Genomic DNA, 122,500 nt, shown 5'->3' with positions numbered 1-122,500 from the left:
TGCTGAGGAAAGAACATGCACTCCCTGACCAGATAAGGGCGACGTTATCGACTCTGACCAGATAACAACTGACGACATCAACTCTGTATTATGATTTTATAAATAAGCCGATGTAGAGGGCTTCCCGTTAGACATTTTCTATGAGTAGTGCTGTAAATGACTCCTTGTTGTGTTCGCAAGTAAAAATGAACTTTGAGAGATCTTCAGTGGTTTCTGTCTATTCTTGATAATGTAATTATCCTAACAATCTTCTAGCCCACTGGTACTGGGGTCCCCCCCCCATCTCCTTCTGAATTGTATGACTATGTTGTTTTTCATGTATTGTACCTTGCTGCAAAACCAATTGTCCTCCGGGGAGAAAATAAAGTTGAACGTTGAAGTTGAAAGTTGAACCATTAGCTCTTCTGGGTCAGTGTGGCGGCTGCTGATCAGATATTTGCACTCCCCCGTGTTAAGATGGTGGAGACTTTTGGGGCCCGAAAGCAGAACTGTATTTGTCCCCCACAACTTCACCCTTCCCCCCCATTTTCCCAGGCAACATATTGTTAGTGGCTTACATAATTATAGAGGTTTGCATTCAAAGCTGAGAACCAGAGGTGGGTTGACATTTCAGACCTCAAAGCATTCTTGTGTTTCAGCTCAGGAAAAACACAAGAATCTCACAAATCTGTTGCTCCAACATGGTTATAAATCGATCTCTGCATGTGCACATTTCATTATCATTTGCTATCTTGTAGTAAATTTCAATCCACAATGCGCGCCATATCTGCATAGTTTGGGAATGGCTACAGTCTTATTTAAAATCAGAAACATAGATGAATGGTTCCACACTTAACCGCACAAACTATAAACTACATACTCACTATGAAAAAAGACAACCCCTGAAAATAAAGATAATCCTGTCATTCCAAGTACTATCAAAATCTGGCGAGATATGACAAAATATTTAGGGAAAAACATTCCATCATATGCACTAATACCGCTGACTTATTATGAAGAGTTCGCCCCAGGAGATAGAAATAGTGTTTTTGATAAAATATGGCATACAAAGGAGATCAGGCTTATCAGGGATTTATACCAAGACACTACATTAATGTCCTTCCAGCAACCTCATTTATTATTTTTATTGAAGGGAAGAGATACAAAACATTTCCTTTCACATCCCTACTCGCTGATCATCATACTTAATACAATGAATAACCTCTCATCTTTGTATTTAATGTAAGAGAAACATTGGGGCAGAGATTTATAATTTCTGGGATCTAAAACCTTTGGAGCAGCATAGCACAAAGTTTGGTTAAGATGTTCTCACTGGGTAGCTCACCTGGTAGAGCAGGCGCCCATATATAGAGGTTTATTCCTTGACGCAGCGGCTGCAGGTTCAACTCCGCCCTGCGGCCCCTTGCTGCATATCATTCCCCCTCTCTCTCCCCTTTCACGTCTTCAGCTGTCCTATGAAAATAAAGGCCTCAAATGCCCAAAAAATAATCTAGAAAGAAAGAAATGAGGCCTCTTACTACTGAGCTCGCCTTCCAAAGACATTTTCCCCTGAGTAGATCTGACTTCAAACTATGTGACAAACTCCTACTCCTGGCTCTGAGGTGTATTTCAAAGCAGTGGATAAGTGGCAACCCTCCCTCAGTCACACAGTGGTACCACGGAATATATAAAGTTTTACCTTTTAGAAAGACTAACTGCATGAGTGAAGGGGGTTGATGGTTTGTGTCTCCTCCTGACAGCAGTGGTTCTGGCTTTCTGTTTCTACTCGACATAAAGAAAGGAAATCACACGGTCAGCCTGGCCCCACATCCTCCTATTTCACTGTGGATTAGATCCAAAACAAGCCCTGCGGTTTTCCAACATAATTTACGAAGCATGTTTTTCATTCTCTCCGTCTCTGTCTGGCCAGCTGGGTCAACGCTTCCTCTGTGTGATTGACGGAGCAAGCAGAGCAAATTTAAACAAGCTGAGACTTTACAAAGCCATCCAGCTGGACACTGTCAGCATACTCAGCAGAAGAAGATACTATCCATTAAATCAAGGCGTAGGGAATTAATGTTGTAAGGATTGGGGTGCTAATTTAGTTGTACAGACAAGACAACAGTGACACTAAACAGATCCCAGAGAGAGAGAGAGAGAGAGGAGGAGGAAGACGAAGAAGAGGACGGCTCCCTGATTCATGTTTGTTCAGTTTTTTAATGTCACCTAGTGGCAGAATAAATATAGTGCATCAAAGATACTTCAGTCTATTCTGGGACATAAATGAAAACAGACATTTACGCTAAAAACCACTGGGTTACATTTGACAGCGCAATGCTGGGTTACTTAACCATTGGGTCACCAAGAAGACAATGGGGTATTTTGACCCAGAGTTAGTGATAGTTTTTATACTACTGCTGTGGTACTTGTTTTTGACTGATTTTTAATAACATGTGTATCTTTCACTGTTTTTTTTCATTGTCACATACACGTCGTTTTGTGCAACTCACAATGCATTTGTGAAAAGTGTAAAACTTGAACTTGTGTCTAATACTATAGTTTGGGGAAATAACAAAACAGTAATATAATATTAAAGTAAAGTAAAATAACCCGTTGTCTTGGTTTTGATTGACAAACCAATAGTTTTCTGGGTAACAGTTACAGTACATTAACAGCTCTGCACATGAATAACTTGCATTTGTGTGGAGCGTGTCTTCTGTTAGCTGGAAAGATGCCAATTCTACCTATACCTAATTTATCCCATTTGGGTCAGCACATGGGCCACCAAATAGGTTATGAGTAACAAGGTACAGCAGGTACGTAAAAGTGCTTTCTTTATTGCAAATGTATCTACGTTTGTGTGTAATTTAAAGAAACGGCTGGACATAATTTGGGTACGAAGTACAACAGGTTGGGCTTTCGTGACATGGGAAAAAAGGTGTAGAAACACAGATGAAAAGCAACATCTTGTGCTGTTTCTTACTAACATGGCTAAATAGTGTAAATTCTCGGATGAAAAAACGGATGTCGCAGGTTGTGTCAGAGTTAAATGTCAAACCACACTCTAATACACACGCTCACAGCTCACACACACACACCACCAGGACCACCTGACAGGACATGTAAACACTCAAAACTACACACACACACACACACACACACACACACACACATACACACACTTCTCACCTCAGCGCACATGCCCACCCCTCAGCCCTCATTTCACAACAACACAGGAAGTCAAAGGGTGACCCATTTCTACCAGAAGTTTTATTTTGTTTGGTCTCTGCACAGACGTCACTGAGTGCAATGGAAATAAACTGCATGTGTGGAGACAAGAGCAGAAGCATTTACAACTGACCTCAATGCTTTACATGAATCTAGAAATAGCAATCTAATAAATATTATACCAATTTTTTTTATTGTAGATAGTAAACTTTACCAGGTTGAAACATGATTAATGATGATTAATTAGGTGTTGATTTGATCTCTTAAACAGCATGAAATAATTTATAAAGATGTACAAACAAATGACAAACCAGCTGCCTTTCATTTTGACAGTAGATCAGTACAGACTAAAATCTATTCATTTAATGCTTGAGTCATGCAAGCCATTACAGATGTCATATTCTACAATGTCTTTTTGCATGATGCATGACTCTAAAGTGATGCTCATATGTTCTTTATTAAAAGTAATTTATCACTATTTACATAATCAAAACACATTTAAATCACGTTTCACTGCTTTAAAAAATCCCACATCTGCCTGCAGGAATGAAGAATTCTTTTATTTTGCGATGATATTAGTAGATTTAAAGAGCTCTTACAACATAATGTCTTTGTAAGATTTAAGTTAAAGTAAAAAGCAAACTACAAAACTGTGTCAGTCATTAATAAATGAGTAGCATTTAGTTTAAAGTAATGTCTACTTTCACGCTCTGCTTTGTGCAAGAGTTTAAAGTGTTTAAACACTTATGCAAATAAAGCCAATTGAAAAAAAAGTTCAAAGTGCAGTATTGTACACATTCAACAATTTTTTAAAGATTATTTCTTTTGGACATTTTAGGCCTTTAATTGTGACAAGACAGCTTAGACATGAAAATGTAGAGAGAGGGCAAATGGTTCGATATCGACCTGCGGCCGCTGAGCCTCTGTACTGTATATGGGCGCGCGCTCTACCAGGTGAGCTACCCAGGCGCCCAACTGGTTGATTTTTACTCGCCCTCATATATCTGGCTCTATCCCTTCACATTGGATTCAAAGTCAGGTAGTTCTTTTAAAGGCAGGTTGTTCTTGAACCTGCTGTGGCAGACTGTCCCTTGGAACTCTGTCTTCATTTACACCAATCTCACGTAGACACATTCCTGTACAACTATTGTTCTTAGTAAGCAAAGTCAATCAAATGTTGATTTGGAGTGAATATAGCAACAATGACAGAATGATGTCAATTTGTATAAGTTCATTTAAAAGCTGCTCCAATATTTTTTTCTAAATTAACAATTGATCAAAAGACTATGTGTAATGTGAAAGGGGTCGTTTATTGAGATGTACCAGCACAGAATTATCAGCCGACCTTGCAGTTCCCCTAAGCTATGTTTTGGATTTCCAGCTCCACAACTTTTTGAAATTTTTTTCAAAGGTTGTTATGCGTGTGGAAGCACCAGAGACACAAAAGAACACCCCAAATCCCAGAAAAAGTGTTTTTTTCATAATATGGGCACTTTAACTTGCAACAAAAAAGAGAATTAATATTGGATTTACATTAATCAAGTGGCCAGAAACATGACTCAAAAGGAATGCTAATATAGCTCAGTCTTGTTGTGCTGCACCCATGTGACCAACTGACGAATCACTGCAGGTTTGAAGCTTGAATGCATTTCTTTTTCTTTGTCAAAACTGCACAACACTCTTCTGTCAAGAGATACCCACTTTCGCAATCAGATTAGAATAAACAATCAGGTCGCTAGCGATGCAAACACATTCAATTTTAAAATGATCGCACAGGGATTCTTCCAGGTACGTTACACGTTTTCAGATGGATTTATTGCTGAATGTTGTCTGGAGCTCTTTGAGGGTCAGATACCCTGTTTTACAGGGCTCCACAGGCATGGAGGAAGACCTGCACATGGCATCAGCCATAGGCCAGGCCGCATAGCTTCCACTACTAGCCACCACAGGTACATCTTCCTGTTGGCTATCAGAAGGTATCAGAGTTAAACTGGGAGTGTTAGGAGGGGGTGGAGCAGAGGGGGGGGGGCACATCCGGGAAGGAAGATGGAGAGGGAGAATGATCAGAGGAGGGCTATGGTGATCATTTGAAACCTCTTCCCCTTCCACAACCATTTTATCTTCCTTGGCTTCTTCATCTTCCTTTCCGATGCCAAAGCCAGAGTCTGGGCTCTGCAGCTCCCTCTTCAAGCTCTCATAGGTCGGAGAGGTGTCGAACGAAGGGCAGTGGGAGACGTGAAGGTTGTGGCTTTTGGGCAGATTGCAGAAAACTTCATGATAGGTGAAGTAGGCAGGATTGGGGTCAGTTCGAGCTGAGGTGCCGGAGGAGGCGGACATGAAGTAGCCCATGTTAGAAAAGCAGGATGATGAAGAGGAGGAGGAGGAATGGTCAAGAACCCCGCTGGTGGCTGAGCTAGCCGAGGGGTAGCTCCTGAAGTGAAGCAGGGCGCTGGTGGAGCTGGAGGAGGGAGAGGTGGAGGGGACCACATCCCAGCTTTCGCACAACTCAACCGGGGAGATGCGGTCGCATGGCTGGGCCACGAAGAACGACTCAGAAGGATTCAGCCATTTCTAGGAAAAAAGAAAGAGAAATTTAGAGTAGAAAATACACCTGAAGAAAGACACAATTTGTTTGTTTTTAAATATTTGGAGTCATGGATGTCGTGAGTGTTTTTTATGTATGTGAGAGCCAGTGTTTATCTCTGATTTTCCGAAAGTGCTCTGTATGTAAGTGTGAGTTTGTTCTCGGTGTTCATTTGAATACAAGCAAGAGACAAACCACACCAAGAGGACACTTGTTTGCAGTTTAAAGAAGATAGATTTTTGTAAACTGGGACAGACTGTTGCCGTAACCCTGTCCTTTTTCCTGGTAGTCAGTGGTGAGTGGCGAGTGACACGCCTTTACTTCTTATTAACCTGAAACCAAACAAGCAAGAAGCAAGAAATTCATTTAATAGCGGAGGGGTCCCTAACAGCAAAGTTTCTACTTCCTTGGCCCGATCGGCTTGTTGGTAAATGGTCTGCATTTATATAGCGCCTTTCTACCGGACAAAACGCTTTACAATTTGCCTCTCATTCACCCATTCACACACATTCATACACGGATGGTGACAGTTTCGGTGGTAGGCTTGCAGGGGGATTATGCTCATTAGGGGACAAAAGCAGTTGTATTGAATTCATTTTTATGATGTTGTGGGACTCACACAAGACAGATTTAAAAACATTGTCAAAATTGAATCAGCAGAGATATTCTAACTTCCCTGTATGGGTCAAGATCCTACAATTCCCATAATGCAACCATATTTGTCTCATCCCCTACCTTCCTGGTAAACACCCATATCTTACATCCTACACACCTGCTCTGTGTAACACAGGATTTGGGTTATAAATTAGTAGTCTACAAGCCCAAATTCAGATAACCCTGATGACATCACTATGACATCATAAGGGTTATTTTCTCAGACTTGACAAAGCTCCTCCAGAGTCCCAAAAGATATTATACTGTTTTCACAGGGCAAGTAGTACTCTTCGAGGCTAGTAAATTGACTGGTACTTAAGAGTTTACATTTGATGACTCTTTTACTTCAATACATTTCAGAAGGAAATATTATTCTTCGACAGCTATAGTTATTTGTAGAATACAACTAATTTAGACTTTAAATGCAGGACTTTTAATAGAAGTTTTGTCAATAGTTTGGTATTGCTGCTTTCACATAACCTAATAATCTCAATACTTGTTTCACCACTGGAGCGTTAGCAGTATGTACTGTAGGATGTAGCCATGAGTAAGCATACTGTGTACAGTGAGAATCAGGTAGGTGCGAATTGGTCCCAGCATTGAACCCTGGGGTACTCCAATTAGGAGAGGGGAGACATTAGACACAAAAACTCTTTCTGGCATCCCAGGTGTCCAACCCAATGCCACAGCCTATTGATTGGTTTGTGATGAATACCTAAATATCTCTGTTGTGGCTGTGAATCGCAGTCTTGAGCTGCAACGCATTATAATTTTAGTCTAATATTGTCCTTGTGAGCAGACTAAAAAGCCAACAATGAATCAATTGAATCATTATCTACAGACGACTGTTGAAGGATAAATTACAGATAAAAAATAGAAAGCCTAACAAGTTTCTTTATCATATCTCAGAGCTGGAAAGAAAATAAAAACAATGTAAATAAGAAATTGGAGTGAAAAGTTAATCATGTTGTAAACAAAATGAGTATCACAGAGTTATGTTACCTGGGTGTAAAAATAGTTCATGAGATTCTGTGGTGAAGCTTGCAGTCTGTGAAGCACATTTGTCAAAATGTGGTAGGATATAGTGGTTACAATGCTTTTGTTTTGTGAGAACATTTAATTTTACCTTTAGATTTCCTCCGTGGACAGAGTGGAGAGTGTGGAAGTATTTTGAAGGGTTTGGTACTGGCTTCCATTTGAGGAGCCTGAAACGGCAACAGGAATTAAGTTAGACATCCTGCATGCAAACATGTACGTGTGTACATGTTTGCATGCAGGATGTCTAATTTACTTCACACACACACACACACACACACACACACACACACACACACACACACACACACACACACACACACACACAGAGACAGACACATACAAGCCAACACTATACTCACCCCCTGCACGCGCAAACGACCAGCATTACAATGATGAGACCCAAGCTCAACATCACTCCCCATATTACCAATGATGTCCAACACAGAAGCCACTCTGAAACAGAAAGCTGCCGTTACAATGTGTAAAATGCATGTACAAGTAAATCAGAAAATCCATTTTGTTCTCCCTCAGGTCTTACCATTATAACTTGTTCTAATTGAAGCTTTTTTGCCCCTTGAGCATCTTAAGGGAAAGATGCTGTGTATAAATGGCTCTTCACATTATTTCATGATGGTGAAATATGAATGGTTTCAAATGTAAAAACCTCATAAAACATGTGTGTGTGATTTACTTTCAATTGATCCAATATTTCACCAGAGCCCTACTAGAGCCTACGAGGAAGCAAACCCAGATGTAGCTTTTTTTTGTCTGTGCATGGTGAATGACTACATTTCCCCAACAGGTCTGGGATCATCTGTTTCCTCGTTACAATGAGAACTGTAAGCTTGTGTCCCTCAAACAACCTGGAAATGCAAAGTGATGTTACCATGTTCCTGTGATGTTGTCACCCAGGATGTTGTTGGACTCCAGTTGCTCCAGTGGGAATTGGCTGGTTCAGTGGGTTTGACTCTCACCCTGACCTTGTGGTGCCCCTGTAGTTTCCAAGCAGCTATCCTAAGCTCTTGTTCTTGTGTTGACAAAGTCCTGGCTTCCTGATAATGGAATCCAATATCAAAATTAGGGTGTATCTTAACAACCAGAAAGGATCTGTCAAAATGCTTCAGATAATCACGAGGTAAATTTATTGTCACAATAAAATATAATGTGAGGAATCTACAAAGTGAAAATCAAAGAATAAACTCTCACACCTTTTAGCCACGCTTCTAGCATGGATGGCAATGTTGTTATTGCAGGTTTAACTTCAACTTTGAGGGCGCCTGGGTAGCTCACCTGGTGGAGCACGCGCCCATGTATAGAGGTTTACTCCTCGAAGCCTAGAAATCTAGACGCACCCTAGCGGCAGCAAATGTAATTTGCAGCCAGGGTCGTCTAGCAACTCTCCGTTGGCTTGCGAGCTGGAAAAACCAAACTCTAGTCAGGCCAATCACATCGTGTATAGAGTCGGTGGGCGGGGATAACATAATGACGGCAGAGTTGCGGCGGTTCCGCGTGAATTCCCTGCTACTTGAAAACAAAGACGATGGCTGCTGCTGCTGCTGGCGAACAACGGTCTTTCGAATCGGCTTTCGCCACGACTCTGGAAGACTTGGAGTTAAGCTTTTCTTTGAGAAAAGAACAAAGAACGGCACCGAAGTCATTCTTACAAAAGGAAGATGTGTTCGGAGTTTTGCTGACCGGATACGGCAAAAGTTTAATCTATCAACTAGTGTTGCTCTGCCTGGTTGTAGCGCTATCCTATTGCGTGCAGAGGGAATTTGAAAGACAACTGTTTATCCCGCCCCTCGGATTGAGCCCTGCCAATGGTGAGTTCCCAGACCCAACATCTTGATGTGGGTCTGGCTTGGGTCCTTTGCTGCATGTCATTCCCCCGCTCTCTCCCCTTTCATGTCTTCATCTGTCCCAATGCCCAAAAAGAAATCTTAAAAAAAAAAAAAATATATATATATATATAGGTCAGTAAGCCTATCATTACAGTTTTTGCAGATTGCTTACACACTGAAATCAAAGGTATTACACAATTATCAAAACCTTACACTCAAGGAGAAAAAACGTTGGCCCAGATGTGCACCACTATACGCACAATGCCGGCCTCACACTTGTTGCAGAACAATACACACAGTGATTTGCAAAACACTAAACACACTTGTATACATTAGACACAGAAGTATGTCATGATGTCACTTCCTTGCAATTCCAAAGCACCCAAATTACCTCTGCATAGCTGAGCTGCATATGCGCATCAGCTGGTCAATCCCCTCGCTGCTAAATGGCTACACATTTAAACAGGGCGCCCTACTTAAAGCTGCTTTAGTTTGCTCCTAACTGCTTGCTGCTCCCATCTGTGCTACCCACCTCCTCCCCTGCTCCACCTTGTCGTGTATAACGTGGCATTTGCTTCTATGTCATCGTTGCCGCTCTGTTCATATGGGGAATAGTTAGCTCTCCCAGTCTTAAACTGTGTAAGCGTCCCCTAATGCTGCTGCTGTCCCGATTCACTGCTCTTTCATGGTGCTCATGAAAGGTCAGGGGACTCCTTTGAACAGAGCCATACCGCCAAATTTAATTCGTAATTAGTGGGAATGCTGATTCAGCAGCATTCCAACTATTGTTATTCTGTTCTTTATTTTTCTGCTTCTTCTTATTATTCCGTACGTGTTTTGGCTCTCCGTAACTTCTGCATACGTTCAGCTATTAAAACCATTCAACTTTTAAAATGTTCAGCTCTTTCCACTAATGATGGGACTTCTTCAACTTTTTTTCTACTATTTATACTTTTTTAAATATTAAGCTTTTAAACATTTTATTTTAACATTGAAGTCAATGAGAGCAAGCTTCAAATCCTTCAAATCCTCTTCTGCTTCAAAATGTATCTCCTCCTACATTCTTTCACCTACAGAAGTGATTCAAACTTTAAACCATTCACAAAATATTCAGGTATTCGGGGTGTGCTCAGTGTTTTGATATCTTTTACAGTTTTTGTAAAAAAGCTATTTAAGTTTAGTGTACATTTCAGGGAATTTGATCGATTAAACAGAGTGTGTATGTAGCTTCTTAGAGTGAGTGATGTCACAGATTAGAGTGTGGAGCTTCGAAAAAATTATCTTTGTCCTTGCTCTATGAACTGCTCTCACACCCACAATATTTACTTGTCATGCACAATTTATACATCAAAACGTAGGTATTTGTCTAGTTATCTAGTTTCCAGGAATGTGCTCAGTTATGCGATATGACTTATACTTTTGGTTCGGTGAGCTGAACAGTTCCAAATCTTCTTCCATTCGCTCCCCTGTTAAAGATCTTTCACATTTCAGAGCGAAATGCAGAGCGAACCTCTTTTTTAAATCACTGATATGCCCACATTTTTAAGTTTATCCATATGAATTTTATATGATTACGTTCAGAAAGGCCTTGTGGTGCTCAAGATGAGGTCATCTGACCGATAGCACTTATCGTTTTAGCAGACTGAGCCTTTATTTGAGAGCTTGATCGCCGTGTATCTGAATAGCTGCAGTGTGCCATATTAACAGCAGGTGCTGCGGTCGTTAGCTGATCAAAGAGATCTCATCACAGAGATCAAAGGGCGTTTAGTCACGGGTCATTAGTAGCCATGACAACACTTTCACAGACAGTCAACTTGAATACTACAGATTTCTGGACCCGGGATCGAATCTCACTGTGATACAACAACCAATATGTCCCTGAACAAGACACTTAGCCACTAGTAGCAATTGGAAGTCGCTGTCTTTCTCTTCCTCTCTCTTTCTTTCTCTCTCTCTCTCTCTCTCTCTCCCTCTCCCTCTCCCTCTCCCTCTCCCTCTCCCTCTCTCTTTCCCTCTCTCTTTCCCTCCCCTCCTCTCTCTCACTCTCTCTCTCTCCCTCCCTCTCTCTCTCTCTCTCTCTCTCTCTCTCTCTCTCTCTCTCTCTCTCTCTCTCTCTCTCTCTCTCTCTCTCTCTCTCTCTCTCTCTCTCCTCTATCTCTCCCTGTCTCTTTTCACTTTTTCTCTCTCTCTCTTTCGCTCTCTCTCTTTTTCTCTCCCTCTTTCTCCCTCTCTTTCCCTCTCTCTCCCTCTTTCTCTCCCGGTCTCTTTTCTCTTTCTTTTCCTCTCTTTCGCTTTCTCTCTTTTTCTCTCTCCTTCTCTCCCTCTGTTTCCCTCTCCCTCTCTCTCTCTCTCTCTCTCTCTCTCTCTCTCTCTCTCTCTCTCTCTCTCTCTCCCTCTCTCTCTCTCTCTCTCTCTCTCTCTCTCTCTCTCTCTCTCTCTCTCTCCTCTCTCTCTCTCTCTCTCTCTCTCTCTCTCTCTCTCTCTCGCTCTCACTCTCTCTCTCTCCCTCTCTCTTCTCACACTCATGTTTCTCACAACATTTGTAAGTCTTCCATACTGATTCATGTGTTTTTGACAAATATGTTGATTTATATTTGGATTCATGTTAAGACTTTTTAGTTAATAAAAAAAAAAAAAACAATTTGGTGGCCTCCATGCAGTAACTCTGAGGACCCCCTAGGTATCCCGGACCCCCTGTTGAAGATCTCTGCTGTTTATCTTATTATTTTGTGCCTATGATATACCATTATGCTCATATAGCATGTTTTGAAAAAAGACTATAGTAAATATGAGCTGTATTTTTTATAAAATGGCCATTCATGCATGCAAGTGAATGATGAATGAGCACTCACGTTCCATGTCTGTTTGCTGTCTTTGATCTGAACTGCGAAGTCAAAGGATGTGAAGAAGTCAGAGGGACGACTGCCTTGACTCCATGATATCCTGATCTCATTGGCAGTGCAGCTGACATTGGGAACTCCTGGAGGATGCATTTTGACTGTATGCATGCGCACACACACACGCACGCACGCACGCACGCACGCACGCGCACACACACACACACACACACACACACACACACACACACACACACACACACACGGAAAGAAAAGCCCGCAATTAATTAATTCCTTTCCTTTTCCTTTACCACTTTTTTGAAAACCACCAATATAAACCTATATACAAATCCTAAACATGTTACCCTGGTAAAAACTTTAAAAGATTTCCTTGGAATGAATTATGTCAAATTTCTTTTATAACCAGATTTATGAATAACTTTTCAGGAGCAACTAAAAAAGGGAAACTCACTGTGATTGTATGGTGAATAGTTTGTGATGTTCTCCACCAACGCCCCGTTACACTCCACTCTGATGTAGGGCATTTCTGCAAAAATGTTGAATTCCTGGAGAGACCCATAATATATATTCAATTAAACAGTGAAGACAGACTGTTGTTGATTATTGTCATGGATTTATTCTTTATTCCAGTGCAACATTTGCACAAACAGCGATTCAACAGGGTAACATCGTGGGGGGGTAAGATAGATAGAGATGTTGAAATGTTTTTATGAATGATGTGTTAGTGACTTACTTCATTTTCAAAGACAAAACTGCAGCCTGGAGGAGAGTTAATGTGTTGTTTTAGCTTGCAGCTTCGACTAAGTAAAACAGTCTCCCGTAGTCTCCCGTAGATCTTAGAGATCCAGGTGGTCTTCACACCAAAGATCCAACAGTCCACACCAGAAGCCACTGGAGCGCTGTCCCATGTACAGCTGACATTGTTGACAAAGTCATTTACGCAGGAGAGTCCTTGAGTGACAGAGACATAACAAAAGTTTTTGTTATAAAATTTAGTTTTCAACTTTCAAGACTTCACTTCGCTTCACAACAACTTCACTCGGAAGACAAAATGAACAAGCTCAATGAAAGAAAATAATCTTTGGAACCTTGTGATGGCAATTCTTGTTGAAATAAACACTTTCACTTTTCTTTCCGTAGGTTTATTCAATTATCTGCAGATGGACTCACGTCAAGTGCATGTTTGCTCGAATGAGTGAGGGTAGCTGTGAGAGAAAGGACAGTAATATAGAGACTGTTTCAGTTGCAACCGCACTCAGTTTACAGTACCTTGCGAGCCTTTGTGAGATTGGGCTGTGTGCACTGAAACCAAAACCAGCAAGACGTATGAGGACACCAGGATCTCCATAGCCTTGACCACAATATGACTGTGAACAGAAAGGATCAATACATGCTGTACTTTAGAATGAGAATCGGAATCAACAGTGTTAAATACTCGGGGTGGGAATCACCAGAGGCCTCACAATACGATACCATCACGATACGATATTATTGCTATTGCAATATTCTGCGATATATTGCAATTTATTAACTTTTTTTCAACTTCAAATTTTTCCCCAAAAGGAAACTTTGTCAACATCGGTTTTATCTAAAAAGATAGATTTCTCTGTTTGTTCATCTCTGTTAGAAAAAGTATCCTGTTTTTGCTTCAGTTTCTTACCATTTGCATCCAAACTGCTGTTTTAGTATTTCTGTCTTTCATGTGTTAATCATGAAAGCTGAGTGACCTTGCAAAGAGCACAGGATCTATCCCTGAGGGCAGAACGCATAATGTGGAGGAGATGCCGAGCCTGACCAGAGATAAGAAGTAAAGCTACTGATCCAATAACTACCTTGACTCCCAACTCCTTTAAAAAGACACTGTTGTGAACAATCTTCAGTCACTTTTCTGTGCTGTAAAACGGACTCTACTTGCAAGTAAAAACGAACTTTGAGAGAACTACAGTGATTTTGTCCATTCTTTGATAAATAATTATCCTAACAATATTGCAATTTATTACCTTTTTTTTTCAACTTCCAATTTTTCCCCTAAAGGAAACTTTGTCAACATCGGTTTTATCTAAAAAGATACATTTCTTTGTTCATCTCACTTCAATGTTATTGTTGCAAAATGGGATTGTCAAGCAGACAAACTGACCAACACATATATAATAATAGATCGATACTTGGCGTCTGTGTATCGATAATATAGCGATACTATGCTGTATTGATCCCTCCCCCCCCCACACCCCTATTAAATACATGAACGTATTTGGCAGAAAAATGTTCACGAGACTTAAACAAAAAGGGTTGTATGTAGCGCTTACAGCATATCTAAGTAAAACATGGAAATTTGTGTTTAAAGTGGACACATTTTGGTGTGGGCGGATTAAAAACAGTAACCAAGTAACCAAACAAGTTTCTACCACTCTATGAAAATGTTTTTTTTTTAATGGAGAGAAACTCAGTTCTGAAACCGCATCAGTTAATCATCATCAGCGGAGTGCTGTATAGTTTTGAGAGTGAAAAAAAAGCAATAATAGATCCACACTCATGATGAGCAACACACTCATCATGAGAAGGCGGCAACTAGCAGTTATAAGTGAAACTCGCCTGAGACTAAAGGCACCTGTGCTGCTGCACAACAGAGAATATATTAACTGTGTGTTACAGTAAGAACTTTATACCGGCCATATTGATAAATATTAATAATAAGTTTATTTGATATAGCACCTTTCACAGACAAAGTCACAAAGTGCTTCACATGATAAACATTTGTACAAAACATAGTAAGTTGTAAAACTAAAAAGATTAAAAGACTAAAAACAATCATTAAAAAAAAGTGTCATGCTTAGTTTAGTTCATTGTGGCTGACTTCATGTTATACACTAAGGCATTTCTGCTAATAAAACAGTGAAGAATATAACATAATAATGTGATTATATATACAAATTATGAATAAATGACCCAAAGAGAAGCATTTTTTCCTCAACGTCGCACAGTTGTGTCAGCAGTCTGACTCATCGGTCGTTGCTGTTCCGTCAAAGCCTGAACTAAGCAGGACTGTAAACTTTATGGAAAGTGCAGATGAGTCACCGTGATTGATATTATAACATAATGTAGAGGAGAAACAAAACCACTTGTTCTTAATAATGCAATGCAATACTGTACAAAATTGAAAGTAGTACAGTACATAGACTCAAGCTGTTACAACATTATTCTTGTATTATTTTTGAATAGCATCAGTGTATAGTACCAGTACCTCATGAGCCTCAGGTCAGTTAGGGTAGCAGGGGGTCTCTGAGAGGAAACACATTGTCCTCTCCTCTGCTGGACGGACGAGTTTAAAAGATGTCCTTTTTCTTCTGTCTCTTTCTGTCCCTCTGTTTTTTCTACTCGCACATCACTATCTCACTCACTTGTGCAACTCTCTCTTTTTCTCTCCCTCTCTCTCTCTCTCTCTCTCTCTCTCTCTCTCTCTCTCTCTCGCTCTCTGTCGCTCATCCTTCTGTCTCCTCACTCTCGCCCCTCTCTCTTCTTTGAGTGCCCAGTGACATTTTCCACTTGTAAACCACAGCCTGTGTCTGGGGCTTACAGGAAGCCTCGTGTGAGGCTGTGTGTGATGGTGTGAGGGGAAGGGTGGGGGTGGAGGGGGTGTCGAAGGGGACCGTAGAGCAGATCACTTCCTCCTGCTCACCAGCAACAGCAGCAGCTATACCTGGACGCCGCTAGGATACTAATTGAACTAAAACAAGAAATACAAAGCACACCACATCCTGTTTCAATCACAATGTAAAGTGAGTTGTACAAAGGGAAACTAGTACATTGTCCTATGAAGTGGTTTATGTCAATGAAACTCATCTTAAAACTGAAGATTCAGAGGATTACAGTGGCTAAAGCTACCAGATTTGGAACGATGGGGGTTATTTAAAATACAAACAGCGCGCACACACACAAAAAGTTGCACAGCGTCAAAACCGCTGCTGTTACAGCCACAACCGCTGCAGACACACATATACACATATAGTACTCATGTGCTTCTGTAGAGGGAAAAAAGACACAATGAGGTTAAAAGTTAAAGCAGCAGCCTGCTCTTCACTCAAAGGTCACAAACCATTTCACATCCCCCCCCATTGTCTCAAATGTAAGATACCTGGCCACGGAAGGGGAATAATATATAAGGAGTTATATAAATAATGATTAGGGGGAGGTGGTGTTATGTATATTTCACTTTTTGCTAAACGTAGGGTGGTCAGATTTTTGAGGGCACGAAATGGTCTTGAATTGTTTTTTATATTTTATTTACCCTTTTTCTTGCTAGAGTTGCTGTAAAAGAAAAGATCACGCATGCCTTGTGTGTACATTCATAGTGGTAATAAATAGCTCAGTAGACATAATGCACCATTTATGTTTCCCATAATTTCTGCAAATGCTAATTCCACGAAAAGTGTGACATTTGGGATATGTAAGAATTATTGTTCCATAGCTTCAAATCACGGTTGAGTTGAGAAATAACGGGCTGTTGTCGCTCTTAGTGTCTAATACATTAGGATACAAAAAGAATATTACTGCTTTAGTGGAACATGTGATTGATTATCTACTTTGTTTGAATAGACAACCAATCAAATGCATTTTTTTTCCAAGTCAAGGGGAGGGTCCAAACCAAATACTAATATCCCTGAGGATCTTGATTTTTCAAGTCAAACATAAAGTTCAGCCCGCATCCCACCCCAATAATTTTCGCACAGTCCCTAATGATCAACAATGTGCTTTGGTTATGCTGTCAGGGCCTCGATGATGCAATACAAATATGATGTAAGACTCAGGCGTGCTGCTTGGAGAATTTGATCAACAAAAAATATCCGTGCAAATGAATGTTAATTAAACTAAATATGGAAAATAAAGTCATGTTGCAGATGGAGAGGGGAGGGAAAGTAATGGCGAAACAGAGAAACATTCACCCTTACTCAAATGCCAAAATGTGAATTCAGTAAGTATGGTACAGCAAACAGAATAGGTGTGATCAATCTTCTAGTAAGTGTTCATCTCATACTTAAAGTTCAATGAAGGGATATTGTGCAACACTCATACACGCTACATAGGCCTTCAACCACAAAGCATATACACACACAACAACTGTTGCAAAACAATATGACTTAGGTGTGCATCAGCTAGCAGCGGTAACAGGGGAGACAAGGGCAGGGGAGGGCTGAAGCGTGCAGAGAAGGAAGAGCGTATGTATCTCTCACCGAAAGGTCAAAGTCCGCTGTGCCTGAGGCACCACAGAGATGCGGGAGGGCACACTCATATTGAAAAAAACCCCCTTAAGTCCATAAAAAAACAACATGATGCAACTGCTACATTTGACACCAAAGTCTGCACGATTCCTATAGAAGTAGAGGCCAGAGTTGACTAAACCCATGAGAGGCTGTTGTTGTGGTTAGCTTTGAGCTAAATGCTAACAGGCTCACAATGACAACGCTAGCATGCCCATGTTCATCGGGTTTAATGTTTACCGCGTTCACCATTTGAGTTTAGCATGTTTGCGTGCTAACCTTTGGTAATTAGCACAAATCACAAGTATAGATGAGGCTGACGGGAATGTTGGAATTCTAGTTTTGCAACTGTTTGACCATATAATGGCTAAATGCTAAATATTCAGAATAATCCTACGTACATTATATGTGTTTAATGTCACATGCACGCACACACACACACACACACACACACACACACACACACACACATTATTTGCTAAACTGAGGCTAGCAAAGGCATATAGAACTCATACCATGTACCTAAAATAAGATAACCTATCAAACTAAAACATACTAAGCTAACAATATAATTGGATTCTGTGCAAGAGTGAAAATAGTTCACATTTTGGTTTCCTAATATCAAGCATTGCAGGAATAACACAGTGTAACAGGCACATTACGAATATGACGTGTAATTCTGAGTAGTGAAGTGTTTGGCTTTTCCAGCAGCGGCAGCTGGCAGCCCACCAAGAGCCTGGTTCTGTCCAAGGTTTCTGCCTAAAGGAAGTTTTTCCTCGCCACTGTTGCACTAAATGCTTGCTCTCGGGGGAATTGTTGGGTCTTTGTAAATTATAGAGTGTGGTCTAGACCTACTCTATCTGTAAAGTGTCTTGTGATAACTCTTGTTGTGATTTGATACTATAAACGAAATTGAATTGAATGTGAGAGCTGCTTTAAACTGACTCCACCTAACATTAGCGTCATGTGAAGTCTGTCAATGCTATCGGTGCTGACTGATTTTGTCAGTTTATTGAGCGTTGTTGAATCATGTGCAACTTCAAACAGTCCCCTCAACCTCCCGTCTCTGTGTAGTAAAGGACAGATCAGATTACTTCTACAGATACTTATATAGTTCTGGCTTTGTGGAAGAGCCAGCAGTTTGTGACAAAACGCAAGTTTCAGTGGTTTTTGTTGAAACCACCTCCATTCTGTTGCCTTTACACATCACAGAGAGAGTAACCCTTTCAGCTGCTGTTGCTAGAATTCAGCAGTTTAGGTCCTTAAGTTTTAGTTTGAGTAGGTGTGTCTGTGTTTTTTATACGTTTTATACAGTCATCCCTGTATCTGTAAGTGTATTTATTTTATTTTATTTTATTATTATGTGGCTAATGCGCAATATGTACAGCACTTTGGTCAGTGCAAGCTGTGTTTAAAATATAAAAAATAAACTTTACTTACTTACATACTCATCACTCTTATCTCATCTTGAGGTAGGAGAAGAAATCCTTCACAGATTTTAAAGTGCATAAATAAATGCACCCACACGATATTGTTGCGGCCACGCGATAGCACCAATGATTACAGTTTGGTATAGCCTAAACAAAAGGGATATGTTTAGTCTAACCAATAATCTTTTTAGTGGTATTTTATCTCTAACATAATCCTCCTCTTGTTTGTTTATTGTTAAGCAACAGGCAAACAACATGTAAGGTGGCAAATCACACTTTATTTCAGCATTTCCAAAGAAATCCAAAGTGTGAACCACAAGGGCGCAGTGTGTGTTGTGGTCTCATGGTTGGTAAGCAGGGCCTTTTTCCTTTTTCATTTCCGTCAGTGTCTTGTCCAGCTTCTGGTTCACGATGTTTCTCTCTGTCCACTGGACTGCAGACACGCCACAGAAACGCAAGTCACAAACAAAAAAAGATATACAAAAAGCACATCGGAAACAGATGGACCAGAACAATAATTAGAGAGAGATGGAGGAATAGGAGTAAAGAGAGAGTACATACCCATTTCATCTGTCTTGTGGCCGTACCAGAGATGGGGGTCGGGAGGCCAGGCAGTCGGAGGGTGGCTGATGTAAGAGTCCCTGGAGAGGGATTTCCATGTTAAAGGAGCACATAGAGACAGAGAGTTCAGTGGGTTCAATTAAAGATGGGAAAGTGAAGAAAAAGTGGGAAAAATTAAACAGAACTTACTAAGAATGTACTGCCATCATGACAACTATGAGTCTGCACTTAGGCACATATACCTTGAGCTAAATGCTATCGTCAGCATGCTAACATGCTCAATATGCCAAAGCTAACATGCTCATGTTCAGCAGGTATAACATTTACCATGTCTGTGCCATCTTAGTTTGACATGTTAACATTTGCTCATTCAAATTGAACACAACGTTTGCTGAGGCTGACGGGGAGGTCAGTGTTTTGCAGGTCATAAACGAAAGTATTGAGAAGACTATTATTTTTGAATTGATGATAGTGTTAGATGAAACGTTAAAGTTGTTAAAAGTCAAAAAGTTTGTTCTGATCTCAAATGGTGGAAGAAGAGTGAGTACGCCAGTTAATTCAGGATTTTGGGGCCAAACATTAAAGGATGGCTTAATGGTTTAGATATAGCCTGTTTATACTGTATACATATATATATTGTATTTTTCAATGTTGTCAAGTATTGTTGAATGTAACTGAGGTCATGATTATGAGCTATTTTGAATTCATGAGCCAAGTCAAAATATAGCAGAAGACATCAGCCACTTAACGCAGAGATGAGGACTCGAGTCTGAGACTCGGACTCGAGTCGCACAAACAGCTGACTTCAGACTCGACCCAAAAGACTTCAGACTCGAGCTTCGAGACTCGTCAACGACCTGTTTTCATGAAATTATTGCTTTTTAAATCAAAATGTATTCATGTATTTCTATTTTCTTTTATTGGCGCATATACGTTGGGGAAACGTATGACGAGCTGCATGTCCCCTGCCCTTTGCCATAATGTGCAATGTAACGCATGCGTCATGCCTTATGTGCGCGCACTCACATAAAAAAAAATACATGGACATGGCGACACCAAGTCCTCCCAGAGTTGTGCCTTTTGTCATTAGTTTTGCTTTCAATAACTTGGTAAACAGTGGCAGTAAGCTAACAGCTACATGCAAGGTGTGTGGCACCAAGATAAATGATGCCGGATCAACAACGTCGAACTTCATCAGGCATCTCAAAACGCACCTAAATAGGTCAGTCACTCACACACTAATGTGAAAAGAGACGTTACATTTAGCATATATCGTCACAGGTAACAAGCTAACCATCGCAAAGTGTTGTGCTAATGCTGGGAACAGGCAGATTGTATCTTTATCGTTGTATCCATATGATGTGACAGACTTAGGTTAATATTTCACCAGGTCAGAGGTCTAGAGGGATGTGTTAAGTTAACATAAAGTTATCCTACAACTGATTTTAATACTGTGCTGTCTGGATGGTAGCTACAGGACATGCTTTGAATTCATAAGATTTAACAAGGGACAGATCAGATGGCCAGAGACTTGAGACTTGACTTGAACTTCCAAAAAATGACTTTTGAACATCTCTGACTTCACGTGCACCTTGCTGTAATAACTGCATTGTTGAAACCTGAGGATGTCTTGTGTTTTATTAAACACAAAAACAATTCTAAAAGAGAGGAGTACATCATCTTTTTTTTCCCTACACTGTTTAGTTGTGGCAATACAGATTTTAAAGACTATGTAGCTTAACTTTTGCTGAACTGATATGGGCTAAATCGTAGCGTAACAGCAGCACAAGTAGAGAATCATTAGGCTAACTGGCTCGTCAGTTATATAGCAGCATCTAGCTAAAGCTTGCTAACATTAGCCACCATAAGCTACTGCACTGGTCATACCAAGTAAGTCTAAAGCAACAAAACCTCTGAGGGCATTGAATTGAGAATGGGTGTTTTTGTTGTTGTTAATTTAACTTTTTATGAGGAGGAAAAAATTGTTATTTCTTCTTTTAAAAGTTACATTTTATTGATTTCTTTTTTTTTTTTGTAAGATTATTTTCTGGGCACTTCTAGGCCTTTATTTGACAGGACAGCTGAAGACATGAAAGAGGAGAGAGAGGGGGGAATGACATGCAGCAAAGGGCTGCAGGTCGGGGCCGAACCCGGGGCCGCTGCATCGAGGAGTAAACTTCTACACGTGGGTGCCCGCTCTACCAACTGAGCTATCCGAGCACCCACATATCAAACGCTTCATTTCCTGCATTCTGGTGATTTTGTTTTTTGCAAGAATGCTTGCCTTTTCTGCATCCAGTTATGGTGCAAATGTAGTTATTTATTTATGTAAAGGAAATTATTGTTAGATATTTGGGGTTGCACTGGCCAGTTTAGATTTAGATTATGTTTGAACATAACAAACATGGCATACAACAGCACGAGTAATTTAGTGTGTCCCAAACAGTGCACATGGCAACATTCACAGCTGAATAATTCAGCAGGATAAGACAGATCATGTTTGGGCTACTCAGAATTCCCTTGATTTGCTATCAATGTTGTCCATGTGGCCTTTGCCTTTAAAATAATGTTAATGTCATGTTAACCTAACAACATATTGACAGCATGAGTACTGAATAACTGGTTAATATCACAGAAGCTGTACTTTGGACAGCTGAAGACGTACTGTGCACCACTCACACCCATGGTAGTTTGCATATAGAAGGAGGCTTTTTATAGAACTAAACGTACTAAAAAGAGACTGGACATTGATTTACAGACCTGGAAATATGTTGGTACGAAGACAGCAGCCCAGGCTGTGATAGCTGCACAGAAAGGCTGGTCCAGGATCAACATGCTGAGGCAGTGACAGGGACGGCATCTGAGGGCTTTCTACTGCCCTCACCTACAGCACAGCATGTTCCGAGAAAATCATAAGTAACAACAACAACGACACATGGTTAACACGCAGCAGCAAAAAAAGAGAAAACAAACCCCAATGTTCTCACCTCTGTCTTTGCTGGTTTTGTGCCTTTTTGGCCAATTGAGATCATACCGAGATAATACACCGCGGGAGAGGAGAGTCGCACAAAAAGGTGTTAAATTTCTCAAGAATGTCATGCAAGACACCCAAGATCAGGTTTCATCTCTGGACATGAAAACAAAACACACAAAAAGTGACATTTTAAGAGAAATGTTTAGCTAACATCCTCGTTGTACCTTAAAAAATAAAGATAGTACGCACATTTATTATGCACAATCATGTTATCTTCTATTCAGAGCGTTTTGTTTTGATGAAGAGCACAAAAACCAAGAACAATTGGAAGGAGAATGGTTTGTTAAATAATGTGCAGGATGAAAAAACTCTTAAAATCTCTTTAAATGCAGACTTATAAGTCACCAAGGTTAAAAAAAAAATAAATAAATAAAAAAAAAAAGCTTCCTTTGATACCCTACCAGTGAAAACTGTAATGCCAAGGGTTTGCAAATGCACACATTCTTGGCCACTGCATGCAGATCTATTTCTTATATCATAAATTGCATTTCATTTAATTCATTTTATCAGTTTTCCAGACCACTCCCAAACTCAAAAACAAACTTTTGTCTCTTTTGGGAAAGCAAAGCCCCAGACTCCCCTGTAATTCAGATCCTGGACATAGAAACTCCAGTTATGTTAGAAATTCACAGGAAAAGAAAACCCCAAAACATTTCTTTTATTCAACTTTATTTCACAATTTTATGCCATTTATTGTGTTCTTTGTTATAATACCACACACAAATGTCAACTGGCTAAAACAATATAAAACATAACTTCCACAATTTGTCATTATTTATATTATGTACATGCACTCATATATTTAGAGGCAAAAAAATCTCAGGCCTGCGCTTACTCTCAAGTGCACTTCCACATGTATTCCTTGCTGGTTGAGAGGCCATTCCAATGAGGATCCTTCAGCTTCTGTTTGCCAGATCGACTTGAACATTTAATAGCTTCATGATTTATACAGGTTTGTATTCATTTTGTGAGCACTGTGGGAGAAAAAAAAAACCCAAAAGTGATGGTATGCTATGTCTAACTGATTGAGTGCCAAAAACAAACACACACAGCAAAAGTTTTTGTCACAATGCAACTTCTCTATCTTACAACACAACTTTCTCCTCTATCTCATATTGTAGCGCTTTTGGAAGCAAATGACAAACTGTGCATGAAGTTCAACACTGAAACTGTAACTGACAAATAGTTTTACTCCCAGTTGGATTCACAAGAAGAATCTGAACACTCATGGCGTGTTCCCACCCAGGCATTTTCGCCCGAATTCGGCGACATGATTCCATACAGAGTCAACGCAAAGACGCAAACCTACGGCCTTTAAAGGAACAAACTGGAACTGTCTGTTGGCACCCAGAGCTCTATAGTACCTCATTATTTGTATAGAGAACGGACAAGAAAGAAGCGTTCTTGGGGAAAAGTAAGCAAGGAAAGTTGGACTACCTGGTAAGCTCTACACCGGCACGAGTAAAGCGAGTAAACACTAACGATCCCAATATGATTCTGCGATTAAAGTAATGTGAAACATCGCTTCGCCTGGGTGTGAACACACTGTAAGCTTATCTTAGCTCCGCTGTAATAAAAGATTATTTTAAAGCAAAGCCCTGGCTCATGTGCCCCATTTATCCATTGTAACTCTTCCCTTCTCTGAGGTGGTTTCGCTAACAACCAATATAAAAAGTGCCAGGATTGTCTTTTACCTGAAGTAAAGCGACTTGACAGTGTTCTTTTGATGCCTTTCTGGGAACTCAAATGTGAGGGATATGTGATGGGAACAAAAACAAGGGATCCGGAGAACAACGAGCAAGGTTGGGTCTATTCTGATGCCGATTCTGCTTATCGATTCATGATTCCGATTATTTGAGGGGCGGGGTGTATTTTTTATTTTTTTTAAACTTTTACCCAATTTCATATTCATTCATATTCATAGCATTACTACACCTGCTTTTCTCTCCGAGACTTTGCTCCCCTCTGCCCGTGTCTGTCAGAACGCTGCACAGAAACAGACACAGGCAGGCTTGCTTACTTCATACATGAGGTGGTGGTCAATAAAAACAACACACGAGTCGAAATGCAAAAGAACATTCACTGCGTCTTGGAGGAAGAAAAAAAACAACATATAACTGGGTTGAGAATGATGATGATGATGATGTGTGTTGTGTGTGTGAGAGAGAGAGAGAGAGAGAGGGGGGCTGTGCCGAGCACGATCACCTCGGAGTGGAGTAGAAATGCTTGCAACTCTTCCCAATACTGTCTAAACAACACAAAATGTATCGCTTTGCACAGCGTCGTCTAGTCCGGGAAGAGAGCCAATGTGTAGTTGTTTAGGAACGGATAAGCAGAACCTGACTTTTTATAAACACAAATGACAACGGAAGAACTGACTTCCCTTGTGTGTCTGACTGCTTTGTCCCAGTTCATGGAGTCATGAAACACTATCTACAATACTTCTGGGGTTTGATAAAAACAAAAAACTGGAAGTGTAAGAATAAACTAAACCTCCTCCTCTGCCACAACCGACTGAACTACACACAGAGTGGTTTGGACTTCTTATCTCTACAGCTCTGTTGATAAATTATAATGACTTACAAAATTAATGGGAGGCATGAGTGAGCTTAGCAGCCCTTATGACAAAACTGGAGATATGAATTATACAAGAGTTACAAAAAGCAAAGGTTGTGTTGACAGCAGAGTTCTAGGATCACCAGCTATGCATTAAAAATGCATGAATATTTCTTATTGAACGTTTAAAAACTCTCTCTTTTCACCTGTGTAATAGGATAATACTCAAAACTGGATTCTTATTGGAGTGGTCCATCAGGTGCTGCCTGCCTCCTGTTTGTAACCTCCAGCAGTCCGTCCAGGCTGCTCAGGCGGGAAAGAGGCCAGCTCTCCTCTCTATGTGGGGGCAAACTTCTTGGCCTGTGCCCTTACCCGCTTCTCATAGTCCATCCTGTTCTGACTGAAACACAAAAGAGAGAAAAGACATTTTAAATCATGCTAATATACAATGCAAATTTATTTACATTGTAGTAGAGTTTCCATTTCCAAGATAACGTATCAGTGCTAAAAAACAAGAAACATTTCGCTCATCTTTTGTGTTATGACTTGCCTTCAGTCTCAAAAGGTCTGGGACTTGACTTAAGGCTGGACAATACATCGATAGTATAACGATATCGTAATATGAGACTAGATATCGTAATATGGCATAAGTGTTGTCTTTTCCTGGTTTTAAAGGCTGCATTACAGTAAAGTGATGTCATTTTCTGGACTGACCAGACTGTTCTAGCTGTTCTATTATTTGCCCTTTCCCCACTTAGACATTATGTCAAACGTCTAAGTGTGAAGATATTCTGTTGAAGCACCAATTGTCAACCCTAGAATATCGCCGCAATATCGATAGAGGTATTTGGTCAAGAATATCGTGATATCTGATTTTCTCCCTATCGCCCAGCCCTAACATGACTTATCTTAGGGGACGAGTACTGCCCTGAAAAGTCATGACCTTTGTAGGGCAGTACCGAATGTCATTTATTTATTTATTTTTTTCACATTTAAAAGCTTTTACTGAGGTTTTTGACTGAAGCTTCGAACGTCTGTCGTCATATTTTGGCGACAATGGGGTTTTTTTCCTCATCAAAGCAGCCACACTTACCAGTAAATTGTGTACGCCTCTGCTTGTGCTGGGTCTTGAATGTTGGGCTCATTCAGCAGCTCCTGGATACCCAACAGGATCTGAAAACACAGTCAACAATCCTCCAGTCAGAGTGCAGATAGTCTGTGTGATAGTCTGTTTATTTGAAACCTCACTAGCCGTGCATTCATTTCTTCACAGCACTTCCCCTCCTGGATCCACACAGTACCACAGTTGCATATAGCCTGATGGTAAACAGGTTAAAAAGTATATTATGTTGATACGTTAAGCTCACGAGACGAGGAGAGACACGAGATTGGGTTCACGAGAACGAGACAAGATTTTAACACTATTTATATATAATAATAAAAAAAACTTCAATTAAGAAATGTGACTGAAATAATAGTCTTCACTAACGTAACCAAGCGTTTCATTGCAGCAGTAAACAAGGAAGTAGGCTGCTCTTGTATTGATTCATGACCATTTTAAGACGAGGGGAGAACATTTCTCTTTGTTTAATATCATTAAAAGTAAAGTTTGCGTGAGTCAGCGCCACACTAAACTGCACGCTGCAGAGAGAGAGAGAGAGAGAGAGCGAGAGAGAGCGAGAGAGAGCGAGAGAGAGCGAGAGAGAGCGAGAGAGCGAGCGAGAGAGAGCGAGAGAGCGAGCGAGCGAGAGAGAGAGAGAGAGAGAGAGAGAGAGAGAGAGAGCGAGAGAGCGAGCGAGCGAGCGAGAGCGCGAGAGAGAGAGAGAGCGAGCGAGCGAGAGCGCGAGAGAGAGAGAGAGCGAGCGCGAGAGAGAGAGAGCGCGAGAGAGAGAGCGAGAGAGAGCGAGACCTCTAATGCTGGGTTCTACCGGCAGATTTTTACAATTGCAACTCCGCTACCGCTCTGCAATAGTGAACTCAGAGTCAACTTTGGCGAACGGGCTCTTGGATCTAGAGGTCCAAGCCAGACTCATCTTCAAGCCAGATGTATTATAAGACCAACCAGGCCAGACTCCGTCTTCTAGCTGCTGCTCTGCAGTCTGGTCACGTTTTAATCTCGAGAGATCTCGTCACACCTCTAATGTTTAGTCGAAGAGAGACTGTGCAGTGTTCCGACCTGTTTGATGGTGATGGCAGGCCTCCAGTCTTTGTCCTCCTCCAGGATGGACAGACACACTGTGCCAGATGGGTAGACATTTGGGTGGAATATTGGTGGCTCAAACTTGCCTGAGTGAAAAGAAAGTGAGAATTGTGAAGCTTGAAGAGAGACTAACATGGGACAACTGAAGATTTTAATGACATAGTACAATAGTCATTGTAGAAAAAAAGCCTGTCATTATCCGAAGTCAATGTCTCTAAAACACAAAAAGGATCTGTGAAAGTGCTGTCGGTTTGGATCCCCCCCGTGACAAAACGGTGCAATCTTCCTCACATCTATCTGCCAACTCAACACTGATCAAATAATGTCTTTGTTCAACAACTGATCTGAATATCCAACACTTTAGTAATGGGAACGTTGATATTTTACTAGAGACGTAGCACAGTAAAGCTGTCATTAAAGAATGGATAAGTAGCACTGCACCATCACACTCTGATGTAATCAGCAGCATTTAACTCTACCATACAGGGTATTATACACGTTCTATGCGATTTGAGCATGCAAAATACTATGTTTTTAAAATTCAAAGCACCAACAACCCAGGAAATTGTGGGATAGACTCCTTGACACCAAACATGTCCAGCTCAACGTGTACAATTTCAGCTGGCCTAGAAAACCGTTTATAGAATATTTGAACTTTAAAAAATAGCTTTGAAAGACATTCATATAAATGAATTTCCTTTTTGCATGCGTCACAAAAATATATACTGTATATTTACAGTTTTCTTCCCCCCCCCCGATTGCTAAACGACAGTGGTCACGACTGAAGCCACGCGCAAAACAGTCACCTGAGCTAAACAGTTCACAAAACTCATTCCGAACAACTTTTCACGCGTCTCAAAACAGGCTCAGCGCTGTCACTCAGAGTAAAAACACTAGCATCAAACACCAATACAGAAATTCCAAATGTTTAATCTTTACAGTTTGAATAATTTGAGGGACTTCACAAAAATCATTTTCTAAACTTACATTGTGTAATGTTTTGAGTTGATTCTTAGAAAAAAAGCCCTTTTGTTCTTTCACAAATATGTGCTCATTCATGTGTTATATAATTACTTCCACCAACTAACCAAAGGATTCTCGTAAGCGTAGAATCTGACATTCAGAATCATTCAGAATACAGATGAGCGAGTCGCTCGAATGACGGCCGCCATGTAGCGCCTCCATCTTTAAAATACATTAGCCAAAGAGGGACATACTACAAGCCTTTCGCGCTTTTAAACTCAGTGGCACCGTGACGAATGGCAGGGGGACGATTACTCGCCAGGGAAGTGAAAAAGAGAATTAAAACGAGAACACGACAGGCAAAGCAACAAGACCAATCGGAGTGGCTAGAACAGCTGCGTGTAAAACGATGGAGAGACTAAGAGCTAATTTCAGGTTTGTCCACCGTAGGAGTTGAAACGCGCTCGTACACACACACACACACACACACACACACACACTATGTGTTCACTAACTAGTCTAAAACAAGACACCTGCTTAGGCTTTCGGCTGAAATTGCAATCAGCAGTGTTTGATAGGCACCAGACTGAAATCTCTTCTGTTCTGAATGTGTGGTTAACAGTTTTGACAGCAGTGTGTTAGCATTTGAAGAAAGTGCTGTAAGTCCAGTGTCCAGTCTGTGCAGGTTGTGGTTAAAGCCATGGTATAAGTGTGTAGAGTTTTGAAAACTGTTGTGAACAAACTAGAGTTTGGTCCACATGAACTGCTGCTGTGCAGACTGTAAGAGTTTTGCACGTGTGGCTCCAGTTGTGCCCACTGCCGTTTAGCAATCGAAAAAAAAAAAAAAAAGAGGTCTTCTTTTGCTCAGGGTTCATCATTTACACAAGGGACTTTGTTGCCAAAACTTCTATTTCCTGACCTTTTCTCTTTTATTTTGAATATACAGCTTCATGTCAGTGTCTCCCCTTTAACATAGAATCAGACTATGTACCAGGTGTGAAGTGGTACTTACATTTGGGTGGTGAGGAAGGGTAGTCATCTTTGAACAGCATTCTGAGTTTGTAGAGTCCTCCCTCCCACAAGGTCTAATGAAAGAATATGGAAATAATAACTGCTTAAGTAAATACAAAACGATATGAAACAACTGCAAACGACCTACCAAAAGACAAGATACAAGAATAACCTTAGAGACGTTGGCATATTTCCATGAAATTTGCCTTTCTCTGTAGGATGACCCAAGCTATTTTGGTTTTGGAGGAAGGACTTGGAAGTGTCTTTTAAACTATTTCCAAAACTTTTTTCTAGTGCAAGGTTTAAAAGATAAAATGAGCTTCATGTATTACAATTTCTTGCTCATAGAATAGATCGTTATTGTTTTTTGCCTAAAACAATGGAAATAGTTCAGTAGCTCTTTAGCATTGTGCAACACAAAAGTACAAGTAAATAAGTAAGTAGTAATGAAAGTTCAATAAGAAAATCTAATTCAAGTAAATAAGTAAATAGAGAATAAAGGCAAATAAAAAGGAAAGCAAAATATAGACAAACTATAAAAACAAGCTAAAGTGACAAATGGTGGTATACCCAATACTGCAATATGTGTTCAATATGATAGTAAAGTGCATAATCAGTGTGTGTATGTGTGTGTAAAGGTACATCATCTTTGTCACAGAGTTCCTCAGTAACACTGTGGAAAGGTGAGTAGGCCTGGCTATTGGCCAAAATAATATATAAAATATAATATAATATAGTATAGAAACTTCTCCAGTCAAACAATACCTGCATTCAATCCTTTTTGTACCCAGATAGTAAAGTGCATAATGAGTGAGTGAGTGAGTGAGTGAGTGAGTGAGTATGTGTTAGTCAGTCACAGTCTTTGTCTTTGTCTTGTCTTTTGCAGTGGGGGGTGAACAGAGGTTACAGCTCTTGGATAGCTAGCTTTCTTTTGTAGTCGCTAATTGTAATCACTTACAATAATTCTTCATGCCATATGATGTGGTTATTATTACAAATGCATGAGACAGATATTAAAGCATGAGCTGTAATGTGTGTTGTTTAACATGCAGAAAGACCAATACCATAATAAAAGAACAATCCTGTAACAATCTGCCATTAATACAGTGATTCTGAATGCAAGTGTGAAAGCTGCTGGTCATTCTGGAGTCCACTTTGATTTGCAACTGTAGCTAACTTACTCCTTTCTTCCCAGGAATGGCACACTCCCAGTTCATCAGATTCATGGTCCCATCAGGATTCTTCGTGGGCACAGCAACAAAACCCTGTGTGGTTAACAACAAACACAGAACATCACTGAGCGCTTGTTAACTAAACTGTAACCTGCTTTGTGTCAGTAGCTGTAATGCACGTTTGGAAATAAACCTATGAAATGTCAGAAACGGGGCAAAGAGTCGATATTGAATGGGGATCAAGGGGCTGCTGCTTACAAACGGATGGTCTTTCCTCCAGGCTTTGCGTTCCTGGGACAGTCTGCTAAGAGCGATGCCAGACATTACTGCTCATCAACGCCTCCCTGTGGAAAAACAACCCCATAACAGATTAATTATTCAATTAATACTATCCACAGACTAGTAACGTAGTCCATATGGTTTCTTCTGAACATCGCAGAAGACGTTAACGTTAGCTACATGTTGGCCATTTACGAGATATCATCGACACAGATTTTTTGGTTTATAAGACAAGATAAAGTACAAGGTAACGTTACATTTAGTCACTGTAATTCCCTAAACAGGAGGAAAAAAATATACATCTACATCACTAACAATTGATACACGGCATCATTTTAATTGAACTTACCTCTTATTTTGTTTGGCTAGCTAAATATCAGAATTTACGTTACGTGGGTTTGAAAACGTTAGCTAGCTTGGTTGCTTTGCTAACGCTACTGGTGTTGACGGCGACCGAAAAAAACACACCCTTCGACGTTATAAAACAAAACTACTGGGATAGTTAGGGCGTAAATGACCAAACCAAAGGAAGCTTCGATTTTATCAACATCCCAAAAACAATCTAATCGACATATATTGGTGTTATTTTTGTTATTTGACCACAGTTGTGTAAAACAATGTGACTCGTAACACCGTTTCGACAGCTAGCCTATCGCAAGAAAGGACCCCAATTTGTTTATTTCGTAAGGACCTTCAGGCAGTTTTCGGGACATTCGAGTGACACACGTCAGAGACGGTCGGCCATCTTTGTTGTGGCATTTGTTTTGGGTAGTTCAGGACTTTGGATGATTCAATCATTTTGAATCAAGCCCCCTTAATGAATCTCCTTTCACTCCCTGTTTCTTATTAGTTTAGAAACGAAAGGGGCTGTACTCAATATTGAGAATATATATAGCCTACAAAACAAATATTTGCTATGTAAAAATATAGTGGAGTAATGACATGCTGAGCAGAGAAAAAGCAGGCCCCCAGGAAGTGCGCCGGACGTTGAGGCTAATTTGACATAATGGCCAAACGGTGGAATTACAACTTCTGTGTCCATCACGTGATGCCATGGGTCCCAAAAAGTGTCTGTAACTCAATGGATCATTTTTTTCAAGCGTCACAACCCCCATGAAATGATTTGTTTCACTATCAGAATTTTAGCCATTTCGTCTAAAGCGGTGCAAGATTAAATCGTTTGATCCCCTTTCTAGTTAGCCAAAGCGCTAAACCAGACGTAGCCGGCTCGGCTTCACAAATGTTTGATCTTAAAGGCATACTACGTAACTTGTCCCTCTTCAGTCCCCCTACAGGTTGTCTCATTAGAACTACAGCCACACGAGCTGTAATTCCAATAAGACAACCTGTAGGGGGACCGACGAGGGAAAAGTTACATAGTATGCCTTTAAGTTATGTCTAATATAGAATGCAAAAATTATCAGTCAAAATAATACTGCAGCAGTATGTTTGCCAATCACCTTGCCATGTATCTGCAGGCCTTATGCACTTCCACCATTCAATAGTTTTATTTTGCTAAGTTTCTGTTTGTGAGTGTATATAATGGGTTGATGTAAACTTCACAAATTTGGGTTCAGTGCTTATATTATTTTAATGTTAACATATGATTACTGAAAGTTTATACTATCAAGCTATTCATATGTTAAGTGACCAATGCATCAGTGGATGAAGGTCAGAAGTTAAATAGACACTGATGAAGCTGCTGTCCATTACAGAGAGTGAGGTTTGATTTACTTAAAGGAATACATACCTCTGCAGATACAGTAGGCAAAGTCCACAGCTCCAGAAGAATTGTTCAAAAAGAGTTGTTCGTTTCTGTTTTGCCCAGTGGTAACGCTCTTTTGTTCTCTTTTTTCTTTTCACCCCAATGGAACATTGCAACAGCTGACATCATAAACCATGATTATGATAACTCATTATTTGCAATGTTTAACAGTTTAAAGATTACAATGCCAAACTGTCCGTTACAAAAGACGATAATGCAGGTTGGAATAAGTCCACACCTTTCACAGCAATCTTAAGCCACTCTCAAAATGGGACCTCTTTAAAATGTTGTTTCCACATTAGTACACATTTCTGGTTGCATAGGAGTTAAACTGTTTCTGTTCATTGTACAGTTGCACATAGTACCACGATGGTATAACAAAAACTAAAATACATAAACTTTGTTAAAAAAATAAAAAAAATCGGGCATATTGCCAGACACCTCAAATCAAGCAGGAACCAGACTGAACTGGTTTTGATTTTCTTTGCGTCAGCATCCCAATTTTTTTTTTAAACCTGTTGTATGAAAGCTGCAGTCTTTTTGTGGGCCTATTATCATGCTTCATTTTTTAAATTTATTTTTTGGATTCACACCAAGTTACATTTTAGTAACTTTGCAACAATTAAAATGTTTTAATGTGGAAAAACAATAGCAAAATATTTGGACTTACATTAAAATAAGCATAAGACTGGAAGAAAAAGAAAATGGTTTCCTATAATCCCATGGATTGTGAAGGATCAAGACTTCAATCCATATTTGTCCTTCTGTCTTCCATGGCCCTCTAACAACGCTAAATATTTACTTAGCTGGTTAATGAATAAAGGAGTTTTTCCGACCATGTCATGAGCTAGACATATTTTAAAGGGATACAAAGATATGACACTGAACCCATATGTAGCATAACAAAACAAGGACCACGCCATTTATTTTAACAAAATAATTCATCTATATCCACATGACCTCCTCCTACGAAGAAGTGCACTTCTTCCAAGAATCAAACGTCCCCTATCTTAATGCCTTCTTGGAAAAGAGTCCCAAAACTGGACCATTTTAAACATGTTGAGACATAAAAGTGACAAACAAAACCCTCATGTAATTTCAGAATATTGTAAAGCTTTCTAAAATATGCAACATTTCTTATTAAAGTCAGATAATCTGCATAAGTAAAAGAGATTTTCATTACAATTTTCTGACAGCTGCTAAAACTTGCAACTGTTAGTGATTACATTTCATAATAAGTTCACTGTGTGCAGCCTTATGCAGCATGTACTATCTCCTCAGTATAAGTAGAGAGTACACTATGATATTAGTTCTATAGTGTTGATCTATCACTGTTGTTGGCAGCAAACACACTGCTTTTTTCTTGTAAAAGCAGCATCACATCCTTGCTTGTAGTAGTAGTCCACTGCCTTTCGTCTTTCATTTACACCTTCTTTTCCTCTCCCTCTGAGATGATAAGCTCTGCAGATGCCCTTTTAAACCATTCAGACCAGGAGCCGTCATAAACACAGACCCCAGGGTGTCCGAGCAGGTGAGCGGCCAGAACAACGTGACACGCTGTGACACCGGACCCACAGGAAGCCCAGAGTGGTTGCTTCAGGTCTACCCCGGCCTCTCTGAACAGTTTGGACAGGCCCTCAGTTCCCAGCTCCTTTCCAGAAGCATCCAAGAACGAACTGAACGGCATGTTGATTGAACCGGGGAAATGGCCTGGCAGCGTGTCTGCGGCGATGAGACAGAGGAGAAACAATGTGAAATTTTAGGGCAATTATGACAATTAAAAAAATATATATATAAAATAAAATAAAAAAACACCCCTTAAGGTTCACTTACTAGTTTTATTCTTCTTCTGGAGCTTTCAGCCACATTTAATGGCCTTCAGATGGAGTTTGCTTTGTTGTCATGGATATGGTTCAGTTGTATCTATGTCAATTAAACCATCTACAACTGAGCAAACTCCATCTGCTGATGAAGACCATGATATGTGGCAGAAAGCCCTGGAAGAAATATAATAAGTGGACCTTATTTGTTTATTTTATTTTAGTCAAACTACTAGTACTTCCAGCTTAACATTGTGCTTGATGGAACGGTTACTGCATTAATAACTTTTTGATTAATCACAAGACCATAACATGTCAACAATAATGACAAATTATATTCATAACATATAAGAATCATCATGTATGGGCTACTAAACTAAATTTGTAACCAGAAATAGCTTAATTCATTGCTAAAACCTGCAGAATAGAAATGTATTATTGTCATGCAACTTTCTAAGCTGTGCACTTTTTTTTTTAAAATCCTGCCCACTGAAAACTTTTTGGTTTAGAATATCCTTCTCACCGTCTCTGGGCTCTGGCTCAGTTCCCCTGAACCTTCCTGCTGACCTGGCATCCACAACCTGGACATGCTTGGTCCCGATGTTCTCCAGCACGTCTTCATAGCTCTTCACCCACGACTGATTTAAAGTCGCCTTGAACCCTGTACACTCGGGCTTGGAGTAGTCAGCTGTCACCGGATAGCCGTCAGCCAGCCAGTTCCTCATGCCCCCGTCCAGCACCGACACCAAACTGTGTCCGAACAGCCGGAACATCCACCACACCCGGGGAGCGCAGAACGACCCAAAGTCGCTAGTGTCATACACAACTACGTGCGTGTTGTTCCCGATGCCCAGATCTCCTACATACTGTGAGAAGTGGCTGGAAGTTGGCAGCATGTGATCAAACGCAGAGTTCTTGTCACAGCAGTCGTCTAGGTCAAAGAACGAGGAGCCCGGTATGTGCTTTTGCAAAAATTCAGCTCTCGGGTCCCGCTTCGTTTTCGGGAGGTACCATGAAGCATCGAGAATGCGAAGCTTGGGCCCGACGAGGTTATTTCTGACAGCATCTGCCAGCCACTTACAGGACACCAGAGCACGGGTCTGTGCCGCCATGACGAGGCGCGTAGATAGGCTAATGCAAGCTCCGAACGCTAGAGGGAAATGTGACTGTGCTCTTAAAGGACAACATGGAAATGAAACAGTGGCAAATAAAACGTAGATATTCAGAAATGTAGGCCTACAACAATAAAAGCAGCTTTTTGTATGTAGACTGCAACCATAAGTTAGGCTAAATAAAAAAGAGCCACACATTATGTGTTTTAATAAGCAGAAGACATTGTGAACACAAAAAAATGGATTGTAAATCACATATCAAAACTCATTTGAGCAAATATATTTACCTGATTTAAGGTGCTTTTTTAAAGGTAGTTTAACGACAAACTGGACTTACTGTACCAAGTCTTCCAAGAACCATCTTTTTAAAGCGCACTTCCTCTGAAGCACCAGCAGGGTGTACCGTGTGGATTCTTCAAAAGCCCAAAGAGGCCAGGGGCAAGAGGAGAAGAAAGCTTTTCAGATACAAAATTGGAATTATTTCAACCCAAAATGGAGGAAGTGGACTCGCGTTAAAACTGCATAAAGGGGGGCTACAAGTCCGTGTTTTATCAAGACACTAGAGTTTGTTTTATATTGTTAATATTACTGTTCATTTTCAAGAGACTAAAACAACATTTAATATGTGCAGAAGCTCTTCCCACAAGAGAAGAGAAATGGAAATGGAGGAGTCAAAAGAGAGGGAAGGCCGAGTGTGGTGTAGACAGACACAAATGAGTTGAACTGGAGATTTATATTTTCACATTATAACCCATTTCAGTTTTATATGGTCACCTTGGGAAGGAATTGCTGTTTTTTATGAAGTTACATACTAGTAGCATATGTATGACAAGCATGTCACATTTTCTCTCTCTCAGCATGTAAATCAGTATTATCACAGAGACTAATCTGTGTCGATTCAGTTACAAAATATCCTTTTTACATTGTAGGCTCTCATTCTGAGGGACTGAAGAGGAGAGTTACTGTAGGTTAGGCTGTAATTACCAAAATTAGAAGTAGGCCTACATAAAGACTGCAGACATCAGAGCCTTAATAGGAGCCCTAACAATATACCTGTGACCTTTAAACAACTAAAGAGTTAGAGAGAGTTCAGTTTTACGAGTGTAGTGTCTACTACTCTGAATATTATTGTCAAAGCTTATGAGAAAATTTTTGAAACTTTAGTCACATTTTATTTTGTATACTGTTGTATTCTAAAATCCAAAGTTACCTATTCTAGAAACATTTAGTTAAAATTGGCTCCAGATAGCAATGACAGAACTTAATTAAATTGATTGATTTTTATTGATGATTTCATTACAGTACTACCAACACAACACACAAATACAATATACATCATTTGACAGTTCACACACTAGTCATGCATCTGATCTCAAAGCATACAAAACATGTTCCTCTGTTGTAAAGCTATAGACAATTTGCATTTGTATTTCATTTGATCTGTAGTATTTGACAAAAACAGCAACAATCACCCAAATAGGCATTTGAACAAAGATAAGAAAACTAAAAGAAATAAGAGAAACAAAAATCCACATTCACCTTTAATCTTTTCTTGTAAAATTATTTTAGTCATTTCTGCTTAGTAGCAATTGTGATTTGTGATTAAATCTTTAGTTTGTTCTACCCTGAACTTCCCAAAACCTAACGTGTATCATTTCACATATATCACATCCAAGGACTCAAAGATCTGGTGTGCTTTTGATCAGGGCATGTACTTCATTCCTTTCATCCTAGGAATGATATGTATGTCTCTGATGTCATCATGGTGAAGCAGCCAACACAAGTAGCGCTCCGTCCCCATGGAGGTGGGCAGAGGGTCATCACAAGACAGAAGAGCTCTCTTAAACTGCTCCGTCACCCAGTTTTCTTGGCCTGAAGCAATGGCTGCCAATTTTTGCTGGGCCTCTTGAAGGATCTCCCTCTGCTGTTCCAATGTACTTTTGAACTCTGGGTAAAGGTCTGGACCTAAAGTGAGCTGCAAGACACGGCTCACCTCTTGCAAGGTAGCATCCAACTCTGGAACAGGGTAGTCGAGAAGGGTCATCCTGTTGATATTGGAGATGCTTTGGTGAAATAAAACGTGAGTAAGAAATCATTGAAGGTACTCCTTTTTAATGTCTTGTTATGCCTTTTTTTACTGTAAAGAAAGTACTTAGCAATAGATTTTACAAAATCATTTTGTCTGATGGCACTTCAGTGCAAGCAGTATTAAAACATTCTGACACCAGCCCAGTAACAATGGAGGCGTCAGTCACACAGGCCCTGCCTGGTTGCCGTATGCTGAGCACTCGTCTGGTTTGGATAAGCAAAGCAGCAAAGATTGACACTAGGACTGGCAGTCTAGTGTGACCATACATCATTATCATTCACTTAATTACTTACTTTGTGTTAAGCTGTGCAGTAGCAATATTGGTATTCAGTCAGGGTATCAGTCAAATAGACCAATCTCCAAAAGCTGTGACACCACCTGGGAAGATGTAATTTGATAAATAAAAATAAAAATAGATACCAATATATATATTGATACATCAACAAAATAATACAGACATAATTTCCCCAAATAGTGTGCTATGTCACACTTATTTACAATTATTAATGACAACGTGTCTTGTTTGTTCTATCAGCCAATGGATCGGACCTTGGACACAGTTTATTACACAACTCTGTATATATTTATTTGGGATTTTTTATTCCATTTTCATGATATACATTTCTTAGAGCTGTTACACACCAACCAGACGGCCAACCATCGGCAGAAAAGGCCGATCAGTCGGGTCCCCGAGGTCCAAAAAAATGCCTCAAAACACACTGAGGTGACGCTGACTTGAGCGTACGCTCTGCGCGTGCGCGAAACGTAATATGTCTCCATAGCAGCAGGCGGCACTTCTCTCTATTGTTTCCCAGAAAATTAAAACCGGCAGCTGATAGGACGAACGTGGGTCTTTTTTCTCCGGAAATTCACAGCCAGACTGTCATGGCGGCTTGTTCAGAATACGATCTCATATTGTACTAAAATAGTTCACCGAAACGTGTTTCTGAAAACATTTTAAGCGAGAAATAGGCCATAGAGTTGCTGTCAGATCGACAAAAGTCAGTTTAAAAGATTTTCGTCCCGACTGCCCTGTCTCCGACTGAGCATGTCGGGTCGGCCAAAATGAAGGCCGACAGCTCCTCCGACGGACGACGGCACGGAACACACCGAACAGACTCGAGTCACCGACCTCGCCAGACTGTCCGACGGCCGATAATCGGGTTGGTGTGTCAGGGCCCTCACAGTAAAACATCATGAGAAAAGAAAGCATTTAGCAAACTGTTCCACATGGAGCTGTAACAACAGGCACATTCTTCCAAAATTCTTAGAAATGACCAGAGCTTGCAATAAAATTAAACTTTCCTCCTTTCAGTCTCTGATTGGCTCTGCAAAGTAAATAATCTTTATAATTTTTGGTCTTTCTTATCAGCCAACAGGTTCTATCCATTGCATTTGACGATCCTCACATGTGCATATATGTGTGTGTGTTTTTTGTATAGTATTATTCGTTATTTTGTTTATATATGTAGCAACTTTTTATTTCCATATGTTATAACCAGAACATTTTAATATCCAATTTTGAAAAGCATCCCAAAAGGTCTTAGTTAATCTATGAGAAAAAAAAAGAAGATGTTTCAATGTCTGAGTTACAGAAAGTACAATATATACATAGTACAGTTTGAATAGTCAAATCCAAGTTAAACCTTTGATGCAAAAAGTCATTACACAAGTAAATCTTGTTCATCCTTTTTACGTGAACTTTAGATTTAGGTAGAACTGCAAAAGAAAAGTAACTAGTTCCTATCTTAACTATATAATTACTGGTTTATTCTTGGAACGTGTTTCCTCTTTAACACACACACACACACACACACACACACACACACACACACACACACACACACACACACACACACACACACAGTACACACGAGTTTAAAAGCACATCATCTTTGTTATAGAGTTGCTCAGTTACACCGTGGAAAGGTGAGACTACACTGTGATGAAGAAGAGCCTGAATTACAAGTGAGAAAAGAAATAGGGAAATTGCTTGAGGGGTGGTGGTTGCTAACTGGCAATGCGAGACTAAGGGCGTTTTCACACCTGAAAGTCCGAACCAAGGTTCATGTTTTTGTTACATTTTATACATTTGATCTGGTAAGTTTTGGCTTCACGCTGCAGTTATGAAAGCGCACTAAAGATCTATACGTGACAAAACTACGTCCTGCCGTCATCACATACGTGCGCTGCGTCTCCAGATACTTAGAATTGATTAGTTTGTAGACGCGCTTCCCCGTCCTCTCGTATCCTCTCTCTGTGTCGGAGTTTTTTTCAACTGACTGCTGCTCTCCCCTCTACTGCCGCGGCTCTTTTTGTTTTGTTGTGATGTTGAGAAGCAAGGCACGGGAACTTTCTTTCCGGAGCATTTATTCAGAGACAAACGGAAACCTACACTACATGTACTACCACTTAACAAATAAACTGCTGATGTATTCTCTGCTCTGATAGCCGACAGCCGTCTGCTCTGAGCGCTGACACCGTCACTCTCTCATGTAGCCTACACACTAAGCACCGAGCTATTCCTTAAAGGAGCTTCCCCGGTCTGGTAACACAAGGAGAGCCTGCCAGAGCTATTTGGTCCGAAAGTCCGAACCATCCAAAAAAAAATGCTTTGACTCTATAAACGAACCGGACCGAGACCACCTCTTTTTATCGGACCAAAATTTGGTCTTTTGATCCGGACCGTCCGGGGGAGGTCACCTGTAATTTTGGTTCGGATCAAACTGAAATGAGGTATGTGTGAAATGAGGTATGTGTGAAAACGCCCTAAATAAAACATAGTCTTTTTTATTTCTTTTTATATTTCTTACTGTTCTTTCTGTTTTTATTCTTTATATGTTTAGTGAGTGTTGTACTTTGAGAGCAAAGATTAACCAGAGTTAAATTCCTTGTTTGTTTACGCAAACCTGACCAATAAAGCTGATTCTGAGTCTGATCGGAGAAGTAATGACAGTTTACAGGGTTCCCCCCCCCCCGATTGCTTACATTAGTCATAACTGAAGTCATATTGTCAAAACAGAAGTCTATGTGAGTCATTTTGCTCTTCACACAAAATGCATTCAATGACCACATTCACCAAAATCCATGAACTTTTTTTCTGATTATACTCAACCACCTGCAAAACATTCTATATTGTTCAAATGCTAACATACTGTTTTCAAAACTGTTGAGAACGCAAAACAGAATGAAGGCAATTCATTTAAACTTCAAAGATAAAAGGTAATCATTATTGTAATGCTACTTGTTCTTAGTGTTTTTTAGGTCAGTGTGTTATGAGTAACGATGTATCCTTTCTGAATGACCGCTGTTGACCGTGTTTTGGTTGAACCATAAAAATTATTAGGTTGATAATAAAAATTATAAAAAATAAAATACATAAAATAAATATATACATATACATGTTATTTTTCACAAGAAAGAAGAGTGAAGTTTGAATAACAAAAACATACAATAACATAGAAAAAACCCCAATAAATCCAAGCAATAGAAATAAACTTACTTTTTTCTTTCGTGTCTCTGTCGGTGTAGCTTTGCCTGATGCCTGGTACTGCTGTCTTGTGTACATTCTATGAAGCTATATATACACACACACACACACACACACACACACACACACACACACACACACACACACACACACACATCATCTTTGTTATGGAGTTGCTCAGTTTCACCCCAATCTTATGTTTCTTTTTGCTTCCTTGTAAATCAGGTTCTTCCTCATTGCAGAACAGTCTCATCTTTAGGGCTTTGTAATAATAATAATAATAATAATAATAATGTATACTTTATTAATCCCACGAGGGGCGATTACAATGTTTTCACTCTGTTGTTATTACACACATTACACACAGGCCTGGATTACACACACATGCTCAGTACCTATACATGCACTAATGGAGAGATGTCAGAGTGAGGGAGCTGCCCATGGAAAGGCGCCCTGAGCAGTTGGGGGTTCGGTGCCTTGCTCAAGAGCACCTTGGCAGTGCCCAGGAGGTGAACTGGCACCTCTCCAGCTACCAGTCCACCAACATACCCTGGTATTCATTATAGATGATACACCATACGAATGCCTTTAAGGTGATACCGATGCCTCGGGAGTACTTCATTTGATACCCATCATGTGAATGGAAAAATGCAGTTGTGTAAAAAGCCACCACCACTCCTCCCCATCCAAATGATTTTAAAATAATGCATTTTAAAAAAGTGAAATTATTTAAACATTGTTACTAAATAACTGTCCCAAACTGTACAACTCCAACTTCACCGCACCACAGACTGCATGGGTTGCTGCTGCTGTTAGTGGCCAATCATACACACACACACACACACACACACACACACGTACGCACGCACGCACGCACGCACGCACGCACGCACACACACACCTCGAAGAGGAAACACAAGTTCCAAGAATTTACCAGTAGTTTTATATATAGTATATAATAATAATTTCATTATTTTGGCAAAATATTTTATAAACAAAGAACTGTTGTTACGTAATTTTGAAAAGTCCAACATCTGTATGAACATCTATGTACCTTTAGTCCTAAATGAGCACTTATTTTCTGTTGATGTAATCTGTGTTCTCTTGACTTTGACATGTGCGTTTCTGATTATTATAATTTTATTATATTATAAGTATCAGTATACCTAAGTTTTCCATTTGTCTTACTTCCAATTTAGGACAGCCATATATAAAGGTTTACTGCTTGACACAGTGGGCTCGGGTTCAACTCCGACCTGCGGCCCTTTACTGCATGTCATTCCCCCTCTCTCCCCTTTCATGTCTTCAGCTGTCCTGTCAAAAAAAAATAACCTTAAAAAAAATAAACAGCTGCAGTAAGTAAATTAATATCATTATGCACACTACTTTACTCTCCTGTAGTTTTTAGCTCCATGTTCAGATATGGTTGTGTTCACTGAGAGAGATGCACAAAGGCCAAAACATAAAAGAAAACAGATAATTGAGATGCTTTTACCACGACAGTACTCCCTGTTATGTATAGTATGTCTAAAAGTTGCCTTAAACATGATGATGGTGAGGGTGCTTTGGTGAAGTTGGACTGTGCAACAGACATGCAACTGTATGTGAAACCCACGAACAAACAGGGAAGAGACAGGCTGAGACAGGCTTAGAGAGAGAGAGAGAGACAGAGAGAGAGAGAGAGAGAGAGAGAGAGAGAGAGAGAGAGAGAGAGAGAGAGAGAGAGAGAGAGAGAGAGAGAGAGAGAGAGAGAGAGAGACAGAGAGAGAGAGAGAGAGAGAGACAGAGAGAGAGAGAGAGAGAGAGAGAGAGAGAGAGAGAGAGAGAGAGAGAGAGAGAGAGAGAGAGAGAGAGAGAGAGAGAGAGAGAGGCAAGACACTTAATTGCTTAATTGGAGTCACTGCCTCTATATTATAGGCAAACCCTTGTGGTTGTAGTCCAACCAAGTTTTCCTTCCACGGACTGTTGTTCCATCCTACCAACTCGCCAGATCTTCCAGAAATTTCCATTTTGAGGTAAGTTGATTTTCTCTCTCAAATAAAGGAATAGATGATGTATTTATAATGATGTACTCAGATGTGAAGTATGTGTTTCTGAATGAATAGTTTGAAACTTGAAATATTGTTGTTTTTGTACTTTAGGTGTAAAAAGTTAATAAAATACTTGAGGAATATCTTTTGGGATATATCACTAATGACCAAAATGAAAAACACAAATAGTTCTTCTGTCACTTTGATTGCTTTTTGGCAGTTTTGGGGTTGGGGATTTTGGGATTTTTTTTTATTTAAGAAAAGTTTTTAAATGGAAAACAAATCATGATTACAAATATTACAGTAATATCACTGTCCCTATAATTGTCAACAGTTCTTTCATTGGCGATGGAGTAATTTTCTTTTATACAAGAAATTGCATTTTGTTTCTTTAAGTTTGAAATGAAAAAGAAGACCAGGATGAAACCTGAAATCTATGAATATTGCAAATTAAGAATTTGAAGAGCACAGTGTCTTCTCACAAACATGAGTGTCATGAATCCACAGCCTTCACTGTACTATTTCATTGGTGAAACGTTTTTTCTCATTTTTACTCAAAAGTAAACTGTTTACAGCCATTTCTGTGGCTTATCCCGAGAAATTGGGATATTGGTTTTGGAAAGAAATGTTGCTGTAAAAAGAAAAAATTCCCAATTCCCTAATAAACCCCCAGCCAATCCTGTCGATATGTTTCTTTCTGTTAACCCCACATTAAAAGGCACAATTTCGGTCTTTTATAACCTTATTTCGAAGTTGCATAGTCCCTCTTTAACAGCTATAAGAACCATGTGGGAACAGGATCTAGGTTCTGCCTTCACAGATCGCATGTGGGATTCAGTCCTGGATCGGATACACTCTACCTCCATGTGCGCCCGTCATGCTCTTGTGCAATTTAAAGTAGTACATCGTCTCCACATATCTAAAACCAAACTAGGTCATATGTTCCCTGTCGTCGACCCGACCTGTGATAGTTGCAAGAGCGCACCTGCGTCACTCTTTCACATGTTCTGGTTGTGTCCCACCCTAACTGATTTCTGGACATCAGTTTTTCAAACAATTTCTGAAGTACTTCACCATCAGATTGAGCCGAACCCTTTTACTGCCATTTTTGTCATTGCTCCCAATTTGGACTTGCCTAAGGCGAAGCTGAAGGTATTGGCCTTCTCCTCTTTACTGGCTCGTAGGATTATCTTACTCAAGTGGAAAGACCCTGCTCTTCCTTCCCACTCACATTGGATTAGAGACATTATGTCCTGTATGAATTTAGAGAAAATACGTTACACTACCCAGGGATCTGAGGATGAATTTTACAAAATATGGCGCCCCTTCTTGACATTTTTTGAGAAACCAACTACAACAATTTCAGAGTAGCTATTATTTTTTTTTAAGGTGTGTGTTTAATTTTCTTTTGTCATTCTGTACCTTCTCAACCTTTATGTTTTATGTATTATAATTTATAATGTATTATTATATTATTATTATTATGTGTTTTAAATTATCTCTTGTAGTAATCCTTAATACAGGTTTGTTTGTAATTGGTTGGGAGGGTGGGGGGGGGGTATGTTCTGGTTAAAAAAAAGGGAAAATATGTATATCCCATCGTACAGTAATTGTTTTTTTGCAATTCTGTCATTCATTAAAAAAAAACCTTGAAGAAAATGCTTTGAGCAGCACAAACTAGATCCCATTGACTGTACCTTGATTGTACTGGAGCATTGGCAACAAAAAGTCAGAGATGGAAATCTCAAAACCTCAGCAGATGAAATAAAAATCCGCATGATTTGCGTGACACCACTGGGGCTAAATGAGAAAAAAATCTCTTCAAGCAATTTGCGTGAGCTTTAAAATAAGACCGCTAAAGAGAAACTGATTAAATGTTTTGAATAATTTCAAATAAAAAAGAATGATAAAACAAATCAACTTTAATGTCCATACAATCTGATAATCCAAATCTTACGGAATCTAAACCAAATGTAGTGTTACATTAAAGAAAAAACCTATGAAAGTAGTAGTACTGGTAGTACTGCTTGTATTGAGTAAATGAGCTATTGGAATCACAAGACCAGTATCAGTGCAAAACCTGAATCCATCATTAGATAGAACACAGACAGCCAGCATTGTGTGGAGGACTCGAACTGATGAGACAAATCAGGAGAAATCTAATTTTCATACAGCGTGGGATGCATTTCCTTGACAACCAACAACAAAAATTGCCCAGCTTTAGTTTCGTACAGAGGAGTGGTTAAAGGGAATAACTGCTTTCACGTGAGAGCAGATGGGTCAACATGGGTCCGTATAGATACTGATTCCAGGGGGTATCGTCTCACAAATAAATAAAATCTGGATGCATTCCATCCGTTTACTACATTAATACACAAAGAGACCATTGTTAGACATTAGCTGTCCCATACCAAAAATCAGATAATTGAATTACTGGTTACACTAATGTGAGAAAGGTTGGACATCATGTGAAGGAAATGTAATGGGCAATGAGATGGACGCATGCCAGTTGGTTGGTGTGTGTGTGTGTGTGTGTGTGTGTGTGTGTGTGTGTGTGTGTGTGTGTGTGTGTGTGTGTGTGTGTGTGTGTGTGTGTGTGTGTGTCTATACTGTATGTCAGTAAACCTGACACTTCAGGCTTTACTACAGCTACGCTAGTTGCTTTGTGAGGCTGAATGTAGGAATAGTGATGTTTTAAGCTAAATGCTAAAGTCAACATGCCTACATGCTCACAATGACAATGCTCAGTGGCACCGCAAAGGGGGGGGACAAGGGGGGACAGCCACCCTGATACAATCGCTGTCACCCTACTAGTCCCCCCCCCCTCCCCACAACTACATGTAGTATGTTAATTAGCATGCTAACATTTGCTAATTAGCATTAAACACAAAGCACAGTTGAGGCTGATGGGAATGTCAATGGTTTTGCAGGTATTTGATCATAGTCCAAAGTTTTCGGAGAAGTAAAATGTTTGACTTGACGCTAGGTGAAAAGTTAACAGCTCACCAAACTGTTGTCAAAACTCATCCTGAGGGGAGCAGGGATGTTTGTATCAAATTTTATGATTAGCATGTACCTGCAAAAGAGGAAGCTGCCGTTTCAGGACGTTCCTAGGACCCTAGTTTTTCAGGTAGATGCTAAGATGTAGTTACCAAACATAACTTGCATGACACAGACAGTTATTTGAACCTTGCTACAACCCAACGTTGTAGTGAATAAATATGAGGCCAAACGCAGCAATAATCTACTTTATAATTCATTATAAGTTGAAATGTCAGGGAGTCACCAAAGTCATTAGGACCCATATTCCAGTCCCACTATAGTACTTCAACTTCAACTTCAACTTTATTTATTTGCGTCCCCGAAGGACTATTAGGTGTGCAGCAAGTATAAAACACATACAAGACACATAAATACATACAAGTTCTACACACAGTCCAACTAAATACCAGTACAAGGTGCATGGATAGCAGCGTCAAAGTAACCTACATAGGGTAGGAAAAAGTGCATATCAGCCTACAAAGTTGACACAATATAATCAACAATGACCAGCGTCAACAACAACATCAGCATCCCTTACATTACATCACTAACCCCTTTTATCAACATTTCTGACATCCTCAACACATAATCAACAGACTAGAATAGTGGACAGATCAACCAACTGGCATAGATAGACTGGCATTGACTTTCCTAGTGCTACGCAAGCAGCATGGATTTAGAGCTCTTGGCTCTAAAAACAAAGGTTACATAATCACATCTATCTACTATATTCTGTATCTATTCCTTGCTACCTAAATATATTTAGGAGAACACACCTACTTAGCAGCTTCTGACAATTTTGAGTTTGTCGTGCTGACTTTGGCTGATTATAGTGACTATATTAAACTCCTGACTGTGGTTTACTGTGCTTATGTGAAAATATTTAGTTTCTGCTTGTGTTTAAGTGGCATTTGTTTGTCAAGGTGAAATGCATGTTGTTTGCTAACATTATGTACATGTAAAACAGCTTTCAGTATAATTTTTATCAGTATCATTAGCTGCAGTACAGTCATATACACTTTATGTGTACGTTATGTGCATGTTTTTTTTTCTGTGCTCTTCATATGCTTCTAATTCTGTTTCACAGTATAACCCATCAAATAACCAGTACCTGGCATCACCATTCATGCTTTCTCTCTGTTCCTTCTCTATCAAGCCTCCTCCATATCAACAGGATGACCCTTCTTGACTACCCTGTTCCAGAGTTGGATGCTACCTTGCAAGAGGTGAGCCGTGTCCTGCAGCTCACTTTAGGTCCAGACCTTTACCCAGAGTTCAAAAGTACATTGGAACAGCAGAGGGAGATCCTTCAAGAGGCCCAGCAAAAATTGGCAGCCATTGCTTCAGGCCAAGAAAACTGGGTGACGAAGCAGTTCAAAAGAGCTCTTCTGTCTTGTGATGACCCTCTGCCCACCTCCACTGCCCTTCCTGTTGTTCTTCTTCCTTCCAAAGCAAAGAGAAGTACCCAACTGGGGAGGGCAGCCGCTCTGCTCTGGGCAGCAGCAAAGCTGTACAGTGAGCCCACGTTACTGGAAGGCAATGCACCAATGGAGCGCACACAGCAGTCTGAGGTATTCGCTGCCAGTCGGATTCCTGGCACGAGTCAAGATGAGATTAAGGTGAGATTACTGGCAGGGCACAACTGGTAAGATTTAGCAAAGCAAAATAAAAGAGGGAGAGAAGTTAGAGGTTTTCAATTTGTCAGATCTGCTCTATTTCTAATCTGTAGCTTTGTTATCTCCAGGTATACCCAGATAGCCTACATGCCATCATCACCTGTGTTGGAGGAGTGTTCCCTGTTGACATACTGTGGCGTCCCAGCACTGGTGGGCCAGTTTCTGCTCGACCGTTCATTGACATCTACAACCAGCTGGCTCAGGTGATGGATCAACCCAGTGCAGGAAAACAGAATGATCCCTCTGCAATTTGCAGCCTCTCAGCTCTGGGGCGCAAAGTCTGGGCTGCCACCAGGGAAGAGATCCTGGGGCAAGGAGGGGATGCAGCAGCATCACTGGGGCTGATGGAGAGTGCCGTGCTGACACTCTGTTTGGAAGACTGCAATGCACCCTCTGAACTGGCTGATATCCTCAACGCAGTGAGGCTGGGAGGAGGAAGAGACAGTACATATCTGAGATACTATGACAAGGTATTGGATATAATCTGGATCATATTCTATCACACACAACACACACAAACACACACACACACACACACACACACACACACACACACGCACACACACACACACACACACACACACACACACACACACACACACACACACACATTTGTGTATTTTAATATTCATACCAGGCTAAATTCAACTATTGAACACATTAGTATGTTATCAGTGCTATTAGAGGTGGTCAGCAAATCACACATTTTAAATAGACTAATAAAATAAAACAATCTTTTGTTTTTCTATTTTTTGACAGGTGGTGAACCTGGTGGTGTTTAAGGACAGCACAGCTGGGATGGTGTTTGAGCACAGCGCTGTGGATGGGATGGTGGCTGGACTTATGACTGCGCATGTGTACAATCTGTCTGAGACTGCTGATTTAGACCTAATCCATACTGACACAGTAAATGTGAATGGGTCTGTCACAGTAAATAATGTTAATTGTGTTTGTCCAACTTCCCTAACATTCCCCTTGCAAGGAGTAATTACCCCCAAACTAAGCCGTGACTTGAAAGCAACACACCCAGTTCTCACTTTTGATGTGCCTTCCTATCCTGATGTTTTTTCTGCTCTCAGAGGGCAGAGAGGCCTGTACGATGCTTGGATCAACTTCTCTTTGCAGCTTTCCCTGAGGCAGACTCTTGGGGAATCTGCTTCCAATCACATGCTTGTTACACCTACCCATATGCGCCACTACAAACATGGCCGTTGTGATCCTACTTACTCACTCACTATGCATTCTCAAAAGTTAGTAGGTGCCTTGACATCTTGCATTGGCCCAGATAACACAATGCGATACACTACTGACCTCCTACGCTTGTTCCATGTGGCATTTTTGGAGCATAAGAGCCTCATCAGAAACACCAAAAGTGGTCAAGGAGTTGGTCCCCACCTAGCTGCCCTGCGCCGATTATTGCCATTTGACAACCCATTGAAGAAGTACCTGGACCCCTTTGGATGTCCATCTGTGTACATCACAGGTACAGATCTGATGGAGGGCGTGGAGTGTGGAGTAGGGAATGTTTATGCACAAGATCAGCTGGCTGTAACCTACCTTGGAAAAAGAGACACGGTCCGCATTGTGCTTAATGGAAAGGGGAGCTTTGCTCTGGCACTGGAAAAGCTTCAAGAACGTCTGAAGATAAATCTGAAGTTAGTGATGCTTCTAGCTGTAAGGTATGCTATTGCACACCAAATGGGAGCCCTGGAGCATCTACTGAATCAGGGTCAAACAGAGAAAATCAATGGAGAGACAAACCACTGTTCAGCAATCCCAAACAATGGCAAAACTACTGTTGACTCCACCTCTGGCACGAGCACAGACTACACTGTGATGATCCATGGTGGCGCTGGAGAGGAGATAATGCTGAACACCGAAGTGATTGGGGTTATTGAGTTTGCTCTACAGACAGCCTTAACCCTTGGATCCCAAGTGCTTCAACAAGGTGGAAGGAGTCTGGACGCAGTTCAGAAGTCAGTAGAAGCTCTGGAGGACTGCTTCCTGTTCAATGCAGGTAAAGGCTCAGTATTCAACAAAGATGGCAAAAATGAAATGGAAGCAACCATTGTGGATGGCAATACAATGAGGTCAGGATCTGTTGCTTGTGTGCAAAGTGTGAAGAACCCAATAAAAGCAGCCAGATGTGTCATGGAGAAGAGCTCACATTCACTCATAGTGGGAGATGGAGCTGAGGAGTTTCTGCAAGGGTTTGAGGAGAAGGAGAAACCTGTTGGGCCTGAGTATTTCTACACTGATATACGTCACAGACAGTTAACTGCAAAGCTCACTGTTGGAAACACCTCAAAAAACAATCACCCTCAGACAGTTGGAGCTGTCGCCTTGGATCGTTGGCAAGGGTTGGCTGCTGCGTCGTCCACAGGGGGGTTAGTCGGAAAGCTGAAAGGGCGAGTTGGGGATACAGCAGTAGTAGGGGCAGGAATATATGCTGATGACAAGTTAGCTATTACCTGCTCTGGAGATGGAGATGTATTTCTGAGGCAGACAGTTGCACAGAAAATAGCCAGTCTTTACCACCACAAAGGCTATAGCCTTAGGCAGGCATGTAGAGAAGTGATGGCTGACAATCTAGATGGGGTCTGTGCAGGAATCATTGCTGTGGACAGGAAAGGTGATGCTATCATTGAAACAAATGCTGGAGTGATGTTTGTGGCCTCAATGATAGGTGGCATTTCACGAGTAGAGGTCCTCCGGCCCCTGAAGAGCTTCTCTGATGTGATCTGGGAAACAGATGAGCTAGTTGCCTACCTAAATCCCAACCCCTGGATCCCTGGGTCAACCATTCTGACTAGAAAAACTCTTAGTGGGGCAAGCAGCATCTTCCAGTTGGCTCCACCTGATTTTGTGGCAATGCTACAAGGAGCAAGAGCTGTGTCAAGCTTAGTATGTGAGAGATTGGGAGTGCAGCGCTGTGCTTTGGTTTTCCATCCAACCCCTGATCAGCCAGCACAAATCAGACTGCTCCCGCTTCATGGCGTAGAGCCAAAGTGGCAGCCCCATCTTGCCAATGAAGAGGAATTCCACACTCACGATCCTGGCTACTGCACCTCAAAAAGTGGTCCCCGCTGTGATGATGAGGCACTGGCCCAGGTTCAAGCTCAGATTAGAAACGGACTGCCAACACCAAATGCACCTTCATGCTTTGACTTTTTTGGAGACGCTTCCAATGATAACCTGTTCAGTCGTATTGTACGTGGAGAGCAGCAACAGTGGAGAGTGTGGGAAGACAATGAGTATGTTGCCTTCCTGACACCATACCCAAACAGTCCTGGACTAACAGTTGTAGTGCCACGCAAACATCTGTCCAGTGACATCTTTAAACTGGAGGAAGCTGACTACAACACACTGATCTTAGCCACTTATAAAGTTGCCCAACTTCTAAAAGAGGGAATGAGAGCTCGAGGTGTTGCACTGATCTTTGAGGGCTTTGAGATTGACTATGCTCATGCCAAGCTAATCCCTCTGTTACCTTCACCAGATGGCACTAAGCTTTCTGAGCTGCAAACAGAATGCTACCAAAGCTACCCTGGATATGTGTCATCATTGGATGGCCCAGCTGCTGACCCTGAGGCCCTTAAAAAGATCCACACAAAAATCACCCAGTGCAGGCCTCCTCATTCATGGCAAGACCCTCAGTCTCACTCCACACTGGCCATCAAGAGCCAGTGGTATCGCAACCTGTTCCAGATTCAAAACACTCTCTTCCACAGCACAGTGGAATATTTCCACAGTTCCTGCCAGTACTCCTACGCTTTAACCCCTCTCACCACAGACACCATCTCTTCACCAATGGGCTTGGGATCTGACTCAGAACCAGTGTCTGTTAACTTGCTGGGCCAGAGCATCTACCTGGCTGACTCAATGCAATTTGTACTTGAATACTTCCTTCGCTTCCAAGACAACCTGCCGGGGACGTATTACATATCCCCCAGCTTTAGAGGGGAAGATCCTGATGCCACACACTTGAACCAGTTCTACCACGTGGAGTGTGAACTGTTGGGTGACATGGACAATGCCATTTCCATAGCAGAGGGATACTTGGCTCATCTCACCAAGTCCATGTTGAAGAAACACTCTGATATGATTCTCAACACTGCCGGGACCCTTACACATGTCAAAGCCATGCTGAGTAAGCTGGATGGAAAAACCCCACTCCCAAGAGTCCCTCTAGACCAGGCCATTCCCATGATGCCATCTGCTGACTGCTTAGAGTGGGTACAAGATGGCCAGCCACATTTTGGTAGAAAGCTTACACGCAAAGGAGAGCGTGTCTTGATAGAGAAATATGGTGGCGCTGTTTGGCTGACTGAGATGGACCATCTAGGAGTTCCCTTCTACCAGGCCTATGTGGAGGGCACTGGGCGGTGCAAAGCCAAGGCTGCTGACCTTCTCCTGGGGCTGGGTGAGACTGTGGGTCTAGGTGAACGTCATTCCACCCCTGAGATGGTACTGGAGGCCCTCAGACACCATGCGGTGCCAGAGCAGTCCTACAAATGGTACACTAACATGCGTCAAGTGAAACCACTCCTCTCCAGTGGATGGGGCATGGGGACGGAGCGCTACTTGTGTTGGCTGCTTCACCATGATGACATCAGAGACATACATATCATTCCTAGGATGAAAGGAATGAAGTACATGCCCTGATGTACTCCACAGGTCTACAAGCCATTAGATGTGATATAATTGTAATAATGGGGCCAAATATTATACAATATGGATTTTATACATAAAAATGCCTCAAAAGTCCAGACTTTGGACTTTCATCCAGCTTTAAGTGTCCTATAATCCTTCATTGTCCATGGCTAGAGAAAACTTACAACAACCCTTTAATCTACCCGTCCCTTGTACCCTTCAAAGTATAATGTTTCTGAAAATGTGTGCTTTGGCACTGCAACACAAACTGCAGGTGTCATTGCAGTAAATTAAATTGATGTAAAGTAAGACGTTGAATTTGAAGTTACAGGAAGTAAATCAGCAGTTGTTGGTTAAATGTTAACATTTAGAGTTGGTTTCTTTTCTTGTTGGTAAAGCTATAGTGCCAATGCAAATGCAAAGTGAGAATACATAAATTGTGTAAGTACAACTTGAATTGTTTCAGCATATTCATTTCTTGGTGTAAGACTTAATAACTATTTAATAATTCAAGTTAATGTATACTTTTTTTTCCAGACTATGTAAGACAACATGAAGATGTGTTTAAGTCCTTGGCCATAGATGTTTTATCATTATTTATGCAAGCAAATTATTCATATTGTTCCTCAATATGTTATTGTTTTATATCTAGCATAGCCTTTGTATTACAGGATTTTTGTTAAAGTCATATGGATCGTTAAGCTCTTTTTAATAAACCAATAATTTGAAACAGCTATCGGCACCATCTGGATGGGATAATGACAAGGTCAATGGGACCTGTTCCCAGAAGCCTCTGATCAGACATTCATAGGCCCCTGTGCATAGAGACAAATATCACAAAGTTAAGATGTGTATGCATAAATGTAGCATTTTCAATTTTAGATAATGAATGATAGGATAGAGTGTGATTGGTAAAGATATTTATCATGGTCTCTGGCCAACAGATTTCAAGGACAACAAGGTCATTACACAGTGTATACCAACTATTTAAAGAGTAACTTAACACCTCCTGAAAATATGTTTTTGCTGACTTCCAGTGGTTTAATTTCTAACCTTGCTGTAGTGATGTACAAGTGTACTCCAGGGCCCTATGACATCACAGCTGGATGCAGTAACAGGTACACCAAAGCACACTTATTCTTTCTTTTTTTAGTTTGTTTCACCAAGGAAAACACACTTGTGACCACACCTGGTGACACAACTACACCCATCAGTGTTGCTGATGTGGTCAGAGGTGAAACAGGTTTGAAATACTCAATCAGAGAGGGCAGTGAAAAACATCTTTTCAGTTTGATGTTAAGTTAGTCTTTAATATGACAACAGACCTGATTGATCAATGTCAGTGTACAACAACTTATCAATTTACCATGCATACCTGAGCAATGTGATGAAAGTGGCTGAACTCTGCATTGATCTGCAAAGTTGGGTCACCAGTTCTATCAACACTCTGACATTACAGGGAGTCAGTTTTCAATGTTTGAATTATAAATATATTTTGGACGTTTTTATTAATGCTGTACAATCTCAGTGAAAATGGCTCAGTTCACCTTTAACCTTATAAAGAATGCTTTGAAGATGTCGGCCTCCCCAAACTCATCACCCTTTCCCAAGGTAACGTTGCAAAGGCTTCCACTGTACCTGAAACTCAACTTTTTCAAGGTTTGTCCCATTTATTCTATCTAAGTATCAAGACAATGTTTATGAATAAAATCCATAAAAAATAAATGAAAATTAAATAAACACCATAAGGGCCAACACTGCAAATATGTTGATGAATGTTTGATTGACGAATATTTGATTGAGCGACTATTTAGAAACACAATTGTGGTGTGCACAATTATACCACACACATTTTGTCCTGTAAACCATTTACATCATTGGCATAGTGGAGTTATAACTTCAAGGAGAAACCACCTAATATGACATCTGAACAGAAATACCATCTGGCAACATCTGTGTGGTTAAAATAGAAAAAAAAACAGTGCAGGATGCTCAGTTGTGTAGCACTTTATCTCTTATAGATTCTAATTTGTTGTAATTATCTTGCTTTCCAGTGGGATATATAGATATTTCATGTGAACCATAAATAACACTTAGAGAGAATTATTAATTTTTTTTTTATCCTGGGCTGACTATCTGTTTTCAGAAAAAAATGACATTACCCCTCTCAGTCTAGATCATTTTTTTCCATCACTTTATCTTTTATCTTTTCTATTGATACATAGCAAAAAACAGAAATAACCATAACATCATTAAAAAATAGAGATGAGTGATGTGATAGAGACACACAAACTTCCAAAATTCTTGAATGCATCATGTAAGATCTATCACATGCGGCAACTAAATCATGAAAAAAAATAAGGTAATACTAATAAATACAGTAAAAAAATATATATATAATAACCCGGATGTAGTATGTGAATAGTAGTATTTGTTTCCGTTTGTCACTGTCGAATCTGACTCCCGGCTTGAGCAGAGCGCTGCCTCTGTCTGAAGACATATCTTTGCTCTAATTTCTGAAACGTAGGTTTGCGCGTGCTTTTTTGCTGTCTGTACTTGTGTTTTTGCTTCCACTTTATCCTCCGCACATTTTTACGATTGTTTGTCTTATCAATAAGGCTGGCTCAAGGTAAGGTCAGCGCTGTTGTAGCCTAACGGCTAGTTAGCGTGTTAAGCTAAAATGCTAGTCAAGAGTGAGCGAATGTGTGACTTTCCGTTGAGCCAGCCATTTTCTGAAGACAAATGAACCTCTGTAGATTTAGATGCCATTATTGTACAGTCGGTAGAGGAAATGGTCACATAACAGTCATTGGAAATTTAGGGAGACAGTGAGCCACGGTGTTACATTTGGTCACATTTGGACGGTTGCTAATGCTAACCGTAGCGAACCCTTATCACTGCACCTGAGAGGCAGTAACGTTAGCTAATGTTGAGCGTGACTGTATGTGTGCCACAGACGGAATATAAGCTGGCAAAGGAGCAGGTTGTTTTGACATAACATTAGCATAAAGGTGGCGTGCTCTTAATGTGAATCTTATTTATGACCATACTCTTTGCAAGGCAGAGACAGACTGAACAAAAATATGTGCTGCATTGGTCATGGATGCGCTGTGGGATGATGTTCGCTTTTTGCATCTGAAATACTACTATAATAACTCAGAACAGAGTGGTAACCAACCAAGAGTGAAAGGCAGGTAGCTTTCCCTGGGAGCCTTTTGCATAATTTCTAAGTGTAATGCATAAACTTCAAACTACAGCAGCAAACTCTTGTTCTCTCTTTTTCCACCCATACTATCTGTGACTCTTTCTACCAGTCGCATCCTTCCATGAACATTGATCCAGCATGATGACCAGAATGTGTCGCTCACATGAGCTTTCTATTATTTATTATATAAACTCATTTCAGTAAAAAAAAAAAAAATTAAAAAAAATGATGCAACGTTGTTATCTGTTAATGTCTCTCCCTTCATCACACAACTTCTGCTCTCTCCTTGTCCCAGGTGCCAGGGTGTCCCCCCTCTCCATGTGTGTTCCCTAATGGGCGGCTGGTCTCGCAGTGCCGTGCTGGAGCTGTACCGGGCGCTGCTCCGCGCAGGGCGTCAACTTCAGTACACTGACCGCAATTACTATCGTCGTGCCGTGGCTCGCGAGTTTCGTCGCTGCCAAGCCCTGACGGTACCTGAAGATAAGGAGGACGCACTGAAGAGGGGCCAGTTCTTCCTCAACAGCCGATTGGGTGGGCTTATGTAGGGGAACGGGTCACGGGTTAAAGGTCGTCTGGAGGTTTATCTCCCAGGTGGGTTTGCATATAAGAAACTACTCTTTATGTCAGCAATGCGAATGTTTAGATCTGAGACATTCTTTGTGGGGAATGGTGGACTATTTAGTGTCAGGGTTCATACGTTTTGAAATAACCTGGAAAAGTTATGGAATTAAAAAAAAAATGCAAATTCCAGGCCTGGAAAGGTTTTGGAAACCTAAAAAGACCCAGAAAGTTTTGGAATTTTTTTTAACACAGCATAATAATATGTGATTAATAAATGTATTTCACGTCGTCCTAACCTCACCGTTCTGTTCGGGGCGTGATATTACGAATCCCACTATGAACCACATACATTGTCATTCATTTTATTGTTAAACCCCTGAGGGTAAACTTTAACACAGATTTTTATTCTTATTGTATAATGTCGACTGACATTTTCAGGAATACGTAGTCATGGAAATTTGCCGAGAAGTATTGGTTAAAATGCGTATGAACCCTGTAGTGTAGGATAAGGCAAAGATCACAGGTCATGAATAAGACCATGTTTGCTGTGGCTACGCATAGATTTTCCTCCTATAAGTGCAATATTCAATCAGTGCCTCTAAGCTCAGCAACAGAAAAAATTTGCTTTTTCTGTCCTTATCCGCTTCCTGTCAGTGTCCTCCTGTCTTACTCTCTTTATCTCCTCTGTTCAGTGAAAGGATGGCAGGGGTGAATGGAGACCGTAAAGGGAAGAAAGATGACAATGGGATTGGCACAGCCATTGACTTCATGCTTTCCAATGCTAAGCTTGTGCTGGGGGTGGGAGGAGCAGCCATGCTCGGCATTGCAACGCTTGCTGTCAAAAGAGTAAGTGAGAAGCAATGTATCTCCCAACTGTTTATTTTCTTCACTCCCATGTACGACAAAAGGAAAAAACAATGCTCTTACTTAAGCATACATGGCAGCGTGAACAATGTGCTCACAGTTCTTTGTTGTGCAGATGTATGACCGTGCAATAAGTGCTCCCACCAGCCCCACCAATATGGAGCCGACGGGACAGAGAAGCTGGGAGGAGCCCGCGTGGATGGGTTCGTCACCACGGGTACTGAACCATGACATGAAGTCCACAGTTAGCAGGTCTCTACAGTCTCTGCCTACTTCCTCACATGCTTTTGAACCAGGTTAGTGCCCTTTTAAAAGTGAAGTTAAATTTGTCCCACTTCATTGTCTCATGTCTTTTTTCGTGTCATATAATGCAGTATTGACCAGCATATTTTGTTGTTTAGACTTTCAGCCAGCTGTCATTTTATCTGTTGACAGACAGCCTATTTGGAGGATTCTTGCTCTTCCTTTACAGTGGGTGTTGGCTCTCTGTAGTGCAGTAGTTGGTCATCCAGCTGTTTTGTATTAGTTTGATATGATGTAGTTGAACCTTTTCAATTAGAGGTGTGAATCTTCACTGATCTTTCGATTACGATTATCATGTCTTCGATTCGATATCTCGATGCATCAAATACATTTTTTTTTCTTTCTATTAAAGCCATATAGGATATTTAATTCGTAGCTTTTCAAGCTTCAAAAACAAAACGTTCTGCAGTGCGCTAAAACTAAATAAATTGGATACATAAAACTACAGCACTGAGCACATGGCACTTCCTGAATGTGCAAAACATACCAAAATATGTAAACAGAGAGGTTGTTAGGCCTACATTCAATTGTAAACAGAAATAATCGATTATGGCCCGGCCGATTATCGATGCAGCATCGTCCATGTCCACGATTCCATGCATCGGTTATTTGATTAATTTCAACACCTCTACTTTTAATGTTATAATTCCTCAGATACTGTAGAAGCACCTTCATTTGGTATTTGTAGATTCATATTTTGAAAACACACCCATACCTCTCCTGTTTTTTTAACTTGACCTTTTACCGTTTTTTAACACACACACACACCAAAAGTCATTATTTGAAATGGTGGAAGAGGGAAGATATTTTAACTTTCAATTGCTTCTAACCTCCTCAGACTGTCTGCGGAGGGCTGTGGGTCGAGCTGCTGTGGGAGGCAGCGGTGCCACTCAGTCAGACCGCCTGCGGGCCCGGATGCGTTTGTCCCTGCAGGAACATCTGTGGGAGTTCTACCAAAATAATGTGAACATCCCTACTGAGGAGCAGGCTGTGGCTAGGAGGGCTGCGCTGGACATCTGCGCCGAACTCCGAGTGTTCCTTCATGCCAAACTGCCTGACATGCCGCTCCGAGAGATGTACCTGAGTGGCAGTCTGTATGATGACCTGCAGGTCAGAGGCTACTTACATTTGGTCCTATTTTAGACAAAAGAGTCCTAATTTGAGCTTGGAGCCAAATATAAAAATGTTCTCTCTCAACATAGTTAGTAGGACTGGGACGATATGCTTTTGTCCCGATTTGATTCTTTCACGATACACGGGTGCCAAATAGATTTGTATTGCGATTTTCAATTATTGCAATTCTAATAGTATTGCGATTTTCTTTTCCTTTTTTTTTTTAACAAAAACAAGAGTTGAATAAAACACTTCTAGAGAAGATGTATCTACGATATTTCTAAAAAGGTATTGTTTTTTAAAAAGAATGCACGTCCCTTTATTTATTTCATTTGTAAAGAAGAACATAACATGTATTTTCTGCTTTCCGTCTGTTTTGCTAGAAAGGGATATGATGTAGTTGCCGTCAGCGGTACCATAGAAACAGAAAATATTTAGGTGAATCATTGGTAAAAAAAATACAGATTCTAGGGAAAAGAACCAATTCTAAAAATTGTCGGGGGGAAAAAAAAATTCCCATGCATAGGATTTCTTTCCCCACTCCTAATAGTTAGGTCATTTTGAGAAAAGAGAACCTGCTGTGCCTTCTTCATTTTAATCCCCTTCCTCCGTCTTTTAGGTGGTGACAGCGGACCACGCCCAGCTCATGGTGCCTCTTATCTTGGAGAAGAACCTGTGGTCGTCCATACCCGGGGAGGACACCATCATGAATGTCCCGGGTTTCTGGCTTGTCCGCAGGGAGAATTTGGAGTATTTCCCGCGGAACAGCAGCTACTGGGACCGCTGCATGGTCGGAGGCTACCTCTCCCCTAAATCAGTCCTCGAGGTCTTTGACAAGCTCGTGGCTGGCTCCATCAACTGGCCAGCTATAGGGAGCGTCCTCGACTACATCATTCGCCCTGTGGTTCCCTCAGAAACACTGACCCTGGAGGTGCAGTACGAGACGGACCGGAAACTGTACGTGGACTTCCTACCGTTACTTGTGATGGAGGACGGAACCTCGCTGATCGCCAAACCACATCGACTCGCTGCAGAGCGCCACGAGAACCTGTGGCGGCAGAGCTTCCGTGTGGCTGAGACGGCGCGACTCCGGGCCCTGGACCAGGAGGACGGAGGCTGCCGGTGCGCCTGCCTAAAGCTGGCGAAGGCCGTGTGCAAGCTCAACCCTGCCCTTCACCGACTCAACGCCAGCCAACTCACCAACACCATCTTGTTGCTGTGCGAAAAAGAAGGCGACTGGACCCGGGAAGCGCTGGCCGACCGCTTCCTACAGCTGCTACGAGCGCTAGTGGGACACCTAGAGGCCGGGAGGCTGCAATGTGCCCTCAGCCCCAAAGTTAACTTATTCTGTGAGCTGACTGAACAAGAAGTGGACGAGCTGGGATACACGCTCTACTGCGCCCTCTCAGATCCCGAGGGACTGCTGAGAACTGCTGTGGCACAGCCGCCCCAACCCTGACAACCTCGTATAATAACGTCACTAAACGGCAACGTGGCATTCAAATTTCAACAACTGATTTTTGGGCAATGGTGACCTAGTCATGATGAGGTTCCTGAAGGGAAAAAAACAACTTCATGGAATGGTCCTCTGTCCTCAAACACTCGTCCTCTTCAGTCTTAAATGCCACCAGTAAGAAAATGGGATACAAACGGTAGCAGTTACTTAGTGTTGAGATCTGTAAGAGTGTTGACATGAAAGCTGTATGTGGTGTGATCACGCAAAGCCCTATTGGCGTTCATGGCTCTCACTAAAGCCATTGTATTAATGAAGTTAAGAGTAAACGTGCTGTTAGAGCCTGATACATTGGACTATAGGGATTGTACTTTGCATTGGTTGATCATATTAAAATGGAAGGGGAAGACAGTATGTTATTTTTAACTTGTTGGAGTTTTAGGACGGACATGTCCAATGCAGGTAAATGTTGTATACTCTATTTTGAGATAAGTCCAAGCCACTGTGTCAAGGGACAGAGTGTAATGTTGATTGTGTGTATGCCAACCCAAAAGCTAATAAATTCATATCGGCCTAAGGAGACAAGCTGTCTTTTCATGCTCCTTTTTGTTAGTACTTATAAAAAGTACTGCTAGTGTTTTGATATTCAGTTTGAAATGAATGTTTTGTAAGAACTTCATTAATACAGTGGCTGCGGTCAAGATGTATGATGTTGTCCATGTTTCCAGGGATCTGTGAAAACGGACATTAGGCTGTGATTGGAATGTGTGCAGCTTGCATGTGTTATATTTACTTAATCTAGAAGCAGTCTCTTTGTAATTCAAACTCGCACCATTTAACTATAAATCTGATGAAAAGAGAGAGATAGATATATATATATACATACACACACACACACACGAACATACTACCATTTATGGAGTCTTGAAGTCTGAACAACGCAGCGCCTCCATTTTCTCATACACTTACTTAGGCGAGAACGGAGACTGTTTCCATGTGACTGACTTGTCTAATACTGAGCTGCCCTTTGTTCTGAAAAGGTGGTTTCTTCTTCAGTCTCGCCATTTGTTACATTGGTACACAGGTCTGATATGCTTTATCTAATTTTTTCCAACACAGGTTATTTTGCACTCAAAATGTTAGTAAGTTGGTCAAAAGGATCTCTGTAGGACACTCAAAGTTCTTTTGTCTACTTGTTTTCGCTTTCATTTAAAATCCAATTTAGATCCCCTTTCCTCTAAATGATAACCTTTTTAATATTGACGTGGGTACTTCAAATCCTGCACCGTTGGCTGAATACAACAACACACTGCTAAAAACATTGTACTAATGTTTGTCATTTGGTGAATTAGTCTCAGTATTAACTTCCTGGCCTGATTGCAGTTAGAGCCTTGAGCCTGTCACCTCTGTAGTTTCAGTACTGTGTGTTTGTATGCACACTAGTGCATGTTTTAAGTCCACATTAAGCCCTGATTACATTATAGGTGCCCAGTCTGTCTAAAATAGGTAGCCAGACATGGATTAGTGGAGTACACCAGGCCATGCTGTTGGTCAGTCCTGACCCTGAACATGAAGTGTACCAACAACACATCACCTGTACTGATCACTATTCACAGGCTGCTTCTGTCTGCCAGGACAATGTGTATATTAATAGATTACAGGTGCTTATCTCTTATAGATCATGATCTGGCAGAGAGGGATCTCTTCACAGATCTTCCGTTATATAAAAGCAGCTTTGATAGCAGAGGATCCTGACGCTAGATTAGCCTGCTACTCATTGCAGGTGACAGCAGGTGGAGTCATTACAGCAATAGCTGCCAGACTGTCAAGTGGAGTTTGTGTCTTCTCTCTAAATGACATCCTAAAGTGATGTCCAAAATAATGAAATGCTTTTTGTTCTCACTTGTAGCCTTACAATGAAAAGAAAATGCAGTGACATGGAGCAAGTGTCCTCTCAATCCCCAGCCCACTGTTTGTATTGTGTACAATATGAAGGGTTGTTTAGTTCTCTTGTGCATTCAGTTAATCATCCAGGTAACGGAGAAACAGGTGAATATTTTTGTATTTATTGTACATTTGTAACCAAAAAAAGAGCAGACTATTTATTTCCGTTCCATTAAACATGTAAAGTACCACTTATTGTGCTTAAGTCCTGGATGTACTGATATATAAAAATGAAACCACAGTAGATCTTCTTTGTTTGCATATTAAGTCTTACTTTGCAGACCTACTTTATGCCACCAATGACTGCTGTACTGAAGGAAGGGAAGTCACTGTGCCACCTTTGTAATGTTATTGTAAAACAAAAACCCAAAGTAGATCACTACCTCTACATTGTGGAGTTCATACTAGCCATATGCTTTGTTGCATGCTGTGTAATTTTGCAGTGGAGATGGATGTTGCAGCACTTTGTATACTTCATTAAATGTTACAAATAACATTCTGTAGGTTTATTTTTGTTTTTTCAAAGGGAGCAGTGTGAAAAACTTATTTTACACTCAATGGCAGATCACAATCTAAACCCATCCATTCAAAATTTCGAAAAAAAAATAAAATAAATGTAAAGCTTTCTTCATTGAGTTTTGATAATACAATTAAAGGCATATTAAGAGAAGCATGCTGAGATACATTGGAAGCTGGAAATGTAGGTCAGATGTTCCAAATGATTACATCCCAAAAAAAGTTGCATTTGTTCCCAAACATTACAAAAATGAAAACGACACAAACGCGCACAATGCATAGCTCTGATTGAATCCTGCCATATCAAAAGGTGAAGCATAAACTGAAAGCAGCTTCACAGACACATGCAAGAAACTGAGTGCATCAGTGCCTTTGTTCAGTGACACAAAACATCTAAACTATTAATATTGCATCAGCAGCCACTTTCTCATATAAACATTCTAAGTGATATATTCATGTGGCAAGCCAGGTCTTGCAGTGATGTACAACAACCATTAAGTGCTTTTGATTGCTGCAAATGAAATAACGCAACACTGATGATGAAATTAAGCTTTGCTTGGTGTGACATAAAAGTCAAAACAACCATTAGAACAATGCAACATATTTCACACAAACAAGAGTTCAGTAATCTACTTTGCGGGGGCGAACCCCACACGGTCGGCGTTTCTGTCGAACACAGTGTAGTACCTCCCGATGAATACATCTCCCAGGATCCACAGGGGCCCTGCGGGAGGCGGGATATCCATGGCCATGAAGCCTGACAGACAGATTGATCTACCCATCTGAGATTCCTGCATCAAAAGCAAAAACAAAAATTCAGTTTTGCGAGCATATCTTCAAGACAGGGTCACACTTTTATCAAAGTTGTTTTTAAAGACAGTACTTACATGCCTATATGTACACTGAAAGAGTCATTTGTCACCATTTGATCACTTCCGTATGGAGAGTCGAAACAATTACAGCGACCAATATGTTGTTCATTGTACATGGAAAAATTAGACTCGAAAAAATGTCAACCTGTCCTTTAAACATTAGTGACTGCATCCATAGCAATATTCAAACTCAAAGTCTCATAAATACACCTGTAAAATATATTGCAAGCCAATGCAATGCTTTGTTCCAAACCTATCGCCATACAATATTAGAACCCTATCAATATGATGCAGATCAATACACCAATCAAATGACCACACAGATAAATCAACAAAAACTGAACATTTAAAAAAGGGATAAGGCTGGCGATACTCTATAGTTGTAACTATAGTAGTAACTCTTGTTGACTCATGACTTAAACTGGATTAAATAGTATTTGTTGGAGACTACCTTTTGTGTGCTAGTATTGACAACCCCAAATGACTCAAACTACAGCAGCCATGTTTATCAGTTAAGGGTCATGCCACACAATGCAATGGTGTGACTCATTGATGCATTTTATAATACAATAACAATTGAGCTCTACAGCGCAGAGGAATAAGCTACATTGGGCATTTGCTGTCTAAAATAAAAAAAAATAAAAAAAAAGGACCAATGCATTGCTGGTTTTGGTACATTCATGGGATTTGTTGACAATAAGAAAATGTAATACATCCCCAGACTTATCCTTTACAAATGGTGGGGTTTATTGCAAGGCTGTTGGATTGCATTACATTCTAGATATATTACCATGATCTCTTCCAAAGAGATGATCTCTTCTTATTTACCTCTAAGAAAAAGTACACTCCTCCTTTTGAATTGGTTTAAATAACTGGCAGTGACAAAATAAAAGTGAATGTTATCCATATGAAATGAGTAATATCTACCTGCAAGACATAATCCTTTCCAGTCAGGTTAAAGGTCTTCCCTCCAATGTTGAAGGAGATGGCGGGGAGGGATGGGATCCTCTTGCAGTCAATCAAGTACTAGAGGGGAAGGAGAGGAGGGAAAAACATACTGAAATGATCTCAAGATCGTGACAATTTATCAAACCACAGCAGAGTCAAAGATGCAGCTTTTGGAGGTGTGCAATATTAAGAGGAAGTCTAGATATAACATGACCTATGACATTTAGTGGATGCCTTCACCATAAGCACCATATATCTTAAGTGTTAAAGCAACACCAAAGATTCTTTTGTACCTTAAAAGAATGTTTCCAAAATCGTTTCAGTGGTTCATCAACTCGTAACAGGGTGAACGGCACTTCTGCATTCACTTTGCGGCCCTCTATCGGCTAAAACCACACTATGCAAGTTTGCCAGATCGAGGTAGTGGCTCTGTAGTTCGAATGAGACATACGACAGCGGTAAAGGACAATTCTGCATCCAACCTGTAAGGGGACCGAATAGGAAAAGTGCTTTGGTGTTGCTTTAATACATGTTTAGTGGGTGGGAGAAATAAATTCCCAGCATAAGATTTTCACTAGGGCTGTCAGCATTAACGCATTAATCGCGATGCGATTAAAAGGTCCGAGCATAACGGCCCTTTGATTTTTTATTTTTTATTTTTTTAACTCGCATGCCGCCATTTATTAATTTATTTTACACTTCACTCGGCTTCGCGTCGTGCCTAACAGCGCTCCTTAGCTGTTCTAAAATCACTAGAACCTAGCTAGGCTACTATTTTGACCCTTTGCCGCACCTTTACTTATCATCAAGCTGCCATACTTCCTCGTATCACATCCTGCTGCTGCAGGCTGCAGGCATGATGGAGAAAGACCGCAGCAACACAATTCTGAATGGCGCTTTTTATTTTCCAAAACTCCCAGACGGCTCAGTAGACCGGTCGAAAGCCATATGCACGTTGTGTAAAGCTGAATTAAAATATCACCGAAGCACGTCAAGCTTGAGCTACCACCTACGAGCTAAGCATAGTACAGTTAACGTGACTCCGGTTGACGCTAGCGGGCTCAGGCAAAGCACTATTTTTGGAGAGTGCTACTTGCCGACCTGTGGATGAAACCAAATCCCAAAAAGATTACTACAGCTCTTGCAAAATGGGTGGCAACTAACTGCAGACCTGTTAGCATCGTAGAGGACCCGGGTCTTAAAGACGTACTACGGTTGGCATGTTCTGAATTGTGCAATAATGACAGATTCACACATTTTTCTTTTGTTTACAGTAAATAAATGATAAATACAAATCTTAAAGTCAAGTTCATAAAGCAACTTTCTTTGCATTAATTTGATTCCCAATCAAGATATACTGGTAATAACCGCTTTCCATTGTAAATATGTACTTAAAAACAGTTCTGAAATGCAAAATAATAGAATTTTAATCATGTGATAAAACATGCGATTAATCGCGATTAAGAAAAAAATGAATCGTTTGACAGCCCTAATTTGTTTGTTTTTGTATAACCAGTAACATTTTTAATTCTAACCAACACTATCAATTCTTTTTTTTCTGATGGACTGTTGGCAGACAAGTTAACTGGTTAACTGGTTAACCACGCAATGACATTTACCACTGTTTACCAACCAAACAATAAAATATGATTGTAATGCACTGAGAATATCGCGTGCGAAACCAGTCGAGGTGAGTGGCGTCATACTAAATGAGTAGGGGAAATGCAACGCTACTAAGCCACGGCCAAGCCGACCAATCAGTTGTTGCGGTCTGCGAAGCCACGACATACAGTTACTGTACATTTTTTGAGAGGTACACATCACGCTACGGCGTAGGGTCTGTATCAACACGTACCAACGCCGTGGATTTAACGCAGAAACATAAATCCGACTTAAGTGTGACTAATAGTATAGCTGATTGGACGAACGCGTCACGTGGGTCTGTCTGCTCCCGGATTTCAAAACCGACCACATTGGCGGCTTGTTTGGAATCCGGTCTCTTATTTTACGAAAATAGTTCACCGAAACGTGTTTCTGAAAACATTTCAAGCGAGAAATAGGCCGTGCAGTTGCTGAATCTGTCTTTATTTCAGATCGACAAAGGTCAGTTTAAAAGATTTTCGTCAGCTTTTGAGTGGAGTCGAGCCGAGACGGCCGCTCCTCATTTGCATAAAGCGGGCTGGATTCCACTTTATGCAAATGAGGAGCGGGCGACTCAACGCCCCGCTTCTCCAAAGCCCTTTCATACAAAATGAATGGGAAGCGTGGAAATGACGCTGACAATGATGGACACACACTGTATGGCGTCATGTCTTTGGTCAAATAGCTCTGTTGATGTGTCAGCTCTACCTCTCCCATCAGCAGGGGCAGAGCTCCGATGGCTTTGTGCAGCGCTCTGATTTCCTCCTTAGGACCGACAATCAAGGACGTTCCCGTGTCGACAATAGCCTGGCAACCGGCCTTGCAGAGAGTCAGCTGGTTGCCAACTTCAACTCTGCGGGGCAGGTTAGTGAGGAAGCAGCAGCAGGGCGAGGCAGAGAGACAAGAGGCATTATGTTTATTACCAACTGTTAGAAATGTGTTGTTGTGCTACTGTAGTGCAGCCTTTAAAGGAGAAATCCGGCGCAAAATTAACCTAAGGGTTAATAACACATGTGTACAGAGTCGACCGCTCCCTGGGATATGTTTTCATACTAATCGAATGTGACCAGTTTTAGCGCAAACCGCTAATTAGCTTGTAACGTTAGTCGCCGGGGCACGGGTAAAGTAAAAAGAAATCGCTATTTCTATACCACTAACGACAAACGCCGTGCAACCAGTAACCAGTAACATAGCTCAAGCACAGCGTTCGTCGTTCGACTGGTCGTGACCGTTTTCCCAAGATGGCGCCCGCCTGTATACGTGAACGGTAGTCTTTATAAACTATCTTTTTAATAAACTGCCTGTACACTTACAAAGTTTACAATGCTTCGGTTTACACACGTAGGGACCCTCATTATGCTACCATGGAAGTGTGATGCTATTTTGAGCCTTGTTAGTGGTATAGAAATAACGATTTCTTTTTACTTTCCTCGTGCCCTGATGACTAGCGTTATAAGCTAATTAGCGGTTTGCGCTAAAACTGGTCACATTCGATAAGCGTGAAAACATATCCCAGAGAACGGTCGACTCGGTACACGTGTGTTATTAACCCCTAGGTTCATTTTGCGCCGGATTTCTCCTTTAAACAAGATTAAGATTTTAAGCAATCCAAAGGACACGATTTTTTTATGAGTAATTAACTTTTTATGCATGCACCCGTGGCAGAAATGTATTATCATTACATTAAGGAATGTATGATTTGGGAATTGATCACACTTGGCATACTTTGTGTGAGGAGGCTCTGGGTGTCCGGAGGTTAAGATAAGATGAGGGCCTTGTGGATGTTCCAGACTCCCCACGATAAACATTAAAAAAACTGTCTTGACCCACATTTACATTTTATTGTTAAAGGGGTGATTGAATGCAAAACTGATTTTACCTTGTCATAGTTGTATAATGACAGTTTAGTGGGTAACTAGGACATACATAGAACCTCAAAATCCCATTGACACCTCTTTCCTCTGCAAATCTCACAATTTGAAACTGCCTCTGAAAACGGGCAAATCTTAACGAGCCGCCTAGTTGACGTCAACTCGGCGGCTCCTCCTCATTTGGCTCTAGTCTCTATCTTTGTCACGCCCAAACATTTACATCGGCTACACCACTGATCTGAGGTCAACTTAGTCTTCTGAATAGGTCACGTAGATATCAGAAATTGTATACATTGTTAATCTGCTATTTTACCACTAAATTCACTTCTGAGACTTTTTTATGCGAGAAATCAACTGTGTAGAGGTCAAATATGGGCCGTTTTACGAAAATTGATGTCTAATTGCAAATTTTGAGTGTCGGAGTTCAGCGTCCGGTGCTGCCTGTGTTGCTGCCTCGCCGCCGGCCTGCCTTCCTTCACAGACCCCGGCCTGCTGTGAGGTAGATGGAGCTCCGTCACGGCTGGCAGCCCACGGCACTCCATACCCACGCAAAGTCACCGTTTTTTGGGTTAATGGACTCGAAACGCCGCTGCCCTGACAGAGCTCCAGGGCCTGCAGCTCCCCTCTTCCTGCTAAATGGCCGGTGTGTGTGAGTGAGAGCGCGGTCAGCGAGCTTGTTACGCCAGCAATCTCTTACCACAGGTTCCAGTTAATCTTATGTGTGTAATTATAATGTGTTGAGTTATTTAAACAAACGATCGGGGAAATAAACGCCTCTTGTCCGCGAGTCTCATTGATAGAGCTCCATTCGGCCGCAGGCTCCATCAATGAGAGCTAGCTAGTCTCCTCTTAGAATTCCTCTGAAATTGAAATCGGACACCATTGTTAGCTTTATAAGACCTTGGGGTAGATGTTATATAAGTGGCGTGACGAAATTCAAACTGTAAATATAGCTACTCTAGTTATGCCGGCAGCTGGCAGCCAGCAAGCCCCGAGTATTCCAGTAGTTCAGTACCCAAGGAAACGGTGACTTTCACTGGGTATGGAGGTTGCCGCTTTCTCGTCAGACTGTGTGGAGCACCTAGCTAAAGTCCGACACGTCTTGCCAAATTTGCAATTAGCCATAAATTTTCGTAAAACGGCCCATATTTGAGCTTTATATAGTCGATTTCTCGCTTAAAAAAGTCTCAGAAGTGAATTTAATAACGAAATAGCCCGACAAAATAGTGTCTGAAATATGAGACCTGCTGTCTCGTCTCCAATGTGTTTCTATATGGTTTGCTCAATCCAATCAGCGCGCATTTCATCTAAATATTCATGAGCATACCATATTTGGAAGAAATAGGGTTTGTTCTATTAAGTGAAGACTGACCAGAAGAATAAGTTTTCACACATCAGTGAAAATACTATTTTTTAATTACCAGGTAAAAGGAATGCATCATACCATAACGAACACAACACTATTCTATTTCTGTTCCTTGTAACAATGTAGCCAAAAAAGGTTTGTTTTACCCGCTCATCATGATCTGCCAGTAGGCCTTTCGTGTGACATTGACATAGTGCAGGTCTCCGGTGTAGTACTGGGGGTCTGTCCCACCCAGCATCAGCTCTCCTCCTACTGCTGCTTTGGGGTCTCTAACAGTCAGGGTGGACAGAGGCATACCTCGCTGTGTTAAGAAGAAACGCCCAAATGTGCCAACTCATTTCACAACTGGGAAAACCCCACAGTTGCAAAATACGTTTAATACAGAAGGCAGTAATTTTCGAGCTGGCTGATTATAATATTTATAAAAACCAAAGCCTGTTCTTCCATACTTCCTGCTGTCATACACCAACCTGCTTATGTAGAAAGAGAAAATATTCTGGGGCAGCAGCTTAGCAGCCATGGCCGTGTCAAACACCGGGGTGACATTAGCTACTGATATGGAGGGGTAGGCCATGCCCAAGACCCCGTCGAACCGTGCCACTGCAAATGTGATGCCAGGCTGCTTCACCGCTTCACCAAACTGCTGGCCAGGAACAGACAGACCTGCAACCTGCAAGCAGGAGAGAGATGTCAATGCGCATAGAAAAAAAAAAAAAAAAAAGTCTCTAATGAAATGATAGGAATGGGGTGACCACCAAAATTGAGGAATGCAGTCAAACAAAAGTGGCTATGTGAGTGAGCGAGGGAATGTGAGTGGGTGTTTTCTCATACTCACAGAGACTGTGTCGCCGCTGATGTAGCCAGACAAACTGCCTCTGCCATACCGGATGGAAAACTGTGTGCCATTCTGGACGAATGTGCTCGACTTCTTCGAGTTGTAACGATGATGAAGCCCTAATGAGAGAGGACAGTCGATCGGTTTCCTGAATCCTTGTAATCTGAACATTTTCATTTTGATCGTTAGTTGTTATACAAAATGAACAGTTTGAAACAGAGCCAGGGGGTTTCAGTGTTGTAGTACTCAAACTGGTTCTTAAAAAAGGTCCCATGGCATGAAAATTGCACTTTATGATGTGTTTTAACATTAATATGTGATAGATGTAAACCGAGCCCTGGGTATCCTGCTCTGCCTTTGAGAAAATGAAAGCTCAGATGGGCCGATCAGGAATCTTGCTCCTTATGAGGTCATAAGGAGGAAGGTTACCTCCCCTTTCTCTGCTTTGCCCGCCCAGAGAATTTGGCCCACCCATGAGAAAGAGAGAGAGACATCATGGCTTGCAAACAAGCAAAGTGGCAGTTGGTCAAGGTCTCGGTCTCGGATAAAGAGGCTTTAAAGAGATTTAAAGTCCGGTCAAGACCACAACTGCAGGGATTTCCCTAATTTGCCTGTGCATTATCTGATTTAGGCCTATGTGTTAAAACTTTGCAAATGCAATAACAATAACCGTAAAGCCCCCTTTCCCTGCCCCCTTTACACACACTTCCAAGAAAGTGAATGCAGGAGACAGGAGAAGAAGCTCTGGCTGTCTAACACAAATCTGGTCTTGACTAGGTCTCAAACCCTCAAAGTCTTGTTCTTGACTAGGTCTCAAACCCTGGTGATGACTTGGTCTCTGTTTAGGTGGTCTCGACTACAACACTGGGGGGTTTACACAGGCCCGCCTCGAATCTGATTGTTGTTTTTTGCTGGCTACGGACTAAGGCCTCCTGCACACTGGCTGCGTGGCGGTTCTGTTGCGTGTCAGTTGCGTGGCGGCTGCGTGGCGTTTTCTACGTCTTTGCACACCAGACATGTGTCTGACGCGGCGCTGCTACATGATTTGGATCACCCTTGTTCGACATATGGGGAGAGAGTTAGTAGTAGTATACTTCATGTTAAACATAAATATTGGGGTGACCTCTAGCTCACCCAGTAAGAGCGTGCGCCCTATGTGGGCTGAGTCCTTTGCAGCGGCCCGGGTTCGAATCCGACCGCCGGCCCTTTGTTGCATGTCATCCCCCATCTCCCTCCCACCTTTCCTGTCTATCCACTGTCACTATCAAATAAACATAAATACTGATTTGATTACAGCAAAGACAACGTCGGCAGTATTGACGGCAAAATAGGCTACAGAATATTTCAGTCTGTATTGACAGGTGCAATATATGAAAATCGATAATTATTTATTATTTTATTAAATTACATTTATATCTGCATTTATGTCAAAACCTAGAGACTTTCAAACATCAAAATGTCATTTATGAAATGTATTAGTGTCAAAATTACATAAACATCTTTTCCTATTCTATTTTGCCTGGAAACGCTTCCAACACGCTCGCGTGTCGCGTGAAAAATAAGCGTCGGTCCTATTTCTAGCATGCACACGTTTTTCGACGCGGCTCGAGCCGCGCCTGAGACGTGCGTGTCACGCTGGCAGCGTGCAAGCTCTAACCTGTTCACATGGGAGCCGAAATAAAAACGGACACGCCGCGCAGCTGACACGCTCACGCCACGCAGGCAGTGTGCAGGAGGCAGCCCACTTGCAGGTAGCTGGCTTGTCAGTATCAGATGTGGTGGGGGCATTTCACATGTTTGTGTTCAGGAGCTAATCTCTCATACGATGTCCATGGCTGTAGGCTATATGGAGTAACAAATACCAGCTATTTATTAATATTAGAATGTTTAAAGTTGTTTGACATTCAATTAATACATTGAATAAACAATGTCCTATTAATAATGTTTATTATTACCAAGAATTAGGGCTTTGAATTTATTTGAGTCTTAACACAGTTTTACTCATTTCCTAAATGTGCCCGCTTCTTTGAATCTTTTAAAAAAAAAAAAAGGTCACGGTTTGGTTTTACAAGCTTTTTAAAATAGGACAGTCCTTAATAATGCCAGAAAAAGAGAAAACTCACTTAACTGTACAAGTTAAGTTAGATATACATTCCTGTGGATAAGAATTACTCAACAGTTAATGGTAATGACACTAAAGAAGTAAAAACAGCCCTAGGATACAGCTAAAGGTTTGCACGTATACTTCAGGTAAAAAGCTAACTCTAAAAAGGTATAACAAAGAAGAAGCAGACGTGTGATATATTAGTCACTGCTGCTTGGTAAATACAGTGAGCATTTTCCAGGAGGTAGCCAACAGATACACATATAGAGCATGCTCAATGAGTCAGTTCCCCATACTCACAGCAGGCCACATCGAGGAAGGAGCAGTGAATGGAGGGGACCCAGAGGTTGGAGGAGCCGGTGTCAAAGAGCACAGTGAAGTCCTGTGGAGGGGTGCCAATGCTGATCATCCCATAGTACTGGGCCTGAGGAGACAATACATAACACTGAGATCTGCTGGAAAACATCTGGGACTAATAACATATACAGTATAAGTGAAAAAGACTTAAAATACAGGAAGAAATGCAGAGCCTTTTTTGATTCCAACCTTATTCCAATTACTTAAAGTGGCAAAAAAGAAATGTCAACTAGGGCTGGGCAATATATCAATATTATAATCGCCATCAATATGTGAGGATAGATATCGTCTTAAATTTTGGATATCGTAACAATAGTAATAGGATACAAGTGTCTTTTCCTGGTTTTAAAGGCTGCATTACAGTAAAGTGATGTCATTTTATGAACTTACTAGCTGTTTTATTATTTGCCTTTACCCACTTAGTCATTGTGTCCACGTTATTGATGATTTCTTTTTAAATCAAAACTCTTATTAAACTTATACTTACAGTGAAAACACCAAAAGTCAACCCATCACTGCAGTATCGACATTGATGCATTTAGTCGAAAATATTGTGATATTTGATTTTTCTCCATATCGCCCAGCTCTAAGCTCTAATGTCAACCCATGATATCATGGTATAATATTTACTTATTTCCCTCCTGTTTCTCACTGGCAATACTGCTTAAATATTGAACTCTGTTTCACCCACATTGACTTGTGTAGCTAGTAAACTCTTGGATTAGGTGAAGAAGTGTGATGTGATGTAGGCCTACATCTGATATATTTGGGGTTATAAGAAGCTGGCTCCCTCCAATAAGGCTGCACTCACACACTTGTATTAACCTCAGTGTGTTGCTGCTGACATCAGGGGGAGAGGAGGACTCATTATTGACATTCTGGGTTTAACTGCTAAATGAAGTATACTGCGTAGTATCCGTACATCCATGAAGTTGGTCAGCCTCTCTACGGGCACTTTGGGGGAGGGAGAGCTGTCCGGTGCTCCGGTGCTCCTCGCTAAAGCCTGAAGCTCCTCCAGAGACATCCCATTGTCGCTCATCAGGCGGCGTAGGCTTCTGGTTTTATGAAGAGGAACTCTGAAATGAGGTTATAGTGAATTAAATGTCACGGGCACAACGTGCGCCTTGCACTCGAAACTCCCTAGTACAGAGCGCTTGCGTCTACTTTCATGTAAATTGTGTGACTGTACAAACTGTTAAGCTACCATTTAGGCTAACTGCCAAGTGCACTGGCGTCACTATCACAAGTAAACACTTTCATTGGAAACATGTGCACATACCAGACAGTTAACACACGCGCGCGCATACATTGACTGTAATCAATCAAGCCAATTTGTCTGTTGCAATGACGTGATATATTTAGGCTGAAATGTAGTATTAGCTCTTATAGAGTTTGCCAAAATATCAGCGTACAGTATTTACCTGAAGATGGCGGAGCTTTGTGTTATCAGCAGCGCCCCGATGATACAAAAACACGCCAGTTGTGCCATTTCTGTCCTCGTAAAAAATAACTCACACTTTGGAATCGTTTCCGCAACTAACGAGCGAACTGAACACAGACCACTATTTCAAATGACAGCGAAAGCAATTCGGCAATGTCCGGATTTACTCGGTATTCCCCGTCATGTGGCTCAGTGATTGGAGGAAAAATAATCCGTAAGGTGTTCTTATTGGTGGAGGAGGATGGTCATCATCCCCGCACAAACCGGTGCAAAAGGTCTGTGGAGGGTCACGAGTTGAAGGCTGTTGTGACTGTGAAATGCGAATGATAGGGCACACAGGCACACATTGTGTTCATGTTTGAAACTCCAGCTGAGAACACGTTTCATATAATAGACAACATTCTTCTAACAGTTTACTGGATACATTTCCCCAGATAATCTATACATCATAAATCTATAAATAATCAAATCTTGCAATTTTTGTGAAGAATTACTTTTTGGGAAGCCTAATGAATGACAATGCCACTATACTTAAACAAATGAAAGAGGCACTCCAGTGGTTTAGGATTGCAATTCCATTACATGTGGGCCTTGGGAGAAACTCAAAAATAGTGATCAACACTTATAGTATTTAACATGGGTCAAGCTTAAAAAAACAACAGGATCCTACACTTCCCATAATGCAACCCAATAGCATCATTTGTTAGGCCATCCCTGTCTGGTCAATGCTCATGTCTTTCAAACTCCATGTCGCCGATTTGCTTTCTGTTAAAGAGGCCGATGATTTACATGAGAAGATTTATACCAACCTCTCATGTAAGAGTGGTTTCAATCTTCTCATTTAACTCTCGGCAAGAAAGTGAGCGGGCATATTTCCCCAAATGTTGAACAACAGTATTCTTTTTAAGATCAGACAAAAATATGCCATGGGCTAGAATCACTAACTCATGCACACTCAGAAGCAACAACATTCTATTATAAATGATAAATGAAGAGTTTCAAATCCAAACCACAGCAAATACAAAATCAATGAGTCATCCAAGCTACCATTCAACAAGCTGCCCTTCCTGACACCGCCCCGAATGGTGTGACAGCATTCACAGAAACAATCACAAAGCAGACACTCACTTGGCCTGTTGGACGAGCTTTGGATGGACAGAAAACACAAACGCTCGTACATAATTACTTATGCATGCACAAAAAAATACATCCACACACACACACACACACACACACACACACACACACACACGGTCCATCACTATCAATCCGACTTTGAGCTGTTGACAATAAGAAAAGCTGGTCCCCAACAAGCTAAATCGTTAAACTTTAGGGTTCAGTCTCTTATTTTCTTATGTTAAACAGCTATTTTGTATATACTTGTTTCTGTAGTTATTGTTTAATATGTTTGTTTATGTATGCACCAACCAGCAAGGCAAATTCTTTGTAAGTGTTACTTGGCAAAAAAAAAAATCCTTTTCTGATTCTGACTCTTTCCACCTGTTAATGTTAATGTGGAAGGTTTTCAAAAAGAGGATCCACACCCACACATTCTTCTCTCTGTTGTGACGCTGCAGGGAGATCGCACCTATTTAGACTTGACAACAGAGGCAGAGGCATTTATGGTATCTGTGGCCTGACGAAAGTACAGGCATGTAAACGCAGGGGAGAATCGAAGCCATTTCCTACACTGACTCCATAAATAAAGGATGAAACGGAATAATAAAACAGAGAGGACTGATAACCGATGAAGTGGAACATGACGGTAGGAATCAGCTCTTTCTGTTCTGTTGTATATAAATAGTCAAATGTGTCAAATAGGTTTTGGGAAAGCGTTGGGCCTAAAGGATACATGACAGAGAGAAACTTAAACTGAAACTTAAAACTTAATTTAAGGCTCACATATGAGACACATGTAGTGAAATGGAAGTTCATTTACTTAAGTACTGTACAGTTTTGGAGTACTTCAACTTACTATTAGTAGTAGTATTTCCATGCTATGCTATACTTCTACTCTGTATGTTGGAAGCCAATATTGTACTTTTTAATCTTATCTGACAACAATAATTAATTTGCAGGTTTAGATTATTAAAGGTCCAGTGTGTAACGTGTTTAGTTGTTCATTATCAAAATCTGTGTTGCCCGATCACAAACTTGTCCTTTTTCATGAATATTTGTAATAATATAATATATATAATACAATACTATTTTTTAATATTTTTTAAAACGGCCTTAAGATTGACAGCAACCTTGTCCAACCTATGATTCAATGTGGGAATCCAGTTTAACATAACAAAGCAGTGTTGTGAATGCGTGAATACAGCAGTGCATGGTTGTGTGTTTAAAAGGCCTCAAACATCTTGCAGTAGTCACACTTCTCAAACAACTGTCCAACTATTGTACAAATGAGTAGCTTTTAGTAGGCTACAACGCAAAACCCAACACAATTTGAGTCTACTGAAATATGACGACGTCAACGAGAGGCACTAATTTTATTGCCGGTGGATTTCCCTGTGTTGCATATGTGTGGTAAATTCACATCAGTAAGGCTGAAATTGTTAAACAATTCTGATCTGACCTCGACTGGTTTCTCACGCAATTTCCTCAGTGCATTACAATCATATTTTATTGTTTGATTGGTAAACAGTGCTTAAATGTCATCGCATTGCTGCATGTTGCATAACCAGTTAACTTACGCCAACAGTCCATCAGATAAAAAATAATTGACAATTGAATAATTGTTGGTTAGAATTCAAAACGTTTATCGTTACACTGGTTATACAAGAACAAACGTGAAAATCTTATACTGAGAGACTCCAATAAAGGGATCCATTAGTAGCACCATGACATGTTGCTAGCTTCTTGGGAATAAGCTAAATAACGCTCCAATTGTAGGCTAAATTTAGGTTAGGGAAAAACTGCAATGGCCATTTTCAAATGGGTCCCGTGACCTCTCACCTCAAGATATCTGAAAGAAAATGGGTTCTGTGGGTACCTACGAGTTTCCCCTTCACAGACATGCCCAGTTTATGCTAATCCCATGCAGTTTGGAGCAATAACCATGCAGTTTTTCACATTCGGTATAAATGTGTTATTTTCGCCTATTCTTAAATGGTGATTTTTGAATATTTAGTGGGGTCCCTAAACAGTCTTGGAGTTGCATACATTTGGTATGATTGGAAAGCTGAGACTCTTGTGGGTTCCTAATGTGTCTTAAAGAGGGGCCCCTTTGTCAAAACCTATCCTTCATTATGCTCATATTTTACAGATTGCTAAATTAATGTGTTTTTAATGGAATTACTATACAGCAAACCTAAGGTCAGGCATGGGAATACCGTAGACCAGGGGTCAGCAGCCTTAGGCACGCGGGCCACCATTGGCACACGGTAGTTCAACCAATGGCACACTAGCAATAAGTGTGCAAAAGAGTTTTTTGGAAATGTTCCAATCCGCATGCCAAATGACCGCTTTCACATTTATTTACAGCAGTTTGAATGACTTTTTCCCCATCCGCATTCTGCAATCACCCGCCTTACTTTGCCTCTGATTGGCTAGTACTCATTGCCTTTTTCACAGAATTAGTCACAAAGGACAAAAATACTTTGCCACTGCCAGAGTGGGCTGGGTAGATGATGGCAGGCTTAATGCTGATATGGCACACCGATTAACAAGAACATTTTAAAATGGCACTTCATATTAAAAAGGTTGCAGACCTCAACCGTATACAATATAACTGAATATTAAAAGAAGCAGAGCAGCTCATTTTTGCCCCGAGGAACCCTTATTTATACATCCTCGATGGTTACAACTGCTAATTTAGCACGATCAGAATCCGAAACCCATAAATTAAATCAGGGATACAGTATGTGTGGTAATTATTTACTCAAATGTGTTGAGGGGTTTTAGTTGCTGAATGGCAGGCAGATATACAGTCGATGTTTGTGAGCGATAACACCACTCCACCCCTGCTTTCTTGAGAAAAAAGGGTTCCAGGATGCTGATACTCCCATGGTAACAGATAACAAGAACATTCCTGCCACATGTTTTTAAGTAATCATGAAATGCACGGGTAGCAATTCCAAACCAATGATTGGTTGTTTGTCAGCCTTTGCTCTTTTCTAAGTAGTTATAATATTAGACAGTTAATTTGTGTCACTATTTAACCCCATAGCTGCTCAACCCCCCCAGGACAAAGTACTTGATGAATTCCACCATCACCAGCTCCCCGGACGTCCAAGAGCCGGTCTACGAAGACCTGGATGCGCCAAAGGTAAACATGAGGACCAGCTAATTGTGGTCCATTTCTGAATGAATGAATGTTTTTTGTTGTGTCTGCTGGAATTTGCATGTTGTGTTTTTTTTGTCAGCCTGCCGTCACAGATGGAAGCCAGTCAGAGGTCAAAGCCAAGCCAGTACCTCCTCCCAGGTCCAGACGATCCCAGTCCCAGTGTAACGATAACAACAACGTTTACTCTGCAGACACAACTAGCAATACAACCAATGCAGTGGTGAGTGATGATATTGTCTCTATAAAATGAACTCATGATAGCACGTATTCATTAGGTAGCATGTATTTATTTTTTATGTCCTTCTGGCATCAGAATTCCCAACTCTGTGAATATCCTGCAGACTATAAGACATCTCGCCCTGTTCGTCCTCCTCCCAGACCACCACCGAGCAAATGTATGACCGCCATTAAACTCAAAGCAGCTGTCGATGAAGACTATCACTGTATAAGTTCAAACTCTGAGCCAACTGAGTTTTTTTGTTGATATTTTTGATATTAGATATGTAAATACAAGCTTTATTTTACGTCTGAAAAGATTGCCAAATGTGTGTTTTAATACTAGCAAAAATAGTCTGGCATTGCCAGACCTTCCTTCACAGCGCTGCGGAGGAGGGTCTGGCTAGTCCACACAGCATTCTGGGATGGGAGAAAAATGTGCTCTGGTTTATTGGCATTTCTTTAAACCAATCACAATCGTAATGGGTGGCGCTAACCGCTGGACAGCCACGGTGCCGCTGCTGAATAAAATCGGGAAGGAACTTGTTTTGGTGAAACGTGTACATTCAAAGGTTGTTTTAGTCGTGTGAGAGAAAACTGAGATTGGACAGATAGTCTAGCTAGTCTGGATTTACCCTGCAGAGATCTGAGGAGCAGTCAACCATAATCCTCAGAAATCCACCGGAGTTTAAAATTACAACACAAAGAAAGAGGAAGGTAACGGACATCCGGCCGAAAAGAAAGACATCCGGCGGACTTTCCGGTGACACCGGATATAGACTGCTAGAAATATGACTCATCTTAGTTTGACATTTTGGGAAATATGAGCTTTCTCGATGAAAAGATCAATACCACTCTGCACTCCGAGAGTGGTATTAATCTTCTCATCCAACTCTCTGCAAGAAAGCGAAAAAGCACATTTCTTTCACAATTCCTTTTTAAATAATGACTATGGTCTATAATGATGATTTTGTATACAACTAAACCCTATATATAGCCTATACCAATTTACTTTTCCAAACATTGTGTGTTTCATTATTAACACTAAATGATACTAGGAGCAACTAGAGCGACTATAGCTTACTTCATGCTTCATATTTTCTCGGCAAGCCTCCAGCTGTTACTCCTGAGAAAATACAATCTCCTCCTCCGCCGCCTCGGCCTAAATGCCGCCCTTCTCCCTCCAGCTTTTATGGATCACATTCTACAATGGGACTAACATCTGAGGTAAGGGCTAACGTGTTTCACCGCATCCCAACCTTTTTATGCAACACATGTTAGACTTCTTTAAGCCACATCTGATGGTGATTGACAGTCATTTTGGAAAACCTTTGCTAGACATCAACAGATTAGAGGTCACATTTGAATCATCTGTTGCTGATTTAAAAATGTGAAATATGTTTAATAATGTTCCCTGTCATGCTAATATTGTTTTGGATCCGAGGTGCAATGTAACTAAGTACATTTAAAAACTAAGTACTGTACTTACTTTACTTGAGTCTTTTCTTTTCATGCCACTTTCTACTTCTACTCTACATTTCAGAGGGAAATTTGTACTTTGTACTCCACTACATTGACAGCTTTAGTTACTAGTTAGGCTACTTTACAAATAATTTTTTTTTGCACACAAAACACATGTAGTTTATAAAATAAGATGTTTTATTAAAAATTAAACCACCCAACAATATATAGGCCTACACGTCCAGCTGATATGATTAGACAATTAAACACTTAGTTGATTGACAGAACAGTTTTTAAAATGTAAAAAAAAAAATCTGGATTGAGTATATTTCCTTTTATTATTTAAGTAAGTTTTCCTGATGATACTTACATACTTTTACTTAAAGCTATAGTGCGTAGTTTCTGTCGCCCCCATGAGGAATTCTAAGTAATGACAACAAAACTGTCGGCGCGTCCACATGATAAAAGCCTTCCGTGACCGCGCACCGCCACACCCGTCCTCCACGCAGTTGCTAGTAGCCAAGAGGACACGGAGGATAAAAAAAACAAAAACATGATGGACTCTTCAGAAGAGGTAATTATCTTCACTCGAGTTTCTGCGCGCGAAAGTTGCCGGACAACCCCATTTCCTGAACATAGCCATGCTGAGAAATACAGAGAGAGTTTTGTGGAGCTGATAGTCTTAGTTAGCTTTGTATCAACTCATTTGGCAATGGCGAACGGACGTTCATTAATATAAAAAAAGTAGGGGAGACCGGGGATAGTTGTAACGCGTCCAATTTCTCCAATCAGGAACAAGTTTTGAATCACCTGTATCACTCTAAACATGCTCTGTTTAGTCCCTAATACACGTGAAGAATCAGTCCCCCCCCCCCTCTGACAGACGCTGCACATTTTAGAAAGAAACAAACTCTTAAGGTAGGAAAGTATATATATTTTTTTTATAACCTAACTTATTTTTGGGATAGCAACGCCAGCTTTTGTAGCTAAACTCAACAAACTTAAATTATGTTTATTGTGTGTCTATCTTTCATGCAGGTTGTTCGTGCTAATGTTTTAGCTGTTAGCTATAAATTAAGCAACAGTCTGGGTTAGTTGCGGTTACGAAACGTTACAACCTACCCCAAGCAAAATGTTTTTAAGAGAGGCTGACCGAGGAGTGCCTTTCAACACATACACAAACAAATATTATGTTAAAACGTCATGTAAGTGTTGAATAAAAGTTTCAATATCAAGTTGTTGTCATAATCCTTATTTCATGATGTTACATTTCACCCCAGGCCATCGTACAACTAACCCGGACAATGGGTTACATTGTAACATTTTCCTTATTGTGTTTGAGAGTAAACATGCATTTTCTGTTAGGGTTGCAGGTATAACAGCTACACCATTTAATAGCAGACACATGTAATTAGTTTGTATCACATTTTGAACCCACTGGCTTAAAAGAGCTCAAAGATACAGACAGAAATGTCAAAAATGTTACAGCTATCCCCGGTCTCCCCTAACATTTTCAAAGCAGGACTTTTACTTGTATGTTTACAGTGGTGTAGTAGTGCTTTTACTTACTGTAAGTAAAGGATTTGAATAATTTTTTCCACCACTGTCTTGGATAGAGCTACACTGATGGGAGTCAGCAATCCAGCCATTACTACGTCAGCTTTATGCAAGAATCTCCTGCCTCAGCTGCTTCTGAAGAACAGGTGAACACCTGCGGGACTTTTAATCCAACGGTAAACTGCAAGCTAAAAGTTATGCATTGTGGACTCTGTGTTTTTGTGTGTTGGGATAATAAATACATATTCCAACTCTACAATAAACGGGATAAAAGCTCAGCAAGTTGTTTGAAAAGAAATGTTTGAATACAATCTATGTTTTGGTTATATTCAACTTGTAATATGCAACCACAATGGGAATGTCTTTGTATTTTCAGGCCACAGACAGCACTGACAGACCTGCAGTCCCGCCTCGATTCAGGAAGTACCCCCTACCCTGCTCTGTCTCATTGTGTGAAACCTCGCCTTTACAGGTATGCCAGCTACTGCAGACTACAGGTGATGAACCATATTGGCCAGGTGCAAAGAAACGGCAACAAAAGGAGCAGAAACGCATGCTCTGTTTTTCATGCTGTCGTCATGGAAAATCAGATGCGTATGGCTTCACTTTTTTTGCTGCATTTTCCGCTGTTCAGTCGGTGTGAAATGCAGAATTTTGTTAGGGCCGGCCCAAGTGCTGTTTGTGCTCTTAACAGAACGTGACATCCACCTTTGGTGCACCAAGGTGATTCAACAATAGCCTCTGTGACTCGGAGAAACTGAGACTATTGTATATAAAGAGTTTCCTAGATCTGTTGGAATACAAGCTATGTTTTGGTTATTTTCAACTGCATTATGCAACCACAATGGGAATGTCTTTGTATTTTCAGGCCACACACAGCACTGACAGACCTGCAGTTCCGCTTCGACTCAGGCAGTCCTCCCTACCCTGCTCTGCCTCCTTGTGTGAAACCTCGCCTTTACAGGTATGCCAGCTACTGCAGACTACAGGTGATGAACCACATTGGCCAGGTGCAAAAAAAACAGCAACAAAAGGAGGAGAAACACATGCTCTGTTTTTCATGCTGTTGTCATAGAAAATCATTTGCGTATGGCTTCAATTTTTTTGCTGCATTTTCCACTGTTCAGTCAGTGTGAAATGGAACGTTTTGGTAGGGCCGGCCCAAGTGCTGTTTGTGCTCTTAACAGAACGTGACATCCACCTTTGGTGCACCAAGGTGATTCAACAACAACCATTATGACTCACAGAAATTGAGACCATTATATAAAGAGTTTTCTAGATCTTTAAGTGGGTCAAGTGCTCTAATTATCCTCTCAACAAATAGATTCACCTTCCTTCCTATAATGACATAACCTTCCTATTCAGGTGTTTGTGGAATATTACTTACTTAACCCTCTCCGTCCTCTTTTTGACATAAGGCCACACAGTGAGCTCTCATGAACATTTCACTCAAAAACACAAGTGTAAATCTCATGGTAACCTTAAAGAAAAGTCAGCAGGATTCATCATCTGGCCTAAATCTGTCTGTCTTGTGTAAAACCATTCATTTATACTCAAATTTGTATATTTGTGCAGTACAGTCAATTAACAACTTCATTTTCTTTGTCTATTACAGACCAAACCTACACCTCCTTCATTCAGCCCGCCATCCCCACCGTCAAAAGGGAAAGCATTGGAGTCAGTGTACAGTGAGATCCAGTATCCTCCCTACCTGGATGTACTGCCAGAGGATGTAGATAAGAGGGTGAGAGAGAGAGACCGGACACACACGCACACACATAGATGGGGATCTTAAACAGGGGGTTTGGGACCCCTAGAGGGTCCCCAGAGTCAATGCAGGGGTGCCTCCAAATTATTGTTTTTTTTGTTTGTTTTTTAAGTAAAAAAAATAAAGTCTTAACATGAATCCAACATATTATGGGCAAATATAAATCCCCACTGCTTACTGGCCTATAGGTAATGTGGTCACTGAGGCAATCCACAGATACAGTTAAGCCTAACGATTCACTGTCCCACATGTATGTTTAACATTAAAATATGATTCATAAAACCATGCCAACAATTATTAGGCTATTTGAATAGCTTAGTATTCTATGCAAAAAAGGTATTGATAAAGGCTTTAGGCCACCCTACACGTTATTGTAGGCCCTGTTTATTATACAACATTTTATACAATATATGTAGTAGGGGGGTCCCTGCTCCCATCTCTCTTTCAGTTGAGGGGTCCTTGGATTAAAAAAGAAACGTTGAAGACACTTGAATTAGTATGCTTTAATAATATTCTGATCCATTGATCTTTGTGTGTTACACACTACCAGACAAAAGAGAGGCCAGCAGTACGCTACCAGAGTGACTGCTGCTCCCCTCATCAACAGACCCCCGAGGGTAAAGAGGTACGGCTTTTCTAAAGCGTTCACTTTATCCACTCCTTCACCAGCAAATAAACAGTGATTTCACACAATTTAACTTTGTACTAAGTTTAAGGAGGTTTCATGAATAAAATATATTGTCTCTCTGCGATGGATTTTTAATGAAAAAATAACCTGTTTTCCTCAGGACCTCATTGGGATGTTGAGATGGCTGATACGAGTGTCAAGTAAGTACATTTTGTTTTCTAGATAGATATTTTCTTGAGAACTGAAGAAGCGTCAAATGTTATGAAAAGAAATGTGCAATAAATGCATAAGTCACCAAGCAAAACATGACACCGTCATCAGGAACAAAGAACATAATCAAAGTGTACATTATCTAATCTGTGCTGTCACTCCAACAGAATCTGATTCCATGGCTCCGTCATTGTATGGCCTCACTATAGAGGAAGAAATAAGGTAACCACACAGAATCGTATGAAATCCTTGTGTACTGGCGACGTCATTTTGGTGCCATTAGTTTCCCGTTACAATATTTCTAGGAATTTAAATTGTACTTCATACTTTTTTTAAGAGGAAAATAGTGCTTCAGATTAAATTAGATGTACAGTTTGGAACAGCTACAGTTTTCTAGTGAACAGTTTTGAATACCTAAATACAACATGGCCTTTAACCAAATGAGCTGGATAAATAAAAAGATTTTTGCCATTGTCCCTATGCAGGTCATTTAATCAGAGGGCGATAAATGTGAGAAAGGCTCTGCGTCTCTACAACCTTCTCATGATGAAGCGCAATGAAAGCCTGCGGACCATCATCAGCGAGTTGAGCTCCATCTCCGACAGTCTGGACAAGATGAAGAAGACGGCCAAAACCATGGGCATTGCTGGAGGCACCACAGGTGCTGTTGGAGGGGTGACTGCAGTCTTGGGTATCGTCTTCGCTCCTGTCACCTTTGGTACCTCACTTATTGCTACAGCTGTTGGTGCTGGTATGGTGGCGTCCGCTGGGGGTATGGGCGCCCACAGTGCTAAAGTCAACAAGAAGATTGTGAATAAGATGACAGTTGAGAAACTAGTATATGAATATAAGGGAAATGTTGTAGAGCTGGAACATTGTCTGGGGTTTATCCTCTCTGGGATGAATGAGCTGCGAAGGCACGACATTGCCAGGTTACAGAGGGCAGGAGCCCAGACTGATGCACTGAAGACGGCACATCTGTCACAGTCAGTGTTTAACATGAACAATGATAGGAAGACATCCAATGCACACACAGGCGGGATGTCTTCTGAGAGGCTGCTCCAGGACTTTGTCAAGGAAATGGATCAGTATTTTACAGAAAAGGATGATCAGAAGCTGAAGAAGTCAAACAGGAGCAGGTTTTCTGGTAGAGTTTGCCTGCTGGCAAAAAATCTAGCAGATGAGCTAGATCACCTGACTCATATGTGGGAAATGTTTAGTTGAATCGTGTGTGTGTGTGTGTGTGTGTGTGTGTGTGTGTGTGTGTGTGTGTGTGTGTGTGTGTGTGTGTGTGTGTGTGTGTGTCTTTATGTCTTTACCACTTGTATTTTAATAAACATTGAATATTTGTTACAACCTAATGTGTGGTTCACTAAAGCCAGTATTTAAAGAAAGTTCAAGATTGTAGTAATTCTACCATTCATGATTGTGCTAAATAAAACCGCAGAATTAATGGCAATAACCCACATTGTTAAAATAACACCAGTAGGGCCTATGAGTGTTTACTTTTTAGTTTGACACTAGAAGAGTATGCATGGAATGTGGAAGAAAAACACTGGCGGAGTGATAACGTGGGCTGGGCGGAAGGATACCACCAGTCCTTCCTTAAACTATATATGAGCACCGCGCCGCCACATGCGCCATTTTCCTTTCCGAGGAACTAACAAACGAAGGAACGTCATTGCTGAACATCGCTCTATTAGCCGAAATGGCAGTGTGAAAGTGCCGCGACCCAGCAGCCAACAAAACAGTGCATCCAGCCAGTGCACTGAGTTACTTCTAATCCAGCAACATGTCGTAAGTATTATTTTTTTTAATTACCATTTGGTCGATGACCGCTGTGCGGCCTACGGTGGCCGCGCGCGCATCAGCAACCTGACGTTACCGCTAACACGAAGCTACATCGTATTAAATTCCAGTTAAAATTAGTTTTGACATTTATAATTAATTTGACTTTATCTGAATCGTCGAATATTTGGAAAGTGACGTGGGGATGTATTACAATACAGGATTAGCTAGCTCAGATGACGTAAAACGTCAAATGAATATCAAAGGTTACAGGTTGTATTTAATACAATGTACCGATACCATTTAAACAAATCTAATCGTAAAAGACTCCGTTGCTACATTTGTATAACCTTAAAGCATCGGTGTTTAATCACGACTGTCTACGTGTGAGCTATGAAATGGTTCGTTTCCTCTTCGTGTTAAAATGGCGGCTTCAAATTGGCGGATTGAGAACAAAAGTGTGGCTTTGCATAGTGAGGCAGGATGACGAACTCTGTGACCCTGTTCAGAGACAGACTGACGTCAGAGTCACAAGACTGGTAGCTGGGTGGAAGCATGTGACGTGCAACAAGAGCATTGCAGTGATGGGGGCAGTGTTGCGCCAAAATATGATTTTGCCTTTTGAGATCAGAATCCTTCTTTTCATACTAAACGCATATTATTTACCCACACAATTCTTTATGAGAGTAGTGTTGACAGTTTAAAAGTCTAAATCTTTTGATCACTATATTTCAACCATATTGATGTTCAGATGTTCATCACAAATGTCTTGTTTCTCCCCCCCCCCATCCTCAGGTCCTACGTGGAAACCCTCAGCACTGCTGCATTCGACAGCATAAAAGAGTTCGAGACTTTCCTATCATCGATACGCACTCCGTTCGTGACCAACAACAGCCACTATGACCATGATGATGACAAACTCACAGTTTGGCCTGGAAGACATGGAGGCCCTTCTCTGGGGACCTTCCTCTCCCATGGCTGACGCCGCGAGCTTCCTATCTTCAGGCCTTGAGCAAGAAAATCAGGAAGGAGAAGGAACCTCATTGGAGGGGGACACTTCACCAGTGTCACCCCTAAACTCCTCATCACTGTCCTCTTCCTCCTCTCCTCCTCCCTTTTACTCTCCTCCTCCCTCACCACCGGCCGTCCTCCTCCAGGGGGACAAAGCTGGGACAGAGTCTGACTTGCTCTCCCTCCACTGGTTGGGCCACCCTGGTCAACTGAGACAGGCAGTCTCAGATGACAGTAAAGGTAATGAGTGTAAAATAATTGGACAGCAATCTTTTGAGCACCGTCTCTTTGTAAAGGTAATCATTGCCAGTGTAACATGAAAATCAGACGGCTCATTAATATACTGCCTTGTTTGCCTCCACAGAAGATATGTTCGGTGACCTGGACTGGATGGCTGAGAGAGTGGATCTGAGCGAGTTTGACCTGGACTCTCTGATTGGCTCCTGCGGTCCTACTGAAGAGTCTCCCAGCTGTCCAGAAGACCTCCTAGCCTCCCTGGATTGCCCCATGGAGCTTGACTCCCTCCCATTGCCTACTCTGTCAACTCCTGCGCTCTCGAGTCTTCCCTCTGATTCTCTTCCAAGTATACCTACCCCTCCCGCTGTCTGTTCAGATCCTTGTGTTATTACAGTTGATGAGCCTGAATCCTACATTGGAGCACAGGATGTCCCCTACCTTCCCCCGTGTGTCCCTGAGCCACAACAAGAGCTGGAAATCAAATCTGAGCCCACTTCCCCCGAACCGCTTTCCCCCTTGGTTGATTCTCCCTCCTCCCCAGCCTACACCCTGGACCTGGGCAGTGAAGTGGATGTCTCAGAGAGTGAGCTGAAGCCAGTGGTAGCTACCGTCGTCTCTCAGGTCCCGAGGCTTGTACTCTCCCTTTCGCCAACCCGCATCGTCCTCGTGCTGGCTCCCAAAAATGAAATCGGGATCACCACCACCACCACAACTGTAACCACTACATCACAGATCGTTCATCATTCCTCCCCTCCTGCCTCCCCTCCACCAAAGTCCTCCAAAAGCAGACCATACCCTGAGCCCACCTATAAAGCTAGTCCACCATCTCCCAGTCCCACCGGTGTCAAAGTAAAGTCCCTCCAGGTTGCAGATGGAGATGTAAAGGCAACTTTGAAGGCACCAAAGGCCAAGAAACTAAAGAAGATGGAGCAGAATAAGACGGCTGCTACACGTTACAGGCAGAAGAAGAGAGCTGAGCAGGATTCACTTCTTGCAGAGCATACACTGCTGGAGAGGAAGAACATGGAGCTGAATGAGAAGGCTGAATCCATGGCCAGGGAAATCGAGTACCTCAAAGAGCTGATGGAGGAGGTCCGCCAGGCCAAGACCAAAAAATGTCTTGGTGCAGACCACTAGTGGTTGGACCTAACAACAACAATGACCGATTGTGTGTGTGTAATCAGAAATGACAATTGAGAAAGCAGATTTTCTTTCTTTTGTGCAAACAAGTATCAGTAAAGTATGTGTTATGTCCACACAGCATGTCTTGGATTCACAAACCAGTAAAACTGATGTTTTTTCAGAATTCCTATTTAACTCCTATATAATTTTTCAGAACGCTATTATTAAATATAGAATAAGTTAGTCACGTTTAGAGTACTTATATGGAAATAAGTGTTTTCCACAGTATATGAAATGTGTTTTTTATAATGTGTGTTTCCTATCTCTGGGCCTCAGTAACCTGCCAGTAAGGTGTATTTTAAAAATCGTGTATTTATAGTATAACCGGACCATCTGTATTATGAATCTCTTAATAAAGAGTCTTAAAACTAATAAAATGTCATTTGGTGTGATTACTTCTGGGGCACTTATTATGTAGGCTGTGTTGGGAGGATAGTGGTAGGCACTTTTTCCCCTTGGATATTTCATTATGTCTGTATGCTTCACTTAACATGATAGAACCCTCAAACTTGAGGGTATATACAGTGTAAGTACTCATTTAGTGTACTCAAGTTCATAAATGCCAGTTTATATGGCATCTGTACCCTGCTGCGTAGTGTGGCCCCGGTGAAATGTTACACTGCACTGCAGGTGATTTGTGTGTAACCTATACAGTCAACTTAAAGTTAACATTGGTAAAGCACAAGTCTATGACCTGTTTTGAAAGTGTTTTCAGTCTGTTATGAATGTAACCTCGTCCCACACAAAGAGTGTTTGTTCCCAGTCTGATAATATATTACAATGAACCTGTGGATGTCCATGTGAGTGGGGACTTTTTTAAACAAACAGACAAACTAAGAGGAGGATAATGGAGCCCTCCTGACCAGCAGCGTGCTGCGGACACATGTATTCAATCAACTAACAGTCATGTGAGGTTAAAATGCAATTTTTAAGTGTGAGGGACCAGTTTCAGATAAAAAAAAACACGTCATGTTTCAGTGTATTTTGTCTCTCTGCTGATCACCTAATTAAGATGCTGAAGATATAGTGTGTGCTTAAAAGACTACATGTATTTGTCATAGTCTGGGAGAAGAGAAGAGCGTGTGAGAGAGGGATAAAGAGTGCTGACCTCGGCACAGCTTGAATAATATTACCAACAAAAATGTGTGTTCAGCCTACAACTGGCCCTGAATGTGCACTGTAATTGGTCCAGGCTTTCGTCCAGATAGCTTAGAGACGATCTGTATCTGGAGGCACGCCAGAGTCAAGATGGTGCAGAGCTATTTTTCCTCCATAAAAATACAGTACTTGTGCTCTACTGTACTAATGTTTCTTTGGCAAGGTAAACTTAAAATTGATAGGTTAAAAGATTAAAAAACTTTTTGTTTTACTGCCCTTAAGGTACTTTGTACTACCTGAGAAAGGCTTTTTTTTGTCTGTAATTGCATAAAAGACCATCAAGATTTATTATTTAACATTGTTTTGTTTTTAAACTATTGTTCTCAGTGTAATTATCCTCACAGTAGTACTCTGTAGGTATGCTCTTGCAGGCAAATTTGCTTGCCGCAGGGCCACCTATTGACGATACCGCACAATTACTATTTCCACCACAGAGCATGTAGTACACAGGGAAGTATTTAGTATTGCAGTCCATTAGTGGGGAGCAATGTACATGACAAATAATTAAAAAAAAGGTTAAAGGTTCCATATGCTCATATTCAGGTTCATACTTTGATTTTGGGTTTCAATTAGAACATGTTTACATGCTTTAATGTTAAAAATAAAACATTCTTTTTTTTCATACTGTCTGTCTGAATATACCTGTATTCACCGTCTGTCCGAAACGCTCAGTTTTAGCACCTGTCTCTAAGTCCCTCTCCCGAAAAAGGCCCAGTCAGCTCTGATTGGTCAGCGTTTCTTGGCGTTCTGCATCTGCGTATGTGCACCGTCATTGAAGCCAGGGAATGACAGTAACGGCACTGTAGCGGCACTTTCTACCTATATGGTAAAGTTGTGACATCACAAACGTGCAGAAGTCCTGATGGCTTGTTTAAAGGCACAGATTCTGAACACCTAGACCTGCTTTGTATTTTTAAAAAAAAACATGGAAATCTCACTTTTTAGAATATGGGAATAAGATGAAAGCCACAAATACACAATATATCCATATCTTTTATTATTGTCTGAGGATGAGCAAAGTACTGATGATACAATCACCATTTGGGAAGGACCACACAGGAAGTAACATCACTTTGGCCACACTAAAGTGGTAGAACTTACACAGTGCAAAATGCTTCGCTAAAAGCGTACAATGTTTGACACTGCAAATATACACGGCTTGTACAACATATTCACAAGTGAAGTGGGACTCTAAGACTCCAAATGAATGTTTGAAACATCCTCATATCAAATTGTAAAGTCATGCTTGTCACACAAAGTGCTGCGGTATCTTACGTCACTAGATGAAGCACAGAGTCAGTGAAGCATATGGGAAGCAGTGTCAGGGCTTTCTTTTATAGGCTACATCATTGGTAGAAAATAACATTTTACAGCACGGCAGTGGTATCGGTCACATATTATATATGTTTTTATTTTTACCTTTCAGAGTGAGTACTTTTTTTTTTCTTTTCTTTTGTTTGCAGTCAAAAAAGGTAGAGGGATGTAATGTCACAGCAGAAATCCACATAGACTTGCTCAAGCAAGAGTCAGAGGAATAAGAAGTGAGGTTGCCTTCAACTCTATAGGCACTCGTTTATCTGCATGCATTGTCTTAACATGCCTCTGAGAGCTGAATATATATATATATATTTTTTAATTATTTCAAAACATCGCTATTGATGTCAGGAACAGATGTCTCACTGATGTAGAAAAAGGTAGTAAAAGCCCTACAGTATGTGAGCTCAAATGGTTCATGAGGTTATGTTGTTTCTGTAGCATGCGAAAGCTTGATGTAGCGTATAGGATACTGCCCTGCCGCAGGGCTGTACAGTACTCCCACTCTCCCGCTTTGATGCTGAGGCACGTAGCTGAATCTACCTTGTCGATAAATGCGCCGGATGCATGGCCACAGACAGCGAAGCGGAGCCAGCCCAAGCTGCTCCGCAGGGATCTGAGACTGCACACAGTTTCAATACAGCCTTTCCTGTAACTGTTCTGAGCAGCTCGCAACATTGAATGCTACAGCAGAGGTGGGCTCAGAATGACTACATTTACTTCTGTAAATGGATTCAATTTAGTTTTTTCAGCACAAGAGAACCAAAGGAACCAATTACAACCAAAGTGCAAACACTGACTCTCTTTTACTTCCAGCAAACCAAAGCAAATGCTGAAAGAAAAAAAAATCCACTCTGTATTAATATGTGACTTCTGTTTGCAGTTTCGCAATCGGCATTAATCAGCGTTTCTGTAAATGTACCAGATTTTGCCCTGGAGGAAGCAAATTCAACCCTGACTCCCTGAGCAGAAACTAATCAAATGTTACTGACGAGAATTTGAATACCACTCGTGTCTGAATGTGTACTTTTTAATGATACTGGAGTGCACAAACAACTCAAGACTCTTTTTAGTTGTTTTGGTTTTTTTTACATTTGAGTGCACACATTCCAGTACACATTATTATCTTTTTTCGGTTTGGTATTCAATCGGTCGCTTTTACTCAGACCATTTCCTTTGAACCCTTTTTTGAATCAAACTAGTTCGAAGTGAATGACAAAAAATGGCACTTGATGTAGAAGGGGATGACTATATTGTAAAACATCGTCCAAATTCATGATACAAGTCATATATATATAGACATGACTATAAGTCCTCTTGGTTACAATAACCAAGCGTGACACCTACTGGAGACGTGAGTCCTACCGCCAAATCTGTCTTCTTTTAGTTTTTTGATTTTACGCTTTCAACTTGTATCAGGGTGGTCTGAACACATAGTTACAATGACTATTATTTACTCTGCAGTGTTAAAACAGGGTCTCTATAGCAGCAGTTATGATATCTGTGTACATGCTCACGAACAGGAATCAATCTCTGATCCCTTGAAGCAAAAGCAGAATATTTCTCCTCCTCGTGGGGTTTGAGGAGAGTTTGCTCTTTCAGTCCAGGTTGACCCTTTTGCTCAGTGATCAGTTCGGCCTTTCTAACAAAGAGCTACTCGTGGCGAGACTCCCATGTTCCAAGCCATTTGTTTTCCCTAAAACTCTTTGGAGTGAGCGCGAGATACTGTGTCTAGATGAGGTTTAAGTAACGCGAGGTGGCGTTTGGGCCTGTTGAAGACTCAGGACAAGGATGAAAAGCCGGACCACTTTCCTTTTAGTGCGATCGTGTCACTGTAGTTGGCATCCTCGACAGTCATCCTCCGGCTCGGTGTTGTCAGAAGAGTAAGAGCTCTCCTCGCTCACTGTCAAACGCAACACAGGTATATTAGACAGAAGTATAATATGACATATCAATGTTTAGACACAAACCTCAGACATTAACACACTAAACACTTATTAACTTTGGAAAATATTCATGAAAATAAACTTGTGCGACTTACACCACTCTGTCTGTATGGGGAGGAAGGCCTTGTCACCGTTCTCTCTGATCATCTCCTCCATCTTATCCAGTAGGACTGACACACTCCTGTCCTTGCCAGGTATCTTACTGTCCAGGACGTGGTAATAGTTCCCACAGTATTCGAGTAGTCTTTGCAGCTCCCTCCCACCCCGAAGAATGTGCTCCTCGATGGGCGTGCGCCCCAGCCAATCACCACAGCTGAACAGCACCATGGTGTGGAGGCACGCACTGTCACCAAACAGAGTCTCTATGTGAGCCAGGAGTGTCCGCCTCTTCCTGGCGGTGAGGGACGAGACGACAGGGAGGACCAGTAGCAGGGTGTGGGGTCCAGGTCGCAGGAGGGCGGCTCCGCGCTGGGACTCCTGGCGGATGCGCTTCGGGGTCCGCCGCACCGAGAACCAATCCCAGCCAGGGGTGTCGACGATTGTGATCCGACGGCCGGATACGAGCGCCTGCCTCCTGAGGCACAGCTCCGTCTCCTGGCCCGATTCAAAGTAGCGACGGCCTAGGATGGAGTTCCCCACCGAGCTCTTTCCGACACCCTTCCAGCCTAACAAGAGCAGTCTCAACTCTGTCGAGACGGACACAAGGAAAGAATGAGATATGAAGTAGAAGATAGTGAGAGAAAAAGTGGGGGAGAATGAGAAAAAAAATATACACTACCGGTCAAAAGTTTGAGGTTACTTTCCATCCATTTCATTCCACTCCATTATAGACAGAATACCAGCTGATCTGAGTGGGTGGCTGATCTTTAATGCAATATCTACATTGCCCATTATCAGCAACCATTCATCCAATGTTCCAAAGGCTCATTCTGTTTACTAATCTGATATCATTTTATAAGGTTAACTGAGAAAACATTGGAGAACCCTTTTGTAATTATGTAACCACATAATATAATCTGAAAACTGCTGCCCTGGTTAAAAAAAACAGCTGATCTCAGCTGATATTCTGTCTATAATGGAGTGGAATGGAAATTTCTAAGTGACCCCAAACTTTTGACCGGTAGTGTATACTGTATATTGATTGACCAGAATGAGTAAGCTGTTTCCTAGAACACCAATTCAGGACTTTTGTTTTCTCTGGAGCAGCCTTATGACACGTGCACTCATCTCTCTCCTCACTGCATGACTCTCACTCACACTCACACACACACACACACACACACACACACACACACACACACACACACACACACACCTACCTCTGGGAGGTCCTCCGATCATCTGGTCCCTCTGTCTAGCGTGCTCCTCCATCCTCATCCTCTCCTCCTCCAGAGCTCTCCTGGCCTGCTCCTCCTCCAGTAAAATCAACTCATTCACCTCAAAGTACCAGCCTGCGTGACAGCAACAATAAATTATCTATTGTTTTTTCAATCAGGTCTATGACACAAACAGTGTATTCATCCATAATGCAATAATATGACTTCATATGAATATTACGTAATATGAAAAACAAACCTTGGTTGTCAGTGATCATTTCCTCCACCTTTTCCATCAGCTCGGGGACCTGTGTGTTGTCTTCTGTGTCTTTCCGAGTGTTATCGAAGGCGTGGTACCTGCAGGTGAAAAACAAATACAGTTTTTAAGGGGCACTCCGCCAATTTTACACATAAAGGTTACTTTACTCATCATGAGGAGTCATACTCAGCCTGTGAAAACAGTTGTATACTGTCTTCTGCAGCTCTGAAGGGAGCTTTCCAAAATTTCAAAAAATAACCCTGGTGATGTCATAGTGATGTCATCGGGGTGATCACAGCTTGGGCTTTAGATTTAAAGCCTGACACTATCAAGTGGAAAATTTAGGATTGAGATAATAGGGACTAGAAAGTCGGGATATCTCTGCTGCTTTGTTCTTTTTTAAATCTGTTGTGAGTCACCTAACTTACTGCAATACTAAAGAAGTTGAAGCTAGCCTTTGAAAAGAGTACTCCACCTACATTACCCACAATGCAACTCGGCCGCTAACAGTTCAGTTGGAGATTTGGGTGTGTTATGCTCAAGGGGGTAAGCGAGCATCCGGAAAGCGTATCTCCTATGGGGAGATTCATAGGCTAACAAGCCATCACCTTCCGCTAGCATTCCATTGACTCCCATTCATTTTGGCGAATAACTTTACATCTGAAGCGTTTAAAGACTCTGGAGTCATACAGTCAAGGGAGAAACCCATAGAGTCCATGAAAGCATCGGAACAAAATATTTCACCATTTTGATGGATTGGAAAGGTATGTGGCAAGTGAATTCATATGAAGTAACATTTATCCACGAACAGATTTCTCTTGGCACAGCTACCAGAAGACTTGCAACTTTCAGACAGGTTGCTCACGTCACATCTACGTCGTCAAGCTCAGTTTGAGGCTGCACAGCACGCTCACTAATTTCCACCGGTTGCGGAACGTCTGCGGATCCGCTCGGGGACGGCGGCGAAGTCAATAGGTTTCCATTAAAGTCAATGTGTGTATTTCCACTGACTGCGGAACGGCTGCGTTCCGACTGCGTCCCAGATACGCAGAGCTTCTATTTTTGCCGGATGCCGGAGAGTTCCGCAGCAATTCAGCACAATTCAGATTGTGCGGGACAGGAAGTCCAGCACAGAAACAAAATAAAACATCCGGTTCATTTTCAAAATAAAATACACCGTGCTCACGGCGGATCATATTTCCCTGCACTACACCTTGAAAACACAGAACAGAGTTGTTTCCGCTCTACTCCTCTGGATGGAAACAAACTGTTGTTGGTTTTGTGGTTCTATTCTACATGAATTTGTGAGATCTCGTGGGTCCTGGTGACTTCAGCTGTCCGTCATGGCCGCAGACGTGCCGCAACAAATCCAGACCTGGTGGGTATTGACGGACGGCGGAGCACGGAGCCGTTCCGCAACCGGTCAGCCATCACCGGAAAAGTGCTTTGACTTCACTGGTCTCCGTCGAAGTCTGTGGCGTCGTCGTGTCCATTCCCTTCACTGTCTTGGTTATGCTAGTAGCGGCTAATGTTGCTCCACACCCCCAGCTTTTATTCATTTTAAAACTTGACGATGCTGACTCAAGTGACATGAGGCATTTTTACAGAGTTTGCAAAACTCCTTCTGCACATATGCAGTAGTAGCAGTAGTACTCCCCTGAGACATACAGAGGCTTTGATGCTATTTAACTGCTGCTACACTCTTTGATATATAAAATCGGTGGAGTTCCCCTTTAAGCTGTCTATTTAACTGCTGCTTCAACCACAAGATTCAGTAATTATTTGTGATCATTTTGCTTGCACTAACAAAGACATGTGCCTTTGTTTACAGATGGCTAACTCAAAGAGAGAAGAGAGACAATGTACCTGCTTCCACATCTCTCCACCAGCCACTGCAGGGACTCGCCGGTGTTCGCTATGTGCTCCTCAATGAAGACCTCTTTCGGCAGCTTGTCCACCCCTGTAAAGACCACCATGGAGTACCTCCAGGTCCCTCCACCCAGGGCCCCCAGCTGCTCCTCTGCGGCCCTCCTCTCCGTGTCGCTGAAGGGCTGGGTGACCGACACCACCAGTAGGATGGCGTGGGGTCCAGGAGGGCAGAGAATGGCCCCCATGCACGGCCCCTCGCTGTCCAGGCTCTGCGGGGCCCGTGACGGGTTGTCCAACTCGGCGCCGGCATTGTCGTCGTTGTCAGCTTCGGCGTTGTCCTCTGGGTCACTGGGGATGGCCCATGGCGGGGTGTCCACCACAGTGACCCGTCGGCCGTATATCTCTGTCTGGCCAACGTTGCTGTGAGTAGTCTCTGTCCCAATGTCGAAGACCTCATCCCCCAGGATGCTGTTAGCGGTGGAGGTCTTACCAGACTGTGGTCCCCCCAGGATCAGCAGTCTGCGCTCAGGGGGGTGTCGACCCCTGGGGTCCCCTGTTGAAACACAGCAAGATTAAACTGGATGGGTTTGTTGACTTAATTTTCTGACTGCTACATGAAGCACAGCAGTTGTCCGCCGAAGGAAAATGCTCTTTATCCTTTTATTTTGCTTTAATCTCCGGTTCTGTCTCTAAAGTATGGTCCACAAAGGGCTTTTTCGTAGATCCTGCATTCTTTTCACTTCAACGTATATCCCTCTCCAACTCATGCATTCTCCCTCATTTCTATCCTCACTCATCAGATTTCCTCTGAGAAGGGTGCTTCTTATCTGAGTTTCATGTAACATTATATACCTCTTCTCCTTAACTGCCTACACTTTCACTCTTGTCCTTATCCCATTCTCTCCCCCTAACCTCCCTCCCAGCATGCCTCCTCTTTGTTTTCATCTGTCCTTAGCCTTTGGGAAAATTGGGTCAGTACAGAAAATGATTTAGTAAAAAGGTACATGAAGAAGATATAGTTTTGATTAACGGCATCACAGAAAAATATGAATAGTCAGAGGATGTCAAGAGGAACGACGCCTGGCCTGTGTGGATGACAAGAGGGGAGAACATAGAGGGAAGAGAGGGAAGTTTATAGATTTACCCCTGTTACTCACCACTGCTGACACTTTCCATGTGAGCTGCTAAACACAGAAAGTTGACTCAAGCAACAGTTTCACAGTATTGTGGATGTTGTGGTCCATATAATGAAATGGCTCTGAGAGTTTAGCCCGGATGCCGCAACTGAATGAATGGTGATGATGGGGGAACATGCGGTGAGGTGTGCAGCTAGGAATAAAAAGCCACTCACCAGTGTCAGAGGCAGAGGACACAGCAGCCATCTTGTGTATAGAACCTCTGGCTTCCTCCTCCTCAGCCCCCCTCCTCCTTCTCCTTCTCGCCTCCACGGTGGCTTCCTCTTCTTTCCTCTTCAGAAAGCGATGGATCCTGAGTGGCGTGCGAAAGGCTGGCAGCTCAAATGCTTCTTGGCTCTCTCTTTGACTCTAACCCTCATTCTACTGCAGTGTTACTCTATCCTCTGTTCTCTGTTTCTACCCCTGCCTTCCTTTCTCTCTTCATAACTCCTCTGCCATTCAACCTCTCCCCCTCTCTCTCTTTTTTTTTTTTTTTTTGTAAATCTATTTTCCTCCACACCCCCTCTACCCACTATGGCTCTTTTCCGTCCTTTACCCTGTAGCTTCTCTCCCCTTCCCCTCTTCTCCCTGTGCTCCGTCTTTTGTTTTATTTATCTGGCCAAGCAGAGGGGAAAGATTGTGCAATGCAGGAGACTGTAAGCCAAATCCACCTCTGCTGCTGCAGTTCCAGGAAGATGTCTCGTCATTTTTCTTAGGTAAAACAGAAGCGGAAGCTGTTCCTCCCACTTGCTTGTATCACACAGCAGCAACAGCAACAGCAACAGCAGCAGCAGCAGCAGCGTGGCACTGTATGCAGACTGCAGTCAGGAGGACAGATAGAAAGATGGATAGACAGAGAGAGAGAGAGAAGGAGAAAGAGAGAGAGGGAGCACTCTATTCTCTGTTTACAGCTGGACATATTCCCCAGATGCTGCATCATGCACAAACACAACTATTTATATGATGCCAGACATAGAAACATTGAGGCAGGGGAGGGGATGTATACTACTGCATGAATGCATTTAAATATTGATTTAAGACATGCAGCCACAGCTTACATAATACATAAAAGCTCCCATAAATAGCAGATGACTGTAAGGCGTTATCTAATTGCATTGAATTCTAAGCACTGTCATCCAATTGTGAGTCATTTCTGAAGGATGTTGAACTCAAAAAATGATAAAATCATCCTGAATGTCTGAGCTCATCCTTGGCTCCTTAACAGGTTGATAATGTACGCTGTGTGGCGAGATACATTCACGGACCCAAGCAAAATCACGTTTAAAAACAAACATTAGTTGTATGCACTTTAAAGAAAAAAATAACCATATTGATACAATTCGTAACGTTTGTTGACGTACGTTCACGGACTGGGGCGTTGTTTTAACTATGTAGCGTCGCAGCTGTTTTGAACAAACAATTGAAGAGCAATTAGAGCGATGACGCCACTTTTCCGTACATCGTCAAAAGTGTCGTACTCACGTAGCCTACCTCCCGCCGTACGCCGACTTGTAGTGTCGTAAAAAAAGCTTCCCTGATCCCATGTGATGCTACAAGCTGAAGTCGGCGCGGTTACTTGGGAAGCTAGTGTGCGTTGGTGAAGGTGCAGGGTAGACTTTTTTTTTGTGTTTTAGCGGACACCACTTCATCTTTACAAACATGGAGGGAGCCGACGAGTTCATGAAGTACCGTTCCCCGCTGGTGTCGAGGTATGCCAGCAAGGAAATGGCGTACAACTTCAGTGACAGGAAGAAATTTACAACCTGGAGAAAGCTGTGGATCTACCTGGCTAAGGCTGAGAAGGTTTGACATATTGTAGCTGTACTACAGCAACCCTGTATTCTTGCTAGTGTTGTGTTTACGTGCACACCTTTTCATGCTTTATAAGTCTTACGATCTTTTTCGACCTTCACAGAGCCCTTATCAAGTTCCCTGCTCTAAATATAGTTTTAAGGAGAACCCCCTTCAGAGTTTATGGTTGTCAGGTCCTGAGCTAAGCAGAGTTATGACTACTCCTTGTACCATACAATAAGCAGGAAAAAACACATTATGAAGTATTAAGAATAACAATAAACAGTTTTAGGCGAGGTGGGACTTGCATTCCTAAAAATACGGAATCATAATTCAAGTCTTTTGAAATTTTAACAGCTTTAATTTACACAAATCACGTGAAGCCTAAATGAAAATGTTGTTTAACTTAACTTATAAATAGAATGTACTTTTCCTTTTTTTTTTATCAACCCATTTTAATTTTTGAAAATGAAATTTAGCAATTACAATAGGAATATCCGTTATTTACAGCCGCAAACTCATATATTTGTATTTTAGGATTCCGAATACTACTTGTTTCCATGGACTGCTCATAAAAAATGGAGGCTGGTTAAAGTACAAAGGTTATATTGTCCTGCATTTAGATTAGTTACTTTGTTACTTTGCCTGTCAGCAGTGGTGGAATGTAACTAAGTACATTTACTCAAGTACTGTACTTAAGTACAAATGTCAGGTACTTGTACTTTACTTGAGTCTTTTCTTTTCATGCCACTTTCTACTTCCACTACATTTCAGAGAGAAATGTTGTACTTTTTAGTCCACTACAGTCATCTGACAGCTTTAGTTACTAGTTACTTTACACATTAAGATTTTTGCACACAAAACACATGTAGTTTATAAAATACGACGATACCCAACAACATATAGGCCTACAAGTCCAGCTGAAATGATTAGATGATTAAAAAGTTAGTTAGTTGATTGACAGAACTGTTTGGATCGTTTCCAGTTTCTACATGCCAGGATTTTTCTGCATTGAGTACTTTTACTTTTAATACTAAAATAATACTCACGTACTTTTACTTAAAGGTCCAATGTGTAGGAATTTCTCCCATCTAGCGTTGAGATCATACATCGCAATCAACTCTCTCGCGCCACGCAGTTCAAAGTATGTATCACAGCTACGGTAGCCTTCACGTGTCAAAAAGCCGGTCTCTTGCTCTTTTCAATCTCCTTTTTTCTTTTTCTGGACGAAGAAGAAGGAGACTCCTGTTCCTGAAATTTGGATTTTGAATACGTGTGGTTCTCCATGTTTCCTTCTTCAAACTTGCCCGCGGCCGGGAAGCTACGAGACCCATTAGCAGCATTAGCAGCACCTGTGAGTTTATCATGTGACAGCGAAAACACGAAAGGCGGAGCAGTATGTCCTGTATGTCTCTTACCGGCTAACGTATTTCAAGATGGAGCATGAATATGGAGCGTCTACCCCAGTTCATGCGAATGCAAATGTAAAATTCCAAGCCAATAGGAATACTTGGAATTGATGGTGGTGGTAAATATTCATGAAAAAGGACAAGTTTGTGAACGGGCAACACAGATTTTTGATAATGAACAACTAAACACGTTACACACTGGACTTTTTAAGTAACATTTTCAATTTTCAAGGACTTTTACATGTGACAGAGTATTTTTTACAGTGTGATATTAGTACTTTTACTAGCTAGTACTTCCTCCACCACTGCCTGGCAGTGCCATATCCCACACCAAATGCTGTGTCTGCGTTCTTTGATAACCAGAGACAGTGGAACAAACCTCGACCTTTTTCTGGTTGAGATTCATTGCACTGATGCAACACACAGTTGTCTCCATTTCTTCCCCAAGGTTGTTAAAATCATCTTAACCCTCACTGTCTGACAGTATCACACATATAGTCTGTATCAGTTTATAATATATATATATATATATATATATATATATATATATATATATATATATATATATATGTATATATGTATGTATGTATGTATGTATGTGTATATATGTATGTGTGTATATATATGTGTGTGTATATATGTATATATATGTGTATGTATATATGTGTGTATATATATATATGTATGTGTGTGTATATATATATATATATATATATATATATATATATATATATATATATATATATATAAGCTCTATAATGTTTACACTGATTGAAATAGTCAAACCTTGTTGTGTGTGTGTTACTGTTGATTTATTTAACCTTTTCCACTGTTTTTTTAAGTTCAATAATTGCAACATCTTTCCAGAAGTCAACGAGTAATCGTGTTAATTATCGTGATTTCAGTTCAGATTTTTATTGACCGAAATAATCGGGATTGTATTTTTTTCCCCCATAATCGAGCAGCCCTAATGTGTTGTACATCATTTTATAAACATTCCCCCAAAAGTTTGTCGTATTTGGTTTCTTTGGAAACTTCTAAACTAGAATTAAGAATAAACGAATGTGGGTTTGAACTAGAGATGTTCCGATACCAGTATCCTGTGCCTAAAACGCTGGTATCGGGAAGTACTGGAGTTTATACACCGATCCGATACCACGTAATAAAGCCCTAAAGAAAATCTACGTTAAAGTAGTTTATTTATGTTGTTTTTCCGTTGTAACTGACTGTCAAACTGCAGAATAAAAGAAGGTTCTGGGGCGTTCATTGTTCATGTTTCAGAAAGAGTTTAACCTGAGCCAGACTGACAACAAAGATAGAAATAATATCCCATCCATACAGGGATAGTAGTATACAGCTGTTAAAACATAATAAAATATATGACACACTGGTATCAGACTGGTACTCGGTATCGGCCGATACGCAAGTTCAGGTATCGGTATCGGGAAGCAAAAAATGGTATCGGACCATCTCTAGTTTGAACAATGTTTTGTTGCACAGACGGAGTCTGTAAATGATGGCTTCAGGGCTTAATAGAAAACACCCTCTAAAAACGTCTTGACATTTAGCTCCCTAACCAAACAGCCACGTGATCCCCTAAGGTCTCCCAGATCATGTTTAGCACACTGGCGTCGTCGAAAAAATAAAGGTGACCGAGCCTTTTCAGTTGCTGCTCCAAGCCTCTGGAATAGTGACCTTTTCACAGAAGAACATCTCGGACCGTTGAAACATTCAAGTCCTTGCTTAAGACCCACTACTATTCGTTGGCTTTCAATTCAAGTTGAGCTTTGACACCTTGTCTTCTTTTTCCTCTCTACTGTTGGTTATTTTGTTTTGTGTATTGTTTGTGTATATTATCATTTTGGGTTTTAGCTTGTTAAGCACTTTGGTCAACTATGGTTGTTTTTAAACGTGCTATATAAATAAAATTGAACTGAACATCAAGGTTTATCAAAAAGACACATGATATGTTTAACCAAGCAGAATTTTGCAGTTGCTGATGATTTCAAAAGATCTATTCGGCTAACATTACTCTGTAGGCATCACACGTGCTGAAACAGTAATTCGGGCAAATCTCATAATTGCTCAGAGTGAATTCTGCATTTGTCATATTAAAGAGGGGGGGGGGGGGTTGTCTGACGACAGACCCCTATCTCACATGCATCACCTCACATGACCACACACTAATCAGAACTGATCGGAGTCCGTCTTTTCTACTATTCCTGTACTCCGAGATGTTCGTCAGGGGGTTAGCGTTGCTACAGTCAGCCTGTGCAGTTTAGTGAGGCCTGTGGCTGCCACTGTGTGGCTGCCACTGTGTGGCTTGTGTGTGAAAATAGCATGCAGGGAATGTCCCAGTAACAGGAGACCGTCCCTTGAGAGGCTGCAGTTAGTAGCCTCAGCCTAGCCCAGCCCAACATCTCTATCCTTGGTAGTGTTTTTGGCATTTCAGGGTTCAGCGACAAGGTGTTTTTTTTTTTTTTTTAAATTATACTTGCCCAAAGTCAGTTTTTACTGGCCCCTATACAAATATAAAAAAGTAGAAAAAAAACCATCAAAACTGTTAAAAAACTCATCCAAAGCGTCAAAGAACGCCGGGAAAAACACAGAAAAAATTGTAAAATGGCGATTAAAAATAAAAATTAGGGATGCACCGAATCCAGATTTTTGGGGTTCGGCCGAATACCGAATCCACTGGTTAAGATCCTGTCGAAACCGAATACCGAATCCTAAACACGTTAATGAAGTAAACAAGGTCCACAGCCTCTAAAATAGTTCAGTGTAACAACTTAATGTTGAATTCACACGCTCTTTTCACATCGTAGGAAAGCACATCGCTATCGCCATATGAGTGACAATTTTGTTGTTTAATTTCCGCGAACCAGTGCGTGATGAAGACGTGTTGGGTGGGTGAAATTAGAAAGCTAACGTTAGCTAACGAGCAGCAGCCGGCCGTTCGGTCGCTCCCACTGTAGGGAGACTCATTTGCCGAGAGAACAGCTGACAGCCCGGGAGAGGCACGGTCTGGTTAACACAGGTTTTTAGCTGTGACTGTCCTTCCTTCGCCGTACCTGGGGTTGCTGCGTTTTGGCTCGTATTCTTTCGGATGTTTCATGCGCAGGTGTTTTGGCAGCGGCGACGTTGCGCGTTGTTTGGGGCCCTTGCCGTCGCGGGACAGGTCGGCATTGCGGGGTTGGGCGTGTGGCTCGGTCTTGGGTCGCCTTCTTTTGACTGGGGGTGCTGCCGGGCTGCGCTTTTTCTGCTCGCGAGTTAGATTTTCACTTTCTCACTGCCTACTGCACCGAACGGTCCACCTACGTAAACACCTTCCCGTAATCAACGGCGGCGTCATTACGTCGACCAGCGTAGCGCAAGCGTAGGGTTCGGTGGAAAAAAGAATTCTGCGGTTCGGCAGAAACCGAACCCCGTCAAAAAGCCCAATATTCGGCCGAACCCAAATCCTGGATTCAGTGCATCCCTAAAAAAAGTCAAATCATTGAAAGCATCAAAAGCTTGAAACAATTGTCAAACAAGAAAACGTCAAAAGTCCCAAACACCAACTAAATTCTCTGTTGGCCGACGGCACATTCAAATCAAGTCATCCAACGAGCTTTTTCCGACAGGGGGTAAGAGACCGGTAACGTCATTTATGATACCATGATGCCCAAATGGGCAAGGGGGTGGGTTGTTACATTTACTTGCCAGACGTGGCGTTTTACCTGCCCCGGGCCACTGGGCAACCCTTATTGTTGAACCCTGTGTGTCTAATGTTGGGTCACTGATTGCTTGGAATTGGCCTGGCCACATGTCTGACCTTTTGACCTGTCACTGTCCTGTGTTGTAACATAGAGGGAGAGAGACAGAGGTACTCTCAGTGGTCGGGCTCAATTTCTCAATTAACCCGTTCTGTAGTTCCATCACAGGACTGCTCTATCCAAAAAAACTCCAATCTAATCAGGATCTCACGAGGAGAGCACATGCCTGTAGAAAAGACAGGAGGATAAATAATGTCATCATCCGGCTGTCTGTCTCCTGTTCAAACATCTTAAGAGTGATGTGATGATATTGTATTTTAAAAGAAAAGAAAAGGTCTTCCTTTTCTTTTTCTCACCGTGTCGCTCTTTCCCTCCTCTCCCTGTCTTCATCCATGTCCTCCTCAGGCTTTGGGTCTGCCCATCACGGACGCCCAGATTCTGGAGATGGAGAGCCATGAGCTGGACATTGACTTCGCCATGGCAGCCGAGGAGGAGCGGAAGCTCAGGCACGACGTCATGGCCCACGTCCACACCTTTGCACACTGCTGCCCCACTGCTGCTCCCATCATCCACCTCGGTGCCACCTCCTGCTACGTGGGAGACAATACTGTAATTATGATGGACATCTTGATGATGATGATGATGATGATAATAATAATAATCTTTTGATAACATGCTCAGAATTCTCATATTTTCTCTCCAAGCTGTCATGTAATGATATAAAAAAGCATCCACAAGGATCAGTAGCTTTGGCCCTTGAAAAAATAATTCCCATCTAGAAATTATAGTTATAATTTCTTTTATTTTAAGTTCTCATGTTCTTCAAGTGTTTGTTTTTTTTCTTCTTCTTCTCAGGATCTGATTATGCTGCGTGACGGATTCGACCTTCTCTTGCCTAAGGTGAGGCTCAGCTGTTTGCCAGAAAACACGCACACCCATCCAGTTGTGCATCTATGAAATTGGTATATGATTTTTTTTCTTTGCAAGCCTCAGCTGTTCAGTAACAAGTCAACAGTGTAGAACTAATCATCGCAATAATTTCTTTGCAGTGTTTTGTCACACCACACACAAAATACATAAGTGAGCTTAACATGCGTAACAGTTATATGTATTATGCAATAATTCAGTGCTGAAACCCTTTGTTCTTTTGTTCCACAGCTGGCCAGAGTCATTGACAGGCTGGCAAACTTTGCAGAGAGATACGCTGACCTTCCCACGCTCGGCTTCACACACTACCAGTGAGTCTGAATACAGCTGCCGCTCTCTGAGGGTCGCCTCATCATGTTTTCCAACACTGTTTGTCTTCATCAGTTGGCCTGGGCCTCCTCCTTTACCGGATTTTTCTGATGAAGAACATTAGGGGTGTAACGATACTAGGGCTGCAGCTATCGATTATTTTAGTAATCGAGTATTCTACCGATTATTCCATTGATTAATCGGATAAGAAATACTTTTGTTTTATTGAAGAGCAATAATAAACAATAGTTTGGTTACATTTTTGGAAAAAGCAACATTTTTGTTGCCTACATTGCTTACAATATCATCTCTCCAAAAACTAAACGTATGAAGTGCATTTAAGTGCCATATTACATTGTAAAATGTGTAAAGAAAACATTTTCTGAAATGACATCAACCTCACACTAAGGCGCACATTAAACATGCATAAACAATACCTTAAGTTGTGCAACTTAACTTTCAGAACTACAAGTTTCATCCTGAGACTGATCTGTATATAGGCCTATATGTAAATATAAGTATATGTAAATATTAGTTATACTAAACCTATTTGTATTTATATATTTAATTACAACGTCCCACAGCTCTGTTACACTTATGCTAGTAGATCGTTGATCAGCTGTTTCTCCGTGAGGAGCGAGAGTGAGAGAAGATTGTGCGCAACAGTCAGCTGTTTCTCCGAAGGGATAGTCAACAAGTCGGCTCTTTAGATCAAATTTGTGGTCACTGCTACGTATTTTCTTGTCTTTGTTTTTGGTAGTTGTTGTGTTTGGTGTAGTTTCATCGTCCATACAACTCTGTGATTTACTTTTGTTGGGTCCGCTTCGTGGAATGGATGAGAAATGTTTTCTGTTGAGATGCTGTAGCATTGACGTCGTGCTATCATCGTGGTAAGCTAGTTCGGTTTTTCAGTAGACACACTGTACAGAGTTCCCGTTTCAATTACGTTTGAACTGATTCCAAACTTTGGACACTTTGTCGTTTTCTCCAGCCTGTCTCTTCTCTTAGCCCCTCACTATTTACGCTCTGGCATGTGTCGCCAGCAGACTGAGCAGCGTCTGGTGTGCGACAATAATAATGATCCGTGTGGAAACACCGTCCGTCAGCAATACTACGTTGGTAACATTGATTTAACGACGCTTCGAGGCAAATCATTTTGCATCGAGGATTTTTTGTAATCAAATTACTCGAGGAATCGTTTCAGCCCTAAACGATACATCGATCTGGATCGATATATCGATTCAGTGGACCACTATCCAATAGGGGTGGGAATCCCCAGAGGCCTCATGATACGAAATCATCACGATACGAAATCATTACGATACTTATGTCACAATACTTATGTCACGATACGATGTTATTGCGATTTTAAACACATTGCAATATTCTGCGATATATTGCAATTTATTACTTTTTTTTCCCAATTTCAAATTATGCCCCCAAAGAAATTATACATTTCTCTGTTTGTTCATCTCACTTGAATTTTATTGCTGCAAAATGGGATTGTCAAGCAGACAAACTGACCAACACATATATAGTAATAGATCGATACTTGGCGTCTGTGTATCGATACAGTATTGCCACGGAAAATATCGCGATACTATGCTGTATATAGATATCAGTATATACAACATGACATCATGACTTTGTGTAAACATACACGGCACTTTCCTACAGCCAAATGGCGTGTTATCTGTACGCATTTTGAGCTATCCGCGTGTATGTCTACGCTGTTTACAGCGGATGTAAACATTTCGTGTTATCGCGAGAACGTGACGTGCTATCGCGAGAATAACATCACACGCGTCAAAAAAAAAAAAAAGTTGGGTTTAGGGAAAGAACATTGGGAAAGCCTTAACCCTTGTATTGTCCTTCATGTCCCGGGGATTTGTTTAGTTTATTTACATTTTGTATTAGCCTGTCCAAACGCGTTTGTTCTGACATGTCTGGGACCCCCCCCGTGCCAGTTCACGTGAAATGACATCACATAGTACGCGAGGGTCAACGGGGGACCCGAAGCTCAATGCCAGGCCAATGCAAAAACATCAAAAATAAACTGAACGGGTCTCGGGGCCCCGAAGGACAACACAAGGGTTAAGTAACACTAAAAAAAACGACAAACACGATGGTGATCAACGTCACACGCTTAGGAAAACAATAAAAGGTTGGGTTTAGGGAAAGATCATTGGGGAAGGGGGACGCGATCCCGGCTCTCCTGGGTGAAAGTCCTGTGTTTTACCCATCCGCCACCCCAACCAACCTCCGTCCTTTCATACTACTCGCTACGGCGATAATTCACATGTAATGTAGGTCAATGGAGGCCAAACGGCGTTGATAAACACCCTAAAAAACGATTATGCGTCTTGATAACATTGATAATGGCATAAGAATTGGCGTGTCATACATACGCCACTTGGCGAGATCAGTCTGGTATATATCGTAACACTGTCCTCCTGCTCCTGCTCGGTCTACAGGCCTGCCCAGTTGACCACGGTAGGAAAGCGAGCGTGTCTGTGGCTGCAGGACTTGGCCATGGACATGCGGAACCTGCAGCGAGCCCGCGATGATTTGCGTTTCCGGGGAGTTAAGGGCACCACAGGCACCCAGGCCAGCTTCCTGCAGCTCTTTCAGGGGGACCATGATAAGGTATACATCATCAATAAATTGGCATGTAGACAATGACGAAGATTTAGAATTCAGAAACGTTTTATTATGGTGGATTATAAATGTAGCAATGCTCACGTTTAAACTCGTTTTTCTTTCGTCAGGTAGAAGAGCTTGACAGAATGGTGACAGAGATGGCTGGCTTCAAAAAGTAAGTTCTGTAGTAAAGTAAAAGAGAAGTACACTCCCCTCCTCTAAAACTGAGTAGAATCCCATCTGTTCTCTCAGTATCATGGAAGAAATGTAATTATTAATAACACAAGACTAGCAGACATGGAGATGATATTCAGTTATTGTGTAAACAAAAAGGGTGGTGTTATTTAAGCTGGTTGTGGAGCCTTTTCTTTATTAGCCCTGATGATGTTCCCACGCTCCACAGAGCCTACCTGGTAACTGGACAGACATACAGCCGTAAGGTGGACGTAGACTGTGTGGCCAGCCTGGCCAGTTTGGGAGCCACTGTTCACAAGGTAAGCTGCCCGAGCTGGAGACACGTAGAGGAACGTTGCCATCTAGTGGTGTTAGATGGAACTCTGCACGTGCTCTGATAAACATGCTCTTTTTTTTTTCTTTTCCTCCTGACTTTTGAAGTAGAATATGCAAGCTTTCGTCTTGTTTCTCATCGTTGTTCTGTCTGTCTGCTGCAGCTCTGTACAGACATCCGCCTGCTCGCCAACCTGAAGGAGATTGAGGAGCCTTTTGAGAAAGAGCAGATTGGTACATTCACTCATTACTTGCCATATAATCCTGTATTGCAGGTAGGGCTGGGTATCATTCAAAAAATTCCGATACCAGTACCGTGACTTCGATACCAGTTCCTAAAAGATAATGTTTTTTCAATACCAATTTTATAAAACAAAAAGAAATTACAACATTACACATTACAGCACACATCGCGTTTCATTTTCAGCTCCTACTACGTGAGTCTGTGTGTAACGTAGAGTTTTTCCTGCGTGCCTCTACGAGGTGTTACGTTAGACAGCCAATCACAGACATTGTTAGATCTTGGTAGAAGCGTGCTGCATGCTTACTGGGTCACTGACTCTGATGAGATTTACTCCTTAGGTATTGAAATTGGGTATTGAATGACGAGGCATTTTTCGATACTCTGATACTTAGGTAATTCGGTCAGTGCCTAAAAATGACTGAATTCAGTACCCAGTCCTAATTGCAGGTGTCGGTGCAAAGCCGTATGTCAGCATGAAGTTGTCTTCCCCCTCCAGGTTCCAGTGCCATGCCCTACAAGAGGAACCCGATGCGCGCAGAGCGTTGCTGCAGCTTGGCCCGACATCTGGTGGCGCTGATGGCCGACCCGCTGCAGACGGCGTCCGTCCAGTGGCTGGAGAGGACGCTGGACGACAGCGCCAACAGGTCGGCCCCGCCACACACACACACACACACACACACACACACACACACAAATGCACTGCATGTGTGAGATACTGTGATGTGCTTGTGTTGGCAACCCACAGTGTTACTCAGTTATTCCGTAAGAAGTTGTTTTTTGAATCAGCTAAGGTATCCGGGTTCTGATTTGGTACTGGATCCTGCAGGGGCTATTCTTTCTCTAAAGGCTGCAACTAACGATTATTTTCATTGTCGATTAATTTGTCGATTATTTTCTCGATTAATTGTTTGGTCTATAAAATGTCAGAAAATGGTGAAGAGTGCAGATCAGTGTTTCCCATGCCCAAGATGACGCCTCAAATGTCTTGTTTTGTCCACAACTCAAAGATATTCAGTTTACTGTCACAGGGGAGTGAAGAAACTAGAACATATTAACTATTATTTAATTACTATTATTAATAGTATATACTATTACTAAAAATAGTTGCCGGTTAATGTAACGGATGACCAACTAATCGATTAAAGTGCTCATATTATGCTTTTTGGCTTTTTCCCTTTCCTTTATTGTGTTATATCTTTTTGTGCATGTAATAGGCTTCCAAAGTGAAAAAGCCCAAAGTCCCCCCCAAAGGGACTTACCATCTCCAACAGAAAACACTGTTCACAAACTGCTCCAAACAGCTCTATTGTAGTCCAGCCTTTACTTCAGAGACAAACGTTGTAACACGTTATAATGCTCGCCTAGCTGCTAGCACGGCTCGCCCTCATACTGGCTAGTAGTCCTTACCTAGGTACTGCAGATGTGCGACTCCCAACAAAGATGGGACAGAAGTGAGATGTCTCACTCTGTAGCTAAAACAGTGAGCTCAACACACATGGGTGAAAAGAGGAGCTGTAGCAATGTGCAGTACAACAAAAATATTAAACCATGTAAACCTATTCTGGTACAACCTCTAAATACAATTATGAACCTGAAAATGAGCATAATATGAGCTCTACTCTCTTACCCCCCTGTACACATTTACTCATTCTTCCTCTCTCCCTCTCCCATGTGCAGGAGGATCTCCCTGCCGGAGTCCTTCCTGACAGCTGACATCATCCTCAGCACTCTGCAGAACATCACAGAGGGACTGGTGGTCTACCCTAAAGTCATCGAGAGACACATCCGCCATGAGCTGCCCTTCATGGCCACAGAGAACATCATTATGGCCATGGTGAAGGCCGGAGGAAACAGACAGGTACTAGTGAGGATTTATGGTTTAAATAATTTAATAAATTGTGATTGTATTAGGGCTGCACAATTTACTGTTTCTGGATGATAAATTGTCGTTCTGAGACCATTTTCATCTAATATGATAATGGCATAATAATGCAGGGACACCTTTACAAAGATCAATACACTTTTATTTCTAAAGAATATTTAACACTGAACTGGAAGACATTTTAAATATCCACAATATGTCTTTGATCTCCTTTTTAGCATGTCGTCTTTCACTCTGTGTACAGTTGTGGAATTGCTGTTTGTGACACGTAGGTTCTCCCAGGCAGTTCGTACTGGCTGTCAGATGTTTGCAGCATTCGTCGAGTGTTTGTGCGATAGACTCCAGACTCTGTGCTACATTCAACAATTATTTATTAAACACTAAATATTAAATTTATATAATTAATAAATGATATCTATATGGCTATCTGCCACATGGCGAGTAAATGTTTGTACCAAAATAGTTCTGTTTTTCAGTCTTCATTTTGGCGAAGGTGCAGCTACTTTCTTCTGCTCCTCTGCTGTCTGCAGGTCGGAGCTTCGCGGGGGTGGGCACACAAACCCACACACACCCACACACACCCACACACACCCACACACACCCACACACACCCACACACACCCACACACACACACAAAAACTGGTGCACACACCAATTGCAATTTTCCAAAAGAAAGCCTGGCTGAAATGTTCTGTGCATTGTCGGACACATGCAGCCACTTTCCTGAAGCCGCTTGCGAGACAAGTCCACAGCGGCGTGTATGTCCGAGCCTGTCTCCACCGCCTCCACCTGCAGGTTGTCAACTGTGTGCTTTGGAATGAAAGGGAGAAAACAGGGCGCCGAGTAACACGGCGGATATCGCTCATATACTTTTAACGAGAGAGAGAGAGAGAGAGAGAGAGAGAGAGAGAGAGAGAGAGAGAGAGAAAAAAAGTTCTATGCAAAATGTAACATTTTCTATTAAAGAAAAGTGGTAAAGTGGTTAGAAAAAATGAAATTGGAATCGGCTGGCCTAACTCAAAGGAAATCGGAATCGGCCTAGAAAGTTGTAATCGGTGCATCTCTTAAAAAAAAAAAATTTAAATTTAAAATGTAACTATCATTCTTTTTTAAGTGGTTCCTCATTCAATTTAATGTTGGAAATGTCCTTTTCATTTTGTTTTTAACTCAACAACAGAATACTGACAGCAGCAGAACTGCAAAACAGAGTACACTTCAATATCTGTTTATTTATCGCAAGTAATGTCGTTGCCGCAGTATTCAACAATGTTTTCGCATATTTCCTTCATGTCGTGCAGCTCTAGATTGTATTCATGTGTAGCGTGTCCTGACCTTGGTGTTATCAGCCTTTGTGCTTAAAAACACCATCTTTCTATTCCCTCAGGACTGCCACGAGAAGATTCGTGTTCTGTCCCAGGAGGCAGCTGCTGTGGTCAAACAGGAGGGTGGGGATAACGACCTGCTGGCCAGAGTCCAGCGAGACCCCTACTTTGCCCCCATTCTGGGGCAGCTGGACGCCGTACTGGACCCTAAGACCTTTATCGGCCGCGCTCCCCAGCAGGTACAAACGTGAACCGCCCCTGGTCTTTATTCTAACCACCTTCCTGACAATTACAAGAGCTCTCGGTAGGGCTGGGTACCCAATTTGATACTTTTTAGGCACCGACTGAATTGCCTCTAAAGTATCGAGTATCGAAAAATGCCTCGTCATTCAATACCAAATTTCAATACCTAAGAAGTAAATCTCATCAGAGTCAGTGAGCCAATAAGCACGCAGCAGGATATATATAATATATGATATAAGATATAATGTTGCTGGTGATTGGCTGTCTAACGTTACACGTCGTAGAGACATTAAAAAAAACTCTACGTTACAGAGACGGGGCTCACGTAGTGGGAGCTGAAAAATAAATGAAAAGATTTTTGCTGTAATGTTGGAATTTCTTTTTCTTTTAAATGGATTTCATAAAATTGGTATCGAAAAAAGTAGCGCTAAGGAACCGGTATCGAAGTCACTGTCTTGGTATCGAAAATGTTTGACCTATACCCAGTATGTATACTAATGGGGAGTAATGTATCCTCTGGTCCAGGTGGCCAGGTTCCTGTCCGAGGAGGTCCGCCCCCTGCTGGAGCCTTACAAGGCTAAGATGGACGTCAAGATCGAGCTTGAGCTCTGACGCGCGCACACGGAGACGATGACTTGCACACAAATCAAAAGAAGGAGACTTCATCGTGGTGCGTGGCCATGCTGAACGCTGCACCTCAATAAAGAACAATTGTTGACTGAATTCTTCTCTTTCATAGTGTTTTCATTTCTGTCTGCTGCATTTTAAAAACTAATAAAATAGAATGTGATAAACTCAAAATCATACACTTTTTAAAGGACAATTTCCGTGTGCCGTGGCCGAAGTGCCGTGGCCGGGTTGTGTGTTTCACCCGGGTACTATTTTAAACTTCCTGAACCTTTTTTAGAGTGTTTAAACTTTGTGGTTTGCTTTCAGTAAACGGAAAGGAAAAGGTGAACCGTCGAGGAGAGGAAACCCATGTTAGAGTTGGGAGGAAACTTGTGCAAGAGGTTGTGTAATCTTAAAAAAAACGGCTCAAAGCCCAGCCCTTACATTGAAACAGTCATGTTACCGTACCTTACAGGGTAGTGGACCACTTGATAATTAAAATCTCAACTTTTTCAAGTATTTGCTTTGTTCACCCCCTCAAAGTACACCCGTCCTCCTGCAGTAACCACATACACAACCACTGATATTGATGGTACGTTGGTGACACAAAGTTAACATGTGGCTGTGGGCACTGCTCCCCGTCTGCCTGGCGGTCTTTGGCATTGTGGGCATTTGGACTGTGTGAGTATTTAGCTTTCTCCTTTTATGACACTTTTTCATAGTTTTGCTATTTCATCATAATTATTTCATTTCTCAAACTGATCCTCACTGATCGTCATTTATCTTTATGCTCTTTATTGAAGACTTCAAAATCGTTTTACCATGTTATTTATCATTAGTATTGTATATATACTATCATTAGTATAACTCGATAATACATTTAAAATAAATCATACTGAAAGTAAAAAACGCTTTATATTAAGGTCCTTGTAATACGCATTAGTTAATAGCTAATAAAGCCCTTATTGGTTGTTATTAGATGCTTATTAACAACAATAACAATAATAATAAACAACGTGCAATGTAATTTATTTCTAACCTCTTGTCATCCTCCCTTATACTTGGTGATTACCTGGTATATCACGTATATACTGAATTATACTGTAATTTGGGGGCAATAATTTAAAACATTTATATTTATTTAAATTCACAGTGATATCATTTGTAATAAAATATACATTATATTACTATAGTCTAATACCTGACATTGTTTTAAAGTAGCAGGTTTCTGTTTTTTTTCTTTCTCTGCTTTAAAGTCTACTCCAATACCGAATCATACAGTGTTGTATGTTATATGTGTAAGAAAAGAATATATGAGATAAGATATGATAAAACTTTATTGTCTGTTCATACAGAAAATGTTTAGTCAACAGTCAAAAGGTAATATTAAAAAAACCCACAAACATAAAAACTAGCATCTGTATGTTCACCCAACAACGTCTGACACACCTTCGGTTACACACACACACACACACACACACACAGAGAGAGAGACAGGGGCGGGGTATTAATCTCCTCCTTTTGCTCCATTTTTGGTTGGTTGAGCAGTGTTGTGGAGGATGAAGGAGTGCTTGTACTGGTTTTTCTTGCAACTTGGCACCCTAAAGCGCCTCCCATAGGGCAGAAGTTGGTACTCCTCATGTAAAACATGAGTAGGGTCCATAGTGATTTTCCCCGCAATATATATAAAAAAATATAAATATGACAAAGGGTTGTTTATCCTACACACTCATCACGGAATATTTCTTCTCTTAGTCATTACAACACATTACGGTTGTTTTTGTCCCATTAGGTTTGCTCTAGCTGTAACAAATGGATCAGTCAATCTCACAGAAGGAGTCCCTTACATCAGGTTGGTATGACTGCACTCAGAGATGATGAAGAATAAATAAAGTAGTTAAAGTGATTCGGCAAAATGTTGAGCAAAACCAGGATATGAACAAGTTTGTGTTGAATGATAATGCTTATATTTTCTCATCCTCCCATTAGTCTGTGTGGCTCTTACATCCCTCAGAGCTGTCTCTTCTCCCAGATCTGCAACATCTGCTCCTTTTTAGGTAATGACAGATCTATTTATGCCATTCTTGGAGATAGGAGTCCTTATTTACTCAAGTTCTGTCTATCACATGTTCTACTCTTGGTGGACCTGCTCCAAAATGATTCTGTCTGCTTTTGAAATCTTGAACATTTTATTTTGTATTGACATGTTTAGAATTGATTGCTTTTTCATGAAAACATATGGACCAGTACAAGTTTTTCTTTAAATGTTCCTTTTCATCAATACTTTTCAAGTAACTTCTGGACTTATACTGCCCTCCTCTCTCTCTGTCTGTGGGTCTCAGCCTTGTGGTTTGCGCTGATCCGTTTCCAGCACGTTAGGGACAATGGTAACCACGGAAAGGCCAACACAGCCAGCATTGTTTTGGGATTCAGCTCCTCTGTAGGACTCTCCATCGTTGGCAACTTCCAGGTAACAGCCCACAAAAAGAAAAAAAATACATAGTAATAGAATAATAAAGAACTATTTGTTTTCATCTAACACATTATAATCACTCTTTGCTCACTAAAATCCCTTCTCCATCTGCCTTTACCATTTAGCAATCAGTCTTGTTGAGTATTCACCTTCTGGGAGCGTATCTGGCTTTCTTCCTTGGCCTGGCCTACTTCTGGGTCCAGCTGTTTCTAACCTACAGAGCTCAGCCGTCTCCGGACCGATGCTGGGTCGGTCCTGTCAGGGCCACCTGCTGCACCCTGTGCACCATCCTGGTCATCGTTAGTATCCTTCCTATCTGTTTGCATTAAGACATATTCGGTAAAATATGAAAATCCAAGCTCAAGTGATACTTGTGTCCTTGTGAAGAATATACGGAATTATTAGGAATACATGTTTTTACAATTTAAAAATGAATGAACATGTGGCCGGGTTGGTGGAGCGGGCGCACGTGTGGAGGTGTGTGCCTCAACGCGGGGGATACAGGGTTCAGGTCCGACCTGGGACGGTTTCCTTCAGGTCGTCCCCCTCTCTCTCCCCTTTCATGTCTATCTGTTCTTTCCATTGGGGGCTGAAATGCCCCAAAAAAATCAAAAAAACAAAACAAAAGAATGCCCGTGTAGTTAAGTGTTAAAGTCTTTGGCAGTAGCTCAGTCCGTAGGGATCTCGGTTGGGAACTAGAGTGTCGCTAGTTCACATCCATGTATGGACTAAAGTACAGAGTGTGGACTGGTCGCAGAAGAGATGCCAGTTCACCTCCTGGCCACTACCAAGGTGCTCTTGAGTTTTAATGATATTCTGTTAATGTTTTGGGTATGTTAACTGGGTTTTAGTTTTGTATGGCTGATTTAGTGTTAATGTTTATTTACATTTATTGTTGCACCATGACAGAGACCCGGGTGGGGACTGATGAATTCTGGGCAGTGTCAAAGTGTTTTGTAACTTATTACACTTATTGGAAATAAGTAACTCTGACTCCTGAGTGAAACTTTCCATGCAGTACAATACATTGGTACAGTGTTTTAATAGTGTATTCTTTGCTTTCCTTTTTAAGGAACGTATGTATTGAATATGATGTTCTTAAAACCATACAGTCATAAAGAAAAAACAATATTTATATTAACAAATAATTTTTTTAGTAGCACTTAGATGCCAACATTTATATTTGTTACGTTTCTTTTCAAGTTTAATGACGCAGTTGCTAGTAGCCAAGGAGGACACGGAGGATTAAAAAAAAAACCTGATGGACTCTTCAGAAGAGGTCATTATCTTCACTCAGTTTTCTGCACATGACAGTCGCCGGACGCCACAATCTTCTGAACATATTCATACTGAGAAATACAGAGATAGTTGTGTGGAGCTGATAGTCTTAGTTAGCTTTGTAGCAACTCATTTGGCAACGGCTTGAATGTACCGGACGTTCATTAATATCAAAAAGCTACGCACTAAAGCTTTAATTTAACATGCGTGTTTTAGACAACGTGACTCCAGAAAAAATTATTTGTTTACTAATGATTTTTAAGTAATGACTTCTAATGTAAATTAGATTTGTCTACTGCATCAACTTACCGCTCTGTGTTAGTACAACTTGACCTGTTAAGTTTCACCTTGTGTAAAAACTTAAGATGGTTTAAGGCATCCACGCAAACTTCTAGTAAAGTCAACTAATTTGGGATAACAGTGCAGACAGAGATGTAGAAGTGGATGAGAATAAAAACACAAACTTCTACATCTCATTGGTCACACAAAAGTAACACTCACCCAAGTAGGGCTGGGCAATATATCAATATTATATTAATATCGTGATCTAATATCGTAATATGGTAAGTATTTTTTTTTCCTGGTTCCAAAGGCTGCATTACAGTAAAGTGATGTAACTGTCTGAACTTACCAGACTGTCCTAGCTGTTCTTAACCACTAAGTCATTATATCCACACTTTTTTTTTGTTAGTTTATTAATCTAAAATCTAGCTGTGAAAATATTTAGTTAAAGCACCAGTTGTGAACCCTACACCACTGTCGCAATATTGACATTGAGGTTTTTGTTCAAGAATATCGTGATAGTTCATTTATTCCATATCGCCCAGCCCTAAATGTGCAGATTTTGTCAACAAACCTGCAAGGGAAAATAATGTGATTTACCTTGACGTGCATTTACTTATTATTGCGCTCCTTGACTGCTCTCCCCTCCTTCAGTGATCGTTCTCAGCAGAACAGGCTTTCACTCTGGGGCTGCTGTGTGTGAATGGGCCTTGGTCATGTTGTTCTTCAGCCAGTTTGGCCTTTTTGCGGCTGAGTTCAGGCACATCAACTGCCACCTCACTGTACAGGAGCAAGCTATTGGGAATGACTGCAGCCTCGCTTCAACAGAAAGCAATGGTCATGTCGCAAATGCACTTAGCTGAAAACACTTGGACTGTACCTACAGTTGTCGTTTAGTCTTTTAAGTGTAGTCACAATGCCTCTGCACTGGTTTCATAATGTCAATCAACTTATATTTAGATGCAATAATAACCCATTTATTTGATATCTGTACATTTACAATCTTTTAACAAAAGCTGTATTTTAGCCTTTTTGAACATTTTATTTAATACTTTGTCTCAAATGTTTGTAAGATTTACCACCTTTTAACGTTTTATGTCACCTTTCCATTCCATGAGCAACACAGTAAAGAACGTCTTTCTGTTTCTTTAAAATGATAATCTGACTCTTTGTTTGTTACAGTTAACTGATTAATCGTTTGCCCTATAAAATATCAACAACTAGTAAAAGATCATAGTGCTCGATGGTGTTTGAAGCCCCCAACGTCTCCTTCCAGGCAGCGCTGCGACCGTTGACTTCAAGGCACCTAACCCTAACCTTAACCCGAACCATAACCATAACCATTGCCTAATCCTAGAGACGTTGGGGGCTTAAAACACTGATAAACGATCATAGTATTCAAAAAGCCAAGGGGATGTCATCAAATGAATTGTTTTGTTCAACCCCAAGATCCAGGAAGATAAGAGTTTACTTTAGATAAAAAAAAAAGTAGAAATGTAACATAATTGAGAAGCAGGAACAAGAGATGGTTGGGCATTATTGCTTAATAAATGATTCAAAATAGCGTCTGATTAATTGACTAATTATTTTAGCTTTAAAAATGGTGGAAGCTGCATGTAATTGAAATGAGTTTATAAAACTTGTCTTGGGCCTATACAGCAATACATGTAAACTAACACATGGTGGCACTATTCAACTATCATTCACTCTGCACAGGGTGTTGCCTTTTATTCAAATATCAGCTTTTAAATAGAACTACAGTATATATGAGTAATTTATCCACAGATCCATCACATCACTCTCTCAGCATTGTATTCTATACACTATAGTCTTCATCCTTAGATTGTGACGTGAACTCAGGATTAGTGCATGGACGGTGAATGACAGGAAAAGTCTTTTGGCCTTTTTCTTTGTCACTCTCCACCTGTCAGCTGGGTTATACAATAGAAGACGGGGAATAGAAAAGGAGCGTGGAGGGAAAGGTTTTGTTAACAAGGGAAAAAGAAAACCTTATGACATAATGCATAATCAGATAAAGTGAGCTGGATGCTCTGGAAAAATACTTTAATTGTGAAGGCTTCATTTCACTTTATTTGAATATTCATTTTTTTTTGTCCTGCACCAGCAACTACATGGATGTGCACACCATCGTCTTTCTTGTCAATGCATAATCGGAACAGGAACCACAATTTGATACATTCAAGTTTATTTTTATTTATTTTGAAGGGCTTTGCAAACGTTACTAATCAAAGCTCTGTACTCCTAATCAAATTGCAAGTTGGTCCATAATAGTAGTTTACCGAGATTAAACTAAGCTAAAAGTAGAACTACTGCAGTCTCGTAATGGGTAACAAAAACACCAAGTAACCGGAGCCAAAAGGACCTGTGGTCGGAGAAATGTTTTTTTTTTTTTTTTTCTTTTAATCATTTTTTTTTTTTTTATATCGTTTTCTAACTGCTCTTTAATGTTTCATGTAAAGCACTTTGAATTGCCCTGTTGCTGAAATGTGCGATACAAATAAAGCTGCCTTGCCTTGCCATAATAATAAATCTTATCTGCACATTGGAGATGCCCTTCCCATCTGCAGTATGTGCACTGACCAGCGGTGGCGCTGCGGAGCGATGCTGGCTGATGAGCATTTCACTGATGGGAAAATGCAGCTCTGGCGCCGTGCCACCATGTTTTTGGAAGATGCCTCGAGTTTAGACAGAGGTTTTACATTCAGCACAATTTGTCAGGGCTATTTGAGAGATTGGGCAAGACAGTGGGGCTCTCACAGCCATGGCGATAGTGGGAGAGGTCCTACTCTTGACTCCGGCACTCAAACTATTTCTCTCATCCAACTTCTCTGTTTATTTAAACGTATTGTCTAGAGGGTTTTTGGTCGTACTTTGTCATCAAATTTCTCACTTTTGTTTGTGTCTTTTATTAATGTCATCATAAAATCACTGTGAGCATATAGGGAAGCTAGAGCTGGGAATACTGGGCCCCCAGTGTCCTGCTATGTCTGTCCCGGCAGCATTCTTTCACATACTCCATGCTGTGTGATCACCAGAGGGGGGCTTTGACGAGCGGGCACAGGGATCAGACGGACAGCTCGGAATTCTATGGGAATTTCTCAAGTGCTGTTGGTTACCAGTGTTTCTGCTGCAGACAGCATGCAGATTTTACACTTGTGGTTAAACAATGCAGTCTCGGGTCTCTGATCAACTTGTTTACTGCGGCTGATTGGCAACACGAACTTCAGTTCGCTCTTGTGACGCCTGCATTTACTCCACAATGCAGGCGTGCACTGGAGGAAAAGCTGAGAGAACTTGCTTAGTCGTATCTTGCATATTTAAACGTTCAATGCCAAGGATCTGACGCAGCACCTCAGATGGTGTGAATATTTTGTTTGAAAGTGCATTCTATCTTGGCTAGCTTTGCTGAAATGACAATATGTTCTTAAATTATACAGCTGCTCATACTGAGGAATTCAGAGGGAAAGCCTTGGCGCCAAAATACCCTTAGCCCTGCTGTTTTCATTAGTGAGTATAAAAGGCGTCTGATAAAGTAATACAGCTCATAAAATCACCTGTAGCGGGGTGCAAAGAGTGGGAGGCCCTTGATGTAAATGTCAGAAAAAAGGTCTGGATCCTCTATTGTAGTGCAGGACAACATGGTTTGAGTGACGCCCGCCTTGTTGCTTTTGACTTTAATTCAAGAAAGAGGTGCATGCTTTCTAGACCTACAGTATACTGTAATCTCTCCCAACACCTGCTCGCGCTCTAGTCTCTCTTATCCCCGCAACAGCTCTCCACCAGGAACAATAGCAATGCTTTCCTATCATGCAGCGGAGCAGTCGCCTCCAAGTTCACTATCAGACACCGCCGCTCAGCTTCTCTAAAACAGTCCGTCAGCTCTTATCATGGGGGAGCCAAATCCTGTGCATTCCATCTCGAAAAGGCCACTTCATCTGCAAGACAGCTGGATCTGACAAACTCGAAAGGTTTAAGAGAGGGACGGGGGAGTTAAGTGTTGGGTAGTCTCGCATTGTCAGACCTTCCTCCACAGCGCTGCGGAGGAGGGTCTTGCTAGTCAACACAGCATTCCGGGATGGGAGAAAAAACGTGCGCTGGTTTACTGGCATTTCTTTAAACCAATCGCAATAGTCTTGGGCGGCGCTAAGTGACCGGAAGGAGCAACGGTGCCGCTGCGAAATAGCCTCAGGACGGAACTTGTTTTGGTGGAACATGTGGACGTTCAAAAGTAGTTTTAGTCGTGCAACAGAAAACTCAGATTGGACAGATAGTCTAGCTAGCTGTCTGGATTTACCCTGCAGCGATCTGAGGAGCAGTCAACCATAGTCCTCAGAAATCCACCGGAGTTTAAAATGCCAACACAAAGAAAGCGGAAGGTAACGGACATCCGGCCGAAAAGAGTGAAATCCGGCAGAATTTACGGCGGCAACAGAGCAATCCCAGAAGTGGAACGTCGTGGATATAGACTAAGTGTTGGGGAGAATAGTTGGTGAGAGAGGGATGAAGAGACGGGTGGTGGTGGGGGGTTGGGGGGGGGGCGGTGTCTGACAGACACAGAAGAAGGATGGAATTGTCCAGAAGTGAGAGAGCTAGATCTAGAGACAGATATAGAGACCCAGAGACAGGCAAGAGAAAGATGGAGTGAGTGAGTGAATAGAGACAGAAAAGAGAGAATAAAAAAAAAAAAAATGAAGAGTGGGCACCAGCAGCCGTGATCTCACCCTTCTCTCCTCTCCTCTGGCAGCGGCTTCCAAAAAGCTGCCCTTTCGCTGAAAAATGCCAAGCGCACCGCATTCCACCGGCCACACAAAGACCCTCCCTCGTCTCAGCTGCACAGGCACAATCAGACAAGGGATAATTATATAATTAGGCTGTTTGGTGCAGACGTGGACCCTCAGATGGTGTGTTGGTGTGTCACATTTATGTTCTTAGACAATGAAGAGAGTCTGGTCTTATCAGAGGAGGCAGCAGAGTGTGTGGGGGGGGCTCCAGCTGTGGCACTTAGGAACAGATTGTCATCATAGAGAATAACGGGTCGATAGAATGACCTCCAGCATGTCGCCCGCGCCTGTGCGTGCGTGTGTGTGCGTGTGTGTGTGTGTGTGTGTGTTGGGATCCTGTGATATGTAAAGAGGTGGGGACTTTTTGGTGCTACGACAACTAGATATAGATAGGGGAAACATAGAAGACGCCCAGTGCTGGATGTTATTTAGCATTAAAGTGGATATTGTCACAATGATTTTTCATATGAACTGTCCCTGTTTAGGTCAGTTTGAGTTACATTTGTACTCTCTACGATGATCTGAGTGACCACGGTGGACATTTCAACCTTTTATCCATTACTTTTCATTTTTAGCTAATTTCAGCAATTTACCATTTGATATTATAACCATTTGTCCACTCCTTTTAGCCTTTTCAACTTTTATCCATTACGTTTAGCTACATGCTTTATCTGTTTATCCGTTACTTAGTCTATATCAACGACGTTCCACTTCTGGGATGGCTCCGTTGCTGATGCCGCCGGATTTCACTAATTTAGGCCGGACATCCATTACCTTGGGCTTTTTTTGTGTTGAAGCTCAAAATGGGCGGCTCAGGCCGTCACCATCTTGGCAGTGGCTGACGTCACCTAACTAAGGGCTAATCCAAAAATGGCCAAAGAGGTGGAGCGTGGCACTTGCGCGTTGGCTTCATTTTAAAAAAAAAAATT

At 41.3% G+C, this 122,500-nt stretch overlaps 12 protein-coding genes and 2 long non-coding RNA genes across 17 annotated transcripts; 7 read left to right on the top strand and 7 right to left on the bottom strand.

Moving 5' to 3' along the window:
* Nucleotides 1–3,230: 3,230 nt before the first annotated feature.
* Nucleotides 3,231–15,726, bottom strand: il2rb (interleukin 2 receptor, beta). Its single transcript, XM_078269423.1, has 9 exons — nt 15,424–15,726; nt 13,452–13,549; nt 12,916–13,133; nt 12,634–12,727; nt 12,177–12,322; nt 8,370–8,535; nt 7,843–7,936; nt 7,572–7,650; nt 3,231–5,778 (listed from the first exon to the last, which is right to left on the bottom strand). The coding sequence occupies exons 1-9, from the start codon at nt 15,426–15,428 to the stop codon at nt 5,011–5,013; spliced, it is 1,668 nt and encodes a 555-aa protein (XP_078125549.1). The 5' UTR covers nt 15,429–15,726; the 3' UTR covers nt 3,231–5,010.
* A 3,399-nt stretch (nt 15,727–19,125) lies between these two features.
* Nucleotides 19,126–22,486, bottom strand: LOC144530498 (uncharacterized). Its single transcript, XR_013503116.1, has 4 exons — nt 22,416–22,486; nt 22,189–22,312; nt 19,429–19,508; nt 19,126–19,300 (listed from the first exon to the last, which is right to left on the bottom strand). It is a non-coding gene; the product is annotated as an uncharacterized LOC144530498 (long non-coding RNA).
* A 2,725-nt stretch (nt 22,487–25,211) lies between these two features.
* On the bottom strand, nt 25,212–31,319 carry LOC144530080 (SUMO-conjugating enzyme UBC9-like). The gene is made up of 7 exons (XM_078269489.1): nt 30,993–31,319; nt 30,623–30,708; nt 30,374–30,457; nt 29,194–29,266; nt 27,195–27,304; nt 26,112–26,191; nt 25,212–25,418 (listed from the first exon to the last, which is right to left on the bottom strand). Exons 2-7 carry the CDS (start codon nt 30,686–30,688, stop codon nt 25,355–25,357), a joined length of 477 nt encoding a protein of 158 aa, XP_078125615.1. The 5' UTR covers nt 30,689–30,708; nt 30,993–31,319; the 3' UTR covers nt 25,212–25,354.
* A 1,984-nt stretch (nt 31,320–33,303) lies between these two features.
* Nucleotides 33,304–35,373, bottom strand: mpst (mercaptopyruvate sulfurtransferase). The gene is made up of 2 exons (XM_078270261.1): nt 34,752–35,373; nt 33,304–34,130 (listed from the first exon to the last, which is right to left on the bottom strand). The coding sequence occupies exons 1-2, from the start codon at nt 35,338–35,340 to the stop codon at nt 33,832–33,834; spliced, it is 888 nt and encodes a 295-aa protein (XP_078126387.1). The 5' UTR covers nt 35,341–35,373; the 3' UTR covers nt 33,304–33,831.
* A 1,250-nt stretch (nt 35,374–36,623) lies between these two features.
* On the bottom strand, nt 36,624–40,977 carry LOC144530489 (uncharacterized). Its single transcript, XR_013503114.1, has 3 exons — nt 40,932–40,977; nt 37,723–37,807; nt 36,624–37,385 (listed from the first exon to the last, which is right to left on the bottom strand). It is a non-coding gene; the product is annotated as an uncharacterized LOC144530489 (long non-coding RNA).
* A 6,189-nt stretch (nt 40,978–47,166) lies between these two features.
* LOC144530745 (uncharacterized) lies at nt 47,167–52,332 on the top strand. The gene is made up of 4 exons (XM_078270454.1): nt 47,167–47,610; nt 47,736–48,137; nt 48,427–48,524; nt 48,747–52,332. The coding sequence occupies exons 1-4, from the start codon at nt 47,167–47,169 to the stop codon at nt 52,330–52,332; spliced, it is 4,530 nt and encodes a 1,509-aa protein (XP_078126580.1).
* A 2,426-nt stretch (nt 52,333–54,758) lies between these two features.
* Nucleotides 54,759–56,070, top strand: LOC144529801 (mitochondrial ribosome and complex I assembly factor AltMIEF1-like). Its single transcript, XM_078269104.1, has 2 exons — nt 54,759–54,843; nt 55,821–56,070. The coding sequence occupies exon 2, from the start codon at nt 55,858–55,860 to the stop codon at nt 56,068–56,070; it is 213 nt and encodes a 70-aa protein (XP_078125230.1). The 5' UTR covers nt 54,759–54,843; nt 55,821–55,857.
* A 715-nt stretch (nt 56,071–56,785) lies between these two features.
* On the top strand, nt 56,786–60,404 carry mief1 (mitochondrial elongation factor 1). Its single transcript, XM_078269100.1, has 4 exons — nt 56,786–56,932; nt 57,066–57,246; nt 58,092–58,363; nt 58,986–60,404. Exons 1-4 carry the CDS (start codon nt 56,786–56,788, stop codon nt 59,823–59,825), a joined length of 1,440 nt encoding a protein of 479 aa, XP_078125226.1. The 3' UTR covers nt 59,826–60,404.
* Nucleotides 60,405–61,869: 1,465 nt separating this feature from the next.
* napsa (napsin A aspartic peptidase) lies at nt 61,870–73,873 on the bottom strand. Its single transcript, XM_078269103.1, has 9 exons — nt 73,695–73,873; nt 73,196–73,349; nt 72,217–72,340; nt 69,813–69,931; nt 69,448–69,647; nt 69,124–69,246; nt 66,449–66,593; nt 64,079–64,177; nt 61,870–63,070 (listed from the first exon to the last, which is right to left on the bottom strand). The coding sequence occupies exons 1-9, from the start codon at nt 73,760–73,762 to the stop codon at nt 62,909–62,911; spliced, it is 1,194 nt and encodes a 397-aa protein (XP_078125229.1). The 5' UTR covers nt 73,763–73,873; the 3' UTR covers nt 61,870–62,908.
* A 1,435-nt stretch (nt 73,874–75,308) lies between these two features.
* On the top strand, nt 75,309–85,198 carry LOC144529797 (uncharacterized). Of its 3 annotated transcripts, none has more exons than XM_078269098.1 (12): nt 75,309–75,479; nt 77,886–77,984; nt 78,082–78,222; nt 79,329–79,445; nt 81,296–81,382; nt 81,613–81,708; nt 82,105–82,200; nt 82,852–82,980; nt 83,555–83,629; nt 83,793–83,832; nt 84,010–84,064; nt 84,328–85,198. In XM_078269098.1, exons 1-12 carry the CDS (start codon nt 75,462–75,464, stop codon nt 85,064–85,066), a joined length of 1,692 nt encoding a protein of 563 aa, XP_078125224.1. In that variant the 5' UTR covers nt 75,309–75,461; the 3' UTR covers nt 85,067–85,198. The 3 variants fall into 3 exon arrangements, with proteins under 3 accessions (XP_078125224.1, XP_078125225.1, XP_078125222.1); XM_078269096.1 differs by having other exon boundaries at nt 75,310–75,479; nt 81,296–81,412; XM_078269099.1 differs by lacking the exon at nt 79,329–79,445 and having other exon boundaries at nt 81,296–81,412.
* Nucleotides 85,199–85,465: 267 nt separating this feature from the next.
* On the top strand, nt 85,466–88,437 carry atf4b (activating transcription factor 4b). 2 transcript variants are annotated; one of them, XM_078269102.1, is made up of 3 exons: nt 85,466–85,639; nt 86,426–86,881; nt 87,009–88,437. In XM_078269102.1, exons 2-3 carry the CDS (start codon nt 86,530–86,532, stop codon nt 88,013–88,015), a joined length of 1,359 nt encoding a protein of 452 aa, XP_078125228.1. In that variant the 5' UTR covers nt 85,466–85,639; nt 86,426–86,529; the 3' UTR covers nt 88,016–88,437. The 2 variants fall into 2 exon arrangements, with proteins under 2 accessions (XP_078125228.1, XP_078125227.1); XM_078269101.1 differs by having other exon boundaries at nt 85,467–85,639; nt 87,006–88,437.
* Nucleotides 88,438–91,667: 3,230 nt separating this feature from the next.
* LOC144529864 (GTPase IMAP family member 8) lies at nt 91,668–98,115 on the bottom strand. The gene is made up of 6 exons (XM_078269205.1): nt 97,274–98,115; nt 95,920–96,475; nt 94,054–94,151; nt 93,798–93,929; nt 92,574–93,164; nt 91,668–92,435 (listed from the first exon to the last, which is right to left on the bottom strand). The coding sequence occupies exons 1-6, from the start codon at nt 97,302–97,304 to the stop codon at nt 92,362–92,364; spliced, it is 1,482 nt and encodes a 493-aa protein (XP_078125331.1). The 5' UTR covers nt 97,305–98,115; the 3' UTR covers nt 91,668–92,361.
* A 491-nt stretch (nt 98,116–98,606) lies between these two features.
* Nucleotides 98,607–112,850, top strand: adsl (adenylosuccinate lyase). The gene is made up of 12 exons (XM_078269206.1): nt 98,607–98,900; nt 104,458–104,661; nt 104,908–104,952; nt 105,211–105,290; nt 107,763–107,934; nt 108,057–108,103; nt 108,332–108,422; nt 108,600–108,669; nt 109,176–109,323; nt 110,357–110,537; nt 111,947–112,123; nt 112,653–112,850. The coding sequence occupies exons 1-12, from the start codon at nt 98,757–98,759 to the stop codon at nt 112,737–112,739; spliced, it is 1,446 nt and encodes a 481-aa protein (XP_078125332.1). The 5' UTR covers nt 98,607–98,756; the 3' UTR covers nt 112,740–112,850.
* Nucleotides 112,851–113,284: 434 nt separating this feature from the next.
* Nucleotides 113,285–117,723, top strand: tmem150b (transmembrane protein 150B). The gene is made up of 6 exons (XM_078270470.1): nt 113,285–113,417; nt 114,529–114,588; nt 114,726–114,793; nt 115,079–115,206; nt 115,335–115,512; nt 117,424–117,723. Exons 1-6 carry the CDS (start codon nt 113,353–113,355, stop codon nt 117,630–117,632), a joined length of 708 nt encoding a protein of 235 aa, XP_078126596.1. The 5' UTR covers nt 113,285–113,352; the 3' UTR covers nt 117,633–117,723.
* Nucleotides 117,724–122,500: the final 4,777 nt, after the last annotated feature.

Source organism: Sander vitreus, chromosome 15 (assembly GCF_031162955.1).
Source record: "Sander vitreus isolate 19-12246 chromosome 15, sanVit1, whole genome shotgun sequence".
Taxonomy (NCBI): Eukaryota; Metazoa; Chordata; class Actinopteri; order Perciformes; family Percidae; genus Sander; species Sander vitreus.
Note: the sequence above shows the minus strand (reverse complement) of the source record. Positions and strands in the feature narration are given on the sequence as shown.

What these genes read in the sequence shown, in the direction of transcription:
- il2rb (XM_078269423.1), bottom strand. An exon ending in ATCTCACAAAGGCTCGCAAG is followed by an intron (nt 13,134 to 13,451) that starts GTACTGTAAACT and finishes CTGTCACTCAAG; the next exon opens with GACTCTCCTGCGTAAATGAC. An exon ending in CTATTCACCATACAATCACA is followed by an intron (nt 12,323 to 12,633) that starts GTGAGTTTCCCT and finishes GCATGCATACAG; the next exon opens with TCAAAATGCATCCTCCAGGA.
- LOC144530080 (XM_078269489.1), bottom strand. Translation starts at nt 30,688, where the DNA reads ATGTCTGGCATCGCTCTTAGCAGACTGTCCCAGGAACGCAAAGCCTGG. An exon ending in GGAGGAAAGACCATCCGTTT is followed by an intron (nt 30,458 to 30,622) that starts GTAAGCAGCAGC and finishes TTAACCACACAG; the next exon opens with GGTTTTGTTGCTGTGCCCAC. An exon ending in CTGCCATCACCATCAAACAG is followed by an intron (nt 26,192 to 27,194) that starts GTCGGAACACTG and finishes CTGTGTTTTCAG; the next exon opens with ATCCTGTTGGGTATCCAGGA.
- mpst (XM_078270261.1), bottom strand. Translation starts at nt 35,340, where the DNA reads ATGGCGGCACAGACCCGTGCTCTGGTGTCCTGTAAGTGGCTGGCAGAT. An exon ending in TGAGCCAGAGCCCAGAGACG is followed by an intron (nt 34,131 to 34,751) that starts GTGAGAAGGATA and finishes TCATCGCCGCAG; the next exon opens with ACACGCTGCCAGGCCATTTC.
- LOC144530745 (XM_078270454.1), top strand. Translation starts at nt 47,167, where the DNA reads ATGACCCTTCTTGACTACCCTGTTCCAGAGTTGGATGCTACCTTGCAA. An exon ending in CGAGTCAAGATGAGATTAAG is followed by an intron (nt 47,611 to 47,735) that starts GTGAGATTACTG and finishes TGTTATCTCCAG; the next exon opens with GTATACCCAGATAGCCTACA. An exon ending in GGACTTATGACTGCGCATGT is followed by an intron (nt 48,525 to 48,746) that starts GTACAATCTGTC and finishes TTCTGCTCTCAG; the next exon opens with AGGGCAGAGAGGCCTGTACG.
- LOC144529801 (XM_078269104.1), top strand. Translation starts at nt 55,858, where the DNA reads ATGGGCGGCTGGTCTCGCAGTGCCGTGCTGGAGCTGTACCGGGCGCTG.
- mief1 (XM_078269100.1), top strand. Translation starts at nt 56,786, where the DNA reads ATGGCAGGGGTGAATGGAGACCGTAAAGGGAAGAAAGATGACAATGGG. An exon ending in CTCACATGCTTTTGAACCAG is followed by an intron (nt 57,247 to 58,091) that starts GTTAGTGCCCTT and finishes TAACCTCCTCAG; the next exon opens with ACTGTCTGCGGAGGGCTGTG. An exon ending in GTCTGTATGATGACCTGCAG is followed by an intron (nt 58,364 to 58,985) that starts GTCAGAGGCTAC and finishes TCCGTCTTTTAG; the next exon opens with GTGGTGACAGCGGACCACGC.
- napsa (XM_078269103.1), bottom strand. Translation starts at nt 73,762, where the DNA reads ATGGCACAACTGGCGTGTTTTTGTATCATCGGGGCGCTGCTGATAACA. An exon ending in CTTCCTCGATGTGGCCTGCT is followed by an intron (nt 69,932 to 72,216) that starts GTGAGTATGGGG and finishes CTCTCTCATTAG; the next exon opens with GGCTTCATCATCGTTACAAC. An exon ending in TGGCAGATCATGATGAGCGG is followed by an intron (nt 66,594 to 69,123) that starts GTAAAACAAACC and finishes CCTGCCCCGCAG; the next exon opens with AGTTGAAGTTGGCAACCAGC.
- LOC144529797 (XM_078269096.1), top strand. An exon ending in GTGAAACCTCGCCTTTACAG is followed by an intron (nt 81,709 to 82,104) that starts GTATGCCAGCTA and finishes TTGTATTTTCAG; the next exon opens with GCCACACACAGCACTGACAG. An exon ending in AGACCCCCGAGGGTAAAGAG is followed by an intron (nt 83,630 to 83,792) that starts GTACGGCTTTTC and finishes TGTTTTCCTCAG; the next exon opens with GACCTCATTGGGATGTTGAG.
- atf4b (XM_078269101.1), top strand. Translation starts at nt 86,530, where the DNA reads ATGACCATGATGATGACAAACTCACAGTTTGGCCTGGAAGACATGGAG. An exon ending in AGTCTCAGATGACAGTAAAG is followed by an intron (nt 86,882 to 87,005) that starts GTAATGAGTGTA and finishes TTGCCTCCACAG; the next exon opens with AAGATATGTTCGGTGACCTG.
- LOC144529864 (XM_078269205.1), bottom strand. Translation starts at nt 97,304, where the DNA reads ATGGCTGCTGTGTCCTCTGCCTCTGACACTG. An exon ending in GTGGAGAGATGTGGAAGCAG is followed by an intron (nt 94,152 to 95,919) that starts GTACATTGTCTC and finishes TTTCACCTGCAG; the next exon opens with GTACCACGCCTTCGATAACA. An exon ending in AATGATCACTGACAACCAAG is followed by an intron (nt 93,930 to 94,053) that starts GTTTGTTTTTCA and finishes GCTGTCACGCAG; the next exon opens with GCTGGTACTTTGAGGTGAAT.
- adsl (XM_078269206.1), top strand. Translation starts at nt 98,757, where the DNA reads ATGGAGGGAGCCGACGAGTTCATGAAGTACCGTTCCCCGCTGGTGTCG. An exon ending in TCGACCTTCTCTTGCCTAAG is followed by an intron (nt 104,953 to 105,210) that starts GTGAGGCTCAGC and finishes TTTGTTCCACAG; the next exon opens with CTGGCCAGAGTCATTGACAG. An exon ending in TTCAGGGGGACCATGATAAG is followed by an intron (nt 107,935 to 108,056) that starts GTATACATCATC and finishes TTCTTTCGTCAG; the next exon opens with GTAGAAGAGCTTGACAGAAT.
- tmem150b (XM_078270470.1), top strand. Translation starts at nt 113,353, where the DNA reads ATGTGGCTGTGGGCACTGCTCCCCGTCTGCCTGGCGGTCTTTGGCATT. An exon ending in ATTGTGGGCATTTGGACTGT is followed by an intron (nt 113,418 to 114,528) that starts GTGAGTATTTAG and finishes TTGTCCCATTAG; the next exon opens with GTTTGCTCTAGCTGTAACAA. An exon ending in CAACATCTGCTCCTTTTTAG is followed by an intron (nt 114,794 to 115,078) that starts GTAATGACAGAT and finishes TGTGGGTCTCAG; the next exon opens with CCTTGTGGTTTGCGCTGATC.